The sequence below is a fragment of the Castor canadensis genome, chromosome 11 (assembly GCF_047511655.1).
Source record: "Castor canadensis chromosome 11, mCasCan1.hap1v2, whole genome shotgun sequence".
NCBI lineage: Eukaryota > Metazoa > Chordata > Mammalia > Rodentia > Castoridae > Castor > Castor canadensis.
The window spans coordinates 121,854,976-121,999,154 of NC_133396.1; the positions used below are offsets into that span (position 1 = coordinate 121,854,976).

At 39.3% G+C, this 144,179-nt stretch overlaps 2 protein-coding genes, 1 long non-coding RNA gene and 2 other non-coding genes across 18 annotated transcripts in view; 1 reads left to right on the top strand and 4 right to left on the bottom strand.

Moving 5' to 3' along the window:
• The window catches only part of LOC141413947 (uncharacterized), a 15,132-nt gene extending 14,908 nt beyond the window's left edge, over nucleotides 1-224 (top strand). Inside the window, exon 3 of the long non-coding RNA XR_012439001.1 lies at nucleotides 1-224. This exon is cut by the window's left edge and continues 2,058 nt beyond it. This is a non-coding gene — a long non-coding RNA (uncharacterized lncRNA).
• Traf5 (TNF receptor associated factor 5) overlaps nucleotides 1-33,010 on the bottom strand; it is a 45,263-nt gene extending 12,253 nt beyond the window's left edge. For 2 of the 5 annotated variants that reach the window (XM_074048386.1, XM_074048382.1), the window contains exons 1-10: nucleotides 32,894-33,010; nucleotides 26,931-27,070; nucleotides 26,098-26,178; nucleotides 8,085-8,303; nucleotides 6,635-6,692; nucleotides 4,166-4,267; nucleotides 2,825-2,920; nucleotides 1,512-1,676; nucleotides 803-880; nucleotides 414-488 (exon numbers count right to left, since the gene is read on the bottom strand). In XM_074048386.1, coding sequence (XP_073904487.1) covers nucleotides 414-488; nucleotides 803-880; nucleotides 1,512-1,676; nucleotides 2,825-2,920; nucleotides 4,166-4,267; nucleotides 6,635-6,692; nucleotides 8,085-8,302 — 792 coding nt within the window. In that variant the 5' untranslated portion in view covers nucleotide 8,303; nucleotides 26,098-26,178; nucleotides 26,931-27,070; nucleotides 32,894-33,010. The remainder of the gene's footprint in view (nucleotides 1-413; nucleotides 489-802; nucleotides 881-1,511; nucleotides 1,677-2,824; nucleotides 2,921-4,165; nucleotides 4,268-6,634; nucleotides 6,693-8,084; nucleotides 8,304-26,097; nucleotides 26,179-26,930; nucleotides 27,071-32,893) is intronic. The other 3 variants (XM_074048385.1, XM_074048383.1, XM_074048384.1) reach the window with 3 other exon arrangements.
• Nucleotides 33,011-46,224: 13,214 nt separating this feature from the next.
• Nucleotides 46,225-102,056, bottom strand: Rcor3 (REST corepressor 3). 10 transcript variants are annotated; one of them, XM_020172851.2, is made up of 12 exons: nucleotides 101,662-102,056; nucleotides 101,214-101,270; nucleotides 93,348-93,425; nucleotides 90,747-90,799; nucleotides 89,424-89,585; nucleotides 87,520-87,644; nucleotides 86,743-86,821; nucleotides 71,531-71,749; nucleotides 65,701-65,778; nucleotides 57,927-57,984; nucleotides 49,715-49,956; nucleotides 46,225-49,258 (listed from the first exon to the last, which is right to left on the bottom strand). In XM_020172851.2, the coding sequence occupies exons 1-12, from the start codon at nucleotides 101,834-101,836 to the stop codon at nucleotides 48,914-48,916; spliced, it is 1,671 nt and encodes a 556-aa protein (XP_020028440.1). In that variant the 5' UTR covers nucleotides 101,837-102,056; the 3' UTR covers nucleotides 46,225-48,913. The 10 variants fall into 10 exon arrangements, 9 of the variants coding, with proteins under 9 accessions (XP_020028440.1, XP_020028441.1, XP_020028444.1 ...); XM_020172852.2 differs by having other exon boundaries at nucleotides 101,665-102,055; XR_002212935.2 differs by lacking the exon at nucleotides 46,225-49,258 and adding an exon at nucleotides 50,189-50,321 and having other exon boundaries at nucleotides 49,820-49,956.
• On the bottom strand, nucleotides 62,544-62,706 carry LOC141414148 (U1 spliceosomal RNA). The gene has a single exon (XR_012439232.1). It is a non-coding gene; the product is annotated as a U1 spliceosomal RNA (small nuclear RNA).
• A 15,239-nt stretch (nucleotides 102,057-117,295) lies between the features above and the next one.
• On the bottom strand, nucleotides 117,296-117,399 carry LOC141414548 (small nucleolar RNA U13). Its single transcript, XR_012439563.1, has one exon. It is a non-coding gene; the product is annotated as a small nucleolar RNA U13 (small nucleolar RNA).
• Nucleotides 117,400-144,179: the final 26,780 nt, after the last annotated feature.

The following is a 144,179-nucleotide window of genomic DNA, read 5'->3' on the forward strand; positions in this document are numbered from 1 at the left end:
TAAGTAAAGATGACCCACTCTGTAATGTAGGTGGACCTTGCCAATTGGTGGAAGGCCTTAAGAGTAAAGACTAAAGTTTCCTGAAGAAGCACTTCTCCTCAAGACTGCAACATAGAAACTCCAATCTGAGTTTCCAGATTTCTGGTCTGCCCAGCAGATAATGGACTTGCTAACCCACATGCTGCATGGGTCAATTCCTTCAAAGAAATCTATGTTATATTGGTATATATGTATATATATATACACATATATGTCTATTTCTTTAGGTGTATATATATATATATATATATATAATATATATTATATTCTTAAAGTTCTCAGAATTTCATGTCCTTCTGTATCCTGAAAGGAATCAACTCACCAAGCAGATTATACAATGAAATATAGAGGCAGAAATAAAAAGGCATCCCTACCTTCACAGTACAGCCATAGTGTTTGAAAGGACAGTCCTGTTCAGTCTCAGGACACACAGCAAGGTGTTCATTCACCTACAAAATAGACAGCTACAAGCTACAGTAATCCATCACTGATTCTCCAACTGCCTGGTATATATGCAGCAAGCAAGGAGCCAAGTGGGGCTTGGGAGGAGGTGAGCGACTGGGAGGAGAGAAACTGGTGAGGAAGAGTAGGAGGAACACTGAGAATAGTTTGCAGGGCAAAGGGGAGGGGAAACAGAACCAGTTATCATGGGGATAATTTAATCCTCAGGCCTTTGAGTATGGGATTTTATCAGCCGTACACCACAATGACTGCCTAAACTTTATCTTTACGTAGAATCTTCAATGAGGATTGTTTTTAGTACCTTAGTTCTTGGAATACTCTGCAAACACTTGTTGGGACAAGATACCGGGTACTCAGGACACAAGTTTTCCTTGTGGTTCTGAAACAGAGAAAGTGGGATGAGACATGCTGAGGCCTCTCTTTCTGGCCTCACAGTGATTGCACTTATGTCTCTTTGAGGATAGATGTCATGTGGCTTGACCTCCATAGGAAATTTAGCCTAGTTCTAAAAAAGATTAAAGATGTCTGCTTTCTTGGTATCAATGATAACTAAATTCAATTAAAAAATTCAATATTCTGATTATTCTGAAAGGTCAGAGGGCACAGGACTCAGGAAGGCAGCCTTGGGAATTACCAGTGTGGCTCCTTTGGCACAGGTAAAAGATATCCATGCTCTCTTTTTATGCCGACATTTTGCCTCTTCAGCTAGAGTACAGAATCCAGAGGATAGCCGTTATCGTCACCCCTCTGTCACCCAGGTCTTGTACCCACCCCTCTTTCCACACTCATACACAGTAGGTGCTCAAATGCTATTTCACTTGCCACTAACAAGTGAACAGAGTCCTGCCAATAAGAAGGCTTTAAACCCTTCTCAGAATTTCCCTCTGCTAAGCTTCTTTAGAGCTGATTCTATACATAAGTAAACACAGAATGTGTTTCAGATTCCCCACCTGATTCACTATGATCCTGAGGGAGAATTGAGTCCCATAAAGAGAGTTGGCTCATTTTACCTGCAGATTGATTACTGCCACATCCTTTTTGCAGTAAAGGCATCTTTCCTCTCGAAACTGACAGTATGCGCCCAAATGCTCCTTCAGGTCTTTTCGGAGCACTGCTTCCCAACAGTTCTCATTGGAACAGGGCACAGATTGAAATGAACACTGCTGGAGGTGGTCCTGCAATAGACAACAACAGGCTTATGGGGCCAGGGACAAGGTGGGGCTGGCTGGAAGTCCTAGCAGGGGCGAAAGAATAGAGGGCCAGCTGAGCAGAAAGGCTGGCACAGGACCAATGGGACTCAGCAGCCTCTCCCAAGCTATCATGTTGTCCCCCACTGCCTCTGCCACTTGGACTGGATGCTATGACAGCCAGCCTTGGTTGGTGGGAATTAGGAGGAGAGGTGAAGATGAGAAGGGGATATATGTCAAATTTGTTTTAGATGACCCAGTGACCTGCTCATATTCACAGGTCAGTTCTTGGATATTTCCCTCATGCTTGCCAATTAGTTCATCAGTTCTTTGAGAACATTTGTTTGTTTGTTTGTTTTTTGAGATAGGGTCTCACTATGTAGCCCAGGCTGATCTGGAACTATGTAGCCCAGGTTGGCCTTGAATTTGCTCCCTAGTGCTGAGCAGAAATAAATATGTAAGCATAAGCCTTTTTATTTATTTACTTATTTTGTTGCAGCAGTATGGGGATTGAACTCAGAGTCTTGAGCTTACTAGGAAAGTGCTCAAACACTTGAGCCACACTCCAGTGACAATTTTATTTCTTTTGTGCACTCTCCACCCCCACCCCCAGCGCTTTGTACTGGTCTCTGCAGAGCATATGGTAACAGATGAGACAGAGGAAAAAAAAATGAAGGAGAAAGGTATATCTTGATTGAATAAAGGAAGAAAAGAGGGAGAGCTGTTCCAAAAATGGTAAAGAAAAGGAGTCAGAGGAAACACAGGCTGACAGGTTCAAGTGAGAAGGGCCGGACTTGTAGAATCAGGAAATATTCTTAACCAGAATACTAGAGATCAGTACCACCAGTGTTCATTTTTAAAACAGGCATAATTCAACCAAAACCCCTGGATCATGGCAAGTTATTGAAATGCTGACAAGGTACCAGAAGCTTAGTGAACTTGTTTTGCTGCAAGATCCTTTCAGAGTTGGCATGCTAAGGCCCACAGGCCTAGTTTGGTCTGCTACTTGTCTTTGTAAATACCATTTTATTGGACGCCTGTTCATTCACATACTGTCTTTGGCTGCTTCCCTTAACATGGGAGGGCTGAGTAGTTGTGACAGAGACTGGATAGCCTGCACAGCCTAAACTATTTACCGTCTGGCTTTTGGCAGCAGCAGTTAGCTGCCTCTCTGAAGGAAGAGCGTGAACAGTTTCTGCAGCAGGATAAAGATTAGAGCTATTTTCCTTGGCCTGTGGTAGTAAAGAGCAAATAGTGATAACAGTCAAAATTGATATCCTCAAGATTTATAGATATTACTCTTCAACTCTCACTCAAACAGCCAATATTCATCAAAACTCCACTACTTGTAAGATCCTTCACATCATCGCAGAAGGGAGAGGGGGACAGGAATTAGGGGAAATAAAAAGGAAGTAGGCACCAAGAAACCAGACCCAGTTCTCCAGAAACCTGTGGTTTGTTTACTAAAATTACTTGGTAGATCATTTGAGCCCCATTTCCTTTTCATGCTTAGCGACAACAAAGTTGGAAGTGAGGCCTTGCTCTAAGACCTGCCACTCAAAGCAAATGGCAAAGGACAGTCACATGAAAAGAAAAAAGTTCTGTGAGCCTCCAAAGCAATCTAGGCTAACTAGGAAATTGTGCACTTTTATTACCTCAGTGCCTGGGGATCTGGAGGCGTGATAAAGGCTGAATCATCTGAAATATATGTTCCAAACTGTGTGGGTGTGAGGGAAATTTCCAGCAGTCTCTAAGCAGTCCCTGGAAGCTGGAGATGCCTGAGTCTTAGTCACTTGTAGTGTGATCAAGACTGATGGCGTCTGCCAAGCAGGGCTGCATTTGCAGCTGCCCATTAACAGCCTTCTCCAGCTGCATGAAAAAGCAGCTCAGATAGTTTCATTTAACAGGAATGCAGCTCTCCTTCACCTATGCTTACCCTACACCTGTTTCTTTGCACTTCATATCAATACTTCATCCCTAAACCACATCCTATCTCAGTCCTGGTCTGTGTGATCTGCCTTGGATCACACACCCTGTAGGCCAACGCCTGCACATCACAGCACCAGAAGACAGAGCAAATGCTTTTGCTGAGGGATCCTTATAATTGTGTCTTTCTGTGGTCATGCCTACCTCCCATATTAAAGTCTCCAAATCCTTCACAGCCTCCCGAAATAACACACCCTTGCTTGAGAGTTTGTTTTGCCTCACAACCCTTTGGCTCAATGATCCCTAACTCACAGTTTAGGGTCTAGCATACACAGCATGTCCTCCCTGTGCTACATACAGAATGAACCTCTTCATTTATACCTTGGGGTGCTGCAGCACTGCCACTCACTGTACTGCTAGCCTGAGAGTCCTTTGAGGGCAACTCAGTGGATCCCTCCACCATGCTTATCCAGGAACTGACGTGTAAAGGGGTTTAGTGCATGTCACTGGAAGGATGACACAGGCAAATATTGGTCATGAGTAATACCAACCTGATATCGTCCCAGAATAATCTTGGCATTACATCCAGGAGCATTTTTGCAATATACGTATAAATTGAGGACTTCCCTTTTGCAGCAATTATCTTTAAATATCTAAAAGAAAAACATGATAGGTCTCACACACCAATGCTTTACAGCAATTCAAATGGAGCTATTATTAGTTTGGTCTTCAAGTATAACTCAAAAGTCAGGTGGAAACTTCCAGACAGTGGTTGGAATGGAAATATCACAGTCATCACCACATTAAAAGAAAAAGTTGTCTCAGACACATAGTTCTAACAAGCCAGTTAATTCAATGCTCAATGCAGCAAACTGCAGCTACAAGAATCTCATGGTGAACTTGACCTAACACAGTCAAAAGTCAGGTGGTAGGTGCTATGACCAATGCCCACACTTTCAGCTTCCCATCCCAGAATAAATCATCAGAGTGTCATTGAAGCTGTGCTGACTTGCTCTTTCAGTACAAACCAGAAGTTGGCAAACTTTCTCTGTAAAGACTCAGATAGTAAATACTTTCAGCTTTACAAGAAGCCACATCACAATCATATCTGCTGCTGCATTTGAACTCTGCTATTCACAATATTTACATGAACAAGCATGGCTGTGCTCTAATAAAACATTTATGCACAATAAAATATGAATTTTATTCAATTTCATTTGTCACAGAACATTGTTTGATTTTTAAAATAAATTTTGATTTTGAAATAGTTTACAAGAAGTTGCAACAATAGAAAAATTTTTTGTGCATCTCTCTCTTGATTCTTTTCAACCATTTAAAAATGTAAAAACAGGTGGCAGGTTGGATTTGCCCCAATGCTATAATATGCTAACCCCTGATCTAGTGGGTCAGACAGACACAGACACTGTGTACACCAGAGCCTCTGAGAGGCATCTGAAAAATGCATCAGAAGGAGTATCAGAAGGAGCAGGCACATCGGACCAGGTGCTCAGGGAAAGCCTCCCGGAGGAAATGAAGCTTAAACATCCTGCAGTGGGTTGTTAGAAGAAGAAAACTGGACTTAAAGAGAAGTTTTTGGGGAGAAAATTTTGTCATGACGGTTAGTTAGACAATGTTTTCTTCGATACACCACCAAAAGAATAAGCAATCAAGATCCGAAAAAAAAAAACCCCAGAAAAATTGGATTTCATCAAAGTGAAATCTTTTTCTGCTTCAAAGGACACCGTTGAGAAAGTGAAGACAACCCATGGAATGGGAGAAAAATATCTGCAAGTCATATATATGATAAGAAGCTTGAATCCAAAATATATAAAGAATTCTTAAAACTCAACAATTAGAGACAAATAACCCAATTTAAAAATAGGCAAAGGAACTGAATAGGCATTTCTACTAAAAAGATATACAAGTAGCCAATCAGCACATGAAAAGATACTCAACATCATCAGCCATAGGGAAAAAGCAAAAAAAAAAAAAAAGCAAATTCACATCACAAATAAATACCACTTCATGCCCACAAGGAAGGCTATAATTGGAAAGACTGAGAATGACAATTTTTGCTGAGGATTTGGAGAAATTAGGACCTATATACATTGCTGGTAGGAAACGGTGCCGCTTACTTGGGGAACGGTTGAGCAGTTCTCATAATTTTAAGCATAGAGTTGCCATATGACTCAGTAATTCCACTCTTAGGAATATACCCAACAGAAATGAAGACAGGGCCACGTAAAAACCTGCACATGCATACTTACAGAGGCATTATTCACAACAATCCAGAAGTAGGAACAACCCAAATGTCCACTGACTGGTGAATGGACAAACAGTATGTGTCATAGCCAAATGACAGAAAGGTCTGTGGCAATGAAAACCAGTGAAGAACTGATGTATTCTGTAACATGGAAGAACCTTGAGGACATTATGCCAAGTGAAAGAACACAGACCCAAAAGGCCACACAGTGCATGATTCCATTTATGTGAGATGTCCAAGGACAAATCCAAGGGGAGAGGAGATGGGGGAAGAGCCGTGACTGCCAGTGGGCATGGGGTTTCTTTCTGCACATCACATGTGCAGTGTGATAGCTGCACAGCTCTGTGGATACACTAAGACCCACTGACGTATACACTGTAAAGTTTATGTATGTGAAAGTGTATCAGTACAGTTGTTATTATACGTAATAATAAGAGGAAGTTTTAACAGTTAGCCAGATGAGAAGGTGAATTCCAGGAAACAGAATGCTCCATTTTTTCCAGAAGGTCAAGGTGGCTGGAGCCAGTGTAGGAAAGGGGTACAGAGAAGGCAGGAGAGATCTGGGGTTGGGGTTTGACCAGTAAAACCCACACAAGCCTCCCTCAAACAGTGGCAAGAGGAGGGTCTGACCTGACCCCACAGAGAGGAACATGGACTCCAAGAAAGTTGTCCCTTCCCCACTCTCCTGCTCCAGCCTGAACATCAGTTTGGCCCAGGAGACTGGCTTCCTCTCCATCATCCAAACCAAATCTCTTACCTCCTGAGATTTGATAACTTCTTTATCTACAGGGCAGATTGGCACTGAGTTTAATTTTCTGGAGAGAAAAATAAAAATAGAACCAGTTAGGTGTTTAACATCAATGGTTCTTCCAAGAGCAGCCCAGCACTCCAGCCACACTGCATCCTTGAGCAGGCCCATCCCTGTCGTTGCACATGCTGTTCCCTCTACCCAGAAGGCATCCCTGTGCCCCTCTGTCACCCCCCACCCTCCAGTCTTTCAGTCTGCTAGAGAAACTCCCATTCATCCTCCTGGATGCAGTCAAACATGGAATTCCCCAGACAGTGTTAAATGCCCCCATCCTTTGTTTATCACACCGTGACACAATCTGTCTTCTTCCTTAGACTGGGACATTCTAGAGGGCAGACATCAGGCTTTGTTCCACACTGTACCTCTGGCTCTTTACCTCCATAGACTTGAGCTCAGGTGAGCAAAGTGCCTGGAGAACACAGGTGCTGAATGTGCACACAGATGCTAAATACACACACAGATGCTGAATGCACAAACAGGTAAATGAAGGAGAAGGTGCAGGAACAAACCCTGGCAGGGTATAACTGCCTTACTGTCCCCATAGAAGCCCCCAACACCTGCTTCCATGTCTCTTCTGGTTTCGTCCCTCAAAACGGTGTGACCGGAATTGCTGTAGTTTGGATGTTGAATGTGTCCCAAAGGCCCATTCATTAAGAACGTGGTCCCCCGGGTGGTGCTGCTGGAAAGTGGTGGAACCTTCGAGAGGCTGGGCCTAGTGAGCGATCCTGAAGTCATTGGGGGGGGTGCCCATGAAAGGATGGTGGGGCCCATGCCCCTTCCTCTCCCTTTCTTGTGTTTCCTGGCTGATAAGGGGAGTGTTTTTGCTCCACCATGTGCTCCCGCCATGATATGCTGCCTCATTACAGGTCAAAACAGTGGAACCAACTGATCATGAACTGAAACTTCTAACTGAACCAAAATAAATCTCTTCCCTTTATAAGTGAATTACCTCAAGTATTTTGTTAGAGACCAAAAGCCAGCTAACAGATTTTACAGCTGCTCAAGGGTAGACAGCAGCCATGGCAACCAGGTTCCTTGTAAATGTCACAGCCCTTCTGCCCCAAGGCAAAGAACCGTCAAGCCCTTCCCAACATCCAGCTCCCCACAACAGACTATGTCTATAGGCTTACTCTCCCATGCAAGACAAGTACAGTGCGAATTTTAAGAAAAGTTGAATATCTACAAATGAGTGGCAAAAAAAAAAAAAAATGAAGATTACTCTTCAGGCCCTCACAGGGGGCTTCTGGGAGAGCTACTCCTATCTGTGGTTCTATGGCCAACCACAGCAATTCCCAAAACCATGATTACAGTTGAGTGGTCACAGCTGGCTCTCAGATTCCAGGAACGCCTGGGCTGGTTCTGGTCTCCTGTGGCCGAGCCACAAACCCTGCCCACTCACCTCAAGGACAGGATGCAGCCCTGGCAGAAGCGGTGCCCACAACCTGTCTGGTGGGGGTTGTGAAGCACCGAGTGGCAGAAGGCACACTTGTAGCGCTCTTCCAGTTGCTCCACAAACTGGTACTCAGTGTTGGGCTCAAAGTCCAAGGAAATGGAGTTGCCAGAATTTTGGCGGATGAAACCACAAGGGGCACTTCCTTGCTCCTCAGAAGAAGCCATTCTGGGGAGCCAGGGAAAAAGAAGGAACACGAAGTGTGAAAACACCCAAACAACTACAGCCCTCAAGTGTTTCATTGCTTGTTTCATAATTAGCGAGCCTCCCATATGGTCATTCCGTTATGACTTTTCAATAACCATTACAACTTCCTGCCACTGGAGGGCGCATTCAAAGGTGAGATGACTTTGAGGGGCTGGGGGTGGTGGTGGGGGGAAGCTGGTCCAGGTGTCTTCTAGCAAGACTCTATGAGACTTTAGCTCTTTCCCCATCAAAACATAGTCAGGTGTTGCCTACATCATAAGCAACTGTGATGGATTTTTCTTTCAAAATTGAGAGAATTAAATATTTTATTAAAATTTTTCAGAAGAAAAAGTCTTACACACTTCTTCTCATCAAGCTCAATCTCTCTCCTCTTTCCCTCTCTTCCTCTCTCTACCCACCACTGCAATTCCTTGAATATTTATGTCTCTCCAAATGCTTATGTTGAAATCCTAGCCCACAAGGTGATAGTATTAGGAGGTGTGGCCTTTGGGAGGTATTAGGCCGTGTGGGTGGAGTCCTCCTGAATGAGATTAGTGCCCTTATAAAAGAGGCCAGAAAGCTCCCTTCCCCTCTTGCTGCCATGTAATACAATAAATCTGCATCCTAGAAGAAGGCCCTCACCACAGCACATCCATGATGACACCCTGATCTCAGACTTCCAGCCTCCAAAACTGTGAGAAAAAAATTTCTGCTCTTTTTTAGCCACTTGGTCTATGTTACCTGGTTACAGACAGCAACCCAAACTAAAACAAGTACCAAACTGCATCATTTCTCCCTTAAAACTAAATAAGGAGCTTCTAACTCCTTTCGCATCCAATCCTTTCTCCATGTTACATAGCCAGGGTGATATTTTCTAAATGCTAGTAGGATTCATCTTTCATTAGCTTCCCTGAGATCTAGGAAGAAGTCTTGAATGCTAAACAGGCAACGAGCCTCTATCCTCCCCACCCAGCAGTATTCTGGACCTCTCTCACCCCTTGCTTTCTGCACTCTAGCCATACGGGCTCTGTTCATTCTTCCAATACAGCATGATCTCTCTCACCACAGAGGCTTTGCACAAGCTGTTGCTTGTCTGGAGTGTGCCCCCATCCCCTTCCAGTCTTCCTCACATAGCTATCTCACACTTATGCTTCAAACTGTCATTTTGAGTGTGATATCTCCAGGTAAGCTTGCTTTCCTCCTCCTGGTTTACCCACCAGTCTGTAAAACATGCATGTGACTTTCAGAGAGCAGCTGGGAATATGGGTGGGTGAGGGGGAAGATTTTTCATTAGATAATCCTGTTGAATTTTTAAACATGAATTTCTTACCAATTCAAAAATAAATACATATATAAAAACAAAACCCAAACATGCACTGACTCATATCACTAGGTTCCTTTCCTCCAGAGCAATATTTGGCTTGCAATAAGACATGCACTTGTGTGATGATGTGATTTATGTCTGCGTCCCTCAGAGACACACAAGACACATCTGGTCTTGCTCATCTTTGCATCGCCACCCCCAGCACGGCACCTGGTATGGAGAACTCAGCTATTTGTTGAATTAATGTTTTGGAATGGATTTTTCAGAAAAACAAAAACCCTCTACAGTGCGGCTGTATTAATGTTGACTTCTAATACAGCATGTATTAATGTAGACTTCTTCCTACCTTTGAAAATGTGGTGAAAACTCTAGACCTGTTCCCCACAAAAAGTCCGCACACCTGACCTTCTGAATATACCTGGTCCCCAGGTTAAGAGCAGCCTGCCTCCCCAGCAGGAAGGTTGTGACTCTGGGGCACAGTATTTGGCGCAAATGGTTAGTATGGAGTCTTGCAAATGGTTGCATAAGGGGATCTTCCAGGGTGGTCTCTCGGGATGCTATCCTTCCACGTGGCCAGGGTCAGAAAAGCTTGGCCTGCAGACTCCTTTGGTCTGGCTGCTTGAGATCTTCATGGCTCTCCTGCAGCTGGTGAGCTTATCTGGGCCTGGGAAGCTCTGCATGGCCTGACAGCTGGGTGAGAGATGCATGGCCTTACTTGTCCCCAGCTCTACTTAGGTCACCTTCTGGCCTCTGACCCTGTTGGACTGCTTGGAGTCTGGGATGTGGTGTGCAAGAATGGAGCAGAGGAAGCAATGGGTCTCTTTGGGCAAATAATCTTTGTCCCCAAAGGAGCCTGACAGGATGGGGATTTTTTTCCATTCCTGAGGTCTGAGACCAAAGCCCCACCCCTTCCTTTCTGCATGTGTTTCCTGCAAAACCTCAAGGGCGGTCGGGTCGGTGAGCAGTGTGAGATGTGATTGTTCCTCTTTCAATATGGCTTGCCCTTGGGATTTAACACAATTTGAATTGTGAAGGTGAAGGCACAGCATATGATGTTCACACACAACCCCAAAGACCAAGACCCACCTTTCTTTCCGAGAACTGGAAAAACCAATTTAACATTGGCCTAAAATGCCCTGTAGGCTCTAGTCCCAAGGACAGCTGACACTTCACATCTTGTGACCTTATGCCATCTATGCCCCTTTGGGATTCTCTCCTGAGACCAGGCTCATGTCTGTGTCACACAGCATCTAATATGGGCTTTCAGAGATGGACCCCACGCCACAGGTTCATTCAACCCCTAGAACAAGGCAAGGGTGTGTGCAAAACTCAACTCAGTTTCCCTCCACTCCACCTGTCTCTCTGCCAGAATAAGACTGTACTGTCTTTGTCTGTATGTATGTCCATCTTTTTCTACAAGAGCAGTGCTCAAGGTTTTTGGTCGAAGGAACCCTCCCCTTTTAACATGCTATGGCTTGAATATGTGTCTCCCCAAATTCCTGTGTTGGAATCCAAGATCCAATGTGGTAGTATTAAGATGTGGAGCTTTTAAGAGGTGATTAAGCTGGGTGCATTCCTGCAATCCCAGCAGTCACACATGGGAGCCTGAGGCAGGAGGATCATGAGTTCAAGGCTAGCCTGGCTACGTAGTGAAACCTTGTCTTAAAAAGAGAAAAAAAAAAAGAGGTGATTAAGTCATAAGGGCAGAAAACTACTGCTTTTGCCCTTCTGATTTTCTAACAGCTATAAGACATCATCTTGGGATCAGAACAGCCTTCACCAGGCACAAGGAGCTTGCCGGGTGCCTTGACCTAGGACTTCCAGGCCTCCAGAACTTTGAAAAATACACTTCCGTTCTTTATAAATTACCTGATCTGAGGTGTAGTAGTGCAAACAAAGACAATACCCTTAAAAACTGAGGACTTAAAGGCCCAGGATAGTCTACACAATATTGAAGGAGAAGAACAGAGACTGACAGTACCCAAAGCAAAATCTATTATAAAGCTACAGTAATAAACACACTGGAGTACTGGCAAAGAACAGACACACCGACTCATAGAACAGAATAGAGAGCCCAGAAATAGACCCACCTAAATGCAGTTAAGTGACCTTGGACAAAGCAAAAGGCAGTATTGTACAATGGAGTGAAGTGCTTTCAAGAAATGGTGTGGGAACAACTGGATATCCACCTGCAAAAAATGAATCTAGACACAGATCTTACATCCTTCACAGAGATTAACTTAAAATGGATCACAGACATAAATGTAAAACACAAAACTATACAGCTTGGACTGTGAGTCTTTTACCTCTACCTGCTCAGTATCTGGGATTACAGGCATACACCACCATGATTGGCCCTGAATGTCCATATAGCTTAGGAGAAAAATCTAGAATGAACTTGGGTTTGGCAACGACTTTTTAGATATGACACCAAATGCATGATCAATGACAGAACTGATAAGCTAGACTTCCGCTCAGTTTTTCTGTGAACCTAACAATGCTCTAAAATAAAATCTTTTTTGTGTGTGAATTATATCTATTGCTTTTTAACATATTTGAGAGTAAGACTGAAGAATTTTAAAACATTCCAATGTTAATTTAACATAATAAGCCAGTTATATGTTAACATAAATAATATTTTAAAGAAAAATAACCATTTTCTCAAATTAAAAAAAAACCAGTAAGTAGGTTGGCACTGGTTTACGTTTTTGCACATCTCTTTAAAATCTGGCATAATAGCACACAGCTGAATTCTTAGATCTGCTCTTGCATTCAGTCTTCTGCAGCCTCACACCTCACACAGCTCCTGGAAAACACCTCCGAATTTGTGAAAGAAGAGCAAAAGTGGCAGATGATGTGTTAGTTTGAGAATAGTTGGTGTTTTGGTTTGGCAGTAACAGGGTTTGAACTCAGGGCCTTGAGCTCTCGAGGCAGGAACTCTACCACTGGAGCCACCCCCTCCTGGCCTAGACTGTGAGCCTCCTATTTGCACCATCGCACCCAGCTATTGGTCGAGACTGGGGTCTCACTAACGTTTGCCTGGACTGGCCTCAAACTTTGATCCTCCTGATCTCCACCTCCCTAGGGGTGACCCACCACCCTGGGTTGAAAATGGTTTTGACCATGCAGAGCCCCTGAAAGTTGTCAGGCATCCCCAGGGAGGGTTGTGCTAGTACATGTTTAACAGTCTGCCCTCTGGGGAAGAGTCTGCAGCATTCGCCAGCGTCTGTGGTTACATACACCCACCATGGCTGCTCTCCAGGTACTAATGCAAGAGGTCACTGAACTCCAGGTGGGAGAAGATGCACACAGGTGGCTCTTACCTGGGCACACCTGAAGTTAGAAAGCGCTCAGTAATGCTTTCCCAGTAAGAGGTGCTCTGGGCACCCTAGGGAAGCCTCGGACTCACTCTGGGAAGCACAGTTTTGTTAGCCTACTGCTGGATCTTGCCACTGTGACTCTCAGACACTGGATGCTGTGCATTCAGGGCAGGCTTGAGGACTGCAAGCCTGCTCCCTCCTCTCCCCACCCACAGTGTGTATTTCCCAGGCCTGCTGAATGCAGGGCACCTACCGACCTTGTTCACCATCTATTGTCTTATCCAACAACTGCTTTTATGAAATCGGGTTTTTAATCGCATTACACATTTTGAAAACTCATCAGTTGTGTCCAGTTGTAAGACAGGGACTTCAGATGCTGACTCTCAGAGCAGGGTCCTGCTCCTTCCTCCCAGGCTTCCTCAGGCTCTGCCCACTCTGCTCAGCCATCAGAGGACCCAACAATAGAACGACAGATGCGTCTCTCTCTAATGGATTAGACTTTTCCCGCTGGCACTGGAGGCAGTGCCTCATTGGAGGCAGCTACTTCATGGGGAAGCACTGCACTTTATATAAATCTTCCCCTCTGTGTAGCAGGCTTATGTAACAGGAACAGCAAAGTGGTTCAGTTCCGACAAAAAAGAAAACCATCACCACACCCACTAATAACAGAGCTTGTGCGTCACCTTTCTGCAGTCAACAGTGTCTCATTCTTGCCCGTGGTGGCATGCACACCATGATTCGCCTGTTGAGGAGTTATTAGACCATGCCAGGAAACACAGAAGATCTCAGCCAGCCACTCCCTAAAAACTCCTACTTTCTTTGAAACACCATTGTTTTGTTTCAGAAACAGGTGTATCTTTGCTGGGAGACTTTTTTAGAAATTCCAAAGGAAAGCTGTGGATGTCACAATTTAATTTTTTTTTTGGCAGTGCTGAAGTTTGAACTCAGAGCCTTGTGCTTGGTAGGCAGATGCTCGACCACTTGAGCAATGTTCCTAGCCTTTTTTGCTTTAGGGTTTTGTTTTTGTTTTTGTTTTTTTTCATAGGGTCTGATGGTTTTCTAGGGCCGGCCTTGAACCAAGATCCTCCTACTTATGCCTCCCACGTAGCTGGGATTACAGAATGTACCACCACACCTATTTTATTTGTTGGGATAGAAGGTTTCACTACTCTTTGCCTGGTTGGTCTTGAACCTCAATTCTCCTGACCTCTACCTCCGAAGTAGATAGGATTATAGGTGTCAGCTACCACACATATTTCTTCTGACTCATTTCTAGGGAACATATAAAAAATAGTCTCACATTTTGAAGCAGCATGCACTTTACCTTTACCTAAAACGAAAAGGACATGTGTCTTGGTTTAGTCTCAGGTTTAACAAAGAAATGTAGGCCCTTGTCTGTCTGCCTATACCACCCTGTTTAGACTCATAGAGGTTGTGAAAATTTGGGTATTTTTTTATATACTATGTTATTGTTCCTAAGATATGAGCCCAGGGACCATGTATATCTCCATGGTTTTCAAGTTCTGATCTTGGAAAATTACTGGTCACTATGACGGCCATTGCAAAGGGAAGAGGGCACAGGACCAGAGAGCTTGGCTCCATTTCTGCCTGGTCCTTCACCAGCTATGAAACCTTGGAGGAGACACCACTCTACTGCCTGCCCACTGTTGGCCCATTGGTCTACCCATTCTCGAAGTGACAGAGTAAGTACCGCATCCTCTGTTAGGTCCTGAGACTGCAGTGGCCTATGACATGCGACCGCCCTCGAAGCCCTCCAAGGGCAAAGGAAACCAGGCATGCAAAGTTGATAAATTACAATATTCTGGTGGCAGGTGCCACCAAAGAGAGACTTATACAAAGGACTGTTGGTGCTGAGATGAGGCATAGCAAACATTTTCTGAAGTCTACTGATTTCACAGAGAAGAAAGCATGTCAGCTGATCTGGAAGAAGGTGAATTTCCTAGATGAAAGACATGAAAGAATTTCCCAAAGGGTTTTATAAAAGTTCTACAATGGTTAATAGTTAACTGTTGCCAGAGGGGACATAAAGGAACAGCTGAGTCATTTGCTGCCTGCTAGGTCCACTCTATTTTCTCACTCTACCAGGTTCTGTACCTTGTTGACCCCACAAATCTTGTTCCCCAGGTTCCCTCCAGGTTCCCTTGCTTCTGGCTGGGTTCAGCCAATGAACGGCCATGGAAGGAGACAGAAGTGAGAGGAAGAAGCCTGGGGACTTCTCCCTGATCCCAGAGGGCTGGGCAGCATCTTGAGGTGACCTGGTTTCCTCCGTGGTTCTAACCACTGCCAGATGGCCCCTCTCTGTGCACAAGTTCCTGCCACACCAGCCCAGGACAGCTCCCATCCCCTCAGCTGCAGAACTACCAACCACTGTCCCCTCCTTGTCTTCACTGTAGAGGGGTGCAGCTTTCTGCTCTGTCTCAACTCTCTGAATCTCCTCTTGGCTTCCCAGCTTTTCCATAGCCTGTGCACAGATTCTTGCAGAATTGTCAGAAACACCCGGAAAGGCCTGTGAGGTACTAGTGCGCAGACAGGGTGAGGAACCCTGAATGAACGCTATAGCCATGAATTTCCCATTTTACCCTGTGGTTTGATCTTTCCAGGGATGACAAAATGGAGGGTGGTACCCTAGGAATTTTACACTACTACAATAAAGCAAAGGGGGTGACAGCTTTGCCAGATCCAAGGCAGGCAGCCCACATCTGCGAAGCATTTCTGAGGTAGAATGCATAGGTTTGGAAATTGATTAGCACTTCTAAGGAGGGGTGAGACAGAGGAGAGGAGAGAACAATGCCAGGTTCCAGGGGAGGATGGTAAATGATGACAGTGAGACAGGAGAAAAGAGGGAAACCAAAGGCAGGGGTAGGAGACCTCTCAAGTTCAGATGCCTTCTGGAACATCTTAGCAGAATGGGGTGAGTCAGACCAGCTGACTTCTTTTTTTTTTCTTTTTTGTGGTGCTGGGGTTTGAACTCAGGGCCTACACCTTGAGCCACTCCACTAGCCCTTTTTTTGTGAAGGATTTTTTCAAAATAGGTGCTCATGAACTATTTGCCCAGGCTGGCGTTGAACCATGCTCCTCTTGATCTCTGCCTCCTGAGTAGCTAGGATTATAGGTGTGAGCCACTGGTGCCCAGCCAGCTGACCTCTTTTATCAAAATAAATCATGGTTTGTCAGAATTATATAATTTATCATACTATATAAATTATCAGTAAATTACATGATTCCTAGGAATGGCCGTGTCTCCTTTGTAATATCAAGGATTGATCTTAAAAATTCCTCAAGGATTGTACAACATTGTGAACGGACTATATATCATGCACATTTTTAGATAGTTAATGTTATGTTATGTGAAGTTCACTTTAATTTTTAAAAAAGACAGGATATTACATGTAGGAACACCAGGAAGTCCTGGTAAAGGGCTTTGTTGCCAACTAAACAACAAAAATCATGACTTTTCTTTCTTCTTTTGGTGGTACTTGCATTTGAACTTAGGGCCTCATGCTTGCTAAGCAAGCCTAGCTTGAGCCACTCCACCAATCCAAAAACCATGCCTAAAGAATTAAAAACATCACTTTATAAATAATTTTCTTGTTTAGTGATGGTGTTTGATATAATAGGTTTCATCTGTGCCTGGAAGATCAGATTAGGAAAGATAAGCCCAGTAAAGAGCAGGGGAGGGGAGGACTCCTTGACACTAGAACTGCAGCCTGTTGTCGGTTCTCCTAGTCATACCCATTGCTGGAGCACAATCTCTATATCACACCTGTGTGTGGTTTCGTTGGCACCTCTTCTTCCAAGAAATTCCTCTGGAGCCTTCTGTGACCCTTCTGTGACGAAGATTCTCACTCTTAATAACGAGATTAGGTAAGTACATAGGGTCCAGGGCTGTTGTTGAGTACTGGGGTACCTGGGAGGATTTTGGGGGTCAGGGGACAGGCTCCTGGTCTTTCCACGAGGATCCTTTGGAAGGGAGAGTCACTAAGAGCTGGACAGTCAAGAGAGGTGCTTTCTTAGGGAGGTGAAACAGAGTGGGTGATGAGGTAGGGGCACAAAGGCTGGCCATGTGCCCCAGGATAGGTTTTAAGTCATGGGTAATTAGGGAGCAACACTGCATTGGCCAATGGAAGTTGCCCAGCCATGGATGACTGCTAGATGGCACACTGTCCACTTCTCAGCAATACTCAGGCCTTGCTGGGAGTGTAAGAAGCTTACTCCTCAACACCCACATTCAGCAATATGAGGAGAGTGCAGACATGTCATTCCCCAAACCCACCCAAGGTGGATTGTGATAAGGAAAAGGTGCAGTGACCCAAGGAGGTTCTGGAACCTGGGCCCGGTAAGTATCCTAGAAGAGAACAGCCCTGACTCAGATGCCCGATGCTCACCTGCTAGGCGGATAGGCATCTCCTGCTCAAGGTCATGTCCAGAGACCTGTGATGAGTCTGCTTTCCCAGAAAGAACAGTTACTACCAGAAAAGTAAAAATAGAAGGAGGGGGGGAAAAGCACTTTGTGGCTTTTATGATTCCCAAGGCACAAGGGAGAACTGAAACAGGCTCAAAGTTGTTCCAAAGCTTCTGTATGAGACAGCCAGCAATATTTCCTCTGAGACTGAAGAGGCAGCCCCTATGCACAGCTGCTCAGCTCTGCACCTTTTCTGCCTCTCCAATGCTGGGCAGGTTGTTCCCATAGCTAAAAATAATAAAAACCCTCTACATGACCTTAGGGAGAAACTAGTTTTATTGAAATTTAACCAGGCAGCTTAGACAAAGAGGAAGGGCCTTAGAGAAGTAATGAAGCCATTTTACATGGGGCCTAATAGGGCAGGGAGACCAAGCCAAGACCAGGCAACACCACAACAGATAGATAAGATGCAACTACAGGCCAAAGAATGACATGGGTCTGTTTTTAATCTCTCTGAAGAGAAGTGTGATTTCTCTGCACGTTGTCAGGAAACCTCTGGTTCCTCATTTTCTTGGCAGTGTAGCAGACAGTCCTGGTGAAGAGAAGTGGGTGCAACAGTTGAAGGGCATCTCTGCCCACCGTCTGCCTACCCACGAGGCTGCTGTTCACTTAGGTCAGGCTCACTTATAGGGAAGCCTTTGAGGGGACACTCTCTCAGTGTCAAAACCATCCAGAGTCTACCTGTGACACTTTTAAGGCATCCAAAAGAACTTGTAGATTTTCTCTCAGAACTTAAACCAAGAGGAAAAAAAAAAAAAAAAAGGAAAGCAAAGCAAGCACTACTGATCTTCTTGCACAAAAGCTTCTCCCTAGGCCTCTTCCCCAGCTCCAACTCTGACAGTCCTCACTGTCTCGCTACTTCCCGAGAGAGGCCCATCTTCAGACCCTCAAAGTTGGTCATGCCTGGCTCAGAGCACTCAATCAACATTTGGCAAAGAAAGACACTGGGGACTAATGTGAGACCACAGTACAAAAGGGCTGCTGGATGCAGGGCCATGAACACCATGTAAGCCTTCATGATTGAGAACTGGAATCCAAGTTTAGGAACCAGGAATGGGTTAGGATTACCCTCTGAGGCTCCTTGTAGGTGTGAGGCTGTCTAACTTACACGATTAGCTCACTTGGATCTTGAAACCCTGTGACATATATATTAGCATCATCCCCCACTTTTTGAATCAGGAAACTGAGGTTTGGAGAGGTCTTACTGCTGAGTTGTGGCTCTTCCCTGCCTCTCCAAGGACCATGAGAGCCAGCAGGTGTGACAGCACCACCACGGACTAAAATGGACCAGTCTGGATTCAAATTCTGCTTCCACTTTTCATAGTCATATGGGCTTGGGGGCAAGGTTACTTAGTCTCTAAGATTCTCAGTTTCTTCATCTGGTAATAATAGTAGTTTTAGCACATAGAACTGTTGAAAATTAAGTAAGTGAATACTATGCCTCAGGAGATGGCAGGCCCACCACTTATTTTTGTAAATAAAGTTTTATTGGAACACAGCCATGTTCATTTGTTTGGTCATTTATGTGCAGAGCTGGGTTTTGACACAGAGCAAAGTCTAAAAGAGTTATTATCTGCTTCTTTACAGAAAAAGTTTTAGGATTTCTCCATACATGAAGAACTTAGAATGGCAGCATGCAAAGTACTAATAGGTATCATAATTATTAAGCATTCACCTTTCAGGACACCTCTGCACACACTCTCAGGATAAGCTGCCCACCCAGTACAACAGGTGTTGTTGAGGCTCAGGGACCAAGGGTGGACAAGACAGATGGCCCAGCCTGCTTCCGTGCCTTTTACTACCTAACGGAGGAGACAACGGAACAGGAACAAGCAAGAAAGGTGGCAACTACAGACTGTAGTAAATCCTTGGAAGAAAAGGAGCTGGACGTTGAGTGAGAACCCTCCGCTTTAGACTAAAGGCCTCAAGGAGGGTGGTGGTGATGTCTGACCATCCTCCTTGAGGAGTGAGGAGGGGCAATGAGCAGGGGCAATCCTGAGAGACAGCTTGTCCTGTCTGGGAAATAGGAGAGGAGATGCTGCCTAAGCTGCAGTATGGAAGGAGGCAGGAGCCAGTGCCCACACGGCCTGGTGGACCAGTGAAGGGGTTTGGGCTTATTCTGAGAGCAGAGCAATGTTACCCAGTGCCTGCTCTGAGATCTAAAAAGACCTTTCCAGATGATGAATGAACAGTGGACAGCAGAGGACTGGGGCAGCAGGGAAGAATTAGGAGGTTGATGCCATCCTGGTGGAGAAAGACATTGCAGACCTGGGTTGCTGTGGTGGTGGGGAAAGGGGTAGACTGACCCATTTAAGATATGCTTTCACAGGAGTTGTTTGGGGCTCTAGGGAGAAAGCCAAATCCCTTTTCCTGAAAACACCTGTTCAAGTGAGACTTACTTAGGCAAACAGTGCCCGTTTCCTTCCTTCCTTCTTTTTATGCTTTGCTTCCTTGCCCAACTGTTTGCTGAGAATGGACACTGCTTTTTCGGTATCCTTATCCTCTTGTCCTGGTCCAGAAGGGAATGTGATGGGTACATGTGGCCTGATCACAGTCAAGTCCTGTGAGCCCACTCTCAACTGCCCTCCCTGGAGTCTATATCTATGAAGCCTCAGAGTCACAACTGTAACCTTTTTGGGAGGCACAGCACACTGCTGGCTCACTTGCAAGGTGTACCTATTTCCATGGTTTCTCCGGGGAACTTTTATATTAGACAAACCCTAGAGTTGCTTCTCTCATCTGACACCCTTAACTAAGCTATCAGTTTCCTTGTCTATTGCCATTTTTCTCATTTCTCAGATACATTTTTTCTGCTCACTTTGCCCAGTGAATTATTTTGTATTCATGGCGACACTGGACTACCCCACTGAACATTTATTCACTCAGTCAACCACTTCAGGCAAATGATCCCTTTGCTCACAATCTAGCACATGTAGATATGGAGAGGGAAACAGAAATGCAGCTCAGTGGGCCCAGATTCCTCATCCTGTGGAGCTCTGACCCATGTGCCATCCTTAGCTCAGTAGCACCCCCAGACCTTTTCTACCACTCCCTTCCCATTCTTGGCTCCAGGGCAGAGCCTGACTGGACCACACCTTCCAGATGGTACCTGCAGATCAGTACTCTTCACCAGATCCTACCAGCACTTTCCTGTGACATTCCCTACACTCTTGAGTTCTTCAGTACTCTACCCTTGAATCAGCTGGGTGGCCTGAATCATCTGGGGATGAGGGATGTGTGAGGAATGGCCTTATATAGTCTGGAAAAGGATATTATGTTAGCTTGCTAATCTAAATTATAATCACATAATCAGACCTGCCAATTCATCTCTTCTAAATCATTGCCCTCCTGCTCTTAACGCAGCATTTGTCACTTCCTTCTTGAAACCCCCAGTCATCTGGCTTGGGGACACTGTCCTTTTTGGTTCTTCTCCCAGCTCTGACCACACCCCTAGGAGGCTCCTCATCAGAGAGCGCCCTACTCCCTGACTGGGTCAGCCCTCTGCCCTTGGTTCTTGCCACAGCTCCCACTTCTCATTAGAAAGGTACCCTCCTCCCCAGCTGGATTGTACTTCTGAGTGTGGTTAGGTTCCCCACTTCATGGAGTTATGAGACTGTCATCTCAGAGTCCCTTTCCCCTTCCTGATCACCCTGTTTGCTAACACAGACAGGCACACAGAGCACACACACTTGGAAAGAAAATGAAATGCCAGTGGCCCTGTGGATATGGGAGTTGGATACACAGCCAACAAACAATTCAGAATTATTTTCAAGCGAGAACTGCACCTGGTCCCATCCTCCATGGCCTAAGGGTGTTCTGAAGGAAGAGGAGAAAGCTGAGACCATGAACACATGCTATAAGTATAGTAGCTTCACTTATCCATGTTTTTTTTTTCAGTTACCTGTGATTCAATAACATCTGAAAATATAAAGTAGAAAATTCCAGAAATAAACAATTCGAGAGTTTTAAATTGCACGATTCTAAGCAACATGATAAAATGTCAAGCCATCTCACTCCATCCTGCCTGGGATATGAATCTTTGTCCAGTACACCCCTGCTTGTATAAGCTACCCCTTAAGTCATTTGGTAACCATCTTGGTTATCAGTTCACCTGCTATAGTTTTGCAGTGCTTGTGTTCAAGTAAACTTTATTTTACTTAACACTGGCCCCAAAATCCAAGAGTAGTGATGCTGGCAATTTTATGACAGCATATTGTTATAACTTTTATTTTATGACTTTTATTTTACTGTCATTAATCTCTTAGTGTGAGTAATTTATAAATTAAAACTTTATTACAGGTATCTATGTATAAGAAAAAAATCATAGTATTTATGGGGTTTGGTACTATTCAAGATTTCAGGTACACACTGGGGGTCTTGTAAGGTGTCCCCTATGGGTAAGGTGGGAGAGACAACTGAATTCAGAAACCTTGGCTTAACCATTTGGTGACTTTCAGCTACGAAATGTCAACATCATTCTGGCTGTGCCCCACCTCCCCAGAAATACTCACACACAAATGCTTTTCTCCAGTTTTAGAGATAGATTTATATTTTAAAAAATGTGACATACTGACAACTGTCTACTGCCAGAGCTGGAAGTCTGTGGCTGGAGCATGGAATGACATTTTGTGAGAGGCAGATAGGGAGGCCAGCTCTGGCCCAGGCCCATGGAGGAAACAGACAGACCACTCTCAGCCTAGCCATAGAGTCTGGGAGGTGGAGGGTGGCTTCTTGAGATCTGCTACTCAGGTACACCCCATATGCCCAGCCCACGTAGGAAGGCATTTGGCATCTTGGGATCCAGCAGTAAGAATGCAGCTCCTTGGGACAATACTTAACATTGGCTGTTGGGATTGATGGGCTGGATCAAGATGACAGGAGAGGAGAGCATACAGGGAGTGCAGGGAGACCCAGGAGAAGCAGGCAGAATTTGGGGGTGTGGCTCTTTCCTTCTTCAGTTGAGCCAGTCAGTTCTGGAAGGACCTAATGAATCAGCTAGCCAAGGATTTCGCCAGTGGCTCATGCCTGTAATCCTAGCTCCTCGGGAGGCAGAGATCAGGAGGATCGCAGTTTGAAGCCAGTCCAGGCAAATAGTTCTCAAGACCCTATCTCGAAAAAACCCATCACACAAAAGGACTGGTGAAGTGGCTCAAGGCATATAGACCTTGAGTTCAAACCCCAGTAATGCAACAAAATAAACAAACAACAAAACTCATTGAAGTAAATCTCATGCAGAAATACCAAGAGAGTATCCAGAGGAACTGTTCTGGTTGAAGCAGAGCCTGTTGTATTCACCGTTGCCACTCCTCTGTAGCACTTTTAGGTAATCTTATTGGATCCATGGTTTAATTTTTCAAGATGCTGGTGATGATGATGGTCCCTTACACATGCTAGTATTTTCCAGCTTGTATTTTTACATACACTATCACTCCTATGCCTCTACCAACCATCATTGTCACATTTCCAGTGAAGTATCTCTAGGCCCCACGTTGTTAAGTAACTTTCCTGAAACCATATAGCTGTAAGTGGTGGAGAAGGGATTTAAATACAGGTAGAGTATCCTTTATCCAAAATGCTTGGGATCAGAAGTGTTTTGGATTTTGAAACATTTGCATATACGAAAAAAGATATCTTGGGAATGCAAAATTCATTTATGTTTTATGCATAGCTTATGCACATAGCCTGGAGGTAACTTATGGAATATTTTTACTATAGGTTGATGCATGAGACAAAAGTTTCATGGTGTGGAACTGTCTGTCCACTTATGGTATCATGTCAGCACTCGAAAAGTCTCAGATTTTGGAACATTTTAGATTTTGCATTTTCAGATTAGGGATGTTCAACCTATATAGACTTTCTGACTCCAAATCCAGTGCTCTTTGCTCTGTGTCATGGCTGCGAGAAAATGTACCCACATCCCAACCAAAACCAAATAGGAAGATTTGAGGAGAGGTGGTTCAGCCTCCTGGCTAGAGACCAGCTCTAGAGTGACTGCTGGGGTTCAGTCCCTTCTGCCATTCGCTGATCTGTGGCATGCTTTCCTCATCTGGAAATGGGACAGTAACAGTACTCCCTCAAAGGCTTGGAGTTAAGATTGAATGTGTTAATTCCCAGAAATTACTAGCACATAGTGTCTTGCACATAAATAAGCACTTACTGACCACACACATCTTGCCTTCCCTCCTAGCCAGATTTACACAGCGCCTGTTGCACATGGAGTGGGTTGCCCGACAGCTCCTGTTTCCAAGAGTTTTTAGGCCGGGTGAGGAATCATGCCTGTGCACCTAGTCCAGCAGTAGTTTTCTGAACACTCTGCCTGAGTCTGTCCTAGAGCACAATAAAATTGCTGACTTTGACACCTTAGCCCAGAGGAGCAGACTTCTGCGTTTGGGAGTTTGTTAAATCAGTTTAGCCAACTTTAATGAATACATTTCAGCATCAGGTCCTCTCAGTAGCAACTAGGAGTTCCCAGGCTGGGTTCTATAGCTGTGATAGTACAAGAAGAACTAACTAGATCATCACAGCAACTCTAGCCCCCCCTGTGCCCATCTCATGGAGCTCCAGGATCGTGTGGATTCCCTTTCTCTTCTACTTACACCCATTTTCTTGGTGTGCTCATCCCAGCTGGCAATGCCCTGATTTCTGTCTGCAGCCTGAACTCCTTCCCTAAACCTCAGCTTAGCTAGTACCTCCATATTTAAGAGGCATCACAAACTTAGCATACCCAATCCCTACCCCAACCTGCTTTTTTCATCCATCCCAGTAAAATGGTACCTCCAAAATCACCCTGTTTCTTGAAACAAAAACAAGAGAGGAGCCATCCTTAGCTCTTCGTTCTCTCCATCGCATACCACCAAATTCTATTGGCTCTTTCATCCCAACATATCCCTGATCTAACTACCTCTCCCTGCTTTCAGCATAACCACCCTGATCTAAGCCACCACCACCTCTCCACTCTCTTAGCTGGTCTCTTGTGCTGCCTTGCTCCTTTGCAGCCTATTCACAGCCCAGCAGCCAGAATGACCCGTTGTAAAAATAGAAGTCAGCTCTCTTGCTCCTCTGCTGCACCAGCCCCACCACACTCAGGGAGCCCAGTGTCCTCAGATACCAGAACCCATACTGACATGGCCCTCCATTCTCTGTGTCCTCATTTTCTAGTATTTCCCACTTGTTACTCAGCCACATTGGCCTTGATTTTTCTTTTTTTTTTTTAAATGATTTTATTACCATGTAATAATTGTACAAAGGGATGCAACTGTGATATTTATATATGTGGTTACAATATATCTTGTTTAGATTTACCCCCCTCCATTGTTCTCCCTCTTCCCCCCTCCCTGGCTCTTAGAACAATTTCAACAGATTTCATTCTTCTATTTTCATAGATAGATACAAAATACATCTACTATATTCACCCTCATACCTTTTTTCTTGGGCCCACCCCCCCTCCCACTGGTACCCAGCCCTGGAAAAGATTTATATTTTCCTTTTACCTCTCATTTTTAAAAAATTAAGTATAAATTGACAGTCCAATTTATATTTAATTTTATATATATAGTTCTGTATATATTATGCTTTAAGGTTTTGATTTTTTGTGAACAGCAGAATTGCCTTCTGTTTGCTCTTCCCCTGCCTGCAATATTTTCCACCCTTATGCCCACCAGCCTGCTGCACTTTTCTCCGAAGCACTTACCAATTACCATCTAACATATGTTTATGTCATCTTTACTCTTTGACTTTCCCTAGCAGAATATAAGCTCCCTGCAAGCAGGGACTGTTTCTTTTGTTTACTGAGATTCCAACCCTTGGAACAGTACAGATGATAGGTGCTCAATAAATACCGATAGAAAGACCTAACGGCTGCCTTAGTGAACTCCACAGAAAGTAGACAGCCTCTCAGCAATGAACATGCTACCTAGGACCTACAACTTCTCAGGCCATCTGTTCATAAGTGCGGAAATTCTCTACCAGTGACAGCTGGAGAGGGCAACGCTAGCTAGTGGTGGCTGACTTGTCATGGGTATTCTGGGGAAGGCAAGGAAGGGTCCATCCATAAGGGGGGCTAAAAGAGTGCAGCTTGAACAGGTGCTACTCACTCACATAGGGAGGAGCCCTGGTGGGGAGCTTTCATATAAGAACATCAGATATCAGGAAAGGAGGGGAAAATGTCAAGAAGATGCATATTAGGTAGACAGGCAAAAGTTCAATTCAATAAACATTTATGGGCCCTCACTTAGGTGCCAGGCAATGCATAAGGTGCTAGAGATCTAAAATCCCACTTGCCAGGAGTCCTTCTGGGGAGACTTCGTTACAGCAAAGACAGCTTTTTGCTTTCAGCTCATGCATGTTTTCAGCGTCTATTTCAAACCATTTCTTCTCCACTAGCCTTGACCACTCCCTCCAGTCTCACCAAGAAACTTTACTTCCTTCTACACAGAAAAAAATAGAAGTCATCACACCAGAACGACCTCCACTTCCTGCCACCAGACCTGCACATCTCCTTGTATGGGGCCCCTGGCGTTGCCCTCTCCCTCCTGGGCTGACTGCAGAGGTGACCTCTGAATTAGGCAATCTCCTTCCAACTGGCCTCCACCTGCCCTGGACTCTTGCCTTCCTCCCCTTCCCCAAAGATCCTCTAATGCAGATTCTCACCTGCCTGCTTCTGCTTTTCCATCAACCTCTGCTTTGCAGCCAGCAGATTCCCTTCAGCATTCGAACAGTCCCAGCTCTCTTCTAAGGTTAAAAAAAAACAAAACATTCTCACTCGCAGATTTCCCTAAAGCTCCTGCTCTCCTTCCTCTCACAGCCAAACTTCTGGACTTGCCTCACCTCCCCCCCATCTCCATGGGGCTCTCCTCCACCCCATCCTCAGTCATTCCAGCCTGACTTGCACCCTTGCCAATTCCTCAAACTGCTCTCACCAAGGTTCCCAGTGACTTCTGGGTCACCAACACCAATGGCCAATCTTCAGTTTTTCCCTTATCTGTCCTGAAGGCAGCATGTGACTTCTTAACCCCCAACTCCCCATATCCAACACACACCCCAAAGCCACACTGAGCTGACATGGAAGACCACAAATACACAAACAACTTCCACTGTCTCTCCCTCCAGCTCACACACACAGTGCCTCGGCTCTGCACCCATCCATGTTCCTGCTTTCCCTGGGTCTCCTTGTGAATGCCTCTTAGGCACTCTAAAGCCAGCACATCCAAAATGGAGCCCATCTCTCCTTGCCTAAGCTGCTCTCTCTCCTTCCCTCTAGGTGAGGGCTCACTCTCCAAAGCTGCATTATTCTTGGCAATGCCTTCTCTCCACCCCAACATCCACTTGGTCGATGAAGCCTGCTCATTATGCCTCATAGATTCTGCCTACTTCTCTCTAACCTCACAGTCAACCTCATCCAATTTTGTAATCACTTTTTTTTTTTTTTTTGTGTACTGGGGCTTGAACTCAGGGCCTCACACTTGCTAGGCAGGCACTCTTACCTCTTGAGCCACTTCACCAGCCCTTGTAATTACTTCTTTCATTCTGCTTCTCCTTAGCATGAGAGCCTTTGCTTTATGGAAACTTGGGAGGCACAGTAGGTTTTCCTAGGGTGCATCGTATGTATCTTCCCAACCTCTCCCTGAAAATTCCAACAGAATGAAGACAGAAGTGGGCCTTTCATGATTCTTGCTTAGTGTAGCCCCATCCACCTGCCTCCATCCTCCAGGGTCAGAGCCTCCCTAAAAAAAAGGCTCAGAAAACAGCCTGGTTATTCTAAGCCATCTGCCTTAGTAAGGGAGAATGGAAAGGTATTTGGCTGGTGGCTTTGCAGCAAGTCAACCTCATCTTGTTCTGACGTCACAGATGGACCTCACTAGAATAGCTACTGGGCTCTTGGCAATCTAGCCACGGCCTCTGTCTTGCTCCCCAAATCTGTTTTTTTTCTGCTGAGTCCCTGTATTGGCTCCCTACTAAGTACTAATCTGGCGCTGGTAGAGTGACCCAAGCAGCAAGATTACCTACCTAGCAAGCACAAAGCCCTGAGTTCAAACCCCACTGCTACCAAAAAAAAAAAAAAAAAGACTAAGTACTGCTCTTCTTCAAAGCTGCAGTCTGCTTTGCCCATGAGCCTTTCTGAGGATGACTCCTTGCCCTTAACTCTGGGGTATTGGCCTCTGATGCTGCCCATCCAGGGATCATTCCAGCTTATCCCCACCATGCCCTGTTCCATCCCAGCTCAACTATATCCTGACCCCTGAGGTCTACTTGGTCTAGAGATTGCAAAGTGACAGAAATAGGATAGCTTAAATTCTGGTATACTCTGTCACTGGGCAGTTCTTTGGCTTGTCTTTAATTTAAATTTGAATGTCTTTAAGCCAGGCATGCATTTCCCAGCTTCCCAGAGGCCCTGTGATTGTCTAACGCTAATAAACCTAAGGGAGAAGAAGAAAACCAGCTGTGCTGGACACCAGGTCTGTGTCTACATTGGTTCATATAATCCTCCCAGAATCCCCAAATGGGAGATGTTAACATCTCTCTTTAACAGCAGGGATACAGATGCCTCATGGAAGTCGAGCAACTTGCCTACATCCCACAACTACAACCAGCAAGTCATAAATTCATATTTGAATCTAGGCCTGTCAGATTCTGAAGCCCACACAATCTCCACTCTGCCATTACTGAAAGCAGTAGGTGCTGACCAGGCTAAGCATTAAGGAGACCCTCTGCAGCAGTGTGGAAAAGAAAGCAGAATAGAGATGGAGCTGGGGCAAGAAACAAGTAAATGCATGATTCAGGTCAGTCAGGAAAGAGGTTGTGGTGCCCTGATCAGGACTAGCTGAGGGAAAGACTCTGCTGGGGAGAATGTGGAGGGAGAAGTGGCTGGAGATGAGTGTCTAGGGGGCTCCCAAAACATCACAGTGAAGATTTTTGAATATCAGAAATCAAAGTGGCTAAAAACAGAAACACAGTCTTTCCTTAAGAGTGTGGGGAGTGACAAAGAGCTCTAAGAGAGGGACCTCAGGAATAGAAAGCCAGATGTGGCCTTGACCCCACATTGGCTCTTACAGGGTGGGAGGAGGACTGGAACTCAAGGTCAAGTTGGGGTTCACCAGTGGGCACTGGGGATGGTGTGGGGCCTCCAAGGAGACAGCCAGCCGACAGCTGCAGCCTGGGCTGGCGACAGAGGATTACCAGATCTTGGGAGCCTTCTCAGGGCAATCTGAGCCGTGTGGCAGGTGCAGGGAGCTGAGTGAGGCAGAGGACACAAGTGCTGGCTACTCTTCCAGAAGCTTGTCTGTGAACCAGGAAGAAGAGGAGCTGGGGAAACACCGGGGCTTCCTGTTTAATAGCAAAGGCAGAGAGCAGAAGACAGAGCCAGGAGAAAGGGAAGAAGGAGGAGGGAACCTGCCTCAGAGACAGGAGGCGAGAGCTGACTCTGGAGTGTAGGTGGAGGTGCACTGGCTGGGTTGGGAGGAGAGCACCTTTACCCCATGGGAAGAAATGGCTGTGAGGGGAATTCCAGGCATGTTCTGAATTGGTGAGGGGGGAAACTGACAGAGTCCATGGTGGGAGGAAATAAGGTATGGGCTGTTGAAAGTCAGTTGTTGCTTCCCCGATCGCCACACACCCCAGGAGGGGCTCCATCAGTTTTACTGGGTTGCTAGGATCTGCATCTCTGATTACACAGTAGCCTCCATGCTGTGCAGGTGCACTCTGTCTTTGCTACAGCACCATCTAAGCGGCTACCACCACCTGCCTGCAAATACCAATATGCAAAACGTGCCTGTCATTATTTGCAAAGTGTGCTGGAGACTTTGAATTTCTCTGACAGAACTAATGAGTATTTTCACTTTTACCTCCTGGTCCTCCACTCCACTTCCTTACAAGACAGGCCTTGCCAGAAGCCATATGGACAAAGGTTGCTGTCTGATCCCTCAAATAATTCTTTTCTTTTGGCAAACCTACAAACCCAAGGAGTCAGCTGGCCTTCTCTTGGAAGGTCCACACTGTCACCACTGGTAACCCCCAACTTGACCTTGAGCTTTTCATTCTCATATCTTGCACATGTCAGTGTGGGGCTGAGACTGCATCCAGCTTTCTATTCTCCAGGCCCCTCTCCTAGAGATCTTTGTCACTCCCAGGGCTTAAAATGACACTCTTGAGGAAAGACTACGTCTGTTTCTCACTTAGCTCTATTCTTGGCTGCTGGCAGCAGAGGCAACATCAGCAGCAGGTGCCCCCAGCCCTAGGGGTCACTTCTGTCCTGCAGTGTGCTCCTTCATACCCCCAACACATTCACAGATACCCCCTGCACAGCTCTGCTGGGGTGAGAGCTTCTGCCCAGAGGAAGCCCAGAAAAGCCACAACCTGGGCAGAGAAAGCTCTTCAGAGATGGATCTGCACTGCAAAGCCTCCCCACCTCCTGCTCTGTTAACTCTTTAAAAACCCCATCAGTGACAAAGCATCAGTTGGCTCTCAGATAATGGACTGTCTCTCCCTGGGTCCTGAACAAAGGCAGGACAAAATCTTCTGTGGAGCCAGTCTCTGAGGAGGGGACATGATGGAGGGAGGAGACTTTCCCAGGCTGTCTGGCCGAAGCCTGTGGTGGAGGAAGGACGGTTAGTGTTTCCTACTGCTGAGTACCGGTTGGACATGGTAGGGCAGGTGGAATGAACACAGAAATGACATTTGGTGTGTGTGTGGGGCGCTTGAAGTATTAACTGTGATGACTTTTGTGACTCAGGGGTGATGATTTGCAGAGTTAGGGAGATAGAGCCTCTGAGGCAGTCATTGGGCTAGCAATGGAAGGTGCCTCAGCACTTAGACAAACCAGCCTTCAGCCATTATCATCTTTATGGGAAGGATGCGGATGGGAGAATCAACAAGGCATTGGTCTCATCCTTCCCAGAATCCTGGCTGCCGTTGGTCAAAATACCATGGGAAGAGCACAGGAGTTGGAGTCACAAGACATGGGCTTGGGTCCTGATAGTCCCCATGTGCAAGTGGGTAAAGCGGAAGGAATAACACCCGCCTCTCCCCTCTCTCAGGGAGGTAGTGAGGGGCTAATCTGATAAGTACTGCTTTATTCTGGTTCCTGGGATTTAAGCAAGTCTTACTAGGGGCTTCAGGAATCTCTCCCAAGCCCTGCCCAGCACACATCCTCAGCAACTCAGAGCCTAAGGGAGATACACCCCAAATGAGTTCAGTGAAATTCAATCAACATCTGTTTAGGCTGACTTGCTCCAGGTTCTGGGATACACAGAGAACAGTCACAGGTCTTGCTTCAAGTTCCTGAGGTTGGCAGACTTAGCTACCTGCAGTAGCTACAGTGGTCTTCAGCAGACCTTGCCCAACGTTGCTGTTCCAGCCCATCTATGGGAATCTGGGACCCCTTACAGAGGTCTCAGACTGAAGAGGAGGTGGGCAGATGTGGCTCGCTGAGAAAGCAGCGGAGAGGCCTAAAGCAGACACTTCACAGCCCCACACCTAGCTCAGCAACAGAGCTCAGGCTTCATTTACACTCAGAGCTTCCCTTTCACCATCTGAGAGACATGGAGCATAATCCTGACTCACAAGGATGTCCATGGAGAACAAAATGCCCAGAGGAATGAGAAAGTGCTTTGAAAAGGAAGGAGCTTTACAACAAGGAACTATTTTTCCTTGAAGGTCCTCCAGTAGAGCGGAGATAATGACCGGAGGCTGGTTTGTCTAAGTGCTGAGGCACCTTTCCCATGTAGCCCAGTGACTGCCTCAGAGGCTCTATCTCCCTAACTCTGCAAATCATCACCCCTGAGTCACACCAGTCACCACAGTTAACACTCCCAGCCCTCCCCTCAAAGGTCATTTCCGTGTTCATTCCACCTGCCCTACCACTTCCAACCGGTACTCAGCAGCAGGAAACACTGACCGTCCTTCCTCCACCACAGGCTTCGGCCAGACAGCCTGGGAAAGTCTCCTCCCTCCATCATGTCCCCTCCCCAGAGACTGGCTCCACAGATTTTCTCCTGCCTTTGTTCAGGACCCAGTCCAGGATCTGAGAGCTGACTGACTTCCTAGACTTCCAACAAGAACAAAACCCAGACATTTTCCACTTCCTTCTCAATAGAGGATTTTCTAGCAATTTCTGCCGCGCTCCTTCAAATCAGAGTTAGAAGTGGGAGTGGTCAGGTGATCAGGTTTTCACCCAAGCCATTAATTATATGAACGCTATGGTCTTTGGTTTTAGGCATGTATAAAGCAGGTCTTGGCTCAGCCTTTTGCTGTCTAAAGTTAGCTCTCACACATCCAGGACTGTTCCAACCCAGAAGTATTTTGACCAATTTATTTTTTGCATTTTTATGTCTTCCAGAACACCCCTCCCCCCTTTTTTTGTGGTACTGGGCTTTGAACTCAGGGCCTCACACTTGTTAAGCAAGCACTCTACCACTTGAGCTACTCCACAAGCCCTTCCAAAACCCTTTCAAATCTCTGGAGAAAGTAACCATACCTAGTGGCCCTAGTCCAGTTCTCACACAGCACCTGTGCTCAGTAAGTATTGCATTAAACTGGAAACTCTGAGAAAGATGTCATCTTCAGAGGAGGTGGGTTGGGGCCCAGGGCTCTGGAGAGTAGGGCTGTAGGGGCAGCCTGGGCTGGGGGCCTCACCAACCTTAACCACACGCCTCTGGCAGCCCAGCTTGCCACAGCGAGATAAAGAGTTCTCAAGAAAGTAAATCTGAAATAGCCAAATATGGCAACTGTGCAGGAAAGAGCAGAACGAGCTGAGAAAGCAAGCCGACCAGAGTGGCCTGGTGGGACTGGCAGCAAGACGTTGGCTCTGCTGTTCACCGAAAATTCTCAGAACCGCCAAGCCCCCGCAGAGCAGAGACACGGGGTGTGGGGTGTGGAGAACCCCGATTCCACGAATCGCCTGGGTGTCCCTGGGCAACTCATTTCACCTCTGGGAGCCTTGGTCTACTTCGAGACCCCAGAGAACTCACATTCTGGGGAGGGGGTCCTGCGCCTCTAAATGAGCCAGTGCGAGAGAACTGGCGAAAGATGAAGGTTTCCATTCATGGCAATGTTAGCGATTCGCCCTGGAGGGGCTCTGCTTGGAAAGTCTTGCAAAGGTGGAGGGTGGCTGAGGATGTGGCAGGGGCCAAGGACTCGCCGCGCGACTGTGGGGGGCATGCCTGAAAGTCCCCCTTCCTGGCTTCTCCAGCCCACGACCGCACTCTGGACCAGCTCTCCCCAGCTCGAGACCCCGACTCTCCGTCCTTGCAACACCTCTCCCCCGCTAAGCAAACTCGCTCCACACCGCACCCCCTCGGCCACCCGCCCGCCGGCCTCCCGCGCCCTGGGGACCCGGGCCCCGCCACCTCGCGCGCTCCCGCGATCGGGGTGGTAGTGGGGGCGCTGGAGGGACTGGAGCCAGGCGAGCAGCCTGGCCGGGGAGCCCGCCGCCCCTGGTCGGGCTTCTCACCCAGCCTTCCGCCGTGGGGTGCCTGGTGGCCACCTGCCGGAGACTCTCGTGTGACTCCGCGCCCGTCCGCAGGCGCGCGGCAGCTCGGAGGGCGAGGCAGGCAGCGGCCAGGCGGTGGCGCGGGGGCGCTGGGGGCGTGGCCTGGGCCGCGGGGCGGGGAGAGGGGCGGGGCCTGGGCGGTCGCGGACGGTGGCTAGTGGGCCAGCGCAGCGTCAGGGAGGATGCTTAGGCAAGTGTCTGGCTGCAGGCTGAAGACAGTCACCCGCACATTAGAACTCTAACCTATTTCTAGCACCGTTAGTACCTACAAATGAAAGTCACCTCTGATTTCCCTCACGTGCATTTGAATTGCATGCGTCCTGCTCTTCAACCGCAGACCAGTAGGCTCAGCCAATCCTTTTGTATGGTGCCCCATTAAGGTCTCACCCAGCTCTGTCTGTATCACTTCTTCCCAGACCTTCATCCAGAGAAGTGCAAATTTGCCGGCCCTCCTAACTTACTGTTGGCCTAACACTAGCGATCTCTTAGAGTTTAAAACTTGCCATAAGCCAAGGGCAGTAAACAACTCATGTGGTCTTCACAGCAATCTGGCCTGTCATGAATGACCAAACAGGCCTGGTCATTCTCAATCTACAGATGAGGTATATTAGATCCAGAGAAGTGACACGAAGTGACATGCCCAAAACTTGAATCCAGGTCTCCTGACTCCTAAACACACCGTGCTTTCTTGCAGTGTATTCTCTGCAAGAGCTTATGTTTGAAATAATTACTTCTATTCTATATTAATAAATCGGGCCAATATTCCAATTCTAGCTCTTTCATACTTTCAAATCAGAAAACCGAGGGAAAGGCACGTAGGCCTTCCCTCATGAGCTACAATTACTCATGAGCAAGAGTGAAGAATAATAATATCCACTGCGGGAACGGATACAGACACGCATACACACTGGGCAGGAACAAGAGAAGGGAGGGAGCGCTGGCGTCGTGGGCAGGGATGAGGGACAGGGGACATGGGGGCACTACAATGCCCATGTGGGGTCTGGTGGAGCAGCCACTGCTGATTGCCAACCTGTTGTTACCTTGTCTCTTATTTTTCAACCAGAGACAGAAACCCAGATTCAAACCTTTGTTAATGATTATATTAACCGCTCCATGGGGAAAGATGGCACCCATGGACATTGCTTTGGGACTCTAGATCCCGCTCACAATCTTCTTGTGAGTATTTTAAGGAGATGGCATTCTTGTGTGCCTGACATAGGATAGATGGCCTCCATACAATACGCCTTAACTTAAGCTTCTCTACTTCTCACCGCTTTTCTCATAACCTCCAGGACATCGCTATCTTTACAAGTTGCTGTCTAACGCGCATAGGTGAGGTATGCTCTGAGTCCCTGTTACTTCCATTGACTGTGATTCAGTTGTCTCTCCCACTCTTCTCCCTACCACATGAATGAAGCAGTCAACTTGTTCAAAAAGATGATTTCCAAGCCTTAAATATGATGAAGTCCCAGGCTGGGATAGACAACAAATCTTTTTTTTTTTTTTTTGGCAGTACTTTGGTTTGAACCCAGGACCTTTGGAGGCAGTTATTGTGCTACCGAGCCACACTACCAGCCCTTTTTTGCTTTAGTTTCTTTCTTTTTTTTTTTTTTCCATATAAGGTCCCCACATTTATGTCCAGGCTGGCCTGGGCACCAATTTTCCTATTTGTGGTTTCCAAGTGTCTGGGATGACAGGCATGTGCCACTATGCCTAGCTTTTATTGGCTGAGATGAGGGTCTTCTTAACTTTTGCCCCAGCTGGCCTTGAACTGTGACCCTTCCAATCTCTGACCCCCAAGTAAGTAGGATTTCAGGTGTAAGCCACCAAGCCTGGCTAAGAGTTTTAATCATGGTGAAAGTCAGCCCACTGGACTCCAGGGGTAGGAATCTAAGTGGGGAGATGATAGAAGAATTTAGAGTATTAGTCAGAAGTCAAGGGCGTGTTCCCAATTCCTCTTGTTGATCTCAGAGTCCTGGGTAGGATGTCTGTGAAAATAGAGAGGACAGACTCTGGGATCCAGACCAAGCAGACACCATCTCTTTCCTCAAGAATCTTTAAGTTAGATGAGAAGGACAGAAGATAAATGCACATATAAAATAAACATTAAATATTTGCAAAGGATTACCTTTACTAAGTCTTATTATGTGCAAGGTATAATCATCAGTTTTATTTTATAGATGGGAAGACTCATCCGTTGAACAATTTTCCTCAAACTGCAAAACTCTTAGTTTGAGAGAGACAGAATTTGACCTGGCGAGTCTGGTTGTGGTGCTCTTAGCCACTATACTACCCTGCCTTTCAAAGAAATGGTAGCTGTGAATTCAAACAAAACTACCTTAAGATGGAGACAAATTTTGGCAGGTTTGATATTTTGAAGATTTTTGTTTAACTTTAAGCACAATCCAGTCTTCAAACTAAATTCATTAAAGAAGGGCAAAACTGGACGATACACTAAATGTTCACACAGAAGGAAAGGTATAACCATTTTGTTTCTTCTAGACACAATAACATTGCTCCAGATATCAAAAGACATAAATTTTAGCTGTTTAGTTTACTGGACAAATTGGTAGAGTGAGTGATTGTAGCCCTCCCTTGGTTGTCATGTGAAGGTGGCAGGTTTATGGAGCCTGAGGACGCCATCTACTGGAATACTAGACAGATGCATTTCCTTTCTCAGGCTGCCCTGCTACAAGACTGATCAGTGTTGTCAGCACTGATCAGTGGGACAAAAGGCCACGCTTTCCATCATCCAGAGACCAATGAAATCAGACAAGGAGGAAAAAAACTGTCTTCAGGCCTGAGTTTTCACCTGAAATCTCCATTACAAGTTACAATGGAAAGTCTTTGCTCATCACAGAACACATGGAAAGTGTGAGAGAGCTGCAAACCACTTCCACACCAAGAGCAGAGAATGCTCACTTGCTTACCAAATAGGTTTTGCATTGAGGCAGTGAGTGAATGAATGTGGGTAGGTCCTCTGTATTTCCTGGCCCAGTGATATCTGGCCCCTTTGCTTCCATCAAATAAATTTTACCTCGTCTCTGCCTGTCAGTATATACTACCACCACAAGAAAGAGAGGCAGAAAGTGGGGGGTGGGAGGTGGGGATCTTCTCCCAAAACTTATAAACATTTTTTTAAAAAGGAGACTTTTTTCAAAAGAGCCTCTGTATGTGCATCCAGTAGCTGTGGTTTTAGCTTAGGAGCCTAAGAAACACCCATGCTTCTTTCCTTCTACTTTGCTTCACTCTGTAGTTATCTACTCTGTGTAAGGTCAGTACCATTAAACACACAAAAAACCCCAGCCCTATACTGTACCTGTAGCCATATTTCTGTATTGGTTCCAAGGAGCCTCCCGCTTAATCAATACATCCACCCCCTTCCCATGCCTTTTCATGGTTTGATAGTCACCTTTTTTGGTTGGAGGACTTGTTTTGTTGTTGTTCTAAACTTTGGTCTGCTGTCTTCATTACACACCTAGCTAAATGTGGATTCTGTCTACTTTGAGAGATAGTTCCTTTAATAATATGCATACATGCAATTCCTACCACTGCTTGGAAAAAACATTTTAGCATATTAATTTTGTGTAGTCGCTGTAAGGCATTAAAATATAGATTCTAAAGTTATGTAGCCTTAGGAATCCTGAAGATCAGAGGTTTGATTGGCACATTTTGGTCTTGTTAGAACTTGTAATGGGTTGGTAACCAGGAAGACTGTTTTTTTCAGTATTTTTTTTCTGAGAACAGTGTTTATCTTACATGGAAGGATTTCAAATAATGCTCTTGTGACTGCTTAGTCACCTTCTCCCTTTCACAGAAAAGTATTAAGAAGGAAAAGCATAAGCTCATGAAGGACTCATCCTGGAATAAACTGGCAAGCAATGTCTTTGACTCCAGCACTCCTCTGTATTCCATGACCGTGGGGGTCATGCTCAGAAATCCTGTGTTACCTTCTGTTGGCACAATGAGGGGCTCTCATTGTGATACCCCATCTGGGGTGATTGGGTCTTTTGTACAGCGCCTGTGGTCCCACACTTTCCTTTTATTTTTTAAAACAACTTTACTGTTCCACTTTTAAGATCATAAAATTCACCCAATGAATTCTAGTAAGTAATGTCAGTTGTGCAGCCATAACCCCAATGAAATTTTAGACCAGATCCATCACTCCTTGGGCTCACTTGTGGTCAATCCCTACTCCTAGCCCTAGCCCCAGGCAAGGGACAATCTGCTTTCTACATAGTTTTGCATTTTGGGGGAAATTTTATATAAATCAATGTGTAGTATTTTGTGGCAACTGAACAATGTTTTTGAGGTTCATCCATTTTGCTGCCTATGTCAGTACTTTATTTTTTCCTAATACTGAGTAGTATGCCATTGTGGGAATATACATTTTGTTTCTCCACTCACCAGATGGTCGACAGCCTGGGTATTTCTAGTTTTTGGCTCTTGTGAATAATGCTGTTGTGAATATTTGAATACAAGTTTTTTGTGTACACATAAAGAAATTTTTTATTTCTCTTTAGATAGATACCTAGAAGCAAAACTACTGGGTTGTATTGTAATATAAATTAACCATTTAGAAGTCACCAAATAGTTTTCCAAAGTTGCTAAATCATACTATGTTTCTGCCAGTAAAGTGAAAAGGTTCCAGTTTCTGTATATCCCCAACAACACTTGTTATCATGTCTTTCTGATATTAGCCATTCTTTTAGGTGTTTCAGCATCTTGTTATGCCTCTACTTTATGCTTCTCCTATGACACCATAAAATTGCCCAAGAGAGAGGTGTCTTTGCGTGCACACATCTTCCATTTATACATCTTCTTGGCAAATATCTGTCCAAGTCTTCTGTTCCCTCTAATTTTTTTGTACACTTGTTATTGAATTGTAAGTATTTGTTATATATTCTGGATACACATTTTTACTGAAATATATGCTTTGTAAATACTTTCTGCTGCTCAATAATTTGCCTTTTCATTTTTGTAGTTTTTGAAAAGCAAAATTTTTAATTTTGATGAAATGCAGTATCAATTTTTATCCTACTATGGATCATGCTTTTTGTTTTCTTCTAGAATTTTATAGTGCAGTATGGGGGTTTGAACTCAGGGCCTCACACTTGCTAGGCATGCACTCTACCACTTGAATCATGCCTCCAGTCCTTTTTTGCTTTGTTATTTTTCGAATAGAGTCTTTAGTTTTTGCCCAGGCTGATCTGGACAGTGTTCCTTCTATTTCTACTTCCCATATAACTGGGAAGAGAGGCACATACCACCACACCCAGCTTATTAGCTGAGATGGGGCCTCACAAACTTTTTGCTCCAATGTTAGCCTCAAACTGCAGTCCTCCCAATCTCCACCTCCCGAGAAAATGGGATTATAGGCATGAGCCAATGTGCCTGGCCTGGTAGTTTTTGTTCTTACATTAGGGTCTGTGTTCCATTTCAAGCCAATTTTTGTGCATGATGTGAGTTAAGGATCAAGGCAGACTTCTTGTTATTGTTGTTATTTATTTATTTATGGTACTAGGGGTTGAACTCAGGGCCTACATCTTGAGCCACTCTACCAGCACATTTTTGTGATGGGTTTTTTCAAGATAGGGTCTCACAACTGTTTGCCTGGGCTGGCTTTGAGCCATCATACTCCTGAGTAGCTAGGATTACAGGCGTGAGCCACTGGTGCCAGGTTGTTGTTATTTTTTGTTTTTGCCTACAGATATCCTAATGTAATAGGATTGACTACATTTGTGTGAGTCTATTTCTGGATATTTTATTCTTTTTCTTTGGTCTATATATCCATCTTTACACCAACATCATACTGTCTTGATTACTGTAGTTTTGCAAGTATGGCAATCAGTCAGAACAAATCATCCATTGGTGTTCTTTTTCCAAGTTGTTTTGACTATTCTAAGGTAGGGCTGTGGCTTTGTAAATAAGATTTTATTGACCATAGCTATGCCTGTTTGTTTATGTATTTTCTATTTCTGTTTTGAATTACAATGGTAGAGATGAGTATTTGCAACAGGGACTTCATGGACTATCAGGCCTAAAATATTTGATATCTGGTCATTTATAGAAAAAGTTCACTGGCTCTTCATTTAGGTCCTTCATGTTATAAATATTGAAATTAGCAGGCTAATATGTGCAAAATACGCCTGCTAGCATTTTGATAGGGACTGGGTTGACTCTATAAATCAATTTGAAGAAAGTCACCATGTTCACATGAACCCTCCAGTCCATGAGTGTGGCATTTCCCTTCATTTATGCCAATCTTCCTCATCATGCTAGTTTCCTTAATTTCTCTCAGCAGTATTTTATTTCCAGTGGACATGTCTTGCACATTTTTGTTATGTTTATTCATAAATACTTTATCATTTTTGATACTATTATAAATAAGATTTTCTTGATTTCATTTTCAGATCATTCATTGATATTATATGGAGACATAACTGATTTTATATTGTGTCTTCTTTGTTAAACTTGCTAATTATTCTAGTACAGTTTGAAGATTTCTTTGGATTTTTTTATATGCAAGATCATGTTACCTGTAAATAAGGACAATTAATTTTAGTTCTTCTTTTCCAATTTGTATGACTTTATTTTTCTTGCCTTATTACACTGGCTAGAACCTCCAGTAAAATGTTGACCAGATGTGGTGAGAGCAGACATCCTTACCTTGGTTCTGATCATAGGGAAAAGGATCCTGTTTAGTATGATGATCTTTTTAAAGATGCCCACATCTTATAGATGCCTGCATAATCTTAATTTTCTGAGAGTTTTATCATGAATGGGGATTGGATTCTGTTAAATGCCTTTTCTGTGTCTATAGGCATAATTATAAGGCTTTTGTTCTTTATTAATATGATTTATTGCAGTGATTCTCAACTGGAGGATAATTTGTGCTCCCAAAGGGACATTTGATAAAGCCTTGAAAAAGTTTTGATTTTCAAACTAGGAAGGAATGTAAACCTAGTGAGTAGAGTCTGAGACTTCTGCTAAACATCATAGAGTGCACAATAAAGAATAACCTAGCCTAAAAAAGGTCAATAGTGCTGACGCCGAGAAAACCCGGTGTATTACATGAATTGGTTTCTGAGTATGAAAGCAAGCATTCCTGGATAAATTCTATGGGGTAAGATTGTATAATGATGTTTAGATGTTGCTGGATTTGAATTACTAATGTTTTATTAGGAATTCTTGAATCTCTGTTCATTAGGAGTATTAATCTGAAGTTTTATTTTCTTGTGATGCCTTCATCCAGCTTTGAATTGGACTACTAATGGTCTCACAGAATGGATAGGAAGAGTATTTTTTCTCTTGCATTTTCTGAGCTCATGTAGGCTTTGTATTATTTCTCAGGGATTTGACAGAATTTGCCAGCAAAGTTAACTAAGCCAGAACTTTCTGGTGTGTGAAGATTTTAGGTTACAAATTCAATTTCTCTACTTGATTCATGTTTTCTATTTCTTTTGAGATGGTTTGGTAAGACCTTGTCCATTTCATAAACATTTCCCAACTTTTGACATGAAGTGCTCATAACATTCCTTTACAATTCTTCTAATTTCTGTTAGTTATAGTGATGACCTCTCTTTCAGTTTAGATTTTGATAATCTGTGATTCACTTTTCTTGGTCGTTTTATATAACCTTTTGTTGGTGGTGGTATTGATCTTTTCAAGAAGCAACTACTGGTTTCAGTGATTTTTCTCTATTATTTTCCTGTTATTTATTTCAACTGTGACTTTATTTTCTTCCTTCTCCTTATTTTAAGTTGAGCTTTCTCCTTCCTTGTTAACTATTTAAGAAGAAAGTTTAGATCGTTGATTTTAGATCTTTCTAATCTAATCAAAGTTTTAAGCTATAAACCTTCTAAGCACTGCATTGTGGTAGCCCATGCATTTTGATACATTGTTTTCACTTACAGTCAGTTCAAGCTATTTTCTAATTTCTTTTTCTTGCCCATAGGTTATTTTCTTTTTAATCAGCTTATATTAATTATACAGAGGTTTCATTGTGATATTTCCATACATACATATATTTTATCATATTCATCCCCTCCATTATTCTTTCTCACCACCCTCCTTCCTTGTTTATTTAAGAAATTTTAGTGAGTTTCATTATTCTAATTTCATGTATACATATAATGTTCTTCAATAATATTCATTTCCCCATTCCCCTCTCCATTCACCCTACCACTCCCAGTGGTTCCCTCACTTTTACATTCATGTCCTATTTTAAGGTCTAGATTCTGCATATGAAAGAAGACATGCAATATTTGTATTTCTGAGTCTTACTTCTCTTAACATGATGATCTCTAGTTCCATCCATTTTCATGATAATTTCATTTTTCTTTATGGCTGTATATATATATATATATATAGTCACATTTTTCTTTATCCATTCATCTATTCTTTGGTTGATAGGCACCTGGGCTGACTCCCTACCTTGGCTATTGTGAATAGTGCTGCTGTAAACATGGGTATGTAGGCATCTCTACAGTATGTTGACTTACATTCCTTGAGATATGCCCAGAAGTAGTATGGTAGGATCATAAGGTAGTTCTATTTTTAGTTTTTTGAATACCCTCCATATTTATTTCTAAAGTTGTTGCACTAATTTACATTCCTACCAATAGTGTATAAGGGTTCCTTTCCCCACATCACATCCTCACCAGCATCTGTTGTTGTTTTTCTTGGTGATAGCCATTCTAACTGGGGTGAGTTAGAATCTCAATATTATTTTCATTTGCATTTCCTTATGCCTAAGGGTGTTGACTATTTTTTCATGAATTTATTATAGGCCATTTGTACTTCTTTTGCAAACTGTCTGTTCAAGTCAATTGCCCATTAATTGGATTATTTGTGTTTTTAGTGTTTAATTATTTTGAGCTCTTTATATATTCTATATATTAGTCCTTTAATGAATAGCTGGCAAAGATTTTCTCGCATTCTGTAAGATGTCTCTTCATTCTGGCAATTGTTTCCTTTGATATGCAGAAGCTTTTTAATTTCATGAAATCCTATTTGTGAATTCTTGCTCATGAGCAATTGGAGTCCTAGTTAGAAAGTCACTGCCTATGTCTCTATCTTCAAGTGCTTTCCCTATGTTTTCCTGTACAAATTTCAATTTCAGGCCTTCTAAAGTCTTTGATTCAATTTAATTGATTTCCATACAAGGTGAGAGATAGGGATTTAGTTTCAGCCTTCTATATGTGGATATCCAGGTTTCCCAACACCATTTTTTGAACAGGCTGTCTTTTCTATAGTGTATCCTTTCGGCATCTTTGTAGAAAATCAGATGCCTGTAAGCTGTGTGTTTATTTCTAGGTCTTCTATTCAACTCCTTTGGTCTACATGTCTGTTTTTGAGCCACTACTATGCTGTTTTTGTTACTATGACTCTGTAGTATTGCTCCTTTTGCTCAGGATTGCTTTGGCTATTCAAGGTCTTTTATGATTCAATATGAATTTTAGGATTTAAATTTTTGATTTCTGTGAAGAATGACATTGAAATTTTGATGGGGATCACATTGAATCTGTAGATTGCTTTCAGTAGTAGTATAGCCATTTTCACAATGTTGATTTTGCTGATCCATGAACATGGGAGGTTGTTCCATCTTCTAGCGTCTTTATTGCTTTCTTCAGTGTTTTATAGTTTTTGTTGAAGAGGTCTTTCATCTTAGTTTATTACTAAGTATTTTATTTTTAGTCTATTACGGATTGGATTGTTTTCCAGATTTCTTGCCCCACAGCTCCTCTCCCAATTTGTGCCTCCAGGGGTAGCAAATATCCACGCCTAGGGGTGTATAAATTACCCAGAGCACCAAGAGTTCTGGACTGGATGGGAGGAACTGAGGGAATCAGGCCTTCTGCCTGAAAGTCTCCACACTTTCAGACACCACCCCAGTCAATCACCCTATGGGAGAGAAGAGGCTGGGCTCACATCTCTCAGTCCTACTCGGTAACAACCCCCATGCAGCTGAGAGGCAGAGGCCAAGCAGAGCATTCTGCCAGCCAGAGACTTGGAGCTGCTTTGAAGTGATCCTCAGGTAATGGCACTCACCAGACAGGATGGGGTCACTGAGTTTTGCAACTATCACTGCCTGAGTTCCTCACTGCTTAAACTTCTGAGCTCCCCTCTCCATGATCCCACTTGTGGCAGTCTCTCCCCCAGACACTGTGGCATGGTCACACCAGGCTCCTTGAGCTGTGATACTTGCTTGTTTTCAGGTCTCCATTGTTGCTCAAAGAATGGGCCCCCCTCTCAAGGTGGGCACATGGCTATAGTACTCTTGAGACATGAGGAGCAGCAAAGGGTCTTTCTCCTCCAGTGCTAGCCATGCAGCAGTAGTCATTGTCACACCAAATCCCAACACTGGGTAAGGCTTGAATGAAGTGTGGGTTTATGAGGTTTGGCAGTCTGTGGCCAGAATGGCCTGGCTTACCTTGTGGTTGTGGCTTTGGTTTCAGCTTCTTCTTCCCCTCAGGGAGCTAGGGTTAGAACTGCAGGTTGTTTCCTATGTTTCTCTGGTTCTCTATTTTTCAGCTGTTTTGTTACCTCATGATTCTCAGTGCTATTCTTCTTTTTCTGACCTCAGAAGTCTCTCCTTTGCTACCCTGACTCTTCTCACTCACGAAGTCAATCAAAAAAGCTTCTAAACTGTCAGCTTGTCCCCCTCCATTTCTACCTATAGGTTATTTATGTGTTTTCAAATACGTAGGAATTTCCCAGATTTCTGATTTCTAATTCCATTGTACTTAGAAGATTCTTTGGATACCTTGAGTACTTTTCCATTAAAAGTTATTTATGGCACAGAATATTATGTTTTGGAAATATATCATGTACACATGAGACTGTTTATTCTTCTGTTATTGGGTGGAATGATGTATACATTTCCCATTAGGTAAGGGTGGTTGATAAAAGTGTTTTCATGTCTTATATTCTTACTCATTTTTGGCTTACACGCTCCGATTATTGAGGGTTATTGCAATCACTGACTGTAATGGTGGATTCACCTATTTTTGCAGTTCTAACAGGGATCTTCTTGATGAACAGACACCTTCATTATTATTATATGACCATCTTCATCCCTGAAATCTTTTGACATTATCAGCTTTTGATTAGTATTTATCTTATCAACTGTCTTGGTTTTCTATTGCTGCACAAAAATTACCCTAAAACTCAGCAGCTCAAAGTAACATACATTAATCCAGTTTCTGTGAGCTAAGGAATCTGGACACAGTTGATTTCTTTGCTTCATGGTCTTTCATAGGCTGCTATGGAGTTGTTGGCTGGGCTCTAGTCATCTCAAGGATTGACTGGGAATGGACTGATTTCCAAGTGCACATCGTTGTTGGCAGGATGCAGTTTTTGGCAGATTGTTAAACTGAGGGCCTAAATTCTTTGTTGGTGGTTGGCAGTCTGGCCTCTCCTTGTTACACAGATCTTTCCAATATTGCCAGCTAGCGAGACAGGAATCATAATCTTATATAATCTAATCATAAATATGACATCTCCTTACCTTTTCTGTGCTCTGCTGGTTTAGCACTAGGACTAGCCTATACAGAAAGGCATAAATACCAGGAGGTTGGAATCATTGGGAGCTGCTCTACATCTTCCCCTCTGAGATTATGGGATCCTTATGATAATACCAGTTTTTCTAATCTTTTGCATTTTTGGAGTTGGGAAGTTCCTTAATTTGAGGAGTTTTGTCATAAATTTGTCCCTACCTGCTAGCAGTTATCACCTTTAGCTTTCTAGCACTGTTAAGGAGTATTTAGTTTTTTACACTTATAATTTCAGATTAAGATTTGGGGAGGGAAGAAAAATATGTTCAACTCGCCAGCCTGAACTGGAATTTCATTCTTGTCTGCATTGCATTTAAATGAAAAAGTTAAAATATACACTTTCCTAGTTAAAAAGGCTGTTAAGCAGGACATGCAAAAAACCTCTAATACACATCGGACAACTATAAATATTCCCCTATTTACAGATGAGGAAGAAAGGCTCAGAGAAGTTAAATAACTTGTTGAGCCAAATTGGAAGTCATCACGTTAAGCTGGGGGCAATTATTTTGCATATATAAACCAAATGACAAGTCCCTTGTGATTATGTTTACAAACTCTTATGGCAAGAGTGAAGAGTCAGCATGTTAACTAAAAGGGTCTTGGAGTGAAGGCCTCTTCAAGCCAAATGCAGTCTAAGAAAGCTGTTCCAAGCAATAGGCTAGAGACATCTTGTGTTGTAGATTCAGGATCTTGTTACTTATTGATAATTGTACCTTACACATTTAATTAAGATGAAATTGTGCAGATAATCTTTAAGACAATCCAGAGACAAGACACTATGTAAAGCATTCTGAACATTGACTCTTATGGCCTTTACATTAAGATTGCTCTTCAGTCTCACCACCTCCCCCCATCATTTTCTTAGAAACTCAGCCCACCTAAATCCTGCTTTGGGATTCTAAAGCTTAAGAAGTTACCACATTGTAAGACCCACTCCTTTACTAACCTATTTTATATGTGGTAGTGATTGGCAAATGTTTCAATTCAACAATAACTGCCAGTCTTCATTATTTCTCCTTTAAAATAGGGCTTAAGAGAGCAGAAAAAGGGCAGATAAGGCCACATAGCCTTTGAGACACAAATTCACACATTGTATTCCCTTTAATGTTTAACTTCTAAACACCAATACTAAGATATACGCCTGCATAATATTCCTTCACTAAGGCAGTTATTTATAGTCATGGTAAAGATGGGGTGAAATGATACAATCTATTTTTTCTTAACAGAAAGGTTTATATACTCCCATAAGTCAGCTGTCAAAAATGAGACAGTTTCTGAGATATTTTCTAATATGGCAAGGTTTCTCAAATTGAGACGAATTCTGTCCATACTCAATTATCCTGTTATCTTCTTATAAATGATGTAACCTATAAGAAATGTCGACACTCAAAAACCTAATAATACGTTTTGGACTTTTTCTTATGCCTCCTATAATCAGAAAATCTATTCATCACTTATTTTGGAGAAGTACACAAAGAAAGACAAATTCTGCTCAGATTTCTAAGTTAAATTATTCTTTTTGAGGAAATCCTGATACCCCCAAGTAAATTGGTTAGCAGTTAATAATATTTAAGGGTAATATTCTTTTTATAACAGGAGGAAACATTAATACATGTCTAATAACTAAACTTGGTACCTACAACCAAAATACCTCCCAAAATAATGACTCATATTCTTGGCTTACTCCCTATATCTATTCCTAACAAGAATATAGGCCCATATTAAGACAGAATATTACATTCTTTCACATTTATTTTATATTCTATTTGTCTCACTTATCATAAGCTTATTAATAATAGAACAACTTTTGATAATTTAACCTTTGCCTTCAACCGTATTACACTGGAATTAAATCATATAGAAAAATATTTTTTCATTGATTTTACCAGATGCATCAACAGTGTGATTTATTTTTGGTTAAGTAATAAAAACACTTTGGTGTCGATTTTTCAAAAAAGATAACCTTGAATTAATGAAAATGGTCATTAAAAGATTTCTAGGTTTTTTTTTTTTATAAAAATCAGTATTTAGAATTTCACAGTGAAGAGGTCCTAAATTCCTCATACAACATAAAACTATATAAAAATAGAAGACATAGACATCTTTAAATCTTTAATCCTTTGATTAAGCAGCAAGCATATTATTCTTCCAGGCCAAACACTGCTTAAACAAAAAAGGAAAATGACGTGCAGAATATTTACAAAATATGCAAAGCACACAATAAGGACATCTCACTATATACATGTGTCATATTACTAATGAAGCTAAGATTTTTCTACTGTGTGCTCTAGTGTATGTAAATAAAATTACAGCACATCCCTCAGATACAGCACCTTGGCCCATGTCTTGGATAGAACAGATTTTAAATGAATCACAATATACTGAACAGCTGGACAGATGCTGGTGCTGACCAGCTTGACTCACACACCCCACATACTGTGTACTGAAGGTCTACTGACAAAAGACAAGACAATAAAAGCTGTCAAGGTATAGTATGCACATATGCAAGACAATCGAAGTGCTTTAAAAATGCTTTAGATATTTTAAGATATAAATGTCCCCCATGGCTTTTTAAAGTAAAAATAATTGTAAATTCTTTAATATTATTTTAAATCAGTTAAATGCTATCTGGCTATAATCCCGAGGCAGGAACTATTTAAGATGATCCAATGAGGAAGAAAAGGACCTATCCTGTAAAACGTTTTGATTTTGCCAGAACATAGGGTCCTAAATGAAGTGGTCTAAACTCAAAAATTAAAATCAATGAATTTGGGGGGAGAAATGACCCAATCCTTGTATGCACATATGAATAAAACAATAAAAAAAATTAATGAATTTAAATTTATAGCTCTTTAAGGCTGTAGAGCCAATAAAAGGGACTATTCTTCTAATATTTGGGGGATAAATGACCTCTCAAAACATAAATTAGGGCCACTGATGTTGACTGCTTGGTGAAATGTGTTGAGAATGTGAACGTGCAAACATTTAGCCTTATGTCCCACTAGTATAGCAATCTAAGCAATCTGTTCCTTTGCACAAATCATGATTCCAATATGAAATCATTGTATCAAAAAATATCAGTAACACAGTGTGTAAATACTATCACTTGTAAACTATTCTTTGTAGGTGCCTGCTTAATGATTATGTATTGAACTAAGACTTCTTTAGTCTTTCTTTATAAAAAGGGGTCTCAGTATTTTTAGTTAACAGCACAATTATGGCAATATACTGATACATCTTTAGATAACACAGAACAAATTCTTAAATTCATTTTATGAAATAATGTTGATTTAACCCTAAACCAAACCCAGGAGCACAGGTTGGTTGCAAGGAATACACAAATGTACCCAAGTAGTACAACAGAGATTTATCAAGAAAACACCCTTCATATTAAGTGCAGACTATGTTAATAAGTACGAGGGCAGTTTTAAGTTTAGAAACTAAACACAAAAAGGGTATTGTAAATAAATGCTTCTATATCCACCATCTCTACAGAACTGACAAAATATAATTTTCTTCTAAAATCCCCAAATGTAGGCAACTATTAGTTAAAAGCAAATAGCATTTAGAAACATAAATTTCTTTTTTAAAATCAACTACATTTTCAAGGATCTTAAAGACATTATATTTCAACAAATTAAGTCCTTATCTCTATGTAAAATTATTATTCCAATCCTCTTATTAATGATAGATGGTAAGGTCAAAGACCTTTAAAGAAGGACTTTGCACTAGGACCCTATACTGCATGTTAAAGGGTTAGTAGGTTCAATACATTCTTTGTGGTTTCATATAATTGCTTTGCAATTGATTAAATTGCTTTCTTTTAAAGGAATGTGTTAAATTCCTTTAGACAAAAAGCAACATATTTTGATAAAAGGGATATAGAGCTATAATTCTTTAAATATGAATAAAATGAACATTTATCAAAATCTGAAATGCAGGCTATTCTTGCACTCCTAACATAGGAAATGTTCTTAAAAAATTAAATAAAAGAAAAAAAGAAAGAAGCCAAACATCCTTAAGAAACGTAAGGAGTTTTTACAATATCTAGGTCAATATTCCTATACCAAGAAACTTGACTATGAAGAGGCAGGAATAAAAAGAACCTCAATAAAATAAATATAGTAGAAACAAAACAAGAAACCCTTGGTATATAGAATACTCAAATCTTTTTTTCCTTTTATGAAATCTCGTTGGTGTACACATATCTAGAAATGAGGCTAAGTGGAGGCTTTTTGTGGTGTAACATTTTAGTTTAGTGAACTAAAAAATTAGACATCCATTTATGCTAGTCCACTGCCACAGAACTAGTTTGCAGCCTCAGTATCTAGGAAGGATTATTATCTCCTTTTTTGCATCAGTCAGATGAGCACTGGTGTAATGGTGGGGTGAAAAGTTACTGCAGAGCTGTCCAATTTAATTTTTAGTGCAGTGAGGACTGTGAATCTGTCTGAATTCCAATAAGTGATGGTGGCTGTTGACCACCAACTGTGGACAACACTGGTCTTGGGTTTAGACGGGGTGGCATAGAATTAGCAGGGCGAATAAGAGGTGGTGGAGGCTGATTTAGAGTTGGCCGGGGCTGGATGAACCGAGCCTGCTGCTGGAGTGGAGGAGGCTGCCGGTGAAGAGCAGGGGCAGCAGGCAGTGTTGGACGAAGAAGTGGTGGAGGCTGGTTCAAAGTGGCAATGGGGGCTGTTGGTGTTGGAGTGGATGATGGGGCAGGAGGTGATGGACCCAGAGTCCGAGGAGCCTGTGGGGTCTGTGCCTAGAGGTGAGGAAACAAAAATACACGCATGAGATGTAAGTCCTAACGAATTTAATACAACATAGTTTGGGCTGTCACAGGAAAAACAAAACAAATCAAAACAAAACAAAAACATAACACCAGTGTTTATTGGAAGCACAAGCTTCTTTTATTTTAAACAAAACAAAAACAAAAAAACAAAACAAAAAAAAGAAATGAGGCTACCGAACAGGCATCTTTATTAGTAAACAGCTTAAAAATAGACTGCAGGAAAACAATACACTTTCCATTCTGCTAGGATCAGAAATTAGCACGTCATTATGACTTAAGAGTCACGAGAGATGCACCGCTGAGTAAGTGTATTGTCAACCTTTCATGCTCATTTAACTAGTCCTCTGACAAATTAACCTTACAGAACACCACACAAAATGGTGACTCCTCAACTCATATTAGCTCAAATTCCAGACACAAACACACCTCCTCTTCTTCATCAGTGCTCTTCCCTGATGGCACATTAGAAGCACTTTTTGTCTCCTCCCCTAAAGTAGAAGCATCACCATTAGAAGCCTGGGTTCCTTGTTCTGCTTCCCACTCCTGCAATACCTCCTCTAAGTTAAACCGACGCCTGTAGTTTACAAAGAAGTTCTTCACTTGGCCAACAGTCTTGTTGCCAATTACATCTGCAATAGCTTGAAAATCTTTACCATATTTGCGGACACCTGGAAGGCAAAGTAAATAATACACCTGTGAAGGATCAATGAGGAGAACTGTGTGTACTATACATCATGCACACACAAAAGATACCAGCAATGAAAATCCCTTCTGATAAATTCTGCTCATTTCTCAATTCTGAGATAGAGGCTAAGATATCAGGGTCACAGATGAAAACTATCAATTACATCATTTCATCGAGCCAGCCACTTGCCTTCAACTGAACGATCAGAAACTTACCATTTTTTTACATACTCAGTTATTTTCTCCAATCCTCTCTTGAACTCTCAAATATAGTCCATTTATTGTAAAGCATTGAATTCTTTGCTCCATCCTCAATCCATATTCATTTATTTCCCTAGTAGCCAGTCACCTAAATTTGAGCAACACCGTTTGTAAACAAAACTGGATGGGAATGAGCCATCTCTTTTATCCCCTCAATGGATTGATTGAGTAGCTTTATGGTTCCCCCATTAAGAAAAGCATTACAACTTTGGGCTTAATAGTAACTTAACATGATTACTTGCCTATCCCACCAGGGTACCAACAAATAGAAATAATTAAAATGTAAAAGCAGAATTATCACCATCTGATGGATTTTAAAAAGGGAAAATATTTTTAAGAGTCAGCTGGATTTTAATTCCTCTAATAGTTCTAAAGCTTGAGTATAAGAAGGATTTCTAGCTATGCTTTGTAGCCTAAAGGAGGTTAAGGTAGTGCTACTTGAAGAACACTGTGCATGTCCGCACAGTCTTAAATTTAAATTTAAGAAGGAGTATATATTTCTGTGAACTTAATTTTTCATTACTTTAGCTTCATGATAATGAAGGATAGTAACTAATTTATGAAACTGAAATAACCAATTGTGCTATAGACTTAAAATTGATAATAATTTGCTGTTAAAGGAATTCTGAAAGAAGTTTAAGGATGCATTTCTAGAAACAGATGCACTTAGCTCAAAATATAAAGGCTGTCAAAATCTTTTTATACTTTGATAACATCTTTTTAAAATACTAGGAAATTATAATTCATTAAAAGAGATGAGAAGGAAGAGAAAACTCAGGGGCTTAAGTAAACTTAACATTTATGTAAGCACAGATGAGAGACTAATATAAGACTGCAGCAGAAATGCTTTGTGTTTATCAATACCAATTAATGTGAAATGCCCAATTACCTGAAAGTACCATCTCAATGTCACATGGTTATGCTTTTAAATTTTGCCCTTATTTTAAATTGAGAATTTGGAACAAGCATCTCTGGCTACATTCAACTAGCAGGGACTGACCAATAGGGTGCGGGAGTTCCTTTACTGGAAGAGTATTTTGTATTGAAGATCTGACAGTATTATCCTGTAACTATATCCCATTTTAAATGAAGCTCTCTGGGTCTGTAGGCTATGCTCATTTGCTCTGTTCTCAAAGGAAAAGACATATGCATGACGACAAATTAATAATGACAGATACAATTTATGTTCTATAAACACAAATGAATTTATAGTCCCTTTGAATCTAGGGGTTCAGTGTCAGTTTGAACTTCACAGTTAAGATGAATTCTACTGCTGCTTAAGTTATACTGAGGGGTTTATTTGGCAATAAAAATTCTAGGTTACTTCATAGTAATAGTAATAGTTCTGTTAAGATATTCAAGTACTTCTTCACTATACATTAGAAAATAGCAGCTATTAAAAGGTTGGGTTTTGTGCCACTTCTAAATTTGGGATACATTTGGGACAACTGTTGATTAGAAACCAGACATAATGCTCTATCAGGGTACTAATTTTCATAAGGGATGCTTAATTTACATTATAGAAATGCAAAATATGAATACATGACTCTGGAAATGAAAGGTTTATGGCGAGGTTTAGACCTTCTGTATTCCTAATAGAAGTAACATTAAGAATAATTTTGATTCCAAGTCTTAAGATATTATAACCCTCAATACCTGTTTTGCAAAATATATTCCAAAAATTGCAAAATAAATTCCACAGTGGCTCCCAAGTCTGATTCTGTTATACGACTGTCCCTTTTTTCCTGACTCTATTCCTTTGGATCTTTCACTCTTTTTCTTGCTCCGTGGGCCTTGTCATTAGTATTGTCACATTTACCAAATTATAGACCCTAAACTCAAAATTACTCCCCATAAGAGCTTGAGTTTTTCTAGAAGCTTTGGATGTCAAGGACTTTTCCCAACTGATCAGGTATGTTTATTAACTTGTATGCAAGTCTAAATCTTAAGGCTCAGACTGTAACACAACCAGTATCCTACTGGCAGTCTTCTCTGGGCCAGGGCAACCTTATCTGCTTGCCCCTGTGTGTTCTGCTTGTTCCTCTGTGTACCAAGATATGAAAAGGGCTGGGAAGTACTATCCTATGGAGTCCAAATTGGCCCCAGCATTATTACAATGCTGAGTTTGCACAAAGTGCTCAGGAAATATGATTTTTCTTTCCTATTAAGGCTTCATTTTACTTTTGAACCCCAAGAGGCATACATGATGGTACTTCTTTATCACTTCTGTCCTCTGCACTCCCAAAACACTACTCAATAGTATGTTCTGATTAGAAGATGGCTTTTTTTTTTTTTTTTTGTGGGACTGAGGTTTGAACTTAAGGCTTTGCCCTTGCAAAGCAGGTGTTCTATTGCTTGAGCCACACCTCTAGTCCATTTTGCTCTGGTTATTTTGGAGATGGGTCTTGTGCACTGTTTGTCTGGATGGGCCCTGAACTGCAATCCTCCTGATTTCAGCCTTCTAAGTAACTAGGATTACAGGTATGAGCCACCAGAGCCTGGCTAGAAGATGGAATTCTTAAGCTCTATGCTGTGGCCAGCAAGTAGGCAATCTCAAATGAAAGAGCAACTGACTTATTGGGACTGCTCCTTCAGAAGAATCTCTAATTAGGCCTCCAGAGGATGACTGAGCAGGAAGCAGTAATAAGGAACAACTAAACACATTATGGTACTACAGCTACCTAACTTCCAATCTACCCTGAGGGAAAGAGTAGTCCATTCTTTTTACCTCTAGGGTAAGAGGTCAGTTTTCAAGCGCTAGTGGAATAAACATTTGGAGAACCCTAGAAGGAGCAAAATTGTAAACTTTCCAGGGACAGAGTAAAATTATTTTTAATTAAATTTCTAGGCTTCATTTGTAAGTTAAAATGAAATAACTTGGCTTCCTATGCTGGCAATATTAATACTTATTAAAATTTGATATATTAAAAGTTTTTGGGAATTAACATAAAATATAACTCATTAGGATATTGCTATCATTATATTTTATGAAAATCCAAATTTTTCTAACCACTTACCATATTACCCAACATAAATCCATCTATTCACAAGCTGATTTTATACTTTGCTAAAGAAATTTATCAGCAGTAAAGACTTTAGCAAGGCACTGTCTGAATTATCCCAAATTCTGAATTAGTAGAGGTTGTACATTCATTTTCGGGGGACTTTTTGGCTAATAAGTCGGTAGCTTTAGAAGCATTTACACTTGATCTTAGCTAAAGGGCTAAGAAATGATTCCAGCAGCATGTATATGGTGTTTCCCCATTATGGTCAGGGAATATGAATTTGCTTGTTAAATTAGATAGCTGTTTCTGGTATGTTTAAAATGTTACCTTAAAATATGATTTTGGACTATACAAGCACACACACATACAAAAAGGCAAAGCATTAGCAGTGGGAAGATACAAGGAATTAAAAGTTCAGGGGATTGGCTTCATGCTTCTTATAGCGAAATTTCTTAAAGCGAGCACACACTTAACATAATTGAGAAATATAAATTTACCAAAATCTGTTCTTGGAATAACAGGAGCCTAGGTGCAAAGATACAAATTTTCTACTTTCACTTCCTTTCGACATTCATATACTAGGTTTACTACTCTTGCAAGTCTGTCAAATTGACTTTTTCTCTTACTTTATGAACTTTCTGGTTCTTTTTTTTTTTTTTTTTTTTAAAGTATGAGACAAAAACTAGAAAGAAGGAAGTTTCTAGATCTGTAACTTCAATTTCTCTCTCTCTCCTCTCCGGAGATACTGGGGTTGAACTGAGGGCTTTGGGCTTGCTAGGCAGGCAGGCACTCTACCATTTGAGCCATGCATCCAGCCCTTTTTGCTCTGGTTATTTTGGAGACAGGGTCTTGCTTTCCTGGAACCATGATCCTCTTTTTTTTTTTTTTTTTTTTAATTTGGCTGTACTGGAGGAGTTTGAACTCAGGGTTTCACACTTGCTGGGCAGACACTCTACGACTTCACTAACTCCGCCAGCTCTGTTTTGTGTTGGGTTTTTCAAGATTGGGTCTCACAAACTACTGCCCAGGCTGGCTTCGAACTGTGATCCTACTGATCTCTGCCTCCCAAGTAATTAGGATTACAGGTGTGAGCCACAGGTACCGGCTAACCATGACCTCTTGATCTCATCCTCCCACATAGTTGGGATGACAGGCAACACCAAGTCCAGCTATTGGCTGAGATGGAGTCTTGCACACTTTTTGCCAGGGCTGGCCTGAACTGCAATCTTCCTGAGCTCAGTCTCTCAAATAGCTAGGATGATAGGCATGAGCCACTGGTGCCCAGCTTCATTTCTCTTAAAAAGGATGAAATGTATGAATGACAAGAAGAGAAGGTAACTTTTACTGTAAGTATTAACCACTTGAACACAGTTCTTTGTCATTTTCTGTTCTACCTAAGATGGCAGGTAATATGAGAAAGAACTAAAAACTGAAGTTGGTATCATGATAAAATTGGAAAAATTTGTTTACTCTAAAACAGCATAAAGATTTTAATTGGAGAACAGTATTTTTCAGCATTGATGATTAGGAAATTAATACATTTAAGAGCTGGCCTAAAATAAAAATGGTAAAAATTCTGTACTATGCTTCTGCCCCTACACACTTTTAAAGAGCGTTTTGTATTATCAGTTAGATATACTGTTGTTTTCTGAAGACTGTTACTGAAATTGTAACATAGATAGAACTAGAACTAACATAATAAAGTGACAATCTACAAAAGTATAAACATATATTCCTATTTGACCTACGCATGACTGGTCATCACCCTTTTAATTAAGGGAGAGAGGAAAAGTCAGCATTTAGTTAATAACAATATGAGTAGATAGGATAGGAAAGTAAGGTGACAAACACATACTTAAACCCTATGAAGAAAATAATCTAAATGTTTGATTTAAAAGAGTTACAACAAAAAAGTTTTAAGTCTGAATAGTAGCATTAGTCATTTCTTTCTCTAGGTCACTATAATAGTTTACTATGAGTAAGCTAAAATGAAGCATTTTATAAATAAGTGTCAAACTATATAATGTCTTGAATATAAAACACTATACATATTAAAACACGTTAATATCAAAACATAATTTATTATTTTGTAAAACTGAAGTGGCCATTAGAGCAATACCACATAAAGGTTTATCGTAACAGTTGAAGAAAAAGAAAATGCCTGGTGAGTAGCATCTTAGTAACAAAGTATACATGTTATAATAGGTACTGCAATTATGTACCTTAGCTACTAAGACTCAGGTAGAGGTGAGATTACTATATAATTAAACTGTTTATAACACATACTTCTCAGCCATATATATATATATATATAATGTATGGGTACATAGGACAAAATGGCACTTTTTAATCCTCTCTAAAACAACTATTTAGGACACAAATAGCTCCATACTGTTGTACTTTATACAGTAACAACAAAAACAAAACCAAAATACCCAAAATGAAAACAACAATTCCAGAGTCAACAATAAGACATTAACACAATATTTTTAAAAAGTACCTCTGAAATCCTGAGAGCATGCATACTACCATACAGATTACTGCATTAGAGCAATTTATTTGAAGGGGTTACTTTTAAAATGTTCATAATATAATCCCAAATATGCCTCAGTACAGAGGACACGTTTCATTATAAGTATTAATACTTTACTCCTTTATTTTAGTACTTACAAGCTATGTACATACATATATCCCTACCCCTGAACGCAGATTTGTATAATATCCAACCAGCCATAGTATTCAATTGACTCCACCCTTAACGGAGGGCTGAAGAATGGTACCTAATCCTAAGTGCTGTACAGAGAAATATTAGCCCAGATTTTCCTAGATTATATTCAGAAAATCCTTTCACTGGACAATTTCTTATATTACAGTACAGAATTAACATACTAACTTTTAAGCAACCAGACACTGGAGACTAGGGTTTAATTCTTATCAGTCAATATACTATGACAGGGAGAAACAAGTTTTACCTGAATAAAAGGAGCAACTATTCAAAATAACCATGCTAGAGCTGTAAGCCATAGTTCTAAATGAATACGAAATAGCCAGTGAAAACCCTTATTTTTTAAAAATTAATGATCAGAGGGTAAAGTTTGAACAGCTGTTAGTGAACATCACACACTAAGCCTCGCTCTGACTTATTCCACAACTCAGTTCAACAATTATGAATGTGCTCATGCATGTCTGGCACCTCACCTGCAGTGCTTCAATGGGTTCTCTTATGAAATGACTGTGTCAGGCTGGATGAACAAAGGGAAGGCTGACAACATTCTATTTACAACATTCTGTGACATTTTCAAATCATGCTGGTTGGTTAATTCCTACTCTAATCCAAACGTAGAGTCACCTACCAGTCAATCTTTAATTACATTATTCTCAAATCTGCATGACATTTGCATGTCATGTTGTATTAAATGTATTCTTTGATGAAAATGTGGATTCATTCATTCAAGTTGTACTGGCTCAGGCCTCATGCTTGCTTGGCAGGCACTCTACCACTCGAGTCACATCTCCAGCCTTTTTCGTTACTTATCTTGTTGGACAAAGTTTCATGTTTTTGCTAGGCTGGCTTTGGATTGAAATATCCTTACCTATGCCTCCTGTGTAGCTCAGTCTAAAGGCAGGCACTACCATACCTGGCTTATTAGTTGAGGTGGGGGTCTCAATAACTTTTTTTTTTTTTTTGGCCTGGCCTGGCCTTGAACTGCAACCCTCCCAATCTTTACCTTCCCTAGCAGTTGGGAGTAAAGGCATGTGCCATGATACTTGACCAATATTTGCAAATATTTTAAAAAGGTGTGCTTAAGTGTTTCACTGAAGCCCTACTTTCTTACAGTAGTTAACCTAGTTAAAAAAAGCTATTAGTCCTCAACACAAAGACGGCTCAACCCAGATGAAACACTTTATATCACAATTAGTTCTATAGATAGTTTATCTTAAAAAGGAACATCCACAATCCTGAATAAAAATATACAATTTGCCCTTAAATAATTCAAACATGATAAAATCCAAGTTTACGTTTCCAATTTGCTCATGGGTATTCACAATACAAAAAGCTGTTTGCTATATATATATATCTCAACAAAGTGTTATTATAAATAGAGCATTAAAATGCTCCATGTAAAAAAGAATAAAAAACCAAAAAAAAAATTCTGTATGTATATTTCTGACATGCCTCTTTTTAAATATAGTTATGTATTTAAATGCTTGGTTTTTAAGCATTCAGTGGCATATCTCTTAAAGTATGATACATTGAAAGTTAAACGTATAGTCAATTATTTTCATCACCTGACACTTATCAAATACATACTACATACAGAGTAATCAGAGAAACCAAAAACATATATGTTCTTAATTGTAAGTCACCAATGAGTGATATAATAAGAACGACCTCAAGTGTAAGAATACTTAAGCAGAGACAGAGAGCCCACAAGACTTAGTCACGCTGTCATCATCATCAATTAAATGCTGAGAATGCATTTTGTGCTATTCAGGACCCTAATTGCACACAGACTCAGTATGTCACATCCAAAAATATAACAAAGAATTCCTGGTGACCAATACTTTGTGGTGTACACAGAGCCCTTTCTTGATCCATTTCTAAAAGAATGGAAGAACTAAGGTAGTCATCTTTCTTGACAAGTTAAATAATTATTAATAAGAATAACTGCTTATCTTTAATATACCTTGCACTGCTAGAAGCTGCTCCTCTGTGGTCCAACGGGCATTAATTTTCTGATTTGACTACAAAATTAAAGAGAAGTTTCCTAATGAGGATATGAAGACAGACATTTTTCCAAAGTGCTTATTTTTTTTTAACTTTTCACCAAATCACAGACATGAGACTACTAAAACTCTGATTTACAAAGATTCCGTTTTTAGAAGGATTAAAAAATATAGAGTTACCTTTTACTCACATACGAAGATAATGAAAGGGAAATGTATTAATTTAGGAGAATGAACAACATTCATACTTAGAGATATTAAAACCTGAGAAAACCTATTAGTCAATGACTAGGGATGACACTGTTCCTATTATATACTGCAGATAATGATGTTAGCCTAATTTTTAACATTTTAGAGACTTTATTTGCTTTAGAGAATCTGTGATACTAAAATTTCTTCCCTTCACATTTAAACCAATCCTTTCTTACCCTAAAACCATGATACAAATTAGTATAGAATTTAGAATAGGCCAAACTCAAAATGTTTCTTTAAAATTTCTGAGGCAGAAAATTATCCACTGATAAGAATATATATTTTTTTATCTTAAGACTTCCCAATATTCCTCCCAAAATTACTGTTAAAAATACTAACCTTAGGATTTTTATTATGGCAATATTACAATATCAAACACCTAAACAGATTTTAGTGTTTATCCACTGACTAGTTAATCAAAGCCCTTTGGCAGCAGATGGAGAGAAGAAGTTAAGTACAACAACTTGAAGAGGTTTACAGAGGAATAGTGCAATACTGGGACATAAAGAGCAAGACAGAAAGAAGGCTTCCTTTGAGAAGGGGTGTTTAGGTCTTACCTCATGTAATCTTAACAGTTTTTAATAGTGCACAGAGGTTCAAGTCTATTTTATGAGTCAATATTTGGAAAGAAGAATGAAAAAAAATTAAAATTAAAAAACAAATTTTCTTAAGAGGATAAAGGAAAACAGGTTTTAAAAAGTCCTGGCACGGGAGGGCGCTAAAACAGAAATCACTAAATTCCATAGGAGATTAAAAAGGGATAGCAAGGCAGCCCAGGCAGTGAACAGTGGATAAACTCAAAGTCAGGATACTGGCAATGAGGCAAAAGAACAATAGCAAAAAGGAAAAGAGAAAGAGGGGGAACAGGAAAAATTCTGACACAAATCCATAGAAGCAGTAATGCAAGGATGAACCAAAGCTAAAAGAATGAAAAGGAGTCTTTATATCCATTTCTGCATGGGGAGGAAGAAGTATTTCTCCCTTTCCTTTCCATTTCTTCCTACTTACATTCTGTTATACTAAATTCCTTTCCTAATAAACTCTATCATTTTTACTTAAACAAAAGTGAAAGAAACAATGAAAAGAAGAAGGTGACAAGCATGTTCCACAAAAAGAAGAGTAATGTGAATCAAGTATGAGCTAATATTATGGAGTTAATATGCAGGTACTCTGATGAAACCTTGGCAGTAAAAGATAAAATTAGTCTTTGGCAACCACTGAAAACTGGTACTGGAACCTATTTAAAATAGGCTCAAATATTTCAGTAAAAAATAAAAGATTTGACTGTAACTATCTGCTTTATGAAAATAAAACACAACTTGGTTCATTTTCTAAAGTAGTTAATGATTTAGCTAATATATATATATATTTTTTTGTGCCAAAACCTGGGAATGAACCAGGGACAGCTAATATGCTTTTAATTTTATTTTCTGACTATACAATGGTACATTACCCTGTGGCTATGGACTTTAAAACATGATCGTAAAATGGGTCATTTTGGTTTTAAAGGCTTCAATAATTTCCTCCACACCTTTTTCTTAATTCTTCATTTCTCAGATTGCTCGTTTTGAAGTACATGCCGATCTTTTTTCATCAATTGTTGGAAAACCATCTGCCAACAATTTTATAGTGATTGAAATCTTTCTGTTATACTTTAACAGACTCCATGAAGTTTTTCATCTTTGCAAAGTTTACAATTTCATTTTGGTTGTACTGCACTTGTATTGTATTAACAAGACAGTGACAGATAAGGATGTTGGTGTGTTGGATGTGTAGTAACAGCTAATGGGAGAGTTGAATATTGTTTTATTTGACTGCTTCTGCTTCTCCCTGTGTTTCTTAAGACTAGTGAGAATTTAGATACCCACAATCTCCTGTGTAAGTTGCAATAACTGTGTTACAAGTTTCTTTGAGGATTAAATATAACTAAATATGAGTATATATTTAGTACTTATGTAAAACAGAATCTAGCACAGTGCCTGAGTAAATAAAAGATGATATATTTGTTCAGTCTGTAAGACAGGAACTTGAGGGAAAGGTATCATGAAAAGGGAACAAAAATATCAAAGAGAAATAATGTACACTATGAAGAATTATTTTCATCTAAACTTCCTAATGCCAACAATAAAATCAAGAGACTGGATGAACAAATAACTTCAACTAAAATAAAAAAGTACGTACTATACTGGGGAATTCAAAGACAGGAGAAAAAGGTACAATAACTGGTGTGAGGGAAAAGAACATGAAAAAGGAAATTTGGAAGGGTTGGAGATTGAGAGGGGATTAACAGAAGTTTCTGAAAGGGAAAGAAAAGAAGGCTTTCTATGTGTAGGGAATAACAGGATCTGTATTAGGAAGAAGTGACAAATAAGCCTGGAAAGTTGGTCATAGTAAAACTAAAATATGATAAAGACCACTTACCATAGGAAGGGCAGTGAAAATCACATTAAAATCAATAAGCAATAGTTGTGTTTTTTGAAGGTAAGAGCGTATATGTGTCAGAGGGGTTAGATTTTAACCAGAATAAGACTTTAAGCCTGGAATGCTGGGAGAAGGGAGATATTGTTAAGAACCTAGAAGTGAAGAAAGGTTGATTTGGGAGATGTGGAAAGGGGAAGCTAAGATAAATTTAATTTGGTATACACTAAGAATGAGGTGGATGGGGCATTCAGGTAGAGTTTAGGTTCCACTTGAGGCTAAAATAGATTCATTCATTTAAACACGTATTTTGAAGGGGCTGGGAAATTTTTATAAGGGAAAGGAATAGCCTTATATCTTATATGAGGTTCCTATACTAGGCTCAAACTTTAAAGAAGTTGTGGGGTTATTTTTCCTTCAAAATTACTCTTGTCATTACAAAGGTAGCCATGAACACCCTTAGCCAGGTATCCCTTCAGCACTGGGATGGGCCTTTTAGTTGAACCCCAGACAAAGCTGCTGACTTGAATTCAGGATAGCATTTTCTTTAAAAAGTACATTTTATATATTTAAATAAAATCTCTCTTCAGTTAAAAGAGATACATAGGAGACATGTGGAAGCTAAAACTGATGAAAGGAACTGGATTTCCAGTTTTGACTGCTCACTCTGGGGCACATACCCAAAAAATGCAGCTTAGGCAGAATTGCCATCATTATTGTACTTGTTATCATGAAACATGCCACATTTCCATTTTCTCTTTCCATTTTTTCAGTGAACATCTATTCACTGAATTTATGTCATTTAAATGTACATGTGATATAAAACTTTAACACAGTGTTGAGATTTTATGTCTGCAAGAGAGAAGAGAAAAAAAATCAATTCTGAGGATAAAAATTCACCTGTATTTATGTATGAAAAGGAAAAAATTACAGCTGAGAAGGGAACAGAGTAGTTAGAGAACAGAATCTCTCAAATGTTAAAGAAAGAAAAAGAGGGACAATCATCCAAAACAAAAAAGAAATAGGCATGGGGGATCAGGAGTTAAAAGTTGTGGAATTGGTCTTTAGTGATAAGGTTAACCTTTAAGCAGCAGCTTTGGTGGAAAAAATGCAGAAGGGAGGAGCTGGAATTTTAGGATTAAATAGTCTGTGTGACAAGATGGAAGCAGTGAAAGGGGAAAGACTGAAGGAGAAATAGGGTAAAAATTTAAATATATAGGATTTCTGTAAGTTATTAATTTTATATTTTCTTTAAACCCCAAGAAACTTAGATAGAAATTAACTTAAAGAAAGGACAACCAGAATGTTTCTAGGAATCTAAACCTCTGTGGTAGTTGTAGTTAATGAGAAAGTACCATAGAGTATTTTTTTTTATAGTAAGCCCTGTTCTGAAATGCTATTATTTTTTTAAAAAAATCAAATAAAAATATAGTAATATGGAAAGTCCCAAAGAGCCACTTAGAACAATCTATGACATCCTTAATGAATTTAGCATTTTTGTAGTCCTTTCCCTGCTAAATCAATTTGCCTTCATGTATTTCTCAGTGGCAGACTTATACTATTTATGAATCAGAAGAGCTGGAAAAGGTTAACAAGTTAAACCTTATACCCAATGCTGAAAATTCTACCCAACATCCATAATAAACGGATGTTACCCACTTTTCTAAGAAAACATCCATGGATGGTAAATTTTTTATTTCAAACACCACCCCCTTTTCAATTATAATTATTCTTCCTTTGGGATTCATTAATTTCCTCACCTCCATCTATCAACTTCCATTCAAAGCAAATGAAAGCCTAACAAAATGCACCCTCCTCTACACCTAACACATGCTTTCAAGGAGACACATTAATTTCCTATTTTGAAATGTTCTTTGGATTTATCACATGCCTCCAATCTTTGTTTTCAGGGGACAGCGCGAACGCAGTCCCCCACTACCACAAATTATGCAGTCGATTTTCCCACATTTGGGGAAATAGCAGGGGTCAGCACATCCGAGTGCAATGGATAAGCCTCACCCTGGGAAAACCACCTTCTTGATCATGGTATCTCCCCTGCCAGGTAAGTATACATGCCTCCAATCTTACCACTAATAGTAAACCCTACTCATACCCCATTACCATTTATCATTCACATGCTTATTATTTTAGGAGCTGTGAAGACAGCCTGTTCTAATATATACTGTGTAACTCTGCCAGGATAGTTTTCCTACAATAAAAAAAATTTCATCACATATTTAAGAATCTACAGGGTTCTCCCATTTGACTTAATTTAAAGGGCATATTTCTTTTTTAGCTTTTATAAGGACTTTTACACAATGGCTCTTGCTTACTATCTCTATAACAAAGAAGCCCCTATTCAACCTTGTTGACAACTCTTTCATACTCTTGTGTTCATTCCCCCTCTGCATTTAAGTTTGCCTTTTTAAGTAGACAATATGATTCTTGAGAAAAGATTGTTTTACATTTTCGTTGAATTCTCAATAGCAATTAGCAGAAAAATTAGTATATAGTAAGTGCTTAGCGAATAGTTGCTGATTGGTTACTGTTTTTAATTTTCCTCACTGGATTTACATTTTGAATGTACTGTTCAACACTACATCATTGCTATATTATTTTCTACAACTGGTATGCCCTCCTCTGCCCTTTCTGTATGTATAAAAATCCCAGGTATCCTTCAAACCTGAGCTGAAACACTCTCCCTGTAGGAAGTCTTCCCTGATTATCTTAGCCAGAATGAATGCCGAACTATTTTCCTGTAGCCTTTGCTTATAAATCTATCATATCATTTTTATTAGCTTGTCTTATAACATCTAAACTTTAATTTTTTTTAAGGAAGGTGGAAAAAAATCACCTTATCTCATCCTCATCTTTATGTGTTTTCCCCTTTCCACAGTGCCTAACATTGTGCCTTACATGAAATAGGTGATCAATAAATACTTGTGGAAGTGAATGGACTTTCTTCACCAAATTTTTCCCTAAATGAAAACAACAAATAAAAACAAATTAATAAGTAAAGCACCTTAATAACTGTGAGGTACTTCATTTAAAGACCTATTGCAATTATCCCAAAAGTTATTAGTATTTTTTGATTAGGTAAAGTCTTATCCAAAGTAAGAGAATAGATCAGATGAACTTTCAAGGTCTTTGCTATGATAATTAATATAGCATTTCAAGATATATCTATTAAAGTTGCCCTCCTCCTAAAAGCAATGGGAATACTATGATGAATATAAATATATCCTGGGCATTTCTGAAGTCATATGAGTTTAATAGGTCACCCCAAAGTAATATTCAAACTTCAGTATATGCATGATAGAATATTAAGATTTTGGTGATTTAAAAAAAAATGTTTGTTAACTTCTAACCTAATAACTGAATTAAAATGAAAACTTAACACTCTTAACAGTTTTGCTGTTCTATGAAAACTTCCAAAAGTGGCAGCATAATATGTACTAGTTTAGGACCAATCAAAGCTCTAAAAAATCTGAACTACTGTGAGAGTTCAGTTGTTCTCTACTGCATGACCTTGAGTGAGTCAGTTAACATTCCTGAGTCCCCATTTCCTCATGTAAAATAATAGTATCTGCTTTACTCACTTGTATGGATTTATGTAAAGATGAAAGAGGCAGCATACAGGCAAGATAAAATGCTACTATACTCTTACATATTTCTATAAGGTTAATGAGTAAGACTGTTATTTTATAAAAATGTGATTAGAATTAAATTTTTCTTAAAAATTTAGTAGACTTTATGTAAAATTATCTGGACTTGTTATTTTCTTGTAAGAGAAAAATGTTAACTATGTCTTTGTTTTATTTAATGATTAAAATTTTCAAACTTTTAGCAAAAAGTTCTTCCAATTATTCCCATAATGATTTTAGCATCCACGGTTCAAGTTTTAAATTATGAAATTATAGGCACTGAAATTTTTTACTTTAATATATGACAATACAAAATTTAAATAATTTCAATACAAAATTTACAACATTTTTGTTGCAATAATATAACAAAATCAAGTAATGGTTTTTAAATTACATTTTCCTTAAATAAATGTTACTAGAATGTCAGTTTACCTGTAGGTTTTAAATGAGATACTGGTCTATATATTTTTCATTCTTTTCCATAACCTAACATCCTTGAAAGAGATTATTCAAAAAAACCAAATAAAACAACTTTCTTCAAAACAGGTCTTCTTTTCTGATACGTTAATACTAAAGGCTAGAAGAATGGGTACAATGCATTATTTCTGAAGCCCTACTTTTGTCTTCTCCCAGTGCCTCACACAAATTTCATCTGTAGATATTTCAGTCAGCCTATGATTGGGAGGGAAAAAAGGTCCCATTAGGACCAAATATGACTATTCGATTATAACATATATGGAGAGGCAAATCCAGGGAATGAAGTATATAACAGGAATCTTAAAAAAGAGAAAGGATCTTATAGTAAAAGTTTCTATAAAAAGATTTGATTGGACCTTAAGGGCATTTAAGTATTCCTATAATTACCAGAAATATCAGAAACACATTATGGTCTCAGCTAAAACGTAAGTTAAGGCTTAAGAAAATGGTCAATCTATATCTTGTCTTAGATTTTATATTTTTACCAATGTAAGAATGAATTTGAGCCAAAAAACAAACAAATTAAATACAAATTTGTTAAAATGATCTTCTATTCTTGTGGTTCATTCTTGCTGTGTTACAGATTCAGGCAGATAAGAGCTTTGAGCAAACACTGCTATATACTCAGAAATGTACCAGCTTGCTCATTGATGACCTCCAAGTTTAAATATACTGTGCCTACTCTTACATCTACTTTCCCTGAGTACTCTGCTTGATATGAATTGCTAAGAGCAGGAAAGAAATAATTTAACTTAAATGCAAAAGGATTAGTCAAGCTTAAAAGATCAACTATCTAAATGAAAAAAGAGATATAACACATCATCCATATTGTGAAGCTTTCAAAGTACCAAGAACACAAGAAACCAAATAGTACTTGAGCACTGTATAACTTAAAGAACAGTGTTTCTCTATACTTAATTACAAGTATTTTTTAACACCATACCTCAGGAGGTTTGAATTCTTCAATTCCACCTTCCATTTTCTGTTTAAGTGCACTATTTACTTGCTTAGCATTCTGAACCTTCAATAAAATAACCCAAAATGTGAATCAGATTATGTACTCAGGTAAACTTCTGAGTACTCAACAGATGAAAAGGACATATACCAAAACCATCTTAAATTTTTATTTCAGGAGAATAGACATAAATATCACACTTAAGATGTGATACACCACTCATTGAACTAACACATGCATCATCTAATAGACATAGTTTACAGACTAAGATGCTGAATATCATAAATCATAGTTTTTTTTTTGAATAAGATGCTGAATATCATAAATCATAGTTTTTTTTTTTTTGAATAAGATGCTGAATATCATAAATCATAGTTTTTTTTTTTTTTTGGTGGTGTTGGGGATCGAACCCTCAGCCTCACTTATGGCAGGTAAGTGGTCTACCACTGATCTATATCCCCAGATCTAAATCGTATCTTTTAACAGTGTCTCTCATAACCAAAGGCAACTAACATACATAGGAATTAAATACCATAATGTTTTCTGACCAAATAAAAATTATTCCAGTAAGAATAATAATGATGGTGGCTAATATTTACTAGGTTTAAAACATCATTCTTGGTACTTTATGTGTAATAAGTTATCTAATTCTCATACCCACTCAGTGAAGTAAGTACAATCAGTTCTGCTATACACCAACATATTCATTTTTAGAAGTCATTATACTATGCAAAATATGTAAAAACCACAGGTTTTATGGGAAAAAAGGAGGTTGGGACAAAACACTCAAAAAATCTTCATCAATGACAAATAGTAAAGAAATCTAACAAACACAAGAGCATAGTTTTACATATTTTTAACAGTTAAGAAATTCATAAATGCTACAATGAAGATAGAACTTTCTTAAAAAACCCTGAAGGTTGTTTGTAGAAGTGGGTATCAAAATGGTTACAGCTTATGTGTTATTGTGAAATGGTAGAAAGAGAGTCACTTAAAATCAGATCCAAGTTTTATACCAGATGTTTTGTGGTTCATAACAGAGTGAACTGAAGTAGCTGGTACTTTGAGTTGGGTGGGTATGTACTCAGGTCATCTGAGTGTCGTTTTTCATTGACAAAAACGATACTTAAAAAAACACAAAGCTGTGTGCCAGTGGCTCATACCTGTAATCCTAGCTACTTGGGAGGCTGAGATCAGGAGGATCATGGTTCAAGGCCAGTCCAGGCAAAAAACTCAGGAGAAACCCATTCTCAACCAACAGTTGTACAACACAGGGGTACACACCTGTCATTCCAAGCTAAGTGGGAGACTGAGATCAGAAGGATCACAGTTCCAGGCAAGCCTGAGCAAAAAAGTTTGGAGATTCCATCTAAATGGAAAAAAGCTAGGTGTGGTGGCATGTTCCTGTCATTCCAGCTAAGGCAGGAAATCTAAAATAGGAAATCTGTGGTCTAGGATTGCCTGGACAAAAATAATGACAACATAAAAAAGAGACTCTCATCTCTAAAATAAGCAGAGCAAGAAGGGTTGGAGGCATGGCTCAAGTGATAGAGTACCTGTCTGGTAAGCACAAAGCCCTGAATTCAAACCCTAGTATCACCCCACCTCCAAAAAGAAAAAACACAAGCTGGGCTTGGTGGCTCAAGCCGTAATCCTAGCTACCTGGGAGGCAGAGATCAAGAGGGTTGAGCTTTGAGGACAGCCAGGACAAAAAGTCCACAAGATCCCATCTCAATTAATGGCTGGGCCAGTGGAATATATCTGTCATCCCAGCTATGCTGGGAAGCACAATAGGAGGATCATGGCCCAAACTGGGCCTGAACATAAAGCAAAAAAAAAACCAGTGCAAGTGGGTGGGGGCTGGTGGACTGGCTCAGCAAGTGGGAGGCCCTGGGTTTGTAGCATCAACAAGAAAAAAACAAAAACCCAAAATAAACAAAACATATACACACAAGCTGGTGGCAGTGGGTCATGCCTATAATCCCAACGAATCAATTGGGTATAGGGTTGCATGCCTGTTGATCCAAGCTATGTGGGAGGCTATGCGTAGGAGAATTGTATTCTGAGTCCCACACCCAGAGCAAGAAATACAAAACACCACCTGATAAGTAACTAAAAAAAAAAAAAAAAAAAGGGTGTGTGTGTGTGGTCCAAGTGGTAGAAATCTAGCAAGTGTGAGGGTCCTAGTTCAATCTCTAGTACCAACCCCCACCAAACACAAAATTCACAGTATGCTCAAAATACTCCCTTGCCTTGGAAGAAATTCATGTTTTCAAAACAAGAGTTAGAGCAGAAATGGCTCTATCTTTATTATTATTGTTTTTGTGGAGTGGTACTGTGGTTTGAATTCAGGGCCATGTGCTTGCAAGTGCTCTATCACTTGAACCCTTTCTGCTTTAGTTTTCACATAAGGTCTTGAGCTTTTGCCCAGGCCAGCCTGGTCTGGTGATTCTCCTACCTCTGCCTCCCACATGACTGGGATTACAAGAATGAGCCACCAGATCTATCTTTTTTGTGGGGGGGGGCCACTACTGAAGGGCTTGAATTCAGTACCTAATGCTTGCTAGCAGGTGCTCTATCATGTGAGCCATGCCCATGCCTTCAACCCTGGTTTCTTTCTTGAGATAGGGTCTAACTTTTTTTGCTCAGGATGGCCTCATACCATCATCCTCCTATCTCTGCTTCTGAGTAGCTGGGTTTACAGACATTCGCCCTTGACTATACTTCTATTAGAACCACTTAAAGATGAGGAACGTAACCTTTCTTTAAAGGTTAACAAATTTTCCCAAGGCCACGCTTGTAGAGGTATAATCTGAATTTAATTTTTTTTGGCAGTACTGGAGTTTGAACTTAAGGCCTTGGACTTGGATCACTTCAGCATACTTCTAGTTCCCAAGTGTTAAATTACTATTCTACTACCAATATTTTTAGTATTCATTTAAAATATTAAGTGTTAGTACTGAATTTGAATTTTGACTACAGACTGAAGGAAACAAAGGATTTTTAACATGACCACATTTGCCTTTTAGAAAGATACCTCAGTAGTAAGGTGGAGATGAAAATGGGGTGAAGAGTATGAGTTAATTTAATAATCCAGGTGAGAAATATTAAATTAATATTAAACAGTTGAATGACGGAATATGGTGATGGTACACTGAGATGGGCTAAAGAAATAGCTTTGGAACAAAATTAGGATCTCTTTGTAAGTGCACGATTGTGGAGAATTAGGGGGAATGATATCATTGGATACCCGATGAGTAACTGTTTATGGCACTACAGGAAATAAAAGAACAACAACAAAAGGAACAGGTAACTAGGAGTGGAAGAAATCAGTTTGGCCACTGTATGTGAGATGAGTTTGGGATATAAAAGTAGCAATGGCCAGCAGAATTTATCCATGAGTGCAAACCTTTAGTATGTCACACATTAAATGAAAAACCAAAGCAGGAACGCAAAGCTTAAAAATAAAGTTCTTTTAAAAAATCAATGAAAATTTACAACACTTTCCTGTGAAGTGTGAGGCCCCAGTACTACACCTCCCTCAATAAAGAATCCACAAGCATATAGTAATATGAAGTATGAATGTATGAATGCAGGTGACGGGACTACATTTTATGTCTTCATTTTTGGGAACGTTCAAAGTATTATTTTAGAAGTATTTTAGAAGTTTTCTAAAGAGGAGAGCTACAGTTTGGAAGATGGGAGTCTTTTACAAACATCTGTAGTTTGATTCAAGGCTAAGCACTTAATCACATATAGATTATATATACTAAGAGAGGCCAGTGTCACAGAAGTCAAGGGAAAGGAATTCAAAGAAGAAATGGTTGACAGTGTCAAATTCTTCTGAGTAGGGAGGTAAAAATCAAGAAGAAAGCATTAGACCTAAGAATACATTTACAGATAATCCCAGGATAGTTTTTCAGTGGTAGAACTAGAATAGAATATGAGGCAGGAACTAGACTAGAAAGGATCAGAGAAGGTGGTGAAGCAGCTAGTGTGGTATGTACTTGTGGAAGGAAAGAAAAGAAAAAGAGAAGAACAGTTTGGATAAATAACCAGCGTCAAGGGACAGAGAAATCTGAACATGTTTAGGTTATGAATCTTAGTTACACACTATATAGTTGCAAATGTCTTACATTTTATGTGATTTGGTATAATATTAACTCTATCTTTTTTATCAGTGAAATTATACACTTCAAAGTCTTCAATTTTTTTTAGACTGCTAGATTTATTTTGTTTTTTGGCAGTATTGGGATTTGAACTCAGGGCCTTGCACTTGCTAGGCTGGTGCTCCACCTTTCGAGCTATGCCTCCAACCATGCTTTAGTTATTTATGAAATAGGGTCTTGTGTTTTTATACCCACACTGGCTTGGACTGTAATTCTATTTAAGCTTCCTGTGTGGCTGGGATGACAGGTGCATGCCACCATGCCCAGCTATTATTGGTTGAAATGGGTTTTAGCGAATGCTTTTTGTCTGGGTGGCCCTCGAACAGTGATCTTCCCTACCTCCATGTCTCAAGCAGCTAGCTACAGACCTGAGCCCTGAGCCTGGTCTTCAGATTACTTTCTTAATTGAAGTGCAGGGCCCTGAGCTCAATCCTCAGCACTGCCCCTCAAAACTTAAATTTCTTAATAGTGTAACATCAAAATCAAACTTGCGAATATGACATATGGCCATGGACCTTCAGTGGTTTCTTAACTCAGGATGAATTTCAAATTTCTTAACATCAACTTCTTATAAATCCCTACACTATAACCTAATAAAGATAAGTAGAAACTAATGAAGAGAGAAAACTCATGTAACTTGGTTTATGTGTATTAGGGGAGGGATAATTGCAAGGGATGAATCAAAGATGATTCTGATGTTTCAATAGAAAGGCAACAGGAAAAAAATCCTTTTGGGGAACATCTATCAGGCAGTGAGTGGGAAATACAGCCATGGAGCTTGGGAGAAAAATTACAGCTTGAAAAACAGATTCATAAGTCACTGGCATATAGTGTATAGTTGCATGATATATACTAAGAAAGTACATATTTAGAAGAGTATCTAAATTTAAGGAATAAAGAAAAACAAAAATGAGGATAATAAACAGGAAAAGAAGACTAAAGAAGATTAGAGACCTAATGACAACCTTTAAATTTCAAGCACTCATACATTATCTTGTTTAATTCCTTTCCACCACTTTAATTCTCATTTCCAGATAAGGAAACTGAGGCTGAGATACACTAAAACAATTCACTGAAGATTACACAGATAGGAGATGGTATGGCTGAGGTTAGAACTTACTGGTGGTCATAACCACCTGGTTACGATGACGATATTCTTCACAATACTACTGCTACTACTGCTACTGATGGTAATAGCAGTAATTACTCATTGAGCATTCAAAATGTTTAGCCAAACAATGCTAAATAAACATCTATCACTGCAAAAGATTCCCAAAAACCTCCAAGAGAAGTACAATCGTTATTACCATTTTCATAGATAGAAAACTGAACCTTAGTGAGGTTATATAAATTTGTCCATGATCACAGAGCTAATAGGTAACTATGCTGAATTCAAATCCAAAATAGACAGAAGTATCTTATAAGTTGCAAATAAGATAAGTTTTTAAAGAATGAAAAAAAGCTTAGTGGTAGAGCACTTGTCTACTACGGCATCAAGCCTTGGGCTCAATCCCAGCACCACACACACAAAAAAGAAACTTACATAAATGGGTGACCAAGAAAGTCTGCAAACAACAGAGTTCAACCTAAGTAAAAGTGGATAAGCGAAATGGACACAATCATTAAGCATATTATTTTTTACAAAATACCTGACGTTTTAGAGAAATCAGTTCCATGTCCAGTTGCCTCAGGATGGTGTTGGCTGCATTTGGACTACAGGAAACAGCTACCACATCTTCCTGGGTTAAATACATGCCCTTTGGAGGACGGCACTTAGAACGCTGAGAATGATGGCGATGTTGCAAACTTTGATATTCTCGCCTTCCAAGGCCAATCTTGCTAGTTTGGACAGGTTGTTCAGTATTACCCTAAGATAATAAAGACAGAATAGTATCTTCCTCAGTGTTTACAAATGTATGCACTAAAAACAATCTATTACTAAAAGTATCTATTGCACAAAGTATACCTGAAAAATACTTATCAGTTATGTCATGTATAGGTCCAAATTTATATACACAACACTCACCAGGTGGTGGTGGTGGGAAAGCATATAACATATCCTTGATTAATCCACTCAATCAAATGTTTGGTTCTAGGCCCTGAGGACTATGAATAAATGAAAAAAATAAATTAGACACTAAACTATTCCTGTTTGCTTCAAGGTGGGATGTATTTCCCCTAAGCAATAAAAGGCAAAGAAATAAAACAATATAACTTATCACATACAAAGCTATTTAAAAAAGTAAAACTGAGAAAGAAAAAAAAAAAGGATAAATTAGGAATCACATGGTAGGTTAGGCCGCTAGTAAAAAAAAGTTAACATTTCATTTTCACTTCAGAGTTGCTGCAGGAGAACTCTGCCTCTAAAGATTGAAAACGGCACAGAATTAACTCTGACAACATTTCTCAACTACAAACCATGAATAAAATACCAATTTATGCTTTAGAAGAGGTTGTAATAATGATGACCATGAAATATTAAGTACTACTTCACTCTTAATTGTAATATCATTCTGTGTTTCTAAAATCTGTGAAATATTGTGTCCATTAGGTAAAAAGTTTATTTCACTGAATAGATTTAATAGTCCAATTCTTTAGGAGTTGAGTAAAATTTATAAAACAATTGAATAATGAAGCATAACTCACTTTATTGCTCAAAACTCAAAGCAGTACATGGTTGATTTGATGCTCAGAGAAACTCCTCCTAGTATAGCACCTGTAAGTTGCTGGATCAAGTATTTTTTTTTTTTTTTAGTTTTTTAAAACTTTGTTTGAGCTGGTAGGGAAATGAGGAAATTCCTGAGGCCAGAAATGATGAGAAAGCAAGAATCCAGAGAGACAAGCAAGTATGCAGGAGCTAGCATTTGCCTAAAGCCCTGGGCTTTGATGGATAACTGGTACAGGGAACGAGAGACAAAGCCAGAATGCTGGAAGGGGAACTTCATCATTGTGTAAGAAGAAAAAATGCACCCTTCTCTGAGGACAGAGAGGGTGATTAAAAGGAGTCATGCTTGTCTCACTCTTGGATAGGAGGAAAAAAAAGAAAAATTTTAAAGTTCTGTCTGAGAATCCTTAACTATAGGCCTGACTTCAGGCAGATTTGGGACCTAAATTTATATGATCTACATGAAAAGCCCCAAGCCAAAAATTTAAAGGCTGATAGTGTCTACAGACACTTGGTAAAAAACAACTGCAAATCCCTACACTCTGTGTAAAGAATACATTCTAAACTCAGGTCTGAGAAATGTATTTATGACCAACAGATCCTGAACTAAACAAACCTGCAAAGGATATACCTCAGAAAAAAAAGGGAATTATTTTTAAAAAAAGGATGAGAGTCAAGAAAGAATGGTGAGCAAAGTAAAAGTTAAACAGTAAACATAAATCTTAAAACACTGGCTGTTATGTTTTACATGAGAGATTTAGAGAAAACAAAGATGTGACTAAAACTGAGGTCAAAAATAAGACACAATCAGGAGATAGTGGTTAGAGTCAAAGCAGTCTAAGGGCTTTGTGTTAATCAGAAAGCTATTAAAAGATATCAGGTTTAGACTGTAAGTTAAATTGGATAAAATCTTTAGAGTACACAAATAAGAACAGAAAATACAGAAGTGGAGATTCAAAGATGGCGGCTAGAGGGAGGAAGCAGAAAGCGAGCCTCCTACAGTGAAATCTTGGGAGAGAAGCTGGAGACACACTTTGCAGGCATAATCACTGAGAAGAGGCATAACTTTGACCCCTCCACACCTCCAGCCTGTGCAGAGAATCTCCACTACACGTTAAACGGAGAAACCAGGAGGGCCCCCAGGCCGCCAGTCACCAGCGCCCAGATGCCTTGGGAAGACGCAGACAAGGTGAGCTTCGTGGTACCGCGGTACTCCCACAGACAACCCTGGGCCAGAGCAGCATAGCCCCCTGCACAGACCGGCCTCCACCCAGGGAAAAAGAGAAACTGAGTAATAAGCAATAAGAACAATAAAGACACGCGGGAAAGAGGGTGGGGCACACTGAGCGCTGAAGATTGGGGGAAGGGAATCCTTCCTGGGACTGTAAATAAACAAGCCAAGTGGGCTGGAGAGACTCTGGCAGGAGCAGGGGTGAGCGCCCAGCAACCTGGAGTGGGAAAGCTTGTGAGAGTGGCAGAGGGAGGAAAACTCCACAGGAGAGGGGGGAAGACCCACCTCCCACATGAACTGTAAATAAACACGCAGGCCTGACAACACGGGTGCAGTGTCACCTTTCCCAGTGCTTGGAAAGGGGAAAGCTTGTAGCAGAGGCTCCCGCACAGGAGAACTCTGAGCAAACAAAGCCTGTGGGACCAGGTGAGTGCTAGCTCACCCCAGAGATCTGCATAAATAACACCTCCAGCAACAGCAGGCTGACAGCAGTGGGCAGGCAAGCCACAGCTACAGATACCATTTTCAGAACTGTCTCCAGACTCTTTTTTTTCTTTTTCTCCCTATCCTTGATGAGAGAACAACCGAATTACACCTGCATGCTGAAAAACTTACTGAAACTGTATTGCATTTGAACTTGGAACACTTGGTGGGGTTTTTTTGTATGTGTGTGTGTGTACTTTGTTCTACTTTATGCGTCCCCTTTGATGAGACAACTACAGAACAAAATCTGAGGCACCATCTCCAGGATTGGAGACTGAGATGGACACCCAAATTATTAAGACTGAAACTTCATTGCATTTGAACTTGGAAGTTTTTTGGTTTTTTTTTTTAATTTTCTATTTTTCATCTTATTTTAATTCATTTTTATATATAGATATTTCTCTCATTTACTTATTTTTTATTTTTATTCTTATCTTTATTTTTTTTATTTTTGATTTTCAATCCTCTGTCTAATGTCTGTTCAGCTTACTGTCGATTAGTACACTAACGCTCCCTGTTTATACCTTTGAAACTTTCTTATCTGAAACCTTGTTCTGTTTTCTCCCTCCAGTCTGCGTATTTGTTTTTCCCATTTCTTTAACGTCTTCCTTTCCATCTCAGCTCACCCTTCCATTCTAAATATTACCATTGTTATTATTACAAGCTAGAAAATACTTAATTGCACACAGTACAGGGACAGTAACAACACCAAAGACAATGACGGGAAGACAGAAAAAACAGGGAAACCAGTTTCCCCACAGCAAAAAATTAGCACAGGAACCAGAGGAGAATGAAGAAAACAGACACTCAGATCCAGACTCCAAAAAAATGAAGATAAACTATGCCAAATGACCCAGTGAAGCCCACAAGAATAATTTAAAAGAAGACAAACTACAGGTACTCAATGAGAATTTTGTACAGATGATACTGGATAGGATCAACCAAAATGTACAGGAGACACTCAAGAAATTCCAAGACAACAAAAATAGAGAATTTGAAAAAGCAAAAGAAGAAATAAAGGAAACCCTAGAAGCACTGTATAAACACTAAAGTGAAAGAGAGGACACAATGAATAAACGGATAAATGAACTCAGGACAAAAATAGACAACATTAAAGAGGAAACCACCCAGGATATGGAAAACCTCAGAAAAAAGAACGAAACAGAACTGCAAAACAAAATGGAAGGCCAATCCAGCAGAATAGAACAATCAGAAAACAGAATCTCAGAACTTGAAGATGAAATGATAATTAAAGGAAAAGCCGAAGAACTATTAATTAAACAACTCAAGAAAAAAAATGCATTTTCAAAAAGAAAATGCAAGAACTCACCGACTCCATCAAAAGACCAAACTTGAGAATCATGGGCATCGAAGAAGGAGAAGAGGTGCAAGCGAGGGAATGCGTAATATATTCAACAAAATAATAACGGAAAATTTCCCAAATCTAGAGAAAGATATTCCCATACAGATGCAAGAGGCCTCCAGGACACCAAACAGACCAGATCAAAATAGAACTACCCCATGACATATCATCATTAAAACAAGTTCAGAAACTAAGGAAAGAATATTGAAGAATATTGAAGAATATTTCCTTAGTTTCCTCAGAAACTAAGGAAAGAATATTGAAGGCTGTTAGAGAGAAAAAACAAGTAACATACACAGGTAAACCCATCAAAATCACAGCAGACTTCTCAACAGAAACATTAAAAGTAAGAAGAGCGTGGGGTGAGATCTTCCGGACACTGAATGAAAATAACTTCAACCCCAGGGTACTCTACCCAGCAAAACTATCATTCAAAATAGATGGAGCAATAAAAGTCTTCCATGATAAGCAGAAACTAAAACAATATGTGACCACAAAGCCACCACTACAAAAGATTCTGCAAGGGATTCTGCACACAGAAAGTGAAACCCAATTTAATGAAAAGATAGGCAGCACCAAACCATAGGAAAAGAAAAAGCAAGAAAGTAGAGAGTAACCTCAACTTAGATACACACAATCAACCTTCAAACAACAAAGCCAACTAAATGACAAGAATCACCACATACCTATCAGTACTAACGCTCAATGTTAATGGACTTAATTCACCCATCAAAAGGCACCGCTTGACGAAATGGATTAAAAAGGAAGATCCAACAATTTGTTGCTTACAGGAGACCCATCTCACTGACAGAAATAAGCATAAGTTTAGGATGAAAGGCTGGAAGAAGATTTACCAAGCCAATGGCCCCTGAAAACAGGCAGGAGTAGCAATACTTATCTCTGACAAAGTAGACTTCAAACCTACATTGATCAAACGAGATAAAGAAGGACATTCCATACTAATAAAAGGGGAAATAGACCAAAAGGAAATAAAAATTATCAACCTGTATGCACCCAATGTCAACGCACCCAATTTCATCAAATATAGCCTGAAAGACCTAAAAGCATATATAAACGCCAACACAGTGGTTGTGGGAGACTTTAACATCCCATTATCATCAATAGATAGGTCATCCAAACAAAAAATCAATAAAGAAATTCAAGATCTAAAATATGCAATAGATCAAATGGACCTACTTGATGTCTACAGAACATTTCATCCAACCTCTACACAATAGATATTCTTCTCAGCAGCCCGTGGAACCTTCTCCAAAATAGATCATATCCTAGGGCACAGGGCAAGTCTCAGCAAACATAAGAAAATAGAAATTATACCGTGCATACTATCTGATCACAAGGCAGTAAAAGTAGAACTCAACAAAAGTAAAGACAAATAACTCATTACTTAATGAAGAATGCATCATCGATGAAATAAGAGAGGAAATTAAAAAGTTCCTGGAAGTCAATGAAAATGAAAACACAACCTACCAGAACCTATGGGACACAGCTAAGGCAGTCCTGAGAGGAAAGTTTATAGCCATGAGTGCATATATTTAAAAGACTGAAAGATCCCATCTCAAACTCCTAGAAAAACAAGAGCAAGCAAATCCCAAAACAAATAGAAGGAGAGAAATAATAAAAATAACAGCTGAAATCAACGAAATAGAAACCAAAAAAACCATACAAAGAATTAATGAAACAAAAAGTTGGTTCTTTGAAAAAATAAACAAGATCGATAGACCCCTGGCAAACCTGACTAAAATGAGGAGAGAAAAAACCCAAATTACTAGAATCAGGAATGCAAAAGGGGAGATAACCACAAACACCATGGAAGTCCAGGAAATCATCAGAGACTACGTTGAGAACCTATATTCAAATAAATTTGAAAATCTAAAAGAAATGGACAGATTTCTAGATACATATGATCATCCAAAACTGAACCAAGAGGAAATTAATCACTTGAACAGATCTATAACACAAAATGAAATTGAAGCAGTAATCAAGAGTCTCCCCAAAAAGAAAAGTCCAAGACCTGATGGATTCTCTGCTGAATTCTATCAGACCTTTAAAGAAGAACTGATACCAACCCTCCTTAAACTGTTCCATGAAATAGAAAGGGAAGGAAAACTGCCTAACACATTTTATGAAGCCAGTATTACACTTATCCCAAAACCAGGCAAAGACACCTCCAAAAAGGAGAACTATAGGCCAATCTCCTTAATGAACATTGACGCAAAAATCCTCAACAAAATAATGGCAAAACGAATTCAACAACACATCAAAAAGATTATTCACCATGACCAAGTAGGCTTCATCCCAGGGATGCAGGGGTGGTTCAACATATGAAAATCAATAAATGTAATAAACCACATTAACAGAAGCAAAGACAAAAACCACTTGATCATCTCAATAGATGCAGAAAAAGCCTTTGATAAGATCCAACATCATTTCATGATAAACGCTCTAAGAAAACTAGGAATAGAAGGAAAGTTCCTCAACATTATAAAAGCTATATATGACAAACCTACAGCCAGCATTATACTTAACAGAGAAAAACTAAAACCATTCCCTCTAAAATCAGGAACCAGACAAGGATGCCCACTATCTCCACTCCTATTCGACATAGTACTGGAATTCCTAGCCAGAGCAATTAGGCAAGAAGAAGGAATAAAAGGAATACAAATAGGTAAAGAAACTGTCAAAATATCCCTATTTGCAGACGACATGATCCTATACCTTAAAGACCCAAAAAACTCTACTCAGAAGTTCTTGACATCATCAATAGCTATAGCAAGGTAGCAGGATATAAAATCAACATAGAAAAATCATTAGCATTTCTATACACTAACAATGAGCAAACGGAAAAAATGTATGAAAACAATTCCATTTACAATAGCCTCAAAAAAAAATCAAATACCTAGGTTTAGAGCTAACAAAAGATGTGAAAGACCTCTACAAGGAAAACTATACACTTCTGAAGAAAGAGATTGAGGAAGACTATAGAAAGTGGAGAGATCTCCCATGCTCATGGATTGGTAGAATCAACATAGCAAAAATGTTTAATGCAATTCCCATCAAAATTCCAATGACATTCATTAAAGAGATTGAAAAACCTACCATTAAATTTATATGGAAACACAAAAGGCCACGAATAGCCAAGGCAATAATCAGTCAAAAGAACAATGCAGGAGGTATCACAATACCTGACTTCAAACTATATTACAAAGCGGTAACAATAAAAACAGCATGGAACTGGCACAAAAACAGACATGAAGACCAGTGGAACAGAATAGAGGACCCAGATATGAAGCCACACAACTATAACCAACTTGTCTTTGACAACAGAGCTAAAAATATACGACGGAGAAATAGTAGCCTCTTCAACAAAAACTGCTGGGAAAACTGGTTAGCAGTCTGCAAAAAACTGAAACTAGATCCATGTATATCACCCTATACCAAGACTAACTCAAAATGGATCAAGGATCTTAATATCAGTCCACAAACTCTAAAGTTGATCCAGGAAAGAGTAGGAAATACTCTGGAATTAGTAGGTATAGGTAAGAACTTTCTCAATGGAACCTCAGCAGCACAGCAACTAAGAGATAGCATACATAAATGGGACTTCATAAAACTAAAAAGCTTCTGTTCATCAAAAGAAATGGTCTCTAGACTGAAGAGAACAACCACAGAGTGGGAGAAAATATTTGCCAACTATACATCAGACAAAGGACTGATAACCAGAATATATAGGGAACTTAAAAAACCAAATTCTCCCAAAACTAATGAACCAATAAAGAAATAGGCAAGTGAACTAAACAGAACTTTCTCAAAAGAAGAAATTCAAATGGTCAAAAAAGACATGAAAAAATGCTCACCATCTCTAGCAATAAAGGAAATGCAAATTAAATCCACACTAAGATTCCACCTCACCCCTGTTAGAATAGCCATCATTAGCAACACCACCAACAACAGGTGTTGGCAAGGATGCGGGGAAAAAGGAACCCTCTTACACTGTTGGTGGGAATGTAAACTAGTACAACCACTCTGGAAAAAAATTTGGAGGCTACTTAAAAAGCTAAACATTGATCTACCATTTGATCCAGCAATACCACTCTTGGGGATATACCCAAAAGACTGTGACACAGGTTACTCCAGAGGCACCTGCACACCCATGTTTATTGCGGCACTATTCACAATAGCCAAGTTATGGAAACAGCCAAGATGCCCCACCACCGATGAATGGATTAAGGAAATGTGGTATCTATACACAATGGAATTTTATGCAGCCATGAAGAAGAACGAAATGTTATCATTCGCTGGTAAATGGATGGAATTGGAGAACATCATTCTGAGTGAGGTTAGCCTGGTCCAAAAGACCAAAAATCGTATGTTCTCCCTCATATGTGGACATTAGATCAAGGGCAAACACAACAATGGGATTGGACTTTGAGCACATGATAAAAGCGAGAGCACACAAGGGAGGGTGAGGATAGGTAAGACACCTAAAAAATTAGCTAGCATTTGTTGCCCTTAATGCAGAGAAACTAAAGCAGATACCTGAAAAGCAACTGAGGCCAGTAGGAGAAGGGGACCAGGAACTAGAGAAAAGGTGAGATCAAAAAGAATTAACCTAGAAGGTAACACACATGCACAGGAAATTAATGTGAGTCAACTCCCTATATAGCTATCCTAATCTTGTTAGGAAGGAACCCTTGTTCCTTCCTATTATGACTTATACTCTCTCTACAACAAAATTAGAGATAAGGGCAAAATAGTTTCTGCTGGGTATTGAGGGGGTGGTAGGGAGAGGGAGGGGACGGAGTGGGTGGTAAGGGAGGGGGTGGGGGCAGGGCGGAGAAATGACCCAAGCCTTGTATGCACATATGAATAATAAAATAAAATAAAATACAGAAGCATCCCAAACTAATAGAAAGTAAAGTAATAACATAAGAGATGAATTCATAATGCCCTAAAATAGGCCATGTAGACAGAGAAGCTAGAACACTAGAAAAAGTCAAATAGAAAGTAAAAATAAGACAGAAAAATACAGACACATGAGTGATAATGATCAATATAATGGGCTAAACTCTTCAGGTAGAATATAAAACCCTAGCTATATGTTCGTTATAAGACACATACTTACATTGTGAGGATACAGAAATGATGAAAGTAAAATAATAAAGATATACCTGGTAAACATTCAATAAAAGAAAAATGATGGAGCTATATAGTATCAGAGAAAATAATCTTTAAGGCAAGATTTACGATGAGAGATGAAAGGGTCAGTACATATTGATAATAAGTTTCTAGATTTGTACACACCTAACAACTTTTACACCTTGAAACCAAGGTATAAAAAGAATTACTTTTCAGTAATGGATTGAACAAAGTAACTGGTAAGATGAGCTGGCAAAAATAACCAAACTAGCAAGTAGCTAAGTAATAAAATATAGATTTCAATCACAAAACTGACAAGCCTAAATTAATGGACACACATAAAACTTTATAATCAAAAGAATACATATTCTTTAGTAGACATGGAAAAAGGTTTAAGAAAATTCCATATTCTAGGTTTGGAGGCTGAAAACATGTCAGCAAACTCCTCAACATTTCTCCCATTGACAAGTAAGCATCTATATCTATATCTTTATCTATGTATCTCCCCTCCCCTTAATTCTGGCCAAATTTTATCAACTCATCTATAAGCAACAGAATGAGTAGAAGTAACACTGAGTAACTTCCAAAGCTGGGCCAGAAACAGCTGAGTAGCCACTTAGTGATTGGAGGTTTGACTGCTTTGGAAGAAAGCAGCCATTCTGTTAAGATTACTCAGAGACTCCCAGGCAGTAGAGGTCATATGGAATTGCTCTAGATGATGGCTAGCACCAACTAACCAGCAAGGTGAATGAGTCAAAAACTTCAATAATATCTTATTTGGTGATGAAATACAAAAATCATTTTCTCTAAAATCAAGAAAAAAAATTCCTAACTTCTATTTAATATTATACTAGTGATTCTAACCACTTTGGTAAGGGCAGGCAGAAATAAGAAAAGGATAAGGATTAAACTAAAATAAAATTGCTATTATTTTCAGGCAATATAAATACTTACACAGGAAATCCAAAATAATCTACAAATAATTTATACAAAGGTTTCATTTCTCGACCCTTTTATACATAGTCAGTAAAGTATCAAATAGGGTTGTCTGGGTGTGACAAGCTCGAGGAGCAAAGCTGTAAGAATAGCCAAGGTACCCACTCCTTAAAAAGAGCCACCAAAAGGCTAGGGACAATGGCTCAAGTGGTATAGTGCCTGCCCTGCAACTGCAAGGCCCTAAGTTCAAACCCTATACTGCCAAAACCCACCCACCCACCACCAAACAAACAAAACAGCACAAAAGAAGTAGTGGAACTTGCTCTAACAGCTGTCTAAGCTATACTTAGAAAGTTATAGTAATTGACACAATGTGGAACTGACAAGGGATATTAAACTGACAAAGAGGGGCAGAACAGAGGGCCATGCATATACAGAAGCCTCACATATGATAGAGCTGGTGGTGTAGACCAGTTGAAAAAATGGGAGTCACTTCTATATTAAAAAACACTAAAAATAATAAAATACCTCATAGCATGAACCTACTGGTAGATCAGGGACTGAAATGTATAAAGGAAAACTTTAAAACTTTTATAAAATAAGAAAGAATACGGAATTTTGAAGGTTTACATGCTTTTGATGAAATAGCTGTTCACCTAAAGCCTGTAGAGAGTAAGAAGATAGCCACTAACTGCTTAAAGATCTTTGCAATACATTAAACCAAAGAATAGATATGCAGAATACATAAGGAATTCAATAAGAAAAAAATTAACACTTTATTTTTAATGGAAAAGGTTAAAAAAAAAACCATAACCAACATAAAAAAGGGACTTAAAAAGGATATAATAGCCAGATAAACAGCTGGAATATATTTAGTCTCATGAGTAATCTGATTAATGAAATCGAGAGCACAATGAGATACAATCTCTTCTTGCCAGATCTGTAACATTTTAAAAGTCTGATCAAGTATTGGCAAGGAAGTGGACAATGAGTACTCATAGCCCAACGAAATATATCAAATACAGGAAATGATTTGATTTCCTAAGGAAAATGATTACCGAGGGAAGATGAATATGGTCATACACTAAAATAGAGTAATTTTACTCCAGATGATCCTGGGGCACTATTACTCAGTCATTGTTGGCATTTTGGTGAAACAATTTGTTCTGTGTATTTCAGGATAGTTGTCATCCCTTTCTCCAGGATAGTGGTGTCCCCCAACCACTGTAAAACAAAAAACACCCCCATAATTTCTAAATGCCCCTTTATAAGGCAATGCTAAACCTTTCTGTGAACTAATGTTCTAAAGGATCCATCATACATATGCAGTAAGGACATGTTCCTATAAGCACTGCCCATACTCAAGAAATCTGAAATGATGTCCATTGATAGGAGAGGGGATAAGTTGCAGTATAGACATAGAATGGAACATTACACTATAGCAATGAAAATGAATAGTCAAAATAACAACAAAAAGCAGTATTAAAAATATATATAATTCCATTTAAAAGTCTGAAATGACAAAACCAAGTAATTACTCAGAGAAACACATATAAGTGATGAAACTATTAGGAGTGAAAAACTGATGAATTTCAGGATAAGGTTCCCTCAGGAGAGAAGGGAGGGGCACATAATTGAAAGAATAAAGACTGGCTACTGGGGTTTGAACTCAGGGCTTTGCACTTGCCAGGCAGGCCTACCACTTGAGCTATACCTCCAGCCCAAGACTATCATTTCTTAAGCTCAGTAATTGTTACCCTAGTATGCATTTTTATTATTATTCTTTAAACTGTACACACTCGATATGTACAGTTCACAATTTCTAAAAGTTAAAATAAAAACTTTGTAATGTTAACAACAGGCAAAAGCACATAAAGATCTGTATTAAAGGCTACAATTTGGTATCTTTCCTTTCCTGCTTTCCCTACCGTTTGTGAAGGAGCACAGAAATAAATGAGTGAAGCTGCTGGCACAAAGTGCTAGTTCTGGATCATAAGCTCATAGCATCCTTTTAGTGCTTTTTAACTTATACTCATCTCATAGTGTTTGCTAATAGGATGAGACAACAGGCAAACACAAGGCCAAATGAGGGTGTATTATCATACATCCTCATACATATATTTTGTGGAAAACTAAAACCAAATCCCTCACGTCTCATATTTGTACAATAATTAAGAGGTTATAAAATATATTCTCATTCATTATAATAATTTTACTGAATACTTATTATGTATTAGGCTCTGGGAGTAAAAAGAGGTAAAACATAGTTCTTATTTTTAAAGCTCTTACTACCTAAGGACAGGCAGGTGTGTGTGTGTGTTGGAGGGAAGGGGCGGACTATGAGTAGGCACGGACTATGAGTAGGCACGGACTATGAGTAGGCACATACTGTTCAGAGTAGTCAGTACTGCAATACAGATGTAAGGAAAAATGGGATGTCAGTTCAAGTTATGGTGCAAGAGGATTTAAAAAAGAAATCTACATCTTGTAAAGGTGTGAGGAATTTCCTAAGCAGATTTGGGAAGAAAGGAAATTCTAGAAACAAGGAACCAACATAACCTGAGGAAAAAGTCAAGAGAACTAAAAGACATTTGTAATATGTGGGGTGGGGGAGTAGAGTGGGGTATGAGTAACTGAAGAGTATATGTTTGATCTGCAGACAAAGCAAGCCATGGGAAAGGTTGTAAGCTGCAAATCTGAAAAGATTATTGTGGCAATACGGTAGCAAAAGGACTCAAAGGTGGTGTGAAGAGTCTGAGGCATGGCAATATGATAGAGAGCAGTTCAAAATAAGGCAGTCAAATAAAAGAACAGAGAGAAGAACACAAATTTCACAATGATTTAAGAGACAATTAAAAGCAGTACTGACAAAATGAATATAGTAAAATGAGGGAAAAAAAAAGATGCCATTAAAAGTCAGACACAATATTTAAAAAGATGGACAGGAACTAAAGGAGGGGTTACAAAAATAAAAGCTTTTTAAAAAAATTTATTTTTTCAGACTGTCTGGAACTTATGATCCTCCTACCTTAGTCTCCTCAGTGATGGGGATTACAAGTGTGCACCACTATACTCAGCCTAACACCAGGAGATTTCTAAGAAGAGAAGAGTCAGTAATGTGAAATGATACAGGAAGTGCAAGTAGAATACAATGCAATCAATGGATGTGGCAGGTAGGTCACTGGTTATCTCTCAGGCAGTTTCAGTGAAAGGTGGGCCAGTAGCAGCTGGACTAAAGCAAACTCAAGAGTGAAGTAGTATCAAGGAGCATGGCTGTTTCTAGACTTTTAAACAGAAGATGTGAATAAACTTTTGGGCTGCAATGAAGATTGGAAATACAGAAATGAGAGAGAGAGAGAGAGAGAGAGAGAGAGAGAGAGAGAGAGTCAGTCCAGAGCAGACACAAAGGGATGGAGAGGATCAAATAAGCAGTGATTTACAGAACAAGAGTAGAATCCCCTTCTTATTGTGAGAGAGAAGCAGTTAGGCACAGACTATTCACTCAACAAACATTTACTGACTACCTGCCATATACCAGGTACTATGCAAAATGCTGGGGAATATAAGATGAGTAACTCAGTAAGCGCTGAGTCTTTGAAGTCAGGATTTCAGAGTTCACAGCTTGGTGGGCAAAATAAAGCAAATATAATGAAATGTTCTAAGATGAAAAGGGCAGAATAGTAGAGAGGTGCTGTAATGTAAGAGAGTGCCTGGGCAGTATTTTCTCTGTCAAGTAGAAGGCAAAGTTATCTGCCAAGTATTTTTTTTTTTGGGGGGGGTGTACCAGAGTGTCAAGAGATGTATACAAGGATTAATGTCCAAATAGCTTCCTAGAGCCTAGATAATAAAACAGAAACTTGTATTCAAGATTTACTATCCTGAATAATTCAAAACAATCCCATCATTTTTCATTTCAACAAGGGAAACATGAAGACTTAAGAAGTTAAAATGCCAGAGGCAATAAGAACTACCCTGAGATTGGAAACTATTTTTTTTGTAGTAGTAACAATGTACATAATTGTGTCATTTTTCTCTTGTGCCTCTCAGTCCAAAAATGCAACTGAGACAGCATTTTGGATTTACAGGGTTATAGAAGGTTCAGCAGAAGAGTAAGAGAAATGGGGAATTAAAGAAATGAGAAAGAAAAAAATTCAAATAGTTGATCACTGGGTCCATGGCTCAAAGAAACAAAGGTAAAGTTTGTGTATGTGGAGGGGGGAATGAAGAAATCAAGGAATTCCAAAATATTTAACAGTAAAAAAAAATTGGTATTAGTATCAAGTTGAAGTAGAAGAGGATTTTAAAATTTTCATTAATGGAAGAGTTTAAAATGATGAAAGGGCCAGAATGGATCATGGAACTGAGTTTCTTAAGAGGAATATCATACACTTAATCAACTATAAGATTAAACAGACTCGTATCTACTGTCCCCAATTTCAAAGATGCCTATACCTCAGAAGTCTTTACCTATCAACATCATAATCACACTTTTTATAACTATGTAATTCCTCACCTTATTAAACAGCATGTGTATCTATTTAGCCTTTTCTTAATGACTTTAAGTTATAATTGCCATCATCATATAAAGGAATAGGAGCACTTTCTGACTGGGGATTCTTCCCTCTAACTTTGAGTCAGCTTTCAATTTTCACTTCTGTCCATGTACCTGCTACTACTTTCTAATTTGGCACAACATAATTGGGTAAATGTTTCCAAAAACAATTGTGAAACAAAACCAGAAAGCTTAATTTTATAGCTAATACTGTATCATCTAAGGGGAGTTTTATTTTTTAATTTTTTTCTATGGATTAAAGACTAGGGACTAGGGGAGATAAGTCCCAAATTACTTAAAACACTAGATATTACTTAAAAAACTAGATATTACTGTAGTTCCCAAACTCTCGTATTGGCATTAAAATTTACCACTTCCTGAACTATTATATTAAGAAGTTTTTAATATGAAGTACTAGTCATTGTTTTTGAGTAGATTTGTAGAAAAACTGTAAAAGCATGTAATGATCATTACCTCTTTTTTGGCTTCCTTTTTAGGATCATAATCACTATCATTCCCATCCATTGGGTGTGTTTCTTCCACATCATCATCGCTGGAAGAAACAAAAATTTGTAGAATTAATTTCCTTCTTTTTATTCCAGTGCTCTTATCGAATTGTAATATATCGTCTAATAATTTACTAAATATTCTTTGACAGAACGAGAATTGTCATTGGGAAGATGAGCTTATAATTTAGATTTCTGCAGTGTTTAGAAACACTTATCCTTTGGAACTTACAGAATCATTTTAGCAAACATTTCTAGCTAAGAAAATAAGAGATTCAGTGGGCAAGAGACTTAGAAAGAAGTATCATTTGGGAAATAGAACACACACAATTTGATATAATATTTATCTACAATTTTGGATCTCTAGTGGAAAGTATAAAGATGGACAAAAACCAAGAAACAAAATGATTTATGTTACTAAAAAGACAGTTACAAAATAGGAAACTTCAGTTACTCAGGTGATTGTGGAAAGGACATCTTAAGCAAAATATGTTACTTAATATACTCTAGATATATGTATTGAATTTATCAACACTAAAAGGATGCATTTCTGATTACAGTTCAGAGTTGACAGAGTTCTCACTATTAAGCCTTCTGATCACTTGGCTCTGCTGGTCACAGCAGAAACATGAACATAAGGATAGGAACTACTCGAAGCTCTGTGATAATTTTTCTGCCTTATAAAATATAAGTGATGCAATGTAACATTCCTAACAATGTAACTATATAAAGGCATCCAACCTACCTGTCACCCTGATTATGTCTATTGGCTAATTTACGAGCCTGGCGATCCATCAAACTTGTCCTAGAGCGAGTTTTTTTCCAAGAATAGTAATATTTTACAAGGCTTGCAATTGTCTTATCTGGAAGCTTAAAAAGAAATCCTGTTAATATTGACAAGTTTTATTAATAAATTCTGACTAATAAAATTAATTATATAACTGGTATTATTATTTGATAATGAAGGCATAAGAGAAAAGTATCTGTGGGTATCTTTATGAATTGTAAGAGCTAGAAAGTGCTGCGAATAGTCAGAGCACCCCATCACACCAATGTCATTGACATTTCTGAATGAATATTACTGTTTTGGAAAGTAGAAGGAAGATGTCAAACTAACTTAGAACGTCCCCAGAAGTCCTCAGCACAGTCATGCTACAGTATTTAATATTTGTTTCCTTTAAAGAGCTACATGTCCCCACCTCAATAAAACAGAATTCTTTTGCGATATAATCAAATTCACAAAAAATTCACCATGTTTGGTGTACAAATGTGTGGTTTTTACTATAATCACTAAATTGTGCTGTTACCTTTAATTCTACAACATAATCTCAAAAAAGAAATCCTATAGCCATTAGCATCATTCCCTATTCTCTCTGGGCAGTCCCTGGAAACCACTAATTTATTTCTTGTCTGGATGGAGTTCCTATTCTGGACATTTCATATAAATGGAATCATACAGCATATAGTCTTTTGAATCTGGTTTCTTTCACACAGCAAAATATTTTCAAGAAGAGCTATTTAAGCCGGCGCAGTGGCTTACACCTACAATCCTAGCTACTAAGGAGTTTGAGATAGGGAGGATCACTGTTTGAGGCTACCCAGGGCAAAAAAAGTTCACAAGACCTCACCTCAAACAATAACTGGGTGCATAGCACATGCCTGTTATCCCAGGTACATGGGACGAATCGCAATCCAGGCCAGCTAGTATATAAAGAGAGACCCTATCCCAAAAATAACCAATGTAAGAAAGGGCTGGCAGAGTGGCTCAAGTGGTAGAGTGTCTGCCTAGCAAGCATGAGGCCAGAGTTCAAACTCCAAGACCACACAAAAAAACCAAAACCAAAACCAAAAAAACCCAAACAAAACCAAAAAAAAAAATAAGTACTATGCAATTCTTAACAATGAATTTTTTAAACATGACTTTGTTTTAAATCCAGGTCTTAAGATGGTAAATAATGCAAACAGACTTTGGCCACCAATAGTCTTTAAGTATGAAAAGTGACTAATGATCTAGTGATCATACTCACAAATGAGTATATAAATTCTCCAACAAAAATGTTCTCTTTAATTATGGAAGATATCTAGATACATTTGCAAACATTATCTAATTTTCACTCTGGTTAAAATAGATTCATTTCTTAGATTTATATTATTCTGATATAATACTAAAATTTAAGAACTAGAAATATAGAGCAATGAATCTCCTTAACAACAACAACAACCCCCTGCAACATCTGACAATACTGAAATACTATACAATTTTCAAAAATGGGCTTTCTGAAATACAGAATTAAAAAAAGTAAGTTTTCCTATCAAAAAATATAAAGTAGGAAACAAAATCCAAATATCAAAAACTAAAACATTCAAAAATGAAAGGTGAAATTATGATTTTTCCTGGAAAAACACACATTTAATAACTGTTACATACATATTTAAGTAAAATAAAAGCTAAATAAAAATGAAAGAGCACACAATTGTCATGCATGAAAGACTGTAGAAAGTAGGACTGTCCACAAATACGCTTATTTCAAAATATTTTTTAAATTAAATTGAGGGAAAAACTTTTTTGTATTTAATAATTTGGAAGTATTCAATAGTAGCATAAGATGTTATTCAGGCATGAATCATATAAGACCAAAATCACCATACCATTTGTTGAATCCTGTGAAAGCTCTTCCCATGAAAACTAAAGGCTTGTTCAAACAGGACTTTATCTTCCACTGTCCACTCATCAGGAAAGGGAGTGAAGTTAGGGAGATCAGCAAGGGACTTCTCAATGTTATGCTTATGCCAGAACAACATGCCAAGAGCCTTTAAGAAAAATCATTCCCCTTTGGTTTGAATGGATTTATGTTCCATCACACTTAAGAAAAGTTAAATGCCAATCAGATTTAAAGTTTAAGCCCATAATTTCAACTATAAACTCAGTTTGGAGCTTTTAATCAGGGGTGCCTGATTTATTTTATTTCTTTTAAATCAAGGCCTCAGAACAGTAAATGTTCATATATACCATATTTGCTTCAGAATCTAGGAAAAACTGGGCTGAGGGTGACTTTAATTTCTGAAGTAGGTTTTTTTAATTTAAGACTCTCACCCACATGTGCTATTTTGTCAATGTATAGGGGAAAATATGCTAAAAGGAAAATACCCAGTAACTCAATACTTGAAACTATCAATTATAACACAAAACCAGAAATGCTCAGTGGGACTTTTACATTTTAACCTTTTAGAGGTATATTATGGGCTAAACATGTCCAAGAAGTAAGGCGATGTCCACTGTAACATTAACAACTTAATAAATTATTACTCATATTTTTTAAAGTTCTTTATTTCTATAATGTATATGTATAGTATTAGAAGGCAATGACTTGATTACCAAGTCATAAGAAAGCCTGAAACAACCAATTTACAAAAATTCCATTATTTTTCCCTCTCTTATAAGTAGTAAGCTTTTATCATCACTATAAATATCATTTAGAGGATAAACTTTCATTCTTCAAAAACAGATATAGCAATATATACACACTAACATTTTAAAGGATTAACTTTTCCAAATAAATTATTAAATAGAAAAGCAAGGCTTAAAAAACAGAGTAGACAAGGTAGACAAAGGCTTCAAACCTCACAAAGACTTAATGATGCTTGCGTATATAAATAAAATAAGCATCTCAATTTCACAAGAATGACTATTATTTACCATGTTACTGACTATAAAGTTACTCGATAACCCAGTTTATAGATATTTTACTGTTCTTCTCTCAAAATACATCTACCTAGGTAGAGGTGATAATTCAGTTGAAAAGAGACTTAAGAATCTCTCCTTCAAAACAGAGTGCAGTGGTGCACGCCTTGCAGCCGCAGTTACTTAGGAGGCTGAGGCAAGAGAACTGCCCGAACCCAGGACTTCGAGGCCAGTCTGAGGAACACAGTGAGACTCTACTTCTTCAAAAAATAAAAAGTTTCTCTACAGACCTGTTCGACATTGTAGCCATGCTTCTCCTTTGCAATTGCAATGTATTCATCCACTGGAATGAAAACAATGTTAGACAATTACTCTCATTTGCTTCACTTGCTTAGGTCTACTTTTTTTTTTAACATGGCAAAACAAAATAATTTATTATTCCAGGGGTAAAATACATCCATAGCCACCTTCCATATGCTTCAGAAAGTGAGCAATACAAACAGGATGGGAAGGAAGCTCACCTTGTTTTAAATTTTATTTAGTATGATACCTAAGACCATGTATGACATACTTATCAAATTCAATGATGTGCTATAGTTATTTTTGTATGCTGAGAAAGAGCAACCTGTGAGCAGACAATCGATCCTAATTACAGCATAAAATACTATGATAATTTCTTGGTTTTCCATTACAGTCTTAATTTGAAGAGACTTAGTTGTTTAAGACCCTTTCTTATACTTAAGAGTTGGCCCAAAGCCTTTTCCATCCCATTTATGATTGCTGTATAAAGGATGGTTTATTTATGATTTTGCCAGCTATACAGAAGAATGACACATTTAAGTATGCTTCAATATTCCTAAAATTTTCTTCAGCTCTTTCTGCTTGCTATCCAGTGTTGGAGCATTCAATTTTCATTTATCCTGCATATGTAATTAAACCAACAAAATTACTCAGAGAAGCAGTTTTAATGACACACGGGCTTTTTAAAGGCTTACTGCTAAGAAGTCTGCCACATCCAGGCCTCTGCTTTATGTGAAGTTCAAATAATCACTCCTTCTTGATCTTTTAAAATTATTTTTTACTTATATATGAAATTAATTCTTTAAATATATTTTTGGGAATGAGAATTCTTAAGAATTTTGATCCTGGAACAGCTACAGTTTACTTGGGCTTAATTTTCTGCTTGTTGCTAGTTTTTGACTTTGGTTGAGCAACTCGAACTTTTTGCACCTTAGTTTCCTCCTTCTAAATTTGTGATAAAAAACAGTACCTTCCTCTTATAGATAAATGAGGTAACATATGGAAAATGCTCCAAACAGCATTTGGCACATTTTGAGTGTCTTCTAATATTACTGGTCAGTACAGTTTAATATATGAACATGCTATTGTAACAAAGTGCTGCTAGAAGAGCAACTATTTTTTAATGACTGTTATTATATAAGCTTGTGGTTCTAAAAATTCAAATGTTACATTTTGCTTAGAACCCACACACTAAAATACATGGTAAGCCTAAATATATGCTGATTAAATTTAACAAAGTATCTTATAGTCCTATAGATAGAAAGCTAAACAATACCATTTGACCAGTGGTTCTCAACCCTGGCTATGCATTAGAATCAGCACAGGAGCTTAAAAAAAATTTTAAATGCCCAGACATCACCTTTAAAGATATGGATTTAATTGTTTTGAGATAGATACAGACTAGACATCAGCACTTCTTAAAAGTTCCACAAGTGATTCCAATGTACAACCAGGGTTGAAAATCATTGTCCTAGACTTTCACTGGACATTCCAGAAGAATACCGTACTACCAGGACATGTTAGCTTTCTGAATTTCCTTGTCTATTCTGCTAAGAAAGGTACCATTGTATAAAACTGCACAATTCAACGACACCTTGATGCTGGGTTTGTAACTGAAAACCTTTGCATGTGATGAGGACTGAACTGGAGAAAACCAAGTCTCTTTCATCTTCTTCGTATACAGTCCTAACAATTTCATGTTTTCTATTAGGAATGCATGCCTTAAGGGCACTAATTCCTAGCTTACCAGCTAGATCTGAAGCTGGTATTTCTAAAGCCCTTAAATAGAAAGGATTATCAGGTTTGCACAGCAGTTTTAAATTTTTAGTTCTCTTATTGTATTCCTAAGCATGATTAGACTTACTATAGGACATCATTAATTTTCCTGAAACTAAATAAACCATAATAAGACATCTTTAAGATGTTAGTATTTTTAAAAGACAAGCTTATTTTATAGCTGCTACAATGGCTGCTCAGTGTTGCTGCTGTTGTTACTTAATAAATTCAAAGATAACTGAATGGAGGGGTGGGGATCTTAGTGTTGTTACCTGCACGTTTCCTATATCTGATGTGCCGCAAAGGATCAGGTCCGCTACATCACATTGAAGTCTAAAGCCACACCATGATTCAAGAAGTGCATTGTCAATGATCCAGAAGGTCTCCGTCCAGAAATGGAGAGCACAAAGATGACCTGATGGCTGCTGAAGTCAGTTCTTTCCCCTTTCCTCTTTAAATTGGTAATGATATGTGGGCTCTTTGAAGTCTGAAGGCATTTCTTTACAGCTCCATAGACTGAGGAAAAGCCTGTGCAGATGTCTACATAGTAACTCCCTCCCCTGCTTGAGGATTTAAGCAGCAATGCCATCAGATCCTAGGTTTTTTTCATTCTTCATGGGCCTGACACAATTGGAATGATCAACCCATATCTTTCAAAGGAAAAACATTCTAATATAACAATTTCCATTAAAAAAAAAAAAAGACAAAACTTTTCTTATGAGAACCTAAAAGATTCAAAAAGCAAGTACAAGCTGCATTTGGAATTGGATGACGGATCCCTGTTGACCTTAACATTCAATCTCAAGAAAACTTACATTTGGCATCTGGGATACTGTGATATGGAGACCATACAAGCATCCCTCCATTGTCTTTATCTGTGTACTTTGTTGCACCTGGGGAAAAAAATTAATTACTTTGAATATGATAGATTTTACTTACACTTAAAGTACAAAGAAAGTTTTGTTTTAATACAGTACCTGAAAAGGAGGACAAAGGATAGAAAAACAAAGAGAAGGAAAACAGATTTACATTGAGTTAATATTTATGAAAATTAAGGAAATTTTAGAAATGCTTATGGTTACTCACTTTAAATTAAAAACACCTTCTGCAGTATATTACATAACTCCACTTCTTTTTTTATCTTATTACCTTTTTTTTTGTTTTTTGGTGGTACTGGGGTTTGAACTCAGCATTTTACACTTGCTAAGCAAGAGTTCTACAGCCTGAATCACTCTATCAACCTGAGATTGAATGCTACTTCTTGACAGAGGTAATAAATCTGACACAACCTTTTATTTATTACATAGGGATTGATTATCATTACAGATTCTGATTTTTAAACTAGAATGCCTTAGGAATTGGGATGCCCCTTATTGAAATGGATCAAGACTGCTGTAAGTTTAAACTACCAGTATCTGCTTTCATGGCTTTTATTTACTTTTACTCCTCACCAAGTCTGCCACCTTTCCAAGCTTAATTTCATTACATTTCATATTTATAAGAACATGCTCTGTAAAAGTCAAAGATAAAAATAATATAACTTCTTAATGTAATCAGAAAGTATTCTTTTAAATCTACAAGTATAATTCTAGGTCTAGAAAGATACAATCCTTTCCTAAGGTACTTCTAATCTATTAAAATATGGAGTATCAGGAGAATCTGAGCACTATTAATGTAAAGAATAAATAGAACGAGTGAAAGTCTGACACAGGTACTCCCGAGCTATTACACACCTGGAGGTTCTATTATTTTAATTACACGCTAGGCTTTTTCTTGGCTGTAAGTTAAATAAAACTACCAACAAATTAAGCATTGCTGCCACATGTTTTATGACAACTTATTTATGACTATGTCATAACTGACTTTAAGAGGTACTGATAGTTACCACAAACGGCCAGAATTCCAGAATTATTCCTATAAAATATTAATAGAATTCTGAGGTTAAATTGTTTCTAAAGTTGTAAGGTATTTGGAGTAAAGAACATTCATTTCTTGGGGTAAGAGAACTACATACCATTATCTAGATGTAGTAAAGTTATTTATCAGGCAGTAATCTAGTGTCATTCAAGAGTTAATTATTTGAGAATCATCATGTATCACTACCATATGTCCAATCAATACATTTTAGTTAATGAATCATACAGCTTAGTGGAATATGAAGATAAATTATTTTAAATCTGTGTTTTAGGGTAAGGAAGAAATGTTATTCAAGTATTAGAAAAACTAAGTAAATCTAAAAGTGAAACCTTTTTATTAGTGTTGTATCTTTAAGAGGACAAAACAGGAGTTTCGATCTTAAAAAAGTCAAGTTGTAAGTTCATTAACTAAAATTTATGTTTAATGAAAATAAACTTTGAGACGTCCTGTAAAAACTTCAATAGTGGCAGGGTGTAGTGGCACATGCCTGTAACCCCAGCAGTTGGGAGGTGGCAATAGTGAGAAGTATTAAAACAACATAAAACCAAAACAAACCCTTCAATATTATTAGGGTACAGTGCCAGATGCCTGTAATGCCAACACTTAGGAGGCTGAGGCAGGATGATCCCAAGTTCAAAGCTAGCCTGGGCACCATGGCAAGTGTGAGTCCAGTCTGGGCTATGTAATGAGACACTATCTCAAAGAAAATCAACCAAACAGAACAACCAAAAACCAACCAAAACCCTTCAAGAAGATGTATATGTAATTTGTAACCATGTTAAAAAATATAAATGCAAAACAGCCAACTCACTCAATGAAAATAAAATAGAAATTCTACTTAAGATGGTCAAAATCCTTTACTTCATAAAATTGAATGTTATTTCCGCTGAATATCCTAAGCCTCAATCTTTAACATGGAACTGATTCTGCACAGTGGATTGTGACAATAAGATCATTTAAATCTTACTTAATAGAACATGGAATACAACAAAGAAAAGCTTTCACTAAGTCTCAAGTCTTAACAGTGTGTCATGCTTAATATTTCCTTGCATCTCATTCTTGCAATAGAATTTTGAAAGAAAGTCTTAATTTTAAAGTCTCATTAAATGTCTCTTTTTAAACAGACATTCTCTCCCCCTTAAAATATCAGTTGTTTCTCCCAAAATTCTTGCCATTGTAACTAAGGGCCCAATCAGACAGAAACTGCATTCCACAAAGGGTGTGAGTAGAGGGCAACCTTGTCTGACAGCAGAGAATGCCTGATTAGGCATTTTACAATATTCTTTCCCTAATTCTGGACTCCAACATTTTTAATTACACATGTGTCAACTAGGCTCAAGAGATGAATAATGTTTACATGAAATAAGGGACATTTTAGTACAATGGTTAAAGAGTGTGAACTAAAGGCAGACTCCCAGAATTTGAATCCTAGCTCCACAAGTGTGTTACCTTGGGCAAATCTACTTAATCTGTGCCTCAGTTTTTCTCATGTCTAAAATAGGTATGATACAAGTATCTACTTCATAACTGCTCAAAAATCAAATAAATTATAAACACTATAATAAACATTATATAAGACTTTAAGACAAAACCCAGTATTTGTTTTTATCTATTAGCAGTATTTAAGATTATACTTCACACTATCTGATATTTAGAAATAATACTGAGAATCAAACCTGATTCACTAACAAAATAACCAAGTTTAAGAAGTATCTTCTGAACAGATTAAAAAACAAACAAAACCTAATGGCAAGCCACCTATGACTATATATAGCATGTAGTTCTAAAAATAAATCATTTTTTAAATTTTTAAATAAAACATTTAAAGTTTAATTCCTTTGAAATCATTTAGATATCTTAATCAAATTTGGAAAAGTACATTTGAAGACATTACTCTTAATGTACATTATAAAGTACATTACTATACTTTGACTCTAAGAAACAAATTTGGTGAGGATTTCTATAACAACAGCAACTTTTAAATTAAGTACAAAAACAAAAATCTCTAAGTTTTTAGATTTCGTTTAAGGTAATAAAAATAAGGACTTCAATGGAGATCATAAAATGTATTAAAAGAAAGAGAAATTAGAATAAGATGCTCTAATTTTCTCTTCTACTATTTATATACTACTCTATATACTTAATATATCAGCTTCAAACTGGGTAAACAAAGACTTTTCTAGGGTACAGAAGCATGAGTAAATTTTAAAAGAATCAATTTTCAGACTTTCAACTTTCCTGTTTTCTTTCCCAAGACAATCTGTCTGAAAACTCATCTGCAGTCTCAGCTATAAAACAGTCTCCCCCCATCTAAGGCTTCACTTTCCATAGTCAACTGTGGTCAGGAAATATTAAGTGGACATTTCCAGAAATAAACAATTGGTAAGTTTTAAAAGGCACACCAATCTGAGTAGCATCACGAAATTTCACACAGTCCTACTATCCTGTCTGGGACATGTCAAACATATTCAACATAACCACCTTGGTTATTGGATCAACTACAATGGTACTGCAGTGCTTGTGCTCAGTTAACTTATTTTACTTAATAACAGCCCCAAAGTGTAGGGATGCTGACAAGTTGCATATGCCAAAGAGAAGCTGTAAAGTTCTCAACTTAATAAGGAAAAAATAAAAACAAAAGCAAAATTGTATGTTGAGGTTGCTAAGATCTATAGTAATTTACCGAGTATTCCACCAGCCATAAGGGGACTATTGTATGGTCATTCTGTTTCTACCATCCCTCTTTAACAAATGTCCTTCTCTTAAAAAAGGGTACATCTCTTACCCATTCCAAATCTTAAGAGCTCATTCTAAAATTTCAAAACTTCCAAAGTGTCAGCAAAGCTCCTCTTTGCTCAAAGCACCCTAAGTACTACACTTAATCAATTATGCATTAATTCATGTTAGAAGAGACTTAACATTTAGAACTTTTATGCTTGCAAGAATACATATTATGAAGTTGGGAAGGTGATCAAAAAAGCACTTTCAAGCATAGAAATAAATGGCAGAGACAAGATTCTGTGGGGAAAATACGTGGAAATGATTTCAAAGACAAAAATAATGTAAACTTTCAGACTTTTAGGAGCCAGTCCATGTATTTTATAAAGAAGATCTATCACATCACTGTAGTATTTTATATTTAATTGGATGCGTTTAATATAAGGATATAACAATTTTATTTGAAAGTGTTGTTATTTTAATATGTCAGAGATTATATTCTTCACGTATTTAAACCAGGTGTCAAATAACAGATATCAATGTAAAAATATACGAATGTGCTTCTTCAAAATTCTTAAGGGTATGTGAGCAAAATACTTCGAAAACCACTGCTTTATATACATTAATTTTCACTTAATCTTATGATATTATATAATCAACATTATCTCCCTTTTATGTACAAGAAAACTAAGCCCAAGAGAAAGGTGGTTCATCTAAGATTACTATGCCATATTGGCTTGAAGGCATATGGTACAAGGTGAGACTCTTCATCACCATGCAAAACCATTCCTCAAGAGGTAAGCACAGTCAATAGGCACTAAATAAAAGAACTAGAAAACAATCAAAAGATAATAATCAGAAATCCAGTTAGTAAATTATAAAGGCATTAATAGCAATGACTCCTTTACTAAAGTAAATGCACCCCTAATCTCTTGAGCTTCAAGAACTCCAACATAAACCTTAATTCCTCATTACTTCAACAGTTTATTCATGTGCTCAATTTCCATCATCACCATTATCATCTCTTTCAATAAAAATATCCTCCATGAAAAAATACTCTTAATTTTCCTATATTCTCATCCTAATAATCTCAATACCTAAGGAATGTTTCTTCCAAGTAACTTGTAGGAAAAATTTCCATAGAAATAGTGAGGTGGGTGTGATGACTCACACCTGCAATCCCAGCTACTCAGTTTGGCAGAGATCAGGAGGATCATCGTTTGAGGACAGCCTGGACAAATTTTAAAAAGTTGGTGAGAACCCATCTCAACAAATGAGGTAGACATGGTGGTCCTTGCCTGTAATCCCAAATAGGGGGAGCATACATAGGAGGATAACAGTACAAGGCCAGTCCTGGGCAAAGAAAAGGAGATACTGTTTGAGAAATAACTATGAAGCAAAAAGGGTTGGGGGCATGGTGGGCAAGGCTCACATGGCTCCTGCCAAGCAAGCAAGAGGCCCTGAGTTCAAACCCTAGTACTGCCCACACAAAACAAAACAAAAATGGACTGAGTGGTTTATGAGACAAAGGAGGAGAAAGGCTATTTCTCAATTTCTATCATTAATTGATAAATCTCTTTTCCCCTCTAAGCTTTTTAAAGATGTTTAAATTTTCAGATAACTATTCTGAATTAAAGTGAAATAAAAACTTCACAGAACAGTACAATGCTTAGAATAAAACAGAGCAGCAAGCAGCACAGGAAGTATATTTCCTTGTGAAAAGTCTAATAATTGATAGTTTATGTTTCTTTGACAAGATTGGCAGACAGCAACAACAGAAAAGCCCACTTATGTTTAAATGATAACTGCTTTTAATTGTGTTCTTGGACTAAACTATAAAACAGAAAACAGGTGAATCTAAAGAATGTGATGTTTATCTTACTCTAATAAAGACTATTAATTAGTCTAAATAAATAAACTGAAAATACTACTTTAATTATTTAAAAAGTTAACATTTCAGTGGATATTTTCCTTCACAAGTATTCTATTTTGGTTCAAAATAAGAAAAATATGATCCTCAATTACGTTGGTTAATTGAAATAATGGGCACATAAAACACCTTTGTCTCAATGTATTATTATTCAAATTTTGAAGTTTGTTTCATGGTTCAGTTTATCATTAAATAAAAAAACAAAAAATGCTTTACGGTGCTATGGGATGTGCAAGTTTATTCCAGCATGAACTCTAGCTTTTAAAAGCAAAACCCCTCATGAACCTATATATAGTTGTCTAAGAAACAGAGACTCAAATTGACCTAATGGGGCAAAATCATAGGTACGTTTATTAACTCGCAAAATAATTCTGGCTGCTGAGTTCTAACTTGGAAATAACTATCAGTATGTATTTTAAAAAGCACAGGGTACTAATGAAAAATCCAAACCAAAAAGGTATAAATATACTGAGAATCGTTGTTCATAATTATGAAATTTAATCTTTGGGTAACTGCCATATGCCCAGTCATTTAATCCTGGCAAGAATTCCATGAAATAGTTTTTATAGTTAGGAGAATTGAGGCTCAAGGAAGCCCACTGCCTTGCTCAGAACACAAAACAAGAGTTGAGATGGGAATTAAATTGTCTATCCTAAAGCCAAGGTATGCTTTTCCCAAATGTCAAGCTAAACCTTCGGGCAACACTGTAATGTGGAAGTGTCATTCATCTACTAGCTACACCAGTAAGGAAAATTTGTTTCACATAACATTTAAAATCATTTGAAGCCCACCACTGCACACATTGATAGCCTTCGAATAAAACGTACTAACAGCATGTCAATTTGAAGGTACCCCACCATCTAGTGAGCACTCACACTAGGATCACTGTTTTCACCTACTGAAATAGCCTGTCTGATGATGCTCTAACATTCATCATTTCACCCTCCCCTGGGACAGGAGGAGCTGCCACCTAAACTCTAAATGCTTGGTCATCATCCTGCATTGTCCTAATGGGGAAGAGAGGGACAAAAATGCCCGTTTACGCGCTAGCAAACGTGCTGTTTTCCTCGAGAAAATGCAAGTAAGCCGTTACTATCTGACATGAATAATTCAAGAGTCCGACAGAGAGCATGCTGTCATGTGTGGGCGCTGGCAAGAACTGATCAACTGTCAGCAAAGGCGGGGAGGGGGCTCCCGAAGCCGCGCAAGCCGGAGCTGCAGCGACCGGGGCGGTGGGAGGGCGCAGGGCGCTCCGCTCGGGCTCGGGCTCGGGCTCCATAAGCGGAACTCTCGCCCAATCCGCGCGCAGACTGAGGCCCCGTGACCGCTGGGGAGCCTGTTTGGAGAAAAGTAGACAGGGAGCCCGCAAGCGGGGCTGGCAGAGGACGCTGGAACCTGGCTGCTCCGGGAGAAAATGTCTCCTTGGCAGCTGCAGCCACCGTCTTGTGGTCTGCCTTCCAGGGCTGGCTGGAGAGCGGGGCGTGCAGCCCGCGTCCCCCGCCTCCGGCCTCCACCCCTGCCCCTTCGCGGCTCCCACACTCCGCAGCAATGCCGCGGCCGAAGCCACGCCGCCCAGCCAAGAAAGGAGGCTCCCGTTTGCACGGGGGTCGCCGGGGCCAGTGAGTGACAGCAGCCCAGGCCTCCGCCGCCCGCCTGCCTGGCAGAGCGCAGTGCGGGTGTCCCGGAGCCCGGGGCGCCGCTGACATCCACACGCCGGGCCCGCACCCCCTCCCGCTCCCCTGCCATGGACCCCGACTCCGCCAAGGGCCGCCGCCTGCCTCCATCCTCCCCGACCCCGCTCCAGGGACAGAAAGGCGATGCCACCAGCGGGCAAGGGGCCTTCAAAGGGAACCATGTTAACCTTGCCGTGCACACATCTGCCCACACGCCCTGTGTCACCGCCCGGCCAAGCCTGACAGCCTCCCCGCCAGAGATGCCAACCCAGCCTAGCCCTGTCCTGCCCAGCCCAGCCCAGTCCAATCCAATCCAATCCAGCCCAGCCCAGCCCATCCCATCCCATCCCATCCCGCATCCCCCTCCCAGCCCAGCCGCACATCCGCACCCCTAATCCCCCCCAGAAAAGAAGACGAGATTTTCCTTAAGCAAATACATCTACCTGGATCAAATTCAGGGATCCGAGCTTGGTATTCAGCTCCGACTCTCATCCCAACATCTGCAAAGCAATGCCAAAAAATAATAATAATAAAAAAAGAAGCAAAGAAAAGAAGGGGGGGGAAAGAAAAAATAAAAGAGACTTAATTCAAAATAAAAAATTATGCCGGAGGGAGCACAGGAGCGGCCGAGGATGGGAAGATATTAACTCCGGGCATTCCGGGAGGTGGCAGCGGATGGGGGCGGGGAGGGGGCCGGCGGAGCACTGGGGGAGGGCGGAGGGACGGGGGTCGCGGGGTGCTGCTGCACTGCACCGGGAGTTCGAGGCTACCGCAGCGCCCGGGCTCCGAGGGGAGGGAGGGCGGGAGCGCGGCGAGGGGAGGGGAGGGGGCTGGGGGAGGGGAGGAGGAGGCGGGGGGCAGGCGGGCTGGCGGGGAGGAGTTCGAGGCTACCACCGTGCTCGTCGTCGCTGCTGCAGCCGCTCTCAGGCTCCGAGTAGTGCAGCCCGCCGTTGGTGGACGAGGCGCCGCCGCCGCCTCCGCCGCCCCCCGCCGGGCTCTTGGCGCTGCCGTTGGCCGATCGGTTCTTCCCCAGTAACTCGGGCCCTTTCTCCATCATGCCGGGCATGGTAGAAGAGGGGAGGGGGAAAGGTGAGGGGAAGAGGTAGGCGTCAGGGTGAAGGGGGAGACGGCTAACGAGCGCGGGCGGGAGGGAAAAGAGGAGGAGACGACAGCGGCGGCGGCGGCGGCAGAGGAGGAGGAGGGTGTTAATATGGAGCCGCCATAACCGCCCCGGTCCGGCAGTAGCGCAGTCGCCTCACAACAACCCGCCCCGGCCCCGCCTCTCTCCCCTCCTCCCAACGCCGCGGCCCGGCCCCGCGCGCAGTCCCGGGCGCCCCTCACGGCCGAGCCGCGCTCTACGCCGCCGCCGGTATCACTCCGCCCCGCAGGGAGGTTCCGGCCGCTGGAGGGGGAGGGGGAGGGGAGAGGGGGGAGGGGCGGGGAAGCCCCGCTCGCCACCGGCTCCGCCGTCCCTACTGAGTTGCTGGGGAGCTCGCCGCAAAGGCGAGGCCGCCGGTCCGGCGTCCCTTCCTAGGGGGCGCTGCGGAGCGCGGGCGGTAGACGCACGCCAGGGAGCGGGACTCTTTGCCCTCTCTGGGCGGAAGGAACGCGGTCAACCTGCAGAGGCCAGCGCGACCCGACCCAGCCGGTCGAGTTGGGGGCGGGGGAGCCCGAGTTCGCGGCCGCGGGCCAGGCTGGCCAGACGGGCGGACCAGTGGGCGGGCCCGGGTAGGTTGGTTGCGGTTCTTCTTCGGTCCCGCGCTTCTCCGGCAGTGCCAGGCTGGCGGTGCGCGCGCGCCTGGCCGCCATGCAGTCGCGCAGTCTGTAGCTGGGCGACCTTGGGATTCCGAGGCCCAGCCCGCAGGAAAAGTAGACTTGGCCGTGAGCGCTCTAGACACCACAGTTTTTGCTTCTGGATCTCGGAACTGGGGTCTGATTCCCGAGAGACCGAGGGTGACAAGATGCGCTTACGGGCTGAGCAATGCAGCAGTGTTTTTGCTAAAGCCTCCTCCACCCCCCCTCAACACTTTCCACTTTTTTTTTTTTTTTTATCTTTTTGCTATTTTAATAAGAGTAAATGCCGTAAGTGGGGAAATGAAATGAGGACGAGCCCTTGCCGGGTTGTACCCAGTAGGTGCTTCTGAGCCCTCTCTGGCTTGGAGCAGAGATCCTTGAGAGGGCGGTGTCCTCAAGTAGAGGTGAGGTGAGAGCTGTATTCTGGCCGGATTTCCAGCCTGGAACATGTGCTCTGCAAAGCCTTGCCTAATTGCACTAGGCAGAAGGAACAGGAGCTGCTCACCACATTTGAGGATGTCTGCTGTGTCCCAGGCTGCCTGGCATTGGAGCTAGGACGTACAGCGTCTAGTATGCAGATGTGTACGGAGCAGTATTTGGGAACCACAGGGAGATACTCTTCAAACACATGAAAGTAAAGATCCGATTACAGGTCAGTGTGGAGTGGCTAAAACCAGAAATGAGCCTCTTTGCCCACAGCATACCTTTACCGAAAGAAATAACACACTCAGGAACTGAGCCAAGAAAACTCTGGGAAGCAAATATTTGGCAGACCTCCTGTCTACAGGAGGAAGTATTCTGCCCAGGTGCAGAGATACTCTCATTTCTTTATCAAAGCTTGATAGGATTCCAATTAAGTTTTTTAATCATACAGCTTAACCTTTATCCTGTTCTTTTTCTCAACAAAGACAGTCATAATATTTTAATTCCCAGTAATTTTTTCTACAAGGAGAGAAAGCCAAGTGAAATGAATGAAATCTGTAACTGCCAATAGTTACACTTTTCATTGTATTTTGGTTTCCATAATGAGCTTCTTATGAACGTGACTCTGGTCCTGTAACACAGAAGCCTGACCATGAACTACGGGAATGCACCAAGACACTTCACTCAGGCCCCTTACCAGCAAGCTTTCCAATATCCCATGCAACACCTCCCGTGTACTTTTGAATAGAAAGGAGTCTGCATATAGATCTGTAACCAAAACATTGTGGAGAGTTAGGAACCTTGGTGACTTTAAAGTGAAAAGATTCTACTGGAGCACAGAAAAGAGGGCAGAGCAAAGACTACATTCCACAGTTGGGAAAAAGAGTCTGGGATGGGGGTATATAGCATTAAAACAAAACAAAACAAACAAGGAAAGCAAATTCACTGTTTTGCTCTATAAAAGGAAAGCACCTGAAGTTGGCCTGGCTCTGAAAGCTGATAATGAGCTTTAAAAATGGTTACCCAACAATTAACAAGGGCATTACAGAACAGAAAAGTCCTCAGGAGAAAATCCTGGAAATACCCACCTTTAAGGGGTTAGAGGAAGAAAAGAAGCAGGTGGGCAAGGAAGAAAACTTGGAAAATAGGTTAATAAATTGTGTTCAGTGGTACAATGTCATGAGAATGGTTTAAGAAAAGGCCTTTGGATTTGTTAATTAGAATATTTGTTATGTTGTTTGTTTTTTTAAACTTTTTTTTTTTTTTTTACTATTTTCATCCTATTTTAAAGTTGGAACAGATAATACTTTCTTATAGTTCCAAAGTTAAAAGACTGAATGTAGGATGAGGATGTAGCTCAGTAACAGAGCACTTGCCTAGCCAAGTGCACAGCCATGGGTTCAATCTCAGCATCACACACAAAAAAAGGTAGGGTAGGGAAAATGGCATAATGATTAAAAGATACATATCTGTTATTTGGAGAAAGCATGACAATCTTACTATTATGCATAAAATAGTCTAAATAAGTGAATTTAATAGGTTGCTTGTTATGGTCAGTATATTAAAAAAAGACCAATTACACTAAACAGTTAGGAAATGAATTTTAAGGTGTTAACTAAATGTAAATACATGAAATATCTAGTACATTCATTTTTTTTGGCTACTGTAATATTAGCATAAGCTCACTGGCTTAAAACATTTATTCTTTCGTAGTGTTAGAGGTCAGAAGTCTGAAATCACGGTGTCAAAAGGCTACACTCCCTCTAGAAGCTGGGAGAAATCTGTTTCTTGTCTTTTCCAATTTCTGGTGTCTGCTGTCATTTCTTGCTTTGAAGCTATATTGCTCCAACATCTGTATCTTCATGTTGCCTTGTCTCCTGTGTATGTTTTGAGTTTTCCTCTACTTCCCCCTCTCTTTTTTATGTTTTGAGTTTTCCTCTCCTTCTATCTCTTTCTCTTTTTGGTGGTACTGGGGTTTGAACTCAGAGCTTTTCGCTTGCAAAGCAGGTGCTCTATCACTTCAGCCACGCCTCTAGTCCATTTTGCTCTGGTTATTTTGGAAATGGTCACTCACAAGCTATTTGCCCTAGTTGGCCTCGAACCACTATCCTCCTGATCTCAGCCTCTCAAGTAGTTAGGATCACAAGTGTAATCCACAAGCACCTATCTACTTATACAAAGACAGTATAGTGACATTTAGGCATTTATAAGGGCCCACCTGGATAATCTAGGGTCATTATCTTTTTGTCTCACTATTTTTACTTGCATGTGCAATTAAGACCCTTTTTTCATATACAGTAACATTGAAGGGTTCCCGGGTCAAGACCTGATATCTTTGGGGCTATGATTCAGCCTACTACATCTAGGAATAAATTTTATGAAAGACTTTAAGAACTGTATTGAAAATTATACTATTGAGAAGAATAATAAAAGACTCAAATAAATGAATGGATATAATGTATTCATTGATTGGAAGACATAGTATTGTAAAGATGTCAGTTCTATCCACTAAACCTATGGATTTAGTCTAATCTTGACCAGCTGATTCTAAAGTTCATATGGAAATTGAAAAGGTCAAGAATAGTTGAGATAATCTGGATGAATAGCTAAACTAGGGGATTTATCCTGCCAGATATTAACATTAAGCTACAAAAATTAACTCAGTATGGTCTTGACATCACAATAGAAAGTAGACCAGTGGGGTGGTATGGTAGCACGTGACTGAAGTCCTACCACTAGGGAGACAGAGGCAGGACAATTGGGAGTTGGAGGCCAGCCTGGGCTACATAGTGAAACCTTGCCTCAAAAACAACAAAACAGGACAAACTGACCAATGGAACAAAACAGAGGTCCCAAAAAGATGCTTGTTTGCTTGCTAATTTATTTTTTTAATGCAAAAGTAACACTTCAGTAATGTGGAGAAAAATGGCCTTTCAATAAATGGTGCTAGGGCAATTGAACATCCATATGTGTGTGTATGGGGCTGGGGAAACCTTGATGCCTAGTCAATAAAAAGAAATTCAAAATAGATTGTGGATCTAAATGTAAAAGATAATACAGCCCTTTTGTAACTTTGGGTAGTCAGACATTTTCTTAAATAGGACATAAAAAGGCACTGTTTGTGAGAGAAAATATTGAGCATTCCAGGTGCAGAAAATACTATCGGAAAGAAAGAACCTTGAATTAAGATGTTATGACAGAGAACTAAAAATGACTTGTGTATTCCTGGAGCATGACGTGAACTCAGAGGTAGACAAGATCTAAACCATATAAAGCCATTTATAGAATTCAAGAGTTTAGGCAGATTCCTTTATAGATAATGAAAAAGATCAGAGATCTAAGTAGAAGAGGTATTAGGTTCAGCCAGTATTTTAGATGTAAACAGAATTTGGCAGAGAAGTTACAGCAAGTGGTAGCAAGATCTCTAATCTTTAGTAGTTAAAATTAGAAAAATCTTGAGGATTGATTGAGTATAGAAAGTAAAATGGAAGGTAAGAAACTAAACTGATGTCAGAATTTTGGCCTAGGTGTCTTAGGAGGGAAGGGGGAACTGGTGATTGTGTCAATAACTGACATAGTGAATACTGAAGACCTAACAATTTGAGGGACAAGGAAAGTGAATTCATTTTGCAATGTATTGGGTACTACATGGGGAAGATACCAACGTGCAGCTGGATGTATGTGATAGAGATCAGGACTGGAGAAAGGAATTTATTAGGGATTGATTATAGCCAACTAAGGTCCTGAGACTTGTCGTAGTGTATTTGGGCATCTATTACAAAATACTGTAGACTGGGTAATTTATAAACAATAGAAATTTATTTATTACAGTTCTGGAAGCTAGGAAGTCCAAGATCAAAGCACCAGTAGACTTGGTGTCTGGTGAGGGCTTTCTCCTTCGTAATTGGCAACCTATTGCTGTGTCATAAGTCAAAAGGGGCAAGGCAGCTCTCGTCAATCTCTTTTTAAAATAAAGATCCTAATTCTGCTCATAAGAGCAGAACCCTCATGAGTTAATCACTTCATTAAGAGCCCCACATCTTAATACTATTACACTGGGTATCCAACACAATCAATCTGCTTTGGGATAGCACACACATTCACATTGTAGCAAGAACAAGCATATCACACAGGAAGAGCAGGTACAATGAAAAACGGGAACATCAAGTTTGAAGGTCCAAAAAAAGAAGAATCCATAAAAGAAATTGAGAGGCAATAGAGAAATAGAAAGAGAACTAGGAGAGTGTGATTTACTAAAAACAAGGTTTAGAGTGGTTCAAAGAGAAATGGAATCAACAGGATAGAAGAGAAATCCCCTGAGGTAGACTCAAATAAGAGATCATGGATGATCTTGGTAAGAGCAGTTTTACTGGGATTGATGAGCTATAGAGCTAAGTTGCAGTAGATTGAGAACTGAAGAAGTAAGGAAATAGGAACAAAGAACTGTATGAGCCTACTCCTGAAAAGCACCCAAGGATAAAAACAAAAAGTCACAGAAAACAGTAGAATACAGTTAGTGTCTACAGAGTTACCTCTATAGGTGGCACATTCCTCCCTATTATCCAATGAATGTTTAAAGCTGCAGCCTTATGCTAAAGAAAAGAGAGAATGAAGTTTATCTGGGTTCACACATGTAGTTTCTTACTAAATGGGTTTACTATTAAACCCATTTGGGTCTTACTATTTGGGTTTCTAAATTAGGCTTTTAAGAATTTTGTCTGTAATAAAGTTAAAATTTTCACCTGTGTTTTTATTAATGCCGTTGTGGGGTATTAGCCTTTAAAATTAACATATATACCTATAATGGGATATATATGACTTTGTCAAAAAGAATGAATATACCTCCTTATGCCAGTTGAAGCTATTTGAAGTGAAAAGTCGATATGCAAATAGTAATATATCATTCACATATATGTATATATAAACCTACATATACACATTATCTCTAACATGTACATATGCCTATACACACTCAGAATATTTCTGCAAGAGTACATAAAAACTGGTTACCTCTGGGAAGGATGTACCAGAGTTTGGGATAGAAGGAGGTCTTTATCGTCCTGTGTACTTTGCATGGTTGGGCTCTTTACCATGTGTAAGTATTACTATTTTGAGGAAATAAGTGTTTAAAGAATCAACTAATAGATAAAACATTTATAGTTTAAATGGCAGCATTAAAATAATGAAAAGTAGAGTTATAGTTAATAGAAATTGGAAAGTAGAATGGGAGAGGAACGATGGAAAGAGGAGAGGTCAGTATCCTAATTCTACAGCAGGGCAGTAGTTGTGGACTAAATTTTGGTTCACCAATTGTACTTGACACACAGGAAGGACCTCAGTGGAGGTCATTTTTTTCCAGGCTCATAATGATTCTTTGTAATACCAATTTTTCCAAAGTGTTTACTGATTTGTTCTTTGGTTTTCTTTCCTTATTGCTTTAGAAGTGGTGGTCTTAAATGAACTTAGCTCCAAAACGGAGTCAAGTGATACTGTGAGGGATAGCCTGGAAACTGCCTAATGTTAAACAAGCGCATGTTGGGCCAATCTAGTGGTGACAGTCCGAACATTTACAATAGAGAAAAGGAAATTTTTTTCCTGATTTATTTACTTCAGAGGCCACAATATGGAGGAAATCATCTTAAGAGCTAAGGGGAACTTCTGGGTAACCCTTTTTCTTTACTTCCTAGAATAGTCACCACTATTCTAGTCTCACAGTCTCCACTCAAAAAGTGCTAGATACCTGTTGCAGAGTAGTACATCATTTCATTTTTTAAAATGTCTAAGTCTTAGAAAATATCTTTTGTTTTTGTACTCAGAGTTCAGCTACATATAAGAGGAACCCCAAGGATATCTTCAAATGCAAATTTTATTTCTTTTCATGTAGAAGATACCTGAAAGTAGGCAGTACTGGGCTGCAGTGACAATTGCAGACTTGTCCGGGATCCAGGTTCCCCACCAGCTCAACCCTGCATGGTTTCTGGGGTGTAATTTTTGCCATTGTGATCTAGAATGGCTGCTAGAGAGCCTGTCATGACCATGCTTCATGTAGCAGGACAGGAAGAGAGACAGATGGGCACATGCCTCTCTTTAAGGAGACTTTCTGAAACCATTTATGCTGATATACCCATGTTCAGAACTTGGTCCACCTAACCTCAAAGAAAGCTGGGAAATGTCACAGTGCCTGCTCAAAATCAGGGCTCTACTACCAAAAACAAAGGAGGAGATGAGTACTGAACGACAGTACTTTAGATATTTGAGAATGGCAATTGCGTCCCTCTTAAACGTGTTCTATAGGTAAACATCATTATTCCTTTTGTTAATTCACTGATACCGTTTTCAGATCCTTCACCTTTTTATTGTCCTATAAATATGCTCTAATTTGTACTTAACAGAATAACCTCACCCCCAGCTTTGAGATCTGATTGTCGCAAAATTAACTGAAAATATGTTAACTCCCTTTTTTGCATATTCTTATTAATCCATCCTAAAATTAGTTTTCTTAGCAACAACTGCACATGGTTACTAAATTTGGAGTCTACTGCATCCTCTGGGTCTTTTTACATCTGTTGTAGTGTGCTTAGGTTTTTTTCAACTTCTACTTCAGCAGGTTATTTATGCTCCTTCCTGAGTATAAGTATATAGCTCTTTAATTTCACCTGGCCTGTTTTTGTTTTTCTGAACCTTGCAGAAACTTTTTGAATTGTAACTTTGTGTCTTATCTATGGACATTTGCACCTGTAATAAATGGAAGATATATTGAAGGGCAGGGATAGAGTCATAATTTATATCCTCATGAGACATCAGGTACAATGTCTAATGCATAGTTGGTTCTCAATGTTTGCTTAATGAATGAATATTGTTAGAAATAAAGAACATTTTCCAGATATCTTACTTAAAATTCTGAAATTATTTATGATAAGCAAATGTGAAATCTCCTATCTTTTAAAATAATAGAGACTTTTATCTGCCTGGGAGAACTATATTTGATTGTGTATACAGTTTTCCACTCAGGTGATTTAACATTTTGGTTAAATGTCATCCTGTTATATGATCTTGTAATAATCTATTTGGCTTAATAAAAAGGAACTAGACTATGAAATGCTAAGTTTATATCCTAGCCCTGTCATTCATTAACTGTTCCTTTGCTTACTGTCTTCCTTCAGTTTCACAAATTATAAAATAGAATTGACATTTTTTTGTTTAGAAACTTAAAGATTACATTTATTAAAAATAAGCCTGTAGGGAATTTTATAATCCAAATTATGAGGTAATCTGAGAATTTGGTGATAAGATTAGATCTATCAACCACTAGAAACTAAGTAATGATAAATTGATTTTATGGAATTAATCCTAGAAAATAACTAAAATATCCCAGAAACTTGCTGTTAAGGAGATTAGGGGATCCTAAAATAGTTTCTTAGAGATTGGAGATAGTAATCTAAATGTAATGTTTAGGACAATCTATATATTTGGCTCTTAGACATTAAAGACAAAAACATAGCTACCAGCATACGGTAAGTATTGAGATGTTAATTGTTATTATTACATGTGGAGATTAGAAACTGAATCAGAGCTTCTGTAGAAGTGATCAAGGAGATGTCCCTAAATCTGGTGTCCCTAAAGTGGTGTCCTTTTAGGTGGAATTACGCCTAGAGGTAACAATACAAAGAATCAGGTTCTCTGATAAAGCTTGTTCAGATATAAGCAGCATTTAATTCGAGATACAATAGATATATACACGAAAATGTCATAATAAAACTCTCTGTATAGTTATCTTAAAGGAACAAAAATGTCTTTATTTCAAAAACAGGACAGGAAGGTAAAACAGGTTTTATGGGGGGAGTTGGTGTAGTGGGATGGGGAAAGATGAAAGGGTGAAGGAGGGTGAATATGGTGGAAATATGTACTCATGTCTGAAAATGGAAAAATGAGACCTGCTGAAACTATTCTAAGAATGGGGAGAGGGGGGTAAAGAAGAATGATGGAGAGGGTGAATTTAACTAAGATATATTGTAAGCACTTTTGTAAATGTCACATTGTATCCTTAGTGTAATAATATGATAATAAAGACATAAGCAGGGTTTAAAAAAATTAACTTCTGCCAACTATGATAGCTTTGGCACATATGCACACATCACTACGACGACCACCCCCACATACAGGGCTCCCTTAGTTACATCTTGATCTGATTCCATTACTTTTGGTTATCAGGACAATGTCATTCTATTCTGTACAGGCCAAATATGGCTTTCAGGATTTGGAATGTGTACCACACCCTTCCCTCCTTTACTCTCAGCACTTAGTTCTGATGTCGATGTCAGTCTGGGGAGGAAGAAGAAGAGATTGTCTTCTTGCTTCACTATTCTTAACAAGGCTGTAGTCCTCATTCTGTTGGTTACCACTGCTCCTCCATTTAGCAGTCATTGGTTATAGCAGAGCCAAAAGTATGGGGTGTTTTTGTTTGCTGTTCAAAAGACTCTACTGGATTCTTTACCTGTACTCTTGGTATGAGAGCTCTGGCTCAACCTTTACCTGTTCCGTCCCTTATCCCTTACTGTGGGCAACTGACCTGTCATTCAGAGGCAGCCCTCATGGATGGAATACCAAGAACATAATAAGTATAAAGTTAATAATAATGGGAATTATTAATGTCATTATTAGAAATTATTACTCTGAGCCATGAATTGCATTTTGAAAGTTAAGCTTTTTAATTGTAAGATATTCGAAGCCTCTGTGACACATCCAACATTTTACAGATTGAGATAATTGTAATAGGTGAGATAGGATAGGTAAGTGTTAAGCTGAATCAAGTTGAAGGAGAAATTCTTTTGCTTCTGGTATTTAAGTTTATATATTCTTTAAGCTAGGGATGTTTCAACAAGGAGATTAATTATAAATAAGATTAATATATGCCAGTGTGAAAATTAGGACTTTATACTATTTACAAGAATTTGCAAGGCTGGGGATGTAGCTAGTGGTAAAGTGGGTTTGATCCCCGCCCCCCCCAAAAAAGAACTTGCCACTTAAGTTGCAAGTAAACCTTTCTTGAAATAGCTTGAAGAAAGCAGAGGATTTGTTGGAAGATACTATGATAACTCAAAGAAAAATCTGCAGGAAGCAGCTTCAGGGATCTCAGAATCTAAAATGGAAATTCATTGCCATTTAGTCAGTCTCCCTCTTCCTCTCCCTCTCCCTCTCCTTCTCCCCCTCCCTCTTTCTCTCCCTCTCCTTCTCCTTCTCCCTTTCCTTCTCCTTCTTCCCCTCCCTCTCCCTCTAACTTTCCCTTCCCCCCTCTCCCTCCTCCTCCTCCTCCTCCTCCTCCTCCCTCCTCCTCCTCTTCCTCCTCCTCCTCCTTCTTCTTCTTCCTCTTTTTCCTCTTCCTCCTCCTCCTCTCCTCCTTTTTCCTCCTTCTCCTTCTTCTTCTTCTCTCTTTTCCTTCTCCCTTCTCCCTCTCTGTGCTTCCCTCCTTTCCCCTTATCTCTCTTATCTCACAGTTCTACCATTCTGTGTACCTGCCTTCTCTACCACTGCTAGCAGCCACTCTCAGGAACTTCCTCTAAACCTCATTAAACAATAAATGAAGATGAAGGAGAAACATGGAGCTTTTTCTAGACAAATGACTTGGATCTTTTGTAACCCACTGCAATATACATTAGGTTGTCAACCCAATACAGACATGTAAAAAAAATCAGTGTGGTATTTCTACATAATAAAATAATCAGAACACACCTCATGAGCATTACAGAATTAGTACTTATTTTCACTCAGTTGTGGTCCTGTTAAGGCCAGTGATCTATGCTGGGCTTAGGTGGATGGCATGTCAGTCTTGGCAGGGCTTGCTCATGTGCCTATGGGTAGTTGGTGGTTGGTTGACATAGGCTGAACTTAGCTGGGTGGTTTAGCTTGGGTGATTCTTCCCCACAAATCTCTTATCCTATTATTGATACCTGAAGACTATCCTGAACATATTTTTTTCTTGTGAAAATGACCAAAGTGCTTAAGTGTAAGCCCATTTGCACAAATACTCAAGCCTTTGATTATGCTACATCTGCTAACATTTGATTGGTTAAAGCAATGGCAATGGCAGAAGAGTATACTCCATTCATAGGAGTGAGGAGAGTGACTACTTCTGGTAATAATCTAGCAGAAATGTATAAAACTAGATCAAAAGTTCCACAAAAACAATCTTACTAACAAGTTTGTGATGCATGCTAACATTTCATTTCCTTTTTTAAAGCTGGTTAAGATTCACTACATTGATTTCATAACCCTTTATTAATTCCGTAGACAGAAACTGCTTTAGAAATACATGCTGCATATCTTAGAAACAAGCTAAGCACCAAATAGAAAATTCTGACAACTTCCTCTCTGGTGTCATTGAAGGAGTAGGATGTTGGTTTGGAGATAGTTTGTTAGGATTATTCCAATCAGTGATACTTGGTGTGTAGTCCACAAGCTGGTGCCAATTCACAAACTGTTTATTATCAGCCCACAGTGAATTAGAGGCCTAGGCCAGGATGTAAATCAACACACTGCTTCATTAGGAAAGTTTTTTTTTTCCTTTAAGGGCCAGGTAAATGAAACCATATACTTACTTACATGGTTGCTTTTTACTCTGATGATAAGCCCCTCATCTCCATCTCTGACCAGTAAAACACAAATCACAGACTAGCCCTTTGAGTAGCATTCCCCAAGGAAAACCCAGAATCTTCTAGATAGGATTCTTCATAAAATAGTTATTGTGTGTATCTGAGACACAGGAGGACTGTTTTGGAGATGTAGATTCTTAAGTATCTTATATAAATATGATAGGGGAACAAAATAGCAATAATAAATGAGCCCAAGAAATAAAAGCAGAGAGGGACTAACTGATAGAGCAAGACTGGAGAATGAAGGGGGAATAGGGAGAAGGTGAATGGATTGCTCTTGAAGGGGCTGTATGTCTCACCCTCAGAGACTAGAGAAAACTAAAAACAGAAATTTACTAATTTCCAGGTAAGGGTAGCAATTTCATGCTGGATAGGCTCGTTCTTGTCAGTGAAGTAAGAGGCAAGAACATTTGTTGAGGAAGAAGAGGGAGGAAGATTTTGAGTATGGTGCTGAAAGAATAAGTATAGTTATTGAAAACTTTATTTTCTTGTTAGTGCCATTTGAAATTGGGACCATTTGATTTCCATCACTGTGGCAAAATACCTGAGATAATCAACTTTTAAGAAGGAAATGTGTATTTTGGCTCATAGTTTCTACAGTTTCAATCCATGGTTAGTTGGCTTATACTTTTTGGGCATTTGGCAAAGCAGAACATCATTATAGGATTGTGTGGTTAAGGGAGTTACTCACCAGGAAAAAGATGTCTCAATATTCCCTTCAAGGACATAACCTCCTGATGACCAAATTTCTTTTCACTAGGCATTACCTTTTAAAGGTTTTACTACCTTCAAATAGCATCACCATCTGGCAACCAAGTCTTTAGTGCATGGGCCTCTGGGAGACATTCAAGATCCAATCTATACAGCCTGACATGGCTGTGCATGCCTGTAATTCAAGCACTAAGGAAGCTGAGGCGGAAGGACCATGAGTTCCAGGCCAGCCTGGCCTACATAGCAAAATCAAAACTAAAAATATCCAACTTACAGCACCTAGGCTTTAATACTTTATTCTGTTTTCTTTGTAAGTATTTTCTTATTTAGTATAAGGTTTTTTTTTTTTTTGCTCTTTTCTGTGTGTTCTTTTTTTTTTTTTCATTTTTCTTTTATTATTCATATGTGCATACAAGGCTTGGTTCATTTCTCCCCCCTGCCCCCATCCCCTCCCTTACCACCCACTCCGCCCCCTCCCTCTCCCCCCCAATACCCAGCAGAAACTATTTTGCCCTTATTTCTAATTTTGTTGTAGAGAGAGTATAAGCAATAATAGGAAGGAACAAGGGTTTTTGCTGGTTGAGATAAGGATAGCTATACAGGGCATTGACTCACACTGATTTCCTGTGCGTGGGTGTTACCTTCTAGGTTAATTCTTTTTGATCTAACCTTTTCTCTAGTACCTGTTCCCCTTTTCCTATTGGCCTCAGTTGCTTTAAGGTATCTGCTTTAGTTTCTCTGCGTTAAGGGCAACAAATGCTAGCTAGTTTTTTAGGTGTCTTACCTATCCTCACCCCTCCCTTGTGTGCTCTCGCCTTTATCATGTGCTCATAGTCCAATCCCCTTGTTGTGTTTGCCCTTGATCTAATGTCCACATATGAGGGAGAACATACGATTTTTGGTTTTTTGAGCCAGGCTAACCTCACTGAGAATGATGTTCTCCAATTCCATCCATTTACCAGCGAATGATAACATTTCGTTCTTCTTCATGGCTGCATAAAATTCCATTGTGTATAGATACCACATTTTCTTAATCCATTCGTCAGTGCTGGGGCATCTTGGCTGTTTCCATAACTTGGCTATTGTGAATAGTGCTGCAATAAACATGGATGTGTAGGTGCCTCTGGAGTAACAGTCTTTTGGGTATATCCCAAGAGTGGTATTGCTGGATCAAATGGTAGATCGATGTCCAGCTTTTTAAGTAGCCTCCAAATTTTTTTCCAGAGTGGTTGTACTAGTCTACATTCCCACCAACAGTGTAAGAGGGTTCCTTTTTCCCCGCATCCTCGCCAACACCTGTTGTTGGTGGTGTTGGTTTTTTTTTTTTTTCTTACAACCTATGCCTTTCAAAGCAGTTTATTTTTCCAAATACTTGGTGATGGAAATTATCAAACACAGAAAAATGGTAAGAATTATAGAGGGAGAATTAAGTTACCTATCACTTGGATTCTACAATTAATTTTTATTTTAGGTCAATTTCAATTTGAAGTCCAATTAGGAAGTAGTGTGATTATAATTTTACCAAAGTTAAAGCAGATACTTGTAAAGACATTAAGAAGCGTGTCACTTCTAATTCAATAGGTCAAGTATAAATGTTCTCAATTCTCTGTATCAGTCATCACTCTCCAGAGTAACAGACCAATAAGGTATGCATGTTATAAGGAATTGGCTCCTTTTGAAAGTGGGCAAGTTCCAAGATCTACAGGGTCAGTGAGCAAGCTGGGGACTCAAGAGAGTTTATGGTGCAGTTCCAGCTTGAATTTGAAGGCCTGAGAACCAAGAGAACCAATGGTGTAGTTCTTATTTGAAGGTTAGTGGTTTTGAGACCCAGAAAGAGCCCATGCCCTGGTTCAAATAAAGTCTGTCAGGAAGGAAGAAATATCTCTTATTCTGAGAAGGGCCAGCTTTTTTGTTCTTTAGGGATAGTGTGGAATGTTTAGTCTTAAACCTTCCTTTGTCCACCTAGAACCTCTTCTAGGCAACTTTACCTTTCCCTTGTCCAGCTATGTGTCACTGTCCTCTGTTCTGCTAGGTTTTGAGAGACATTTGGGGGACATGGTGCCCTTCAGGAAGACATGGGACTTGTCAGATTACCCAGGACCACTAGTTAGACTGCAGATGTATGCGAATCTCTTTTCCAATAGGTTGACTCAGTTTTAAAATTAAATAACATTGTGAGAGAGAAAAGGCTAAAACTCTACACTGAATGAGCTGCTACTTCCTTCTTGGCTTGAAGGCTTTCTTCTGTCCTTGGAAGTTTGCTTTGCCACAATCAGGTGCAACAGAGAAGTGGGGGAGTGGTTTACCCCCAGAGGGGCAATAGTCAGTTAATGAGGGCTAGACTAGGTAGATACATGTCCCAGTCTGGTCATCCTCCAGTGATACAGTTCTCAGGTGTGTTCTACACAGTTTCTCAGAGGACATTCAGCAGCATTGATCCTGAGTCACCAACAGAAGAAACCCACTCATGACTGCTACACTCAATAAAGCACACTTGCTGGCTTTTCTCCCTTCCCCATCTCACTTTCTCAGTTTCCTTATCTATATTTGTTAGGATCACCTCAAAAATAAACATTCTATACTCAAGTCCTTGCCTATTGGTCTTTTATTTTTATTTATTTGTTAAAAAAAAAAAGACAACATTAAACAAATTAGGTTCTTCAGAAAGGAATCAACCCAGTCCCTAGGCTGGTTCCCCTGCTTTCAGGTTTGTTCCTGCATCACACTCATGAGCAATTTCAGAGCTTCCTGGCCTCTCTTTTTCCAGGTACTGCTGTGTGGAGCAGTTCTCTGCATATGCTTTCAGCTTTGTCTAGGGGCAATCTGCCATACCTACCTGGGGCTTGTGAAACTTGCCCCTAACTCTCCACCTGGGCTTGGTCTACTATCCTCCCTTCCTACTAGTGTAGAATTAGAAAGAGCTTTTCTTATTTTATTTTATTTTTTTATGTCAGAAGCGTAATGTGCCCATGTCGTAACAAGGTTTCAGGGTGGCACATGTCATGCAGAGGCATGAACACCCAATCATCATGCTTATGAACCAAAAAAGGATCAGAGAAAGAGCTTTTTTAGCAGAAGGAAAAATTTACACAAAAATAAGTTCACTATCTAATGATGACTAATTGACACACTTAAAAACTTTTTAAACATCATACATTTCATCTTCAATCTTTATGATTACTTACATTTTCTTTATTTTGAGTAGTGTTTAGTTGCCTGCAGTACTTTATTCATTTTGTCTGCCAACAAGTAATATTACACTGATTTATATTTAATGTTTAAATTTTATCATTTTCAATTTTACTTCATGTTTAATTTTGAAATCTTTTATTTAAAATTATTAAATGATTAGCCTTACATTTGATTTTATAAATTAAAAAGCTTTTAAAAAAATAGTATTTCAGTTATTATTTGAGTCACATATCCCAAGTGTCTATATCATCCAGTATTGCATTGATTAAAAAAACAGCTTTGTTGAAATATAATTCAAGTATTATAAAATTCACCTATATAAAGTATATAATTCAGTGGTTCTTAGTATATTTACAGAATTGTGCAATCATCACTATAATCACCTTTAGAAGATTTTCATCACATTAAAAAATTCCATGATCATTTGTAGTCATTTCCCCTTTCTACCCCTTTCCCCCATCCTCAAGTACATGAACTAAAACCAAAGATGCTGTGTTCATGTTTGTGTTAGTCAACTTTCTGAAACTGTGACAAAATATCTGAGAAAGTCAACTTCTAGTGAAGAAAGATTTATTTTGGTTCATGGTTTCCCTGTTGCTTTTTTGGCTTGGGGCAAGGCAGTACACTGTGGCAGAAGCATTTGGCTGAGTTTACTTTGCAGCAGTGGGGATGCAAGGAGAAGAAGGGGCTTTGAGAATGTTGGGGGTGGGTGGGTTGAAATTTTAGCATGTTTACAAGAAGGTCTGAGTAAGCAGCTGCAGCTTGAGAGGACTTGAAGAAAGCAATGGAGTGAGCTATGCCATGCAGTTAGCAGAGAAGAAGCATCCCTGCTAGTGAAAACAGCCTGTGCAAAGACCATAGAAGATGGCATGCTGGCATTTTCAAAGGAAAACAAGGAAGCCAGAATGGCTGGACTGAGTGAGTTGAAGAGAGGAGGTCAGAGACTTGCCCGTGGTCAGTAGTGGTTTCTGTACAAACTTGGGGCATTTTTTGTAAGGACTTTGGCTTTTCACTTTGAGTAACATGGGGAACCATTAGAGGAAATTGACCTGAGGAAGATATAATTTAGCTTAAGTTTTTAAAGGGGCCCCAGTGGCTTCTGTTTTGTGAATAGACTATAATGAGCAAGGATAAAAGACATAAGACCTACAGTATGAAGCACATGCAGTAGAATGGAGTTATTGCCACGATCCAGAAAAGGTTGATGGTAGCTAGACCAAGATGATGGCATTGGGGTGGTGAGAAAGAGTTAGATGCTGAATATTTTGAACAGAGTCAACATGATTGTCTGACAGATTGATGGTAGAGTGTGAGAAGTAGCAGAATCAAAGGTGTCCCAAAGTGTTTAGTCTGAGCAACTGGAAGCATGATGTTATCAAACAAAACCAGGGAAACTAGAGGTTGTATAGGTTTGGGGAGGAGTTGGATTTTGGTCTTATTGCATTTGAAATATCTCTTAGATATTCAAATTGACATGTGGAGCAGGTAGTTAGATATACAAGTGTGAAGAGAGGGCTAGTTAGATATATAACTTTGAAAAATGGATAGATGTGTACTTTTCCGGGCTCAAAGCAAACTGAAAATGAGGGTCCCCTGTTAAACCAAGTGCAAGACCTTGCTTAGGGTGAAGTTTTACAAATGTACAGTCATTTACCCACAAAACTGGCCCTGGTAGGGAGCCCTTGGCACATATATATATATATATATATACATATATATATAACTTAAAATCATGAGATTGGACAAGATTATGAAGGGAGTGCGTGTAGATGGAGAAGAGGGAAGGACCAAGCACTGAGCTAGAGTTACTCTAATATTGAGAGATGGAGAAGTCAACAAAGGAGACTGAGCGCTTAGAGGAAAACTAGGAGAGTATGGTGTTCTGGAAGTCAAAAGAAAACAAGGGGTAAAGTGATCGCCTGCATTACACGCTGCTGGACACTTAAAATGAGGGCAAGGAATTGACCATTGTGGACTTGTTAACTTTTAGCAATTACAAATTAAATTTGTAATTTGACCATTGTGGACTTGTTAACTTTTAGCAATTACAAATTAAATTTGTTTTATAAGAAACTAGGCAAAACTAGTTAGTTACTGTTACAAATCACAAAGCTTTGTTTATTGAAAATAATTTCTTGATATGCTATAACAACAAAGACATTGGGCTATAGTCTGCATTTTTACAAACTTCCCTGCAGTATCTCACTTTGCTACATATTATCTCCTGGTGCTTTGGTAAGAGTCTGATATAGAAAGACTTCAAATCAAGAAGAAAAGTCTTCCCAACCTTGAATGTCAGGTGATTTTAAGCATCAAATCTGCAGGCTGCCAGGGGTTTGTTCAAGAACAAAGCTTCATCTGTTGCCTGTTCTTATGCATTTTAATGTGCTGACTTGTAAGATTAAAGAAAAAAATTTAACAAGCTTCTGAGTTTTGGTTTAAAAACTCTTTTGGTGGGTTTTTCACATAAACATTTTATAATCCAGAGAGTTATGTGAAGATGTTGTTATTAGAATGAACCAAGCTTTGAAATGCATTCTTCCAGAATCCTAAAGCTTAGCTGGCTGCTTCCAGATTTTAATGTATCTCTGTGACCAACAGGATACCACAGTAGGGGGCATCAAAGAGATAGTAAGTTTGTACCTAGAAAATCATTTTGTTGAATATTGAATTTGCCTTTACAAAGAGAATAATTTTACATTTTAAATATAAAAAAAAAAACCCAAAAAACAAAAACCCAAATTCTGCAGAGGAACTCTACTACTCCCAGACCTTAGTTAGATGAGGTCTAAAACTTTCAGTGACTGCTTTGCCAATTGTCCTGAATCTGCAGAGAAATCTTATCTGGATATTTTAAGCACCAAGAGGAAGGCAGGATGAGCTTTAGAGATAAGCAGTATTAGGGTGATATGTTATGCTTCTAAAGTGTCTTTTTGGGCAGAGCAGAGATTGTGGCCATTGCGATGAAATGCACAGAAACCTAGTAAACAGAGAAAGACCAGAGGGGAGGAAGCCAAAAACAGGTACAAAGAAATGCATGACATGGCTGCAGCCTGACCTTCAACCTCACCTTGTACCACAGTCCCCTTTATTCACCATGTTCTAGTCACCCACATCTTTCTTCTGTTTCTCCAATATTCTAGAACACTTTCCTTAGGGTCTTCCCTTACTTAAAATAGAATCCCTCCATCATGTCATTTTGTGCATTGCAGTCATAGCATGCAACACAGTCCGTTGGTGCCCCATACATTAAAGCAAGCAACGAACAAGGTCTCTTCTCAGTGTCACCAGAATGTGAGTTCTTTGTAGGCAGTGGTCTTGTCTGGCTGAATTCTTAGCCCCTAAAATAGTATGAACCATACAAATAGTAAGTATCTATTGATAAATGAATATAGTTCATCTTTCATAATGGTAAGCCCAAGTATTCAGAACTTTAGCAAATATAACTTTTGGATGTTTAAGTGTAATTTGCTTCCTACTTTGTGGCAGCCCAGCTATGTGATTAATTGAAAAATAAATGTACACAACTGGGATAAATATGATACCTTGCAAGGGAGACTGTAAGAGACACCATCCTTCTTTTCCTTGCGTATTCTTCAAGGCTTACTCACTTGAGATTACTGTCCACGTGTCCTTGAGTGCAAGTCTTTCCTTATAGGACACATTATTTGTTTGATAAGAATGTTATGTCAAGTTTATAGAATCTAGTTATGGATAGGAGATTCTTCAATATGTTTGTGGGTCTCTTAAAAAGTAAGACTATTGAGAGTAGTAGTAGACTTTTTAGTTTGTTGTCAGCTGGTTTCACCTACTATGGACAAAATCTAAAAAGTTAACCCACCAACCATAACACTTCTTAGGTTCTCTTCAGTGTAACTCATTTAGGGGAAGGAGGGTGAATAAAAACGTGCTAAAAATAGTTCATATCCAGATCAATTATCTACATTATGGTTAAGATTTTGGTGTCAGATGCACATAAAACTGATGTATTTTTATTGATCCTTTGTGAAAACAGAAGGGGAATGACTTCTTCTTTAGCCCATCCTACATTCTGTACAATCTTGACAAGTTTATTAGTTTTTTGGTCCTTTTATTATCTACTAATAGAAAATGGACTTTACAGTGAATCATTCTACATTAATAGAAGTGTTCTTGTTTGTTTGTTGTTTTTCGAAACAGGGTTTCATTTTGTAGACCACGGTGGCTTCAAACTTGCCATCCTCCTCCCTTAACATCTCAAGTGCTGGAAGTAGAGGTGTGTACTACCATGTCTGGCCATAAATAGGATATTATTAGCAAAAATGAAAATAAAGGCCCAGCATTATCCTGATCACAAAAAAATGCATATAAAAGAGTAGAAAATATTAAAAAGATAAAAAAATATACAAAAACCCAGAACTTATATATAAGCTTCAATTTTGGGTTACCCTGTTCTCATTTTCCCATAGGGTCTACATTTCTCTAAGCCTTCTTTAATTACTGATTGTGTTAGTAACCTTTCTGTACTGTAGTGAACACTTGGGACATTGAACTTGTATAAAGAGAAAAGGTTCATTTTGGCTCACAGATTTAGAGGTTTCAGTTCATGATATGATGGCACTGCTGCTTTTCTGGCCTTTTCTGCCTGTGGTGAGGTAGCCCAGCATGGAAGGGGTGTGTGTGGAGCAAAACCACTCACCTCATGACTGAGAGGCAAAAGAGAGGAAAGGGGAAGACACTGGGTTTTCTCCCACCAGGTTCTACCTCTTAAAGGTTCCACAACTTCCCAATAACACTACTCGAGGGACAAGGCTTTAACATGAGGGCCACTGGGAAACGTTTAAAATCCAAACCACAGTGATGACTTAGTGTGATCGTTAATTCTCTTGCTTCCTTCCTCCTCTTTCCCTCTTTCTTTTGTTTTCTTTTCCTGTCTCCCTCCCTCCCTCCCTCCTTCATTTCCTTCCTTCCTAATAGTCCATTCTTGTTTAGAGTAAAAAAATATTTACCAATATTTTTACTCCTACCACTTCTTTCTGGGCTCATTTTCATTTTACCAAAGAACTCCCTTGAATTGTTTTTTCACAAGAACTTATTGCTACTAAACTTTCATAGTACTTTTGTGACTGAAAATGTTTTTATTTTGCATGTACTCTTTTCTTTCTTTTTATTTTTTGGCTGTACTGGGATTTGGATTCCGGGTCCTGTTCTTGCTGGCAAAGTGCTTTACCACTTGAGCCACACCCCCAGCCCTTTTTACTTTTAAGTTATTTTACAGATAGGACCTTACGCTTTTTGCCCGAGCCAACCTGAGACTGATGTTCCTACCTATGTCTTCTACATAGCTGGGATTACAGGCATGCACCACCACCACCATGCCTGGTTTATTTGTTGAGATGGGAGTCTAACTAATTTTTTTGCCTGACCTGGCCTCAAACTGTGATCCTCTCTATCTCTGCCTCTTCGGTAATTGGGATTACAGATGTGAACCATCCTGTCAAGCTTATTTTACACTTGCACTTGAAAAATAATGTAATACATTCTTTCTCCTAAATATCTATTTTTCTCTTGTTTGCTTGTTTTTACAGTATTTGGGATTGAACTCAGGAGGCAAGTGCTCCACCACTTGAACTATGACCCATCCCTTGTTTTTGTATTTTGTTTTTGTGATAAGATCTTGCTAATTTTGCCTGGGTTGGTCTCCTGCCTCTGTATCCCCAGAAGCTGGGATTATAAGCATGTGCCATCATACCTGGGCCCCCATACCTATTTTCATCATCAGTATCATATATTTTAATTCTGTACATGCTTAATATATATCTTTCCTCCACACGACCAGCCATCACTTTTACCTTTGAAGTATATTTTAACTGATTAGAGATTTCTAGTTTGGCTGTTAGTCTTTTTCTGCACTTTAAATGCTTTATTCTGTCATTTCTGGCTTCCATATTTTCTATCAAGGATCACCTATCAGTTCCATTGTTATTCTTTTAAAATTATGCATCTCTCTCTCTTTCCCCCCTCTTTCTCTCCTTTCCTCCCTCCCTTTCTCTCTTGCTTTCTCTGTGTGCACATGTGTATGTTTCATGCCTACTTTTAAGATTGTTTTCTTTCTTTTAATCTTTAAGTTTCACTATGATGTGTTTGGATCTGATTTTCTGTGTGGATATGATTTATTCTGCTTGGAGTTTTTAGAATTTGAATCTATGGCTTAATGTCTTTCATCCACTTTGGAAAGTTCTCAGACATTATCTCTTCAAGAATTATATGGCCTATTCTCTTCCTTTTCCCTTTTAAGACTTCATTTATCATTTACAAATATGTTGGATCTTTTATTTAAAAGCATGTCTTATAAGTCCATTTTATAATTTTCTCTTTTATATCCTTTTTGTCTTTGTGTTTCAGTCTTCTAACATATTTTTAGTTCAGTCTTCACCCCTTCTGCTAATTCTAATTTGTGGTTAATCCTATATATTGAGTACTTTATTTCTGAAAATTTATTTTTAATTTGTAGGATTTCTACTTGGTTATGTTTTATATATTCTCTCTATTTTCACCATCATTTCCTTGTTATCATGGAACATATTATTCAAGTGATTTTAAATTATATATATGAAACTCAAAAATTTGAGTCATCTGAAAATCAGTTTCTACTGCTTGTTTTTATTTTGCTTTTCATTGCTTGGTCATGTGCCATTTTGACTGAGTCCTGGACATTTCATATGGAAGCAATTTAAGGTACTGGATGATGTTACTCTTTCCCCAGAGATGATTACACTTTCTTCTTGTCAGCATGTGACTAGAGACAGATGACATTGATTCCAGTCAGGCTAGAGGTTTTTTTCAAATTCTGTGAGGGGTGGGATATTGCTTTTATGCTCTGTAAGTGAGGAATATTGACTTGAAGGTTTCCTCTTGAAGGCTGGCATATTGTCCAGGATTCTTCTTCACTTGGCTCTGAAGTCCAACTTCTGCCTGTTCAGTTCCATGAGAGTTCTCAAATTTTCTTTATCCTTTAAAAACTGTGGGATTTGTTTGCTTGTTTTTATTATAACTTGTCCTCTGCTTTCCCCCATTCCCCCATTACCTCTCCGAGGTAAAATCCTTTCTAAATGTCATAGTCATTTTTCTAAAAATCTTTTCTCTGGGATCCTGGATGCTCAAATCTTGGCAATCCTTCTTGTTTTGAAACCCAATTTTTGCCTCCCCATCCCCACAAGATTGCTGACAGCTCTTGGCCACTGCTTTCTGTTATGCTTCTGCCTCCTGGCTATGAAATGGCAAATATCCTGACAGGAAAAGTTAATGGAGAATATCTGGTACATTCAAGTTTGTATATTTTTCCTCTAGGACCTTCACTTCCCTGGCCTGGCTATCTTGGTTGTTCTTTACTGCCTTCAAATAATTATGGTTTTTGTTTTGATATCTTATCTAGCTTTATAATCATTCTTGATGAAAATGCTACTTTGATAAGAAAAGCTTTAAGAAAGGCTTAATTTAAAAGTAAAAGTCGAAAGACTGTTGTATTAGTCAGCTTTTTGTTATTATAATGAAATGCTTAACACAGGCTATCTTTATAAGAATAGAAGCTTATTTAGCTCAGAGTTTTGGAGGTTCACGGGCATGGTGCCTGCATCAACTCCATTCTGGTGACAGTCTCATGGTGAATGGTGGGTGACAATGATGGGAGCAAGTATTAGGACACATCCCCTGCCAGAAATCAGAGAGCGCATGGGAGGGGCCAGGCTTGCTCCTTGTATAACAATCACTTCATGAGAACTTAAGGGGCTTGCACAAGAACTACCAAGGTTCCCATGAACTACCTCATGCCCCTAGTGACCTAAGGATCTCCCATTTGACATCATCTCTTAAAAGGTCCACTACCTCCCAATCCCATCACCCTAGGAATCAAGCCTTCAATCACAATGGACCCTCGTGAGACACTCAAACCATACCCACACCATAGCAACTATGCAAGCTTTGTGTCTGTATGTGTGTCTGTGTATGTTGGGGATTGAGCTCAGGGCTTTATATACACTAAGCACATGCTCTCCCACCAAGTCAAACGCCCATCCCAGCAACCATATAACTTTTTAATACTAAAAGAACTATCCACTTCCAGTTGGTACTTATTAGACTCTTGCATTTTGTTACCACCCTCTAGTCACCCCAAATAGTAGGTGATTTTCAAAATTCTTCTTACAGATCCTTTCTGCCCTCTCCACTCATGGGATGATCATGCAACTGTTCATTGTGTGGCTATTTCTTCCACTACATCAATCCCACCAAAAGGATCTTCGATTGGCAGTAAAAGAAAAACAACAAAAATAGATTGATTAGTTGAGAGGAAGAGATATGTCTCCTTCTTGAGTAAAGAATGTTGAATAAAATCCTTGCCTTTTGCAAAAACACTGAATCAGTGTTTTTTTGTTACTTATAAATAAATCTGGTCCTACCTTCCATATATAGCCCTGAGAGAGAGCATATTAATACAGTGACTTTTCAGAATATAATCAATACATTTCTGCTAGAATATATTGGTCATAATTTTAAACCATTTTTGTGATTTGGCATCAATACGATTATTCATGATTCATTGGTTGAATGTCTGTCATGTTCTAGGCACTGAGCATGTGGTGATAAACAAACACAACGTGGTGGTTCTAGCTCGTAATAAAAATACCCAGAGACAGGAGGCAGGTAGAACTTAGTCCCTCTTTCCCATGAAACCTGCCTGGCTGCTGTGATATCTCGATTCATGGTTATGCTGTTTGCCCTCATTGAAGCCTCTGAAATTGTGTGGCTTGTAGGACTGGGTGCTTCCACATTGCATGCTGCTTCTGTTTCTGGTAGTAATAATGTCTTCTTTCTTATTGGCACCTCTCCTCTCCATGGTAACTTCTCGAAGCTGCCAGAATGATGTAACTTTTTTCCCTCTTCCTCTCTGTTCAGCCACTCCTGCATAGTTGCCATGGGAAACCAGATAAGTAAGTATTAAGTGTAATATTAATTTAAGTATTCTGTGTCTAGATAGAGATAAAGTGCATGACTTTTATGACATCTATTTTGAACTAGCTTCAAGCTCTTCTTGCATTTATTGTAGGCTTTTTATCAGGCTCACAGATGTTCCAGAATTGAAGTTCATAGAGTCTAAACATCAGAGGACAGAGTTCTGATAAGGTTATTAGGAAAAGTGGAGGAAAGGCAAGGCATTATGATGGAATTAAGATGGTCCTAATTAAGAATAAGACTATAATATGACTGAGTAAAGACAGGCCTACAGTCATTTTTCACTCATTCTTACTAACTTCTGCTATCAGTTGCAAAGAATTAGTGAGAAAGAAAAGCCACTCACTGGATTAAGTCCCATAACTTCATCCTACTTGTCCTCCCTTTCAGTGAGTTCATCAGTGTACTATCAGCTTCTCAAATTCTCACTCTCTTTAGTTCTGTGCTTTTGATTTGCTTTTTTGTGTTGTGATAATTTACCAGCCAGTTTCTGCTCCAATCCCATCATTCTGGTCTCTGTCCTGGGGTGCTGGAGTCAGCAAATCTTCCTTTCATCTTGCCTGCTTCTTGTTAGGCTCTGACAATAAAGATGCTAGAGAGAGATTAGAAGGCTAGAGGAAAAGGGACTTGCCCCTTCCTCTTCACTGTCATCATCATCACAGCAATGTTACTTCATGTAACAGTGACAGGTGGTTGCTGGAGCACCATTTGGTTTCTGTTTGCAGTTTTTCCATTTTTCCTTACTGTGCCAACTCAGAGATACTAACATCAGCTGACCAGTGTCCTTCCTCAAGGGACTGTCTTACTCCCTAAGGTTCCTGTCCCAATCTCCCTGTTTTATAGTCCTAGCATTTCCCTGTTGCCTCCCCAGCTCTAAGATAAGTACTTGCTTCCCACAGTGATAATCTTTGTGTTACCACAGCCTTCATATTTGCCTTTTCAGTTCTCAATCTTTTAACAACCTTTTATGTTAAATTCTCTCTTCAAAATAACTTTTGTAGTTTCTCTTTGGAATTGAACCCTGACTGATGCACGGTGCTGCTTTACTGCTTATAGAAGAGGCACAGTAAAAGCACATAGAGGAAGATGGCCAGTATTCACATCAATGGGCCCACAGCTATATCACAGGTGAGAAGAATCTGTGTAGCACAAGGCTCTCCTGTTCCAACAGGGAAAGAGTGATGTGTAGTCACTGATTTTTCTATGAGTAAATGCATCGCAGTGTAAATGGCATGATGATAGCACGAGATGTGTGGTCACTCACTGAGCATTCTTTTTGTTTCTTTAAGATACTTAAGTGGACCCAAGATCCATTGGGAACTCAGCCAAGGTCATCTGCAACCTGGCTGTCTTGGTGACTTATATTTAACACTAATTATATGGCTATCAAATAATTACAGTCATGTAATGACTCAGTACATGATGGACCATATATATGACAGGGGTCTCATAAGATTACAATGGAGCTGGAAAATTCTTATTATCTGGTGACATTGTAACAAAGAGTAATGCACTGTCAGTTGTATAAAAGTTTATCACATATAGTTACATATTGCATGTAATACTTCCTAATGACAATAAGTGGCTATGTTACCGGCTTATGTACTTTCTTTTTTTTTTTTTTTTTGGTAAGACTGGGGTTTGAACTCAACGCTTCTTGCTTACAAAGCAGGTTCTCCACTGCTTGAGCCAAGCCTCTAGTCCATTTTGCTCTGGTTATTTTGGAGATGGGGTCTTGCGAACTCTTTGACTGAGGCTAGCCTCAAACAGTGATCCTCCTGATCTCAGTCTCCCAAGTAGCTAGGATTACAGGTGTGAGCCACAGATACTTGGTGGTTTATGTATTTTTGGCACTATACTGTTTCAAAATCATCATTATAGAGTGTACTCTTTGTAGATGTAAATAAAAAGCTTACTGTAAAACAGTATGCTGTGTTAAACCAGCACAGCCTCACACATCTTACGTCGACTTCATGTCGATTGTGTCAAGAGGCAGCATTGAGTGATTGACATATACTCAATCACTCGATTGAGCATACTCTGATGTTCACATAATAATGAAATGGGCTAATGTCTTATTTCTCAGAACATATCCCCATTGCTAAGCAATGCTTTACTCTGTTTGAGTAATTCTTAAATGACTGTTTACCTGATGGGGCTGTTTCTTGTTTCTTTCCATATTTCTAATTCTTGGCACAAATGTATTTAAAAATATTTGCTAATGAGAAACAGGAGATAAAAAGGTAATTTAAGGTTTAAAGACCACATGTTACACTATGTCCCTTTTAGATAGTCACCAGCTGATTTAGATGCCCAGGACATTTCTCTCTTAACTTATTATATTTCTCTATTCTAAAGCCACCAACCTATCAGAGGTAGATTTTGGGAGTGAGTCTGTGCATATCAGTTGTTATTGGTTAATATCTCTTCCTAAGTACTCTCACAATAAAAAAGGATTTTGAGATTTCTAGTACCAGAAGAAAATAGCAGAACTGAAAAACCTTTCTGCTAAAAACACTTTAGAAATACTAAATAAAAGTTAACAACCATTGCTTTAAATTCTTTCTTTCTTTGCTTCCTTCTTTGCTCCTTCCTTCCCCCTTACTTCCTTCTCCCTCCCTCACTTTCCCCTCCCTTCCTCTCTCCTACCTTCCTTCTTACTTTCTTTCCTTCCTTCCTTCCCTTCTTTCTTTTGGCAGGAGGGTATTGGGGACTGAACCCAGGGCCTCACATTTAAGTGTGCTTTACCACTCCAGCCACACTGTTGAGCACTTTTGTTTGTATTTTGTTTCTGAGATGGGCTTTCACTTTACCCAGGCTGGCCTCCAACTCATGATCCTTTCTCTTGGAAGTGAAATTCTGTTAGTTTTGCTGCATTCTATTCATAAGAAACAAGTCACTAGGTTCATCCCATACCCGAGAAGAACAGATTACACAAAGGCAAGAGAGGAGATGGGGCCAATGGAAGCCATGTCAAAAACCGTCTATGCAGTTTGACTAATCCAAATGGGGAATCTGTAAACTTAAGTCTTTCACCAAACTTGGAACATTTTGTTGCCATTGATTCCTCACTTGTTTTTTTTCTACTCCATTCCCTTTCTTCATTCCTTTAGAGACTTCCATTGCCTATATGTCAGCCCTTTTGATTTTATTTCTCAGGTTCCTAAGGCTCTGTTATTTATTTTTTTGGAAAATTTCTTCAGATTGTATAATTTCTATTGATCTAGCTTGAACTTAACTGACTGCTCTTTTACCTTTGTTCTGCTATAAAGTCCTCTTGTGAATTTTTGTTTCAGATAATTGTATTTTTACAGTTATGAAATTTCTATTTTAAGTACAATAATACTGTAACCCTTATTACTCATTTCCTCAAATTCTTTATTATAGTAGTAGCCTCAAAAAATGGAAGTGGTTAGGCCTCTAATACCCTTTGAAAATATCACTGCTTAGAAGATATTCAATAAATGTTTGTTGGTTTTAATAAATTTTAACAAAGTAAGTAAAAAAAACATCAAATCATAGGAAGCCCAATAACAGAGCAAGGAACACTTGCTCCTTGGTGGCTTATTTTGAGAAGGCAGGTACACTGATAAATTTGATTAGTGGAACACCAAGAAAGAGTGTACATCTTAATTCACAGCCAATGAAGGTTTTAAATCTGTGTGGCAGATAGACCATAAGGTAGCCCCTGTGATCTCTGAATTTGAGTGTTAATGCCTTTATGTAATCCCCTCTCCTTTAGTGTGGACAGAACTTGTGACTTGCTTTTAACCAACAGAATATGACAAAGGTGATGGGTGTCACGCTGGCAATTGTGTTATGGCATATCAGACTATCTCATTAACAGATTCAATTTTGAGATTCACTTTGCTGGCCTGATGAAGTAAGTGGCAATGCTGGGTGGACCTGTATGGCAAAGAACTATAAGTGATCTCCATAGCCTCCAGGCTCTAGCTTCCAGTCAGCAAGGAATGGGGGCCCACAGTCTTACAATCACAAAGGTTTGAATTCTACCTGCCACCTATCTGAATGGGCTTAGAGAAAATTTCCTCCCACCCCACTCCCATCCACCAAGCCTCTAGCTGAGCCATTCCCAGACTCTTGTGCCACAGAAACTGTGAAATCATAAACACGTGTTGTTTGAGACCACTAAGTTTGTGTAATTCTTTATGCAATAATAGAAAACTATCACAATCTGCATACTTAAAGAATTTTGGTACCTTTTGCTTTGTTGAGAATGATTTTCCTAACTGATTTTCATATTTAATGTGCTGCTTGAGGAAATGAAATATTCTGAGGTAAACAATTTCATTAGTATAATCATATAAACTCTGGGAACTCACAAGAAAAGCATTTTTTAAATATTTGGAACCAATAATTCTTCTCTTAGGAATCTGTCCACATAAAAGCTTTTTCAGTAACTGAACATGTACAGTTATTTTTCAGTAACTGTACATGTTCAGTTATTTTTGAGTAACTGAACACGTACAGTTATTTTTTAAAAATAATTGCATTATAGTAGCAAAAAAGTAGAAAGAATTTTTTTTGTGGAGGTACTGGGGGGTTGAACTCAGGGTCTCACACTTGCTAGGCAGGCTCTCTGCAACTTGAACCTCTTCACCAGCCCCTTTAGCTTTGGTCATTTTTTAAGCCTGGACTGGCCTGAATGGTGGTCCTCCTATTTGTGCTTCCTTATAGCTGGAATCACAGCAGCACACCACCATGCCCAGCCATTGGCTGAAATAGAGTCTCATAAACTTTTTGCCTGGGTTGTCCTGGAACTGTGATCTCTCAATCTTTGCTTCCCAAGTAGGTAGGATTACAGGTATGAACCACCATATTTGACCAGAACAAATTTTTAATAGCTATTGCCAAATTGATCTCCCAAAATGTTATTAAAGTTCACATTTCCATCAGTAATGTGTAAATACTTTTTCCTCTAACTCATTGTAATGGAAGACTCTTTTCCATCTGTACTAGTCTCCTAGAGCTATTATAACATAGTACCACAGACTAGGTGGCTTAAACAACAGAAATTAATTTTCTTACGATTCTGGAGAAATTTGAACTCAAAATGTCAGCAAGGTTAATTTCTTTTGAGGCATCTCTCATTGGCTTGTATGTAGCTATCTTCTCCCTCTGTTTTCAAATTTCTTATAAGGACCAGTACGTTGGATTAGGACTTACCTAATGTCACCAATTTAACTTACCTCTTTAAAACCCTTTCTCCAAATATAGTCACATTTTGAGTTAATAGGAGTTAGAATCTCAATTTATCAATTTTGGAGGTGAGGGGACACTACTCAGCTCATAGCACCATCCTTGTGGCTCAGCTTAAATGTCACTTCCTCAGGGAAGCCTTTCCTGATTCTATGATAGAAGGTTGGTATCCTTTTGTCATATGTCTGCCTACATTTCTCCTTTGTGATATCAAAGTTGCAATATTATCTCATTTTTGTAAAACAGTGACAATCATCCTTCAATATGTATTTGTAGGTTTGTGTGCTGTTATATGAATATGGAAATAGGTATAGAAAGACACAATCTAGATTGGTGGCATTGGTCACATGGGGGTTGGAGGGGAGGGTATGGTAAGAAGAATATGAGAGATGTAGTAAGCGAGCATAAAAAATCAAGAATAAAAGTTTGCAAAGATATGGGGATCCTCTAATACAACCATGTATGCATGGGTACTATAATGCAATTTATTATTATTATTTTGGCAGTACTCAGGTTTTAAACTTAGGGCTTTACACTTGCTAGGCAGGTGCTCTACCACTTGAACCATTCTGCCAATCCTTTTTTGTGTTGAGTATTTTTGAGATACGGTCTTGCGAAATATTTGCCTCAAAACGTGATCCTCCTGATATCTGAGTAGCTAGGATTACAGAGATGAGCCACCAGGGCCTGGGTGCTATTTATTATTTTTAAGAGTCTTTTTTCATTGTCTAGATACTATGTAACAAAAGATTGCAAACCCTCAGTGCCATAGAAAATAAACATTTATTTGGCTTCCATGTTTGTGGGTTGGCTGGGGTGGCATGGAAGACTTTGTTCCATGTGGCTTCATTCTCTTCCTGGACTCAGCTGGCTGACTTGGCAGGCTCTTTTTATGAAATGGTAGATGCTTCAGAGGTCAAGTAGGAACCTGAGGGACATCTGAAGGCCTAGACTTCAAACTGGCATATTATCATTTCCTCTTCATTTATTAGCCAAAAAAAGTGACAAAGTCACTTTTCCACACTATTCATGGATGTGGAGGTAAAGGAGGGAGTTAATATATCTCTTTAATAACTTAATCTATAATAATCTTATAAGTACATATTTAGAGTTACTAATTTCTACTTATGCATAAAGAGTTTTATGAAAGGATGGACACAAAATGAATGAGAGTTGTTTGAATATGATAGAGTTTGAAATAATTTATACTTTCTCTTTCTTTTACTTTATATATTGTTTAAATTTTTACTATCCATACACTGTTTATATGATCTACTCAATAGCAATAAAGATACTTTACTGTGGAATAGAAGTAATTTTTTTCAGATAAAGGGAATGGTGGGGAAGAAGAAGTACAGTCTTAGCAGGGAAAGTCTTCCCAAGTCAGGCTGGCTTTGTACACAGCCATGAATCCATAAATAGCTTAAAGAAAAATTTTCTGAGTTTGCCAATATTATTTTGGTTATTATACAGAATCACTGAACTGCTTATGCTCTCAACTATAAGTTGGAATGTTATCATCCTGATGTAATTTAATTATTACCTTATTCTAAAGAAACAAAAATGAAAACAATGTATTTCCAAAACCTAACTGACCACTGATCACCCAAGGGAGTTCTTTAAATGATATAGATTTCAAAACCCTGCTGAACTCAAGTAGATGAAATCAGCATTTCCACAAAGTTCCCAGATCATTTTATCATTACCTAAAATTGAAAAACTGTTGATGAAGCCAGTTTTGTAGACTTTTCCTGCCTCCCCTCTCCCATACAGGTCAACAGATGATTTCCTACAAGATGAAAAATAAATTGTGTGATTATCTGTGGGGTCTTCCCGCTGCCTGGAGTGATCCAGACTGTTTGGAGTTTGTTTATATTGCTCCAAATCATCACCATAAACAATAAACAATTGCCATGCCATCTATGTTGCTTGACAGTGAAGACTCCCAATAGCTATGAAACCTGAGGACCTCATCCTAGGGATGACCTATCTGTATAATTGCTGAGGATACTGATTTGCCTTGTAAGTGAAATGTCACACTTCACAGAAATTCTTGACTAGAATTTTATCTCCATGCAGAAGTTTTTCTAATGGGATTGAAAACCCTTATACAACGTGCCATATTCTTCCCTAGCCTAAAAAAATGCAAGTTTCCCCCTCAGACACCCAGGGATTAGTTCAACAAACCTGGAGGTTCATGCCAAAGATTTGGATATGGAATAATTTCCTGAGTTTAGTTTTTAAAATTATTATTATTATTTTATATTTTAATAGCTAGACTTTGAGCTTGCTTTGTCCTGTAGGTGAGAACAGAGTCGGAGTCTTTGGAAAGAGAAGAGGCGGTAACCCTAGCCTCCACACTCTGGCTAAGGCAGCAGAGGGGGACATTACTGTCCAGAATTTGGGGGCTTTAGAGAAGGAAAAGGCTTATAATGCTTGGATATCTAGGAAAGAAACTGTGTAAAGAGAAAGTGGAGGTAAGCCAAGGAGGCTACAGGCCTCCAACAAGCAAGTCATTTGTCTCAATGTGGAGAGCAAAGTCAAATTAACAGACACTTAACAATCTGCATCAGTTTTCAAAATTTCTCTGAATCACAGCCAAAGAAACTTGGAAATTTCAGAGATCCAAGGTAAATTAACTTTCCCCTCATATTTCACATGGGTAAAATGTGCTGAGAAAAATAAATCAGCCTAAACTAAAAGTACAAGAATACATGTTTCTTGTCCTCTTGCCCATTTCAAGGACTGGAAAATTCCATCTCTACCCATTGCATCTTAAACATCTCTCTTGCCCAATTTTGGATGGATTCTTATACCCCAGGCTGCAAAAGATAAACACAAAGTCCTGTCAGGTACAAGGCATCTCAAATTTAGCCACAAATTTGACCGATATGTCCCTTTTGTCAATAATTATGAGTGCCAAGAAGAAAGTGCAGATCAAATAAAAGTATGACTAGAATTACAAATGAAAACAAAAGTCACCAAACTCAGACCAGAGTCTGGTTCTACTGAAATGTGCTGACTGTGGTTGAGGGATGCCATCATGCTGTGGGTTAGCCCCAGGGAGTTCCAACATGGCTCTTCCTCACTCTTGATTTTTTCACCCATTATCTGCCACTCACAGCACGCTAGCCATTACTATATTAAAGGTGGTGATTACTTTAACAAACAAAAACAAAACTTCTAGTCCTCCTAGAGATACTCCATATAAAACTCAAGGTAACAACACTGCTCCACACTTCCCAAGAAACAGGAACTCAATCACATGAATGTTTTCTCACTTCATGTTGTTCTGGAGAATATTTTCTTTTTTTTATTGTTTTATTATTCACATGTGCATACAACGCTTGGGTCATTTCTCCCCCCTGCCCCCACCCCCTCCCTTACCCCCCACTCCGCCCCCTCCTTCTCCCCCCCACCCCCTCAATACCCAGCAGAAACTATTTTGCCCTTATCTCTAATTTTGTTGTAGAGAGAGTATAAGCAATAATAGGAAGGAACAAGGGTTTTTGCTGGTTGAGATAAGGATAGCTATACAGGGCATTGACTCACATTGATTTCCTGTGCGTGGGTGTTACCTTTTAGGTTAATTCTTTTTGATCTAACCTTTTCTCTAGTTCCTGGTCCCCTTTTCCTATTGGCCTCAGTTGCTTTTAAGGTATCTGCTTTAGTTTCTCTGCGTTAAGGGCAACAAATGCTAGCTAGTTTTTTAGGTGTCTTACCTATCCTCACCCCTTCCTTGTGTGCTCTCGCTTTTATCATGTGCTCATAGTCCAATCCCATTGTTGTGTTTGCCCTTGATCTAATGTCCACATATGAGGAAGAACATACGATTTTTGCTCTTTTGGGCCAGGCTAACCTCACTGAGAATGATGTTCTCCAATTCCATCCATTTACCAGCAAATGATAACATTTCATTCTTCTTCATGGCTGCATAAAATTCCATTGTGTATAGATACCACATTTTCTTAATCCATTCGTCAGTGGTGGGGCATCTTGGCTGTTTCCATAACTTGGCTATTGCGAATAGTGCCACAATAAACATGGGTGTGCAGGTGCCTCTGGAGTAACCTGTGTCACAGTCTTTTGGGTATCTCCCCAAGAGTGGTGTTGCTGGATCATATGGTAGATCAATGTTTAGCTTTTTAAGTAGCCTCCAAATTTTTTTCCAGAGTGGTTGTACTAGTTTACATTCCCACCAACAGTGTAAGAGGGTTCCTTTTTCCACGCATCCTTGCCAACACCTGTTGTTGCTGGTGTTGCTAATGATGGTTATTCTAACAGGGGTGAGGTGGAATCTTAGTGTGGTTTTAATTTGCATTTCCTTTATTGCTAGAGATGGTGAGCATTTTTTCATGTCTTTTTTGGCCATTTGAATTTCTTAATTTCTTCTTTTGAGAAAGTTCTGTTTAGTTCACTTGCCCATTTCTTTATTGGTTTATTAGTTTTGGGAGAATTTGGTTTTTTAAGTTCCCTATATATTCTGGTTATCAGTCCTTTGTCTGATGTGTAGCTGGCAAATATTTTCTCCCACTCTGTGGGTGTTCTCTTCAGTTTAGAGACCATTTCTTTTGATGAACAGAAGCTTTTTAGTTTTATGAAGTCCCATTTATCTATGCTATCTCTTAGTTGCTCTGCTGCTGAGGTTCCATTGAGAAAGTTCTTACCTATACCTGCTAGCTCCAGAGTATTTCCTACTCTTTCCTGTATCAACTTTAGAGTTTGTGGTCTGATATTAAGATCCTTGATCCATTTTGAGTTACTATTGGTATAGGGTGCTATACATGGATCTAGTTTCAGTTTTTTGCAGACTGCTAACCAGTTTTCCCAGCAGTTTTTGTTGAAGAGGCTGCTATTTCTCCATTGTATATTTTTAGCTCCTTTGTCAAAGACAAATTGGTTATAGTTGTGTGGCTTCATATCTGGATCCTCTATTCTGTTCCACTGGTCTTCATGTCTGTTTTTGTGCCAGTACCATGCTGTTTTTATTGTTATTGCTTTGTAATATAGTTTGAAGTCAGGTATTGTGATACCTCCTGCATTGTTCTTTTGACTGAGTATTGCCTTGGCTATTCATGGCCTCTTGTGTTTCCATATAAATTTAACGGTAGATTTTTCAATCTCTTTAATGAATGTCATTGGAATTTTGATGGGAATTGCATTAAACATGTAGATTACTTTTGGGAGTATCAACATTTTTACTATGTTAATTCTACCAATCCATGAGCATGGGAGATCTCTCCACTTTCTATAGTCTTCCTCAATCTCTTTCTTCAGAAGTGTATAGTTTTCCTTGTAGAGGTCATTCACATCTTTTGTTAGGTTTACACCTACGTATTTGATTTTTTTTTGAGGCTATTGTAAATGGAATTGTTTTCATACATTCTTTTTCAGTTTGTTCATTATTAGTGTATAGAAATGCTAATGATTTTTCTATGTTGGTTTTATATCCTGCTACCTTGCTGTAGCTATTGATGATGTCTAGAAGCTTCTGAGTAGAGTTTTTTGGGTCTTTATAGGATCATGTCATCTGAAATAGGGATATTTTGAGAGTTTCTTTACCTATTTGTATTCCTTTTATTCCTTCTTCTTGCCTATTTGCTCTGGTTAGGAATTCCAGTATTATGTTGAATAGGAGTGGAGATAGTGGGCATCCTTGTCTGGTTCCTGATTTTAGAGGGAATGGTTTTAATTTTTCTCCGTTAAGTATAATGCTGGCTGTAGGTTTGTCATATATAGCTTTTATAATGTTGAGATACTTTCCTTCTATTCCTAGTTTTCTTAGAGCTTGTATCATGAAATGGTGTTGGATCTTATCAAAGGCTTTTTCTGCATCTATTGAGATGATCAAGTGGTTTTTGTCTTTGCTTCTGTTAATGTAGTTTATTACGTTTATTGATTTTCATATGTTGAACCACCCCTGCATTCCTGGGATGAAGCCTACTTGGTTGTGGTAAATAATCTTTTTGATGTGTTGTTGAATTCGGTTTGCCATTATTTTGTTGAGGATTTTTGCATGAATGTTCATTAAGGAGATTGGCCTATAGTTCTCCTTTTTGGAGGTGTCTTTGCCTGGTTTTGGGATAAGTGTAATACTGGCTTCATAAAATGTGTTAGGCAGTTTTCCTTCCCTTTCTATTTTGTGGAACAGTTGGTATCAGTTCTTCTTTAAAGGTCTGATAGAATTCAGCAGAGAATCCATCAGGTCCTGGACTTTTCTTTTTGGGGAGACTCTTGATTGCTGCTTCAATTTCATTTTGTGTTATAGGTCTATTCAGGTGATTAATTTCCTCTTGGTTCAGTTTTGGATGATGATATGTATCTAGAAATCTGTCCATTTCTTTTAGATTTTCAAATTTATTTGAATATAGGTTCTCAAAGTAGTCTCTGATGATTTCCTGGACTTCCATGGTGTTTGTGGTTATCTCCCCTTTTGCATTCCTGATTCTAGTAATTTGGGTTTTTTCTCTCCTCATTTTAGTCAGGTTTGCCAGGGGTCTATCGATCTTGTTTATTTTTTCAAAGAACCAACTTTTTGTTTCATTAATTCTTTGTATGTTTTTTTTGGTTTCTATTTCATTGATTTCAGCTCTTATTTTTATTATTTCTCTCCTTCTATTTGTTTTGGGATTTGCTTGTTCTTGTTTTTCTAGGAGTTTGAGATGTATCCTTAGGTCATTGATTTGGGATCTTTCAGTCTTTTAAATATATGCACTCATGGCTATAAACTTTCCTCTCAGGACTGCCTTAGCTGTGTCCCATAGGTTCTGGTAGGTTGTGTTTTCATTTTCATTGACTTCCAGGAACTTTTTAATTTCCTCTTTTATTTCATCGATGATCCATTGTTCAATAAGTAATGAGTTATTTAGTTTCCAGCTGTTTGCATGTTTTTTGTCTTTACTTTTGTTGTTGAGTTCTACTTTTACTGCCTTGTGATCAGATAGTATGCACGGTATAATTTCTGTTTTCTTATATTTGCTGAAACTTGCTTTGTGCCCTAGGATATGATCTATTTTGGAGAAGGTTCCATGGCTTGCTGAGAAGAATGTATATTGTGTAGAGGTTGGATGAAATGTTCTGTAGACATCAAGTAGGTCCATTTGATCTATTGCATAATTTAGATCTTGAATTTCTTTATTGATTTTTTGTTTGGATGACCTATCTATTGATGATAATGGGATGTTAAAGTCTCCCACAACCACTGTGTTGGCGTTTATATATGCTTTTAGGTCTTTCAGGGTATATTTGATGAAATTGGGTGTGTTGACATTGGGTGCATACAGGTTGATGATTATTATTTCCTTTTGGTCTATTTCCCCTTTTATTAGTATGGAATGTCCTTCTTTATCTCATTTGATCAATGTAGGTTTGAAGTCTACTTTGTCAGAGATAAGTATTGCTACTCCTGCCTGTTTTCAGGGGCCATTGGCTTGGTAAATCTTCTTCCAGCCTTTCATCCTAAACTTATGCTTATTTCTGTCAGTGAGATGGGTCTCCTGTAAGCAACAAATTGTTGGATCTTCCTTTTTAATCCATTTCGTCAAGCGGTGCTTTTTGATGGGTGAATTAAGTCTGTTAACATTAAGTGTTAGTACTGATAGATATGTGGTGATTCCTGTCATTTAGTTGTCTTAGTTGTTTGAAGGTTTGATTGTGTGTACCTAAGTTGAGGTTACTCTCTACTTTCTTGCTTTTTCTTTTCCTGTGGTTTGGTGCTACCTGTCTTTTCATTGTTAAGTTGGGTTTCACTTTCTGTGTGCAGAATCCCTTGCAGAATCTTTTGTAGTGGTGGCTTTGTGGTCACATATTGTTTTAGTTTCTGCTTATCATGGAAGACTTTTATTGCTCCATCTATTTTGAATGATAGTTTTGCTGGGTAGAGTACCCTGGGGTTGAAGTTATTTTCATTCAGTGCCCTGAAGATCTCACCCCATGCTCTTCTTGCTTTTAATGTTTCTGTTGAGAAGTCTGCTGTGATTTTGATGGGTTTACCTTTGTATGTTACTTGTTTTTTCTCTCTTACAGCCTTCAATATTCTTTCCTTAGTTTCTGAACTTGTTGTTTTAATGATGATATGTCACGGGGTAGTTCTGTTTTGATCTGGTCAGTTTGGTGTCCTGGAGGCCTCTTGCATCTGTATGGGAATATCTTTCTTTAGATTTGGGAAATTTTCTGTTATTATTTTGTTGAATATATTACACATTCCCTTCATTTGCACCTCTTCTCCTTCTTCGATGCCCATGATTCTCAAGTTTGGTCTTTTGATGGAGTCGGTGAGTTCTTGCATTTTCTTTTCACAGGTCTTGGGTTGTTTAATTAATAGTTCTTCGGTTTTTCCTTTAATTACCATTTCATCTTCAAGTTCTGAGATTCTGTCTTCTGTTTGTTCTATTCTGCTGGATTGGCCTTCCATTTTGTTTTGCAATTCTATTTCATTCTTTTTTCTGAGGTTTTCCATATCCTGGGTGGTTTCCTCTTTAATGTTGTCTATTTTTGTCCTGAGTTCATTTATTTGTTTATTAATCATGTTCTCTGTTTCACTTTGGTGTTTATACAGTGCTTCTAGGGTTTCCTTTATTTCTTCTTTTGCTTTTTCAAATTCTCTATTTTTGTTGTCTTGGAATTTCTTGAGTGTCTCCTGTACATTTTGGTTGACCCTATCCAGTATCATCTCTATAAAATTCTCATTGAGTACCTGTAGTATGTCTTCTTTTAAATTATTCTTGTGGGCTTCATTGGGTCCTTTGGCATAGTTTATCTTCATTTTGTTGGCTTCTGGGTCTGAGTCTCTGTTTTCTTCATTCCCTTCTGGTTCCTGTACTAATTTTTTTGTTGTGGGGAAACTGGTTTCCCTGTTTTTTTCTGTCTTCCTGTCATTGTCTTTGGTATTGTTACTGTCCCTGTACTATGTGCAATTAAGTATTTTCTAGCTTGTAATAATAACAATGGTGATATTTAGAATGGAAGGGTGAGAGGAAATGGAAAGCAAGAAGTTATAGAAAAGGGAAAAACAAATAAACAGATAAGTAGGAAAAAACAAAACAAGGAATGGAACAAAAAAGTTTCAAAGGTATAAACAGGGAGTGTTAGTGTACTAATTGACAGTAAGCTGAACAGACATTAGAGAGACAGAGAGAGGATTGAAAATAAAAAATAAAAAGAATAAAGATAAGAATAAAAATAAAAATTAAGTGAGTGAAAGAAATATATATATAAAAATAAAATAAAACAAAATAAAAAATAGAAAATTAAAAAAAAAAACAAAAACCTCCAAGTTCAAATGCAATGAACTTAATAGTTTAAGTTAATGAATATAATAGTTTTGGTGTCTGTCTCAGTCTCCAATCCTGGAGATGGTGCCTCAGATGTTCTGTAGTTTCATCAAAGGGAATGCATAAAGTAGAACAAAACTGCACACACACACAAAAACCCACAAAGTGTCCCAAGTTCAAATGCAATACAGTTTCAGTAAGTTTTTCAGCATGCAGGTGTAGTTCAGTTGTTTTCTCATCAAAGGTAGGGAGAGAAAAAAAAAAAAAGAGTCTGGAGACAGTTTTGTGAATGGCTATCTGCAGCTGTGGCTTGCCTGCCTGCTGCTGTCAGCTTGATGTTGCTGGAGGTGTTATTTATGCAGATCTCAGGGGTGAGCTTAACACTCACCTGGCCCTGCAGGCTTTGTTTGCTCAGAGTTCTCCTGTGTGGGAGCCTCTGCTACAAGCTTTCCCCTTTCCAAGCACACTGGGGGAGGTGACACTGCACCCACTTTCTCAGGCCTGCGTGTTTGTTTACAGCTCACATGGGAAGTGGGTCTTCCCTCCTCTACTGTGGAGTTTTCCTCCCTCCACCACTCTCACAAGCTTTTCCGCTCCTGGTTGCTGGTCACACGCCCCTGCTTCTGCCAGAGCCTCTCCGGCCAGGCCTGGCTTGTTTATTTACAGTTCCGGGAAGAATTCCCCTCCCCCACTCTTCGGCACTCAGTGCGCCCCACCCTCTTTCCCACGTGTCTTTATTGCTCTTATTGCTTATTACTCAGCTTCTCTTTTTTCCCTGGGTGGGGGTCGGTCTATCCAGGGGGCTATGCTGCTCTGGCCCAGGGTTGTCTGTGGAAGTACTGTGGTACCGCTAAGCTCACCTTGTCTGCGTCTTCCCAAGCCGTCTGGGTATGGGCATCTGGTGGTCTGGGGGCCCTCCTGGTTTCTCCATTTAATGTGAAGTGGAGATGCTCTGAGCCTGCTGGAGGTGTGGAGGGGTCAAAGTTTTGCCTCTTCTGGTGGTTTTGCCTGCAAGGTGTGTCTCCAGTGTCTCTCCAAGATTTCACTATAGGAGTCACCCTTTCTGCTTCCTCCCTCTAGCTGCCATCTTGGAATCCCTGGAGGTTATTTTCACGTCCAGGTTTTCTCAGTAGTTTTATAAACACAGCCACACACCAATTCTGATTTTGAACTGGCAAAGTGCTTTTAAAATGCTTTAAACTTACTTGAAGTGCTGCTAAAATGTAGTACTCACATTCAGTAAATGGGTGTGATTTGTTTTCGAATGTGGATTGTTTCAATTTTGTCCTTGCATCAGCTTCCACCATTAAATCAATTTAGGAAGTAAATGGATAAGTCTAGTTAAATAATTCTTTTTATGTACTAGTATTTGGCCCTTACTGAGAGAAGAGTCTTTTCTTCTAAGGAAAGTAAAAACACATTGGGAAGCACCATGTCAATGATTCTTATGTGTTAAAAAGATGCCAGTGCAGCTTATCACCTGAGGGATTGAAAAGGATGGAAGGGAACAGAATGTTTTAAAGACAATGTTCCTTCTCCTGTTATGAATATTTTAACAATATATTAAATTGTATTTTTATTCCAACCCACAGGACACTAACTGAGAAAGATAACAAAAGGAAAGGGAAAGTTTGGAAAAGAGCAATTCTGGAATGTTTGCTAACTGCTTAAGGGTACCTGGGTTATATGAAATCATTATTTCCAACACTTCCTAAATTGAAATCTTTGAATGCATCTTGTTTCTCTTAAAAAGAAGAAGAAAGAGAAGAAGGAGCAGAAGAAAGTTTGGTTTACTTTAAGAGAAGTCCATGGAATCTTTTTTAAAATGTTAAGGTCATAACCAAAACCCTATCAAAAGTTACAGAATGACCCAGTGTGGTGTTCATGCTTGTAATTCCAGCTACTTGAGAGGCAGAGATAGGGAGGATAGAGGTTTGAGGTCAGTCAGGAAAAGAGTTAGTGAGACATCCATCTCAACAAACAAGCCAACTGTGGTGGCACAGGCCTGTGATGCTAGCTTTATGGGAGGTGTTGATAGAAGGACTGAGGCAGAAGGCCAGTCTGGGAAAAAATGCAAGACATTAGCTGAAAAATAATTAAAGCAAAAATGGCTTAGGGCATGACTCAAGTAGTAGAGTGCCTGCCTAGCAAGTATAAGGCCCCGAGTTCAAACTCCAGTACTCCAAAAAAAAGTTACAGAACAATTCGGATTGTTTTCATTGTTTTAAGAGGACTAATGATTTGGTAATGGACTGAATGTTTGTGTACCCTTCCCCCTCCCCAATTCATGTGTTGCAGCCCTAACTCTCAGTGAAATGGTATTTGGGAGAGTATTGGGGTTAGCTTAGGTCATGAGGGTGGTGCCCTCAAAAGAGTTGGGAAAGAGAGGAGAGTGAGTGCTTTCTCCACCATGTGAGGACAGAGTAAAAACTCAGAGGCATCTACAAGTCAAGGAAAAGGTTCTCAGCAAGATGCAAACCTTCTAGCACTTTGTTTTACCTTCCTGGTTCTAGAATGATAAGAAATAAGTATCTGTAGTTTTTAAGCTGCCAGCCTCTGATATTTTGTTATAGCAGCTGGATCTGGATAGTACAAATAGGTTCAAAAGACTAGAATTCATGAGATGTACTGAACAACCTTAAAAGTAAATGATGGATCACATAGTACATACCAGAAATAAAGACAGAATAAGTTCAAGGTAATCACCTGGTTTTAGAGAACCAGACTTAAAAGGAATGTTTGGAATTTCTGTTATCAACCATTAGCAGAAGTAATTGGTTTCAGATTTGTCCCCCTGCCCCTGGCCACACACAATAAAAGAACCCATGCCAGGCAAGGTGGCTCACATCTGTAATCCCAGCTTCTGGTCACTTTTGAATGCCTGTAAGTAGTTTTTAAAATATTTCATCCAGAGTTCATAATTCTCTCTGGAAGGATTTGCATGAATAATTCACCTTTTAGTTATAGGAAATCAGACTTTTATTTTTGAAAACTATTTTGCTGCATTTAGAATTCTCTGTAGATAGTTCTTTCTCATTACTTTTCAGTATTTTAAGAGGTGTTCATTATCTTCTGGCTTCCAGTGTTTTTATTGAGAATTTAGCATCATTCTTACCATTTTCCCCTGTATGTAATATATCTCTTTTTGGTCAGTCTCCTT

Bases quoted from the DNA above. Each gene is read 5' to 3' on its own strand.
- Rcor3 (XM_020172851.2), bottom strand. From the start codon at position 101,836: ATGCCCGGCATGATGGAGAAAGGGCCCGAGTTACTGGGGAAGAACCGA. The intron at 93,426-101,213 runs GTAGATGTATTT...TTTTTTCCCCAG, and splicing joins GATCCCTGAATTTGATCCAG to GTGCAACAAAGTACACAGAT. The intron at 86,822-87,519 runs GTAGGTTGGATG...TGTTTCTTCCAG, and splicing joins AGACATAATCAGGGTGACAG to CGATGATGATGTGGAAGAAA.